Source organism: Nipponia nippon, unplaced genomic scaffold, assembly GCF_047370975.1.
Source record: "Nipponia nippon isolate SJK-2023a ecotype South Korea unplaced genomic scaffold, ASM4737097v1 scaffold_1, whole genome shotgun sequence".
In the NCBI taxonomy this organism is placed as follows: Eukaryota; Metazoa; Chordata; class Aves; order Pelecaniformes; family Threskiornithidae; genus Nipponia; species Nipponia nippon.
The window spans coordinates 78,962,685-79,083,029 of NW_028262290.1; the positions used below are offsets into that span (position 1 = coordinate 78,962,685).

A 120,345-nucleotide genomic window follows, 5' to 3' on the forward strand; every position below is an offset into this window, starting at 1 on the left:
AATAGTCAGCAGGGATTTACCAGGTGCAAATCATGCTTGACCAACCTGATTGCTTTCTATGATGAAATGACTAGCTGCATGAACCAGGGGAGAGCAGTGGATATGATACACCTTGGCTTTCATAAAGCTTTTGGCACAACCTCCCACAACACTGATTTGGAAGCTGAGAAACTATGGGCTGACTGGACTGTTAGATATGTTGAAAACTGGATGGACACTGGGCTCACAGTAATCAATGGTTCAAAGTCCAGTTGGCAGTCAATAACAAGAAGAGAATCACAGAGTTGCTTCTGGGTCTGACATCTTTCCTTATCTTCATCAGCAACCTGGGTCATGAGGAAGAATGCACTTACCAGAAAACGTGAGGACAGTACTAAATGGAGGGAAAGTTGATACACTGAGTGGTAGAGTTTTAATTCACAGCAGTCTTGAGAAACTTGTGAACTAGGCCAACAGGAATTTCCTGAAGCTCAATGAGGAGAATTGCAAAGCTCTGCACTTGGGGAAGAATAACCTCATGGACAAGTACAGCTGGAAACTGGCTTCCTGAGTCACAGCCCTGCCGAAAGGACCAGGGGTCACGGAGGGTGCCAATGTGAATATGAGCCACGGTACAGCCTCCCTGTGAAGGTGGCAAGCCAATGCTGGGCTACATTAAGAAAAGTGTAGCCATCAGGTCAAGGGAGTTACTGCATTGAAGAGGCCGTATCTGGAAAGCTGTGTTCAGTTTGGGGCTCTGCAGTTCATGAAGGATACTGAGAAGTTGAAGAGGGTCCAGTAGAAGGCTATAAAGATGGTCAGCACTTGACCCATTAGAAGAGACTGAGAGAGCTGGGCTTGTTTAGTCTGATGACTAGGTGATGCAATAACAGCCTATAGTTACTTGAAAGGTAGCTACAATGACAATGGAGACAACCTCTTATCAGATATGGCAGATGGCAAAACAAGGGGCAACAGGGAGTAGTTGCACTTAGGAAGAGTGATGGACATTGGAAAAAATTTCTTCACTAGAAAGATAGTTTAGCACTGGAATATACTATTCACACAGATGGAATCTCCGTTGTTAGAGGTTTTCAAGATTGGCTAGCCAAAACCACAGATGACTTGATCTAGAGTTGCTAACAGTCCTGCTTCAAGCAGAAGGATGAACTAGATGGCCTCCAGGAGTCACTTCCAAACAAAATTTTAATGATTCTGTGAAAACCTGTGAAATAAATCACACTGGACAGTGTAACTTGCTTTTTACAGTAATACTTAGAAGGGTTATGAAATACGCCCTTTGCTCATGAAGCGCCTTGGATAAATGTAACCACATTAGAGAAAGAACTAATCTGAAATGGCAGGATCTCCCTTTACATTACCTACATGAAGAAACAATGCTAACAGACAATACTTCACCTATTTAGGAACTGCATGCATTTACTGAATTACAAATCAATGCTGAAAGGCAATTTTTCATAGGCAGAATGTGGCCTAGACTTTCGTCAGAAAACAGCATGAAATGCCATTCCCTTTCTATACACTTAGATGTATTAAACATTTTTTGTTTTTATAAACATGGCACCTTCAACACAAGAGTGCCAAAAGTGTCTAGTATTTGCTCAGAGAAAAGAATCATGAACGTTATCCCTCAACTTTTTGGCAGCTCTCCCATGAAAGTAATTTTTACTTCTTTTAAATGAGACTGAAAATAGTCTGCCACCAAAAAAAAAGACTTAAAGAATTAATAAACTACAAATTAAAAAAATTAATTTAACTCTGTAAGAAACTAATGAGATGATACTGAATTTTGCTCGTGTTTTTTTGATACAAGCATGGCACAGTGTTGCATTCCCACTGCCAAGTAATAAACACGTACCACTGAATTTGGCTTCTCCTTTCTGACTATAAAGGAAACCCCTGGATATGATGCCTGCCCTGGCAAGCTGTCTTTTAAAAAGCCTGCCTCCTACCATGCACATTATTTAATATCTGCATATTCCAGTATTATGCCAAATGCGTTAGTGGTTTTGCCTATTATTGCTTAGTGATTTCAAATAACAGAAAAATGGAAATTTATTTGTAAACTGCATTAATTGGTGGGATCCACCTTATCTCCTTCAGAAAAACAGTTTCTTTTTTAATCATTGCACTGAAAATGAACCACTGATCTTTAACAAAGCCAATGAGCTACTTAGTACTGCTGCTGTGGCCATTCGGTCTTACTGAGTTCAATGGTATATCTAGCTACATATTGAGAACATACAGGGATAAAAAAGCCAATTTGTAGTGGAATTATAAAATACAAAAATGGCTCAGGGACAAATCTGGGGAAGTCACAGGGAACACTCAGAACTGGTAAAAAGATATTGAATTCACTGCATGTCTATATGAATGAATTAAAGAAGGGCAGGGCTAAGGCTCAAATACCAGCCTGCGCTCATCCATAACTTTTAACTGCTAACATGTATCCTCCATCAACAGTTGGCAATTAGTATTCTCCCAGACAGTGGGAGATTAAGTACAGTCTGCAGGATAAGACGGGTCAAGGACTGTGTGTTGTGGATGCATAAATACACTACGGTCCATTTTATTTTCTACCATGGGCACAACGCTCGAGTCTACAAGAAAGCTCCTAAGGACTAGCATCAGCACTGCACTCTCCCATACCCCAAAATCAGAATGGATATCAAAACCACAGACAGTATCAGGTAGCACCAATGCACCTAGTTTGTCCTTACTCCAGAACTAGTTCTCTACTGCTATTCTTCAGCATATATTCACTATGGCACTTAACTTCTCCTTTATGGGTATGTCTGGCATTCGGCACTGTAACAGCTCTTGACAAATCCAAAATACAGAGCCTGGATACTGGTGACAATGCAGCCACAGCAAGAAAGAGCCAAGCTGAGGCTGGTGGGTAGAGTTTTTAACCACTTTCCATTGTGGCTTTCCTGCTGCAGCTATAATGTTGACAGTACCCAAGCTGAGCAGCTTCTAGCTAGTTCAAACTTGTTCACCCCAACTCAGCTGCTGTAACACAGACATACCACAAAGTCCAGCACTCAGAAGCCATGTGGATCTTCAAAAGCTTCTCTCAGCTGCTGACCAGCCCTGGAGTCCAGGCTGGTTGGAGCTCATGGGTGAACGTGCACAGAACAGCCCACATCCCACTCTTGCCAAACAGAAGCTGGGGTCATGTGCAGGCCCCAGCAGGGTTGACAGAGATTCCCAGTAGCACCCCCTCGGGCCCAAACTGTACCCAAATGCTGGACACACTGAGGGGGTCAGCCCCACAAGTGAACAGGCAGGGGCAAAATCCCTGCCTCTACCACACCAGAGGGTTTTTCTCCAGTGATGCTGGGCAGAGGTGAACTAGTTTTAAACGTGTGCATGTGCAGTCATACAACCTCAGCAGGAAAGCATTGAATGTCTTCTCAAAGCAGAACATCCAGAGCAGGATGGTGTACCTTGAAAAGCATTGCAGTACCCCTACTTAAATCCAGTATGCCTGGGCAGGTCCGAGTAGCAATAGAGTAAAGGCAAATTTTGCCCAGGACATCATTGATACAAATGCTCCACTCACTGGTAATATTCCCATAACCATAACAGAAAAATACTTCATGCTGTATAGTCCCATCAAACCAGTGAAATTCAGTGATACATTACTTGGTTTAACTGCCTCAAAAAAATCTGACTCGGCTAGCATTTTAACTTTTGGTCCTAACACTCTAAAGAGCTTTCAGAGTGATGCTTGCTTCAATAAACCATCTCCTGCAGTTCTGATAGTAAAGGTTTTATTACTTTCATGTAAGTAGATAAAAACAAGTTAAGCTGCTGAGTTATGAGAGAACAGCAATAATGCCTGATTTTCTTCATTTTCCTTCTAATAAAATAAAAATATAGTAATTTCATGCAAAAATGGAAAAAAATGCCACACACCTAGGATTATAATTGGTATCATCATACTTCTGTGAAACAGGATCTTAACTAGCAGAGTCTATTCAAGAGTCCCACTTACAATATTAAAAAAAATAAATAAAAGCTCCATTTCACTCAGTGGGGATTGGTACTTGCTTCATAAAAAACCCTGTTATTTAAGCTGACATGAAATGATTTTGTTAAGGCTTAAACAGCTGCCCTATTAAAACATTAGTTTCTCAATTGGATCAAACTAATTTGACTTACAATAAGTGGGAGGAACAGTTTAATTAGCACTATTGAATATACTCTGCGCCGGACTAGATCTTCTTCTCAGCATCAGGCAAAACTCATTAAAAAAGAGAACTCAACCTTTTGCTCATAATTACCTTTGGAAGATCAGCACTTGAGACAATTTTCTAATTGCAGAAGAGGAACTGCACAAAGCTACCATCTGTTAATTTAGTTTTATTTTCTGCTTAGCCTTCCAAAACTAATTATTTAACACTGAGGTTAGGAAATTGGAGAGTGAGCCTCAAGAGGGATGGGGCAGAAGGTTTCCTAAAAAAATAGCATTTGAGCCTTGAGGTGGAAGGAAGATTCTAAAAAATAACTTTTGTGAAATTGCATAAGAAAAAAGGCCCCCCCCGAACAAATCCTGTAAAGGGCATGTACTTCAGTATTGTTTTTGTTTTCACACAAATGTCTTACAAGATTGGAGAGCTACATGGCAGATGAAGTTCACTGTTGATAAATGTAAAGTTATGCATATGGAAAAAGAGGTTTGACATACAGAGTGACAGGCTCTGAACTGACCATAACCATCCAGAAAATCCAACTCAGATTTGGTCTGTGACAGCCAGTAGCAGCCATGAAAGCAATCACTGAGATCACCTCTGATAAAAAGAACAACATACACAGATAGAAGCATAAAGACAGGGTGTCCCACTCTGCATATATTATCTAAAAGGCATGCTGTGACCTCGAAGTACACACGTAGCAATGTGCATATAAGATTTTAAATTCAATCTTAAAATAGACCTTGTGACTGAGGAAACTACTTTCACACACTGTAATTCATCATCATCAAAACGGCCGGCATAAGGTTCATACATCAATGTTCCCACTGGATACCCTTAATCCGGATGGTATCTAGAGGAAAGGGCACTAGCGTTACTACAGTAACTATGTCAACCAAATATTTTCCATTACAGGAAGCAATCCTTACACCAAGTTTAAGACTTTCTTTGGCTATGCTTAAAGCACAGCCAAAGATCAAACTAAGGAGTCTTAATAGAACAGAAAGGACCTCAGCAGCACCTCTCAGAGGATCCTCAGCATCTCTAAGTCTTCAGGTTGTCTAGTGAGTGATCTCAGTGTTTTCTTGCCTACAAGAATGATTCCCCTTGCTTAATCCAGCAAATCTCTGTCCTACCATCATCCCACTGTGTAGATCTTCATAAACACCACTTACTGTTACTACATCTCCATCATGGATGGGAGGCCGCTACTAAGAAATGTACAAGCACCTTCTAAAAGTCCACTTTCTCTCTGCTAACTTACTTTGGTACCTTCTTGACCCATAAATTTATTGAAAATCAATTCTTGTTTCACCGCATAACTTCAAGTATTGGTTTGTTGATAATGAAAAGAAATAAGTTAATACGTAACATTGTTCATTACCAGGCGCTGCAGAATCCTGCAAATCTTTCAAAGGTTATCCCTTTCTTTAATGAAAAACAAAGCAAGTCTACATGTCTAAATTAGGCTTCAGTACTGACAGCAGGGTTCAATACATTTAATAATGTAATGTAAGTAACGTAGTAATGTTACTGTTTACAATTACCAAATATGTTTCATCAACTACTTTCATGTAAGCATCAATAAGGAAGATGGGCAAGGGCATCACAGAAAATGCCTCTCTGATTTAAAGCTTCAGGAAGAATAACTGTGATGCCTGAGGAACCTGCAATAGGGAAAACATTGAATAGTAACAAGAAGTACAGAGACTGATGAAAGGGTCAGCATTGTGGCTGGATGATACCAATTCAAATTCTCAGATACAGTCTCACTAGAACCACGTACAGGAATCCTGTTGCTCAACAAAGCATTGTCCAAAACCCACACAAATTATATCATCTTGCATGTTACCTGTCCAAAATCAGCACAAGACAACAGTAATCTCTATCAATATACTACTAAAATTTTAGCAAAGAATTCTGTCTCCCTTAGACAATCAAATGGGATTTATATTTTTCATTTCACCTCATTAATTCAAGTTTTTCCTTGTCACGTCTTTCATACAAACCCCAAGCAATCCATCCATAAAATAAGAATAATTACAACGTCCCATGACAAGAGTCTCAGATTTGCCTGGTAAAAATAACTACTAGACAGGAAGCCTATGGCTTGATGGCATTTTCATTTAGTTTAGCGTATCTTTCCTTTAATTTCATGGCTGAATGGGCCGAAAGGGCTCCTCATTCAGACCAACATGACCGACACCAGAAGCAGACTTTTTCTCCTCAGAAATAGACTTGGAATCAGTTAAGCTAGGCCTAAGCTTTTGATATCCTTCTCCAAGAAGGGATTGATTTAAGAATTCACACCACAGAAAAGCACCGGAAGATTACCCTGTACTACAGAAGAAAGTAAGATTTGTTCTTAAAAGAAATACAGAGAAAATGCAATTTAAGAAAACCCTAACTATAAAAAAAAAGGTAATGTGTTATGACAAAAGCACGGGAATTATATCTAGAAAAATGCACTTTTTATAGCTGCAGTTCAATTATTATGAAGTGTCTTAAGGTGAGGCTTGAATATAAATGAAAAGAAACAAGATTAGAATCTAAATCATAAAAATTACTATATTTTATGGTGTTTCACCAGAATTACATCTAGCAAAATAGTGAATTACATAGTTTCACAAGCATAATTCATATGAAGATTTGCTCTATGGATTTAACCACAAAAAACCTTATGGTAGACCCTAAATAAAAGTCTCTGCTTTAAATTCAAGACTATCTGTAGCACCCAAGTGGTTAAAAATGAATTTGATTCAGAATTGTTAAAGGAAGAAATCTATGTAGAATTAATACCAGAAACACATTTCAAAAGTTCAAATTCTTCATCAATGAGCCTGTGCACTGCTGTCCCTCAGAGCAGCATGCACATGAACAATATTCCATATGAGCAGAAATGTTATTAAATGGGTATCACTATTAGGGGGGAAAAAAAAATTGTTTTTTCTGTAAATGTGGCTCCCCTTCCCCCCTACAAAAGAGTAAAGACATGAAGAAAAACATGTTTGCAATAAATCAAAGCCCCAGACACATCTAAAAATAATTATGATATGAATCTTCCAACACGTACAGGCCCAAAGGATTTCTTGGCTCTGAGGAAGCTCAGAAAAAATCTTTCAGTCTATTAACTTCTTGCAGGGTAAAGAACACTAAATGCCTGAGAGGCAGTTAAGACTCAATTTATTTGGGCACCACTTTCTGACAATCTTAAAGAACATCTCTACTCAAGACATAAAAGTATCTATTAAGTAATGAGTTTCCAAATCTTCTTATTCCTCCTTTTATTTTTTTGTTAAATCTCTTCACCTCTCCTAGGAGCTGTCCCCACCTACCTGATATAGAGGGCATTTATTCACTTCAGTGGGCTGTGGATCAGGCTCTTAATCACATGCCCACTTAATGTAAATATTCAACATAAAAATGGTGCAAAAATACTGAGCCTGATTTTCCTTTTCCTAATTCCTTCTTCTCTTTGTAATCACATCAGTACTGTAAATCAGACCAGCAGACAGAAGCTCTCCCTGCCTGCTGCTCCAGCAGGGTTGGGAAGTGGGGGAGCAGCTGCCTGGGGAGATGTAGGGGATCTGCGGATGCGGGGACATGCTTTAGTGATGAGTTGCTTTAGCTCGGTGAAGATGGACTTTCTGCGAGCAGATGCCTGCGTGTCCTCCGGTGGAACTGGTGCGAACACCTCCTTCTCCACCCTAGCAGCAGCACCCATGCAAAATGATTAAAGTGCTTGTGGACCAGATGCATCTACTTGAACAGGTGAAATACAATCTCACTCTGGGCTTGTGCTGTACAAACAGGACAGAACAACTGAAAAAGGCTTATTGTTCAGACAGTTTATTAGCAAGTCTAATTAGGCTCTACTCATAAGCAACTCTACTTATTAGCAACAGTTAGGCACTACTGACTTGCTACCAACTATCTGGACTCTCTCGAGCACGCGCTGGGGTCCAACACCATCACCTGAATCTGCAGTGCTGGGGCTGCAGGTGCAGGTGGGGCAGTGGGGGACTGTTGGGCTTTGGCATTGGGGTGGGCTTGGGAGAGGCAGAGCTGAGGCTGCTGCCAGCACAGGCCTTGCCAAACCATGGCTGTGTTTGTAGGGAGGCAGGCCAGCCCCAGGGGCTTCTGGCTGCACGGGTCCAAAGGTGGGACGTCCTGACCCATGTGGAAAAGTTGCAAAACATGGTGGAGAGGCATACACAGCACACTGGAGGCTAGCCAGAGTTTGGCTGCTGTGCGCTGGTAGAAAGAAGAGGGCAACAGGGATGAACCTCTCGCTGCCTGCTGGTCCAGCAAGCTCTGGAAGTGTGGGCGCAGCTGCCTGTGGAGATGAATGGGCACGGCTGAGGCTGGGAGGTGCTTCAGCCTGCCGCTTGGTGGGTGTGGTTGTCATGGCCGGAGACGCCTGCGTGTCCCCTGCAGGTTGACCATCTGGTCTTTGGGAGGGCTGCCTTTCATCCATCTCTGCGTCCTACTCCAATGCAGCTGGAGCTCTCCGCCTGAAGCCAACTCTTCTCTTGCACCTCTCCAGCAGGTGATGGATCTGTTAAAGATGGGGTTATAGTAGCAGAGCAACTAAAAAAAGCAAAGGAGAAGAGTTAGTTGCCACCATGTAGAGACTGGAAAACCCCAAGCTATGAGAAGTACAACTTTGAATTACAAAAAACAAACACGGATATTGAAAAGGACTTTCAGGGACATTAGAAAACTAAAGCTTAGGCTAACACATTACAAGACAGTTCTGTTAAGTCATCGACACCCCTGGGTTTTTGCCATCTGGGAGCAGAGCAGTCCAGGATTTTCAAAAGCCAAACACTTTTCATCCACTTGAGTGTGGAACAAGTACACAGGCAATACTATGATCCTTAGATGTATCTTCTCGGCATTCAGCAGGTAGCACAGGAAGATTTCAGATTTGGTACAGCAAGACATGTAGCAAATACATTCAAAGAAATCAAGTTATGCTGAGTCTGTCTTTCCATTGAACAGGTTCAATCTAAGCAGATACAACCAAAATGCATCATCTTCGTGTTTCTACTAGTCAGAAAGACTAATTCAAAACTTCCTGAAAACAACCTGAGAAGGACGTTAAAATCAGACCATTCACTACGAACCTCATCTCCTGTATTGCAAGGCCTTATCTTATGTGAACATCAGTTGGTTGATGTGTAGAGCAACTGCTGTACCTTGCTATGAGCAGAAGCTGCTGCTTCTTCTGCCAGTTCAGGAAGTGAGGCCAGTCTTTGGAAATCCCATTGCATTTTGATGAATCCATAGAGGTTGAGCTGTCGAATGAAACTCCTTATGTTCTCTGCTGCAAAAACACGCATAGGTCCTGCCCTGCCCAGCACTTCCTCTTTGAAGAGTCTTCATTGATGGCAATGCATTTTCCAGCCTCACTCTACCAAAATGACATCAACTGGTCACTTTCCACCATTTTCCAAAGCTTTTTTGGAAATGAGAGGGATGAGAATTCATTGGCCTCAGCTGCGCTCTCATTAGAAACAGAAGGGTCTCGTTTGGTCTTGTGCTCATCGCTGCAAGGTTGGACAACCTGCTCCTCCTTTATTGGTCATACAGCAGCATCTCAGGGTGCTCCTTCCTCCTGTCCTGGAGGGCCAGGAGAAATTGTGTCTGCCGACTCATGTATTGTCATGTAAATGCAAAGAGCAGCTGCAAGTATGTAGGAAGAAGGCTCTGCTAGGCATAGGAGAAGGTTGTCCAAAGCACAGGGAAAGTGTGGGATAAAAAGAGGAAGGGAATTTATCCAATGCTCAAGTAGTATAAATATATGGAAGAAAAGAGCAGGAAGAAAACCTTTTTGGAAAAATCAGAAGGACAGAAGGAAGGAAAACTATTAGGCAAAGATTTTACAGGATCAGCATCAGCTTACACCGTTTCACTGTGGTAATGCAATGCAGAAGCATCATCTCCAATACAGAGAATCCCTTTTCTGACATCTCCTGCTCTAAAGCAGCAAAGGTGTCACTTCCCAGCACAAGGCAGGAGTTAGGGCCAACCTGTTTTCCTCTAACTCCTTTCTCCTTTCCACCACGGACAGGGACATGAAGGCAGTGCTCACATGGAACCAGCTCCATTTCCAACCACTATATACTCCACACTGAAGAAACGACCACAAGCCATCCACTTCTTCAACCAATGCTGAAGGAAGCAACTGCATCCTGAGTCGTCTTAGTTGTGAGATAGCCTGCTCTTTGCTGTGATTCGAGGACAGCCCAGTTAGAAAGTCTAGGTTTCAAAGACTAATTTCTCCAAAGCATTTGTAGTCCAAGAAAATCTGCTAAATGTCTCTTTAAATGAGAAAATGCTGTACCAACACTGACTGTTTCATATTTTAAATAGTGTAATCACTGACACTAGAGCTATATTACCAAAATTTGGTAATTGAGACAGAGCGATGATATTTATACCAGCTAAGTAACAGCTATAAAATCTACAGCTAGTGCTTCTGGCATAGATTACACATACAGTACAAGTGGAAACAGTTTATTAAACAGCTGAACAAATGGGAGGGGGGTGTTGCTCAAGAGGAATTAGAATGTGCAACTGGAAAAATCAACAAAAGCAGTACTAAACTCCCAAGAGAGGGCAAAAGTTGAAATATTGACATCATAATAATAACGTCAGCAGTTAACCATTCTAGTGCCAAAAAAAAAAAAAAAAAAGCATTAAATTCTCACTTGAGGAGCCCAACACTCCTGTGCTTCTGTAATGAAAATCATGACTGTGGCTAAATAGAAGAAGTAACAAGGTCCTGTACTAAGATATACCTAAAACACTTAGAGAAATCAAGTGTATATTGAGGACCTGAAAGACACCTGGAAGAGCACAGGCATTTCATACAGGGTTTTTACAAAAATACTTTCAGATAACGTTTATACTGCACAGGACTAGACTTTTAAACGATATCTGACATATTGCCAAAATACTCATCTAAATGCTAGAAGGGCAAGTGTGAAACCAGACCGTTAGGAAGGTTCACAAATTATACAGCCCTTATCTCTCTGCACAAGAAGTGCCAGGTTAGAGTGTAAAGCCCGGAAAATGAGAAAAGAGCAAAGTTTTGGGGAATGTTTTCCAGAATGTTCAGGTCATCACAAGTCAAATATTCTCAAGTCAAACTATAATTTCATCAAAACCATGGTTTTGTAGGCCTGGGGGAAGGAGAAAATTTTGTAACAGTGGCAAAAAGTACGGGCTAAAGTCCATGGTTGTTGCCGTGAAAAGGAACAGAGCCCTTTAGAAGGTACTTAGACAAAAGAGCAATTTTAATACTTCAATGCAAAGTTTTATGTTAACAGAATTGAGAAAGCCTTGAAAAAAAATCTGCATCGCCAAAGTGCATTTGCTGTCTAAAAAACATAGCTAATATTAGTGAGTGAGAGCAGTCAGTATTGTCCATAACGGTGAAGAGTAAAAAGAGAAACTATTTGTATTTCACAATTCTCCTACCGCCATGTTAAAAGAAAAAATGAATCTTCCATAAAGAAGAGAGCTGAGCAAAGAATTTTAGTATATTCTAGTTTATTTGCTTCCAGGAGAGCATGGGGTTTAGCACAAAATTATTTAATATTTTTATATAGTATGCATACTGGGTACCTGGTGTGTACATTTTACATCTGTAAAATATTATCCACTGTAACATTTTCATTACAACCCTGCATTTGACCGAAATCTCTAAAGGTTGATCAAAAAACTGTGGGGAATGGAACTGCGCAGCCTTTCTTCCCCTTTCTCTGTCCAGCAGAGTCCCAGGGAAAGTTTATAATTCAGATCCACAAAAGCCTGACCTTTGTAGGAGACTGCATAAGTCACTCATTGCTTGCAAGTCTAGGGAAAAGCAGACTGATGTGGCAGCTATTTCTGTGGTGTTAGCAGTGCATCAGGATGCAAGAACTGGGCAAAAGGTATGCAGATACTCATGGCGAGTGGATGGGGCTGCTTGTATGAAACACCCCAAACTGTCATCAAATACTAAACACTGTGTAAAATGATTAGGAAGGATGGATTATGTAGTGGAGGTGGGGGCAGGCACACCTCTCCTGGAGGTCAGAATGGCTCTCTGGAGGTAGATACGACTGGGGTGAGTTTGTGAGCCATCCTGATGGAGGGCCAGAAGAGAAAGCCAGTCTGGTGCAAGGCTCAGGAAGAAGCTGCTTTAGCTCCATTTTCATTTGGTGAATCCCTTGTTATTGCAGGGGCCTAGGCTACACGTAGGCAGCATCATTTGTCTCTCCTGCTCCCTCTTTATGGCACACTGCAGGTATCATCTCTTGTGTTACAGGCATTCAGCTGCCTGCGAGGCTGGGGAAGTGTCTGGGCATGGAGTGGGGAGTGGAAGAGCCCTGGGGCAGATGCTCTGTGGGCACCAGTAGAGGAAAAGCTTTGCTGTAAGGCTTCCTGCAGTTTTAGGGAGAGAGGTGTTGGGGGCTCCCATGTCCTCTTCTCATCTTCTGTGTGTCAATATAGTTCAAAACAGAGAACTCAGCCTCACAAAGAAATACAAACTATCATCTTGGTTGCTGGAACATTTTGCTGATGTAAGAGTATTAGGGCAGACTAAATGAAACTAGGAAGAAAGAAATCTCCAAGTCCCATTGCCAGGCCCTTCAAACCATTCAGTCTTCTTCCTGTAGCAGTAATACTGAATTTATGTCACCCAGAACATCCAGGTAAAGTGGATGGTGAAAACTATGTTGAGAAAATACTGAGAGGGATCCTTTTCTCTCGGGTGTTTTTGCCTTCACTTATCTCTATGAAAAATCCTTTTGAAAGCTGAGCTGCGACCGGAGAATGGTGTTGAAGAGTAAGGTCAGTAAATCCAAACTTTTTTAAGGAAAGGGAGCAAACACAGAGGTAGCATCGAATTACTCATGGATAACAACTTCCCTGATGTCTATGAAAGTTTCCATGTACTGAAGCGGGGAACACAAGCAGAATTTGTAAAACACTGAGGCATCCCTCTGTTGGTACTTGGCCCATGGTAACGGTACCTCTAAAGAACAGCAATTCCAAGGGCTAAGACACAGTCAGAAGACTAAACAGAGAGGCACTGTAGAGATCAAGCAGACAGAACAGTGTCTACCTGACACCATTTTGGTACTGCAAATAATGTCATACTACTATCATCAGCTCCCTGCTAACGCCTTTATTTTACTGCCCAGCCTCCAAATCAGGCCTTTTTTCCATATATAAGTAATATAAATGCTTTCTGATACAACCATGCTACAAGTCCTTTCTAAACTCCAATTTGCACACCTGCCTGGTGCCTACCCCAAACTTCTCTGAGGTTTTTGACCCCAGACTTCAACCCATCAGTTCTGACTGAACCTCAGCCTCATTTCTTCTCCAAGTACTCTTCACTCTGCTCTCCCAGGTCATGACAGGCCTTAGTAGAAACCCCAATTCCCTGCCTACACTAAATGTAAAAGAAGAAAAGAGCAGAGAAATTGTGTTTGTTACTTGCCAGCTCCATGGACTCCCCAGATTGCTCAGTTCTTTCTGCTCTTTTCTCTTGTGCTCCAGATGAGAGCACAGCATGGGGGAGGAGGGATGAGTTCAGCATATCTCTCTGGTAGACTTAACTGGATGCTTCTTCCTCTGAAAGTGAAGAAGTAAGGTAGCAGAAGGCACTTAAAAAATATTAAACTAGACAGGCTCCAAAAATGGAGAGACAAGCTGAAGGTCCCAGTTCCAATCAACATTGCAAACACTTAAGAAAATTTAAAACACTGACAAGCTACCCACCTTATTCAGATATTCAGGAAGCAAGGGCCAAATTTAGGTCTTCTCAGGAGCAGCAATCAGGCTCCTGGCAAAAGGCAAAAACATAGCCAGAAGCAATACTTCATGAAGGACTTTCCACACAGGTCTGCCTTCATCCAGAGAGAAGTGCCATTCAGTGGCAGAAAAGGATGAGAAAAGAAACACCACCAACATTCAAGAAGACAGGGGAAAAAAAAAAAAACAAACAAACAAACAAACAAAAAAACACTTAACAGTGCAAAACCAAGATAGCTGGTGAGGAATGCTGTAGAAGCACTGTTCTGAAAACTAATTAAGACAGCTTCTTCACTGTGTGCTGAAAAGCAGCTATCCAGCATCTTCAACAACATGCATATAAATGTTGCTGCAGATAGGACTTTTCAAGAGTAAGGTACTGCTAGGTCAGGTGTGGCATTAAAAAAAAAAAAAGGGGGAAGGAGGGTGGGGGAAGGAAGGTGGAGTTCCATCATATCAAATATTTCTGTCTCATTGAGTTTGTGAAGACAATACGTAGATTAAACTTCAATATGGCATCTAAAAGCTGTGGGGAAGGAATGACTGAGGAAAGAGGAATCTGAAAAGAACAAAGAACAAAAGGGTTAAGTTTTTGTACAAAAACTGAGCTTGTGAATGCCTGTGTAGAAAACAAAGTCTTTCGTTAATGATAGCAACAATGAAGTCCAATAAATCAATGAACAGGGCAACTGATGTAGCATTTACAGAATTTAAACTAAAAAACAAAACACACAGGAAATTGCTTAACTTTCCCTGCAAAATGTTCACCATTTAATACCATGTTATGTACAAAATATGCCATTGAAACTTTTCCAAGCCATCTTTAATTCAATATCTATATCATGTAGCTTTGCATTTGTGGAGATCTTTAAGAACTTTATTTTGCAATTTCTAAAATACTAGTTTCTAGTGTTTTAATTAAACATCAGCCATGTAACAGAACTAATCTCACTCTTATAAAACATAGTGCACATCAACATGCTGTATACATCATTCATTTCAGTCAGTCAATCAGAAAGTTGGGCAGATGAAATGTGAAGTAAACATTCATTTGAAATAAAATTGGAATTGGTAGATTTACATTTTAGTCACAATGCTGCACGTCTGTACTGTGATCTTTTTGCTAAAAAATACTCTTATTCTGCCCATTTTCAAAAGTACGTGCTTCATTTCACTTTTAAATTTACTGGTGTTTACTCTTGTAATTCAAAAATAAAGAACATGGAATTAGACATGAGTGCTCAGAATAAACTCAAGATAATTTCTTGGTAGAAACTTGTAGAGGAATACAATCGGCAGCTTCTAACAATGGTAACTACCTCCATATTTGTGGTGGGTTGACCCTGGCTGGATGCCAGGTGCCCACCAAAGCCCCTCTATCACTCTCCCTCCTCGGCTGGACAGGGGAGAGAAAATACAATGAAAGGCTCATGCGTTGAGGTAAGGACAGGGAGAGATCACTCGTCACAGGCAAAACAGACTCCTAACTAGGGGAAATTAATTTAATTTATTGCCAATCAAATCAGACTAGGACAATGAGAAATAAAAACCAAATCTTAAAACACCTTCCCCCCACCCCTCCCTTCTTCCCAGGCTCAACTTCACTCCCAATTTTCTCCATCTCCTCTCCGCGCCAGCAGCGCAGGGGCACGGGGAATGGGGGTTGCGGTCAGTTCATCACACATTGTCTCTGCCGCCCCTTCCTCCTCAGGGGGAGGACTCCTCACACTCTTCCCCTGCTCCAGCATGGGGTCCCTCCCACAGGAGACAGTCCTCCATGAACTTCTGCAACATGGGTGCTTCCCACAGGCTGCAGTTCTTCATGAACTGCTCCAGCGTGGGTCCCTTCCATGGGGTGCAGTCCTTCAGGAACAGACTGCTCCAGCGTGGGTCCCCCACGGGGTCACAATCCCTGCCAGAAAACCTGCTCCAGCGTGGGCTCCTCTCCTCACGGGACCACAGGTCCGGCCAGGAGCCTGCTGCAGTGCGGGCCTCCCACAGGGTCACAGCCTCCTTTGGGCATCCACCTGCTCCAGTGTGGGGTCCTCCATGGGCTGCAGGTGGATATCTGCTCCACCATGGACGTCCATGGGCTGCAGGGGGACAGCCTGCTTCACCATGGTCTTCACCATGGGCTACAGGGGAATCTCTGCTCCAGTGCCTGGAGCACCTCCTCCCCCTCCTTCTTCACTGGCCTTGGTGTCTGCAGAGTTACTCCTCTCACATATTCTCACTCCTCTCTGGCTGCAGTTGCGCAGATTTTTTTCTTTTTTCCCCTTCTTAAACATGTTATCCCAGATGCGCTACCACTGTTGCTGATAGGCTCAGTCTTAGCCAGCGGTGGGTCCATCTTCGAGCCATCTGGCATTGGCTCTATCGGACATGAGGGAAGGTTCTAGCAGCTTCTCACAGAAGCCGCCCCTGTAGCCCGCCCCACTACCAAAACCTTGCCACGCAAACCCAATACAGTATTTTAGATCTAACTCATGGGCAGCAGCATATTAAGGATCTGAAATTTGAGTTATCACTGCAGTGTGTTAATCTAGGATGGAATTCTTAATCAGCTGTTGTAAAAATTAGTTCTCAACACCATTCTGAATAAAGTACGACATCTTTCCCCCTCCTCCCCCTCCCCCCAATACAGCTGCTACTGAAGCTTAAGTGATTATGGTATTCAATATGCCCTGCCATTGCTCTCTTAAAGACTTAATCACTGTGTGCACATACACAAATTGTTCTGAGACTAAAAACCCTGGAGCTAAATGCTTTACCATTCCCATACTCCTTGATAAATAAAATACAGACAACCTACAGCAGAAGTCTGATATTTGGGTGGCCAGTAAAATTCAGTCCTTTGCTGAAACCCCAATCGGAAAGATCACATTTTCTAACTGAATTGCCCTCTTGTCATTATACAAGTAGTCTAAGTACTTCTGGAAAAGTACGAGTTTGTTCAGGAAGGAATGAAACCACAATATATTAATGACAAGAATGAAAATAGCAAAAAGATTTCACATTATGCTATGACTGTTTCAGTTTTTTAATCTGTCCTGCTGACAGACAAGTGTGCAAATGGGGGGCGGAGGGGTGAGTGTTTAGGTTTGATTAAAAGACCAGTCAGGAAAAACTGAACTTCAAAAACATCTGGGAAATGGCATGAATTTTAAAAATAGATATATGACTATTTTAGTCACAAAATTCCATTTATCATGCTACCTGAAGAACAAACAATGTAGCATCTGTTGCAGAAGAATTCTTTTAAAAAGCTGTAATTCAGAGTGGTAAGAAATAATCTCTGCCCCAAATACAGAAGACTTGCAAGGAGCTATTTCAAGTAGGACAGAAAAGAATTACATTTGGTTAACACGAAAGAGATCTCATATGACAGCTAATGAAAGTGAAAGCAGAACTGTAACCATGGATGTTTACTTTGTCTCTATATTGAAATATAGAAAATGGATTAACTATTCCATTTAGCTTTTGAAACTGCAATTTCACTACTGCTGTGATCTCCTTCCAAAACCTAAGTGGAATGCAAAACTTAATAGTGCTCTTCTTATCAAGTTACGTTTCAGTTACACATGCCTGATGGTTCCATGATGCAAGTTAGACCCATTCACAGATGACGTAGAGGAATGGAATAAATTCTGCTTAAACTACAAATTGCAGGCAATTGTCTCCGCATGTTATGGATTCCCCTTTAAAAATAGTCCTTCTTACTATTAAAAAGTGAGAGAGACAGGTATCCAGCTAAACAAGAGTAGGTACAAGAAACCAAGAAAGGAAAAAAAGGAAAAAAAGGCAGAAGGAAGGAACCATTCTATGCAGATATGCAAGTAATGTTCCTGTCGAGAAGACAAGAGATCCGGGCTAGAACAACTGGGACTGGAGTTAAAAGTAACGATGTCCTGATATGGGATAAATCTTCTATTAGCTTTACAGACTTATGAGCAATGTTAAGAGCTGCAGAATAGTGGGAAGGTAAGAAGCCCCCCCCCAACAAAGCCAAGAGATCTTGCTGATGAAAGTGGTAGTTAAAAGATAATTGTAAAAGATGGTAGACCCTTACACGTTGAGTAACACTTTTCTGCTGAAATAAGATCGTATCACGCATTTGAGTCTTACACAGGAATGAAGAAATTTTCAGTGTGGCACCAAGGCTAGGTCTAGTGTTTCCAGCCAGCGAGCTCAAGAAATTTATGAAGTGAGTTCCTGCATATTGGGAAGACCTAGACTTGACAAGAAAATTAACACCAATATTTCTGTTGCTTTGAATTATTTATCAAGGAACAGCAAAAAACAGTGAACCATTTTTAACGATCCATTTTACGTGGGTAAATACTTGCTTACATATGGCGTAAGAATCTCCTTGTATGAAAAAGTAAACTAGCAGAGCCTGGAAAGGGATGAAACGTCAAGACTTTCCACACCTCATGAGGGAAAAGCTGCAACAGGAGTGGACCAGGTGGCAGCTCAGCAGAAGCAGCAGCTGCTCCAGGAAGGGCAGAGAAGCCATGCTGCCATCCAGCAGAGCACGTGTCAGAAGAGACTCGCGGCAGACTTCTCCACAGCCACCCCAGCTACCCAGGCCGCCAGGTGCTGCTTCCCTCAGACATCCAGAGCAGAAACCTGGTCCCATTAGCCTCTTCTCTGGAACAGATCCGGGCTGAAGACTCCAACAAGCACTGCTAATGTAAAATAGTTGAGGTTATTCTCTGGGAATAAAACCTAGCAGGAACAGCAGCCTAGCAACACCTTCACTGCACACCCTTAGAGCAGGGCACATCAGACATTGCAATCCCTTGGTTCAAACCTGATGCCCGGGCAGCAGTAAAATTCTTGGTTGCATCAGTACTGACAACAATTAAATCCAATGGGATCTGGTGTAAAAGGTGTAAAGCAAACTACTGCAAGCAGCCACGTTCCTTCATTTTTCCTCATAGGATAGCTGGGAATCTCAGCTGGCTGGAACTGCCCACAGAGCCTGCCAGATGAGCCAGTTTCAGGGGATGGGCTGCGCTTGTTACTGTTACTTCATTTGGATATGCAAGCTGCCAGGGAGGTCACGATTATGCTCTCAATGACTTCATAAAGGACAGTTCAGGCATTATCTTAAAGGCTGTTTGTATAGGTGCTACATGTGGAATTAAGTACAGTGAAAATGCAAAATGAAGCTGGATTTTTTTCCGGACAGATATATTGCAAACTCAAAGCATACTATGACACTCAGACAAAGCTGACTGACAGGATTTTTTTCCTAATGTGCACTTGAATAAATTCATGTACACATCAGAACAGACTGAAGGTGTTTTCTTCAGAGGAATACTTGATTAAATTACACTTTAACAGACACACAATACACCAATTACTGTGGAAATTCTTGCCAAAAAGTTTCAGCATTAATTTTGAAAGGGCTGGCAATAAGAAAAAACAATGAACTCATACCAATTTATAACGTTTGAATTACACTGCAGAATTCCTTGGCTATCAGAGCATTGCTGTGTGACTGCATAAAAAGTTAGACACCACAAAGACAGCGGCTACAATGCACTATTCTCTTTGCATCACCTCATTTGTTGCATTTCAGTGTTGAAAGTCAAAAAACTGAGAGCACTAATCAAGCAAATGACAGTGCTAATCTGTCTTTTCATCTGAGTTTTGAACAGAATATGCCTCCTTAATGATTTCAGGCTCTCAACTTGATTCTTACTCAAAAAGAATGTGAGACAGCATATTAATTGTGATCTGGAACTGTCCGTGTACACCAAATAAGTGTCTGTTTTATAATTTGCTCTTAATTCGCTTACAGAGAATGCAGAACGTATTATGCAGCAAAAACTCTAATTTTTTTAAGAGTTTACAGTCATTTACTAGCATTATATCAAATTGATAATTAAGCCTGGAAAAACAGCACAGCATTACTGGGCTGCAGTAAGGCTTTTACAACTAAGCTTCATCAGAGAGTTTAGAAACCAGCCAAAATACCATTTAGTAGACAGGCAACTAATCTTCTGTATGTGGTTCCCAACTGTGATCCATCAGACAGAACACTGGACTAAAACTCAGGACACCTGGGCTCACCTCATGACCTTTGACAACTCACTTCACGTTTATGGATAACAAAACCGAAAATGCCTAGCTGCTTTGAGAGCTAAGATTAGAAGAAGACAGGATAAACAGCAAGAAGGCTGCTATACTTTGCTAGCTGAAACACCCCTTTTTCTCTTCAACATAAAATATTGCCAAACGTTAAACAGCCTATTTCCATGCGGCATCTCTGCTTCACTCTCTTGCAACTTCTACTCTCCCCACTCTTGCATGCAACTCTAATGCAGTATCATTCAGTTTTTCTACACCTCCCCCTCATTCCAGATGAAGCCCGACTTCTTCCATGCACAAGATGGAAAGATTCCTCTCCTGGGAGTCACCCACTGAAGTAGTCTTCTGTCTGTGGGATGCCTGCACCCTTGGTTACAGGACTTGGAAAGGCCTGTACCAAATGAGTCCCAGGACCGCAGGAGACAGAAATGGTCATATGGTTAAGCCAGTGTGCTGGTTTTGACTGGGATAGGGTTCATTTTCTTCATAGTAGCTAGTATGGGGCTAGGTTTTGGATTTGTGCTGGAAACAGTGTTGATAACACAGGGATGTTTTTGTTATTGCTGAGCAGTGCTCACGCAGAGTCAAGGCCTTTTCTGCTTCTCACACTGCCCCACCAGCGAGGAGGCTGGGGGTGCACAAGAAGCTGGGAGGGGACACAGCTGGGACAGCTGACCCCAGCTGACCCAAGGGATATTCCACACCATATGACATCATGCTCAGCAGATAAAGCTGGGGGAAGAAGGAAGGGGTAGACGTTCGGAGTGATGGCGTTTGTCTTCCCAAGTAACCATTACGCGTGATGGGGCCCTGCTTTCCTGGGGATGGCTGAACACCTGCCTGCCCATGGGAAGCAGTGAATGAATTCCTTGCTTTGCTTTGCTTGCGCATGCAGTTTTTGCTTTACTTTACAACTGTCTTTATCTCAACCCCTGAGTTCTCACTTTTACCCTTCCATTTCTCTCCCCCATCCCACCAGGATGGACTGAGCAAGCGGCTGTGTGGTGCTTAGTTTCTGGCCAGGGTTAAACCACGACAGGCAGTTCAGTGCCTTCCTGGGAGATCTGACGGATTTGATCTTTACCTCTTCAGTCCTGGAGTGCTCGGTTTTAAGCAAATTAAACTTCTCACCACTGATCACTGAATATTCTGTCTGCTGAGATCCAGACTTACAGAAATGCTGATTGTACTTGCTGATGAAGGTACATCTGAAGACACTGGGAAGTCTATTTTCATAACAAAAAATTAAATCATTCCAAGTATTCTGGGCATTTAAAAGAGCATACAAAATTAGAGAACATGTGACAATTTTATCTTTAAACCTCTCTTCACCTCGTTTTCTTCTCTGTAAAATAAAGACAAATTATTTCCTCTCTTAGCATATTCTTTTCACAGCATCTCTGCCATACTTGTGAAACATACTACAGTAGGAAACTTAGTTTTGGAAATGGTCTTTTCAGGAGAAAATTTAAATCATTCATTAAATTAGGCAGCAGGTGAGATATGGACAGGTTGTTATACTTTTTTTTTTAAATTCTGGCCATTCAAATGTAACTATCAGTGCAGAAACTGCACTTCTGTTCTGTTTGCTGAACACTAACATTTGTACTTCAACACTATCATAATGCTGAACTAATTTTCATTTCTATATTTCCTAGTTTCTGGGTACTTACACTGCCTCCCTGCTGTCCCAAAGCTCAGCAAGCTTTATATCACAGGAAAAAAATACACAAAAGGGCATGGAAACAAGAACTATTTTTTGAATATTAAAAACTACTGAGTTTGGTTTCAAGTTCAGATTGAACTTACACAGTAATGCACATTTTATGTGCTCCTGCGCATCCCTTCTCAATTAAAACTTGTACGTTTGCCAATAAAGATTTAGAGATCAGCAGTTCATTTATATCACGTTTGCTTGAATTACTCATTTCTAAATCATATGCCCATTCCAGCTACTTACCACACAGCAGTGTTGGAAGGATTGATTAAAGACCATGGTTTCTGTTGCCAGTGACAACTATGGTAAAAGCGTTTCAAAGGAGGAAGGATTGGATCTAGTGCCACGAAAGCAGTGTGCTGAAATATAGCAAAGTTTTTATATCTTAAGATGGAAGTATTTTCCAACAAGACAGATGCACTTGCACTGACAAAACTGAGGCTATGAAAAGCTTGGCCTGCTGAACACAAATCCTGTGATCCATCCTGTGATCCATTCCATCACAGAAAGAGATGGCAGGGAGCAAGGAATTAATGTGTAAGGGAAACAAGATGGAGTGCTGCAGGGGCAGGCATTCCTGTGATCATACTGATAAAGTAGTCTGAATGTGCTTGCTTGCTGTGGAGGATGCAGTGCTCAGCTGCGAACAACTCGTCCTTCTTATTTGCAAGAGCTAGATTTCAAATCTTTTAGTCTTACTTATTCCACTTGAGGTTTTGGTATTTTTGGTTGGGGTTTTTTTTGGTTGGGTTTGGTTTTTTGGTTGGTTTGTTGTTTTGGGTTTTTTTTGTTGTTGTTGTTGCTAAAGTCAATCACGCCTTAAACAGTTGCACAGCACATCTTAAAGAATATAAGCCTTTCATCCACTTTGGCAAAAACTCAAACTACAATGACTGAAACACTTAAGCAAAGAGGAGAAATCAAAGAATTACATCTGACTCTCCAAGAGAGCCTCCAGGATAAAATGAAGCCCTAGAAGATTAGGAGCATTCACGCAACCTGTTCAGGGAAACCTCTCAAGGTATTTTGTAAATAAATGTCCTGAATGAAAAATGTTTTATTTTGTTCTTTTTTTTTTTCCCCACTGTAGAGGTACCAGGAGAGAATAAAATACACTCAGCCAAGAAAGTGTACATCTCAGGCATGTTTTTATACTATTATTCAAATAGACATTTTCTGACTTACACCCTCAGTTTCCTATACTTAGCAAAGCTGCTCATGGCTTCACTAAAGTTTCTGCCTGAATAAGTAAGCGCGTGGAAATAGCACACTAGGAAAGTTACGTGGCAATAATAGCTATGGAAGACAGCTGGAAGGCATCCAATTAAAAATTCCTGATTTTTAAATGAGGCTCATGACATTTTGGTAATCAGCTCACAATCACAGACCACTTAAAGGAGGCAGTACTGAAACTACAGTAAGAAAGGTGTGCTTATATGAAAGCTTTTCTCTGTCTTTAGTTGCTTGTTCATTTGGGATTTTTTCCCCCAAAGAACTATTTTAGATCCTGCAATTGGTTAGGAAAATGCATAATTTGATAGTTGCTCTCTTCTACCACCCTCTAGTACTGTATGGACACTACTGCATGCCTCTGGCTCAGTAACAAACTGTGGAAAAAAAAATGCTCATTTATCATGGTTTTTAGGGATTTATTTCTGGTGAAAGGATTTTTTGTTTGTTTGTTAAATAACATATGGCAATGTTAGATTATTTAGTCACTGGTTTAATTATACTTTTCCAGTCTTGCTCTTTTTTCATCTACCCATAAAGCATTACTTATCCACCTTCACGCTCAGGAGTTAAAACTACGTTTACTATACTGATGAAAGTTTTGGTGTAACATCAGTGTGAAAGTACTCAAATATTTATACGCCAGTAAGAGTCCTGGGGGCAAATACTGACTATGACTATACTGCAGATGCAATCGCCATGTCCTTAATTCCATGTCAAGCTGAGACCCAAGTACAACTATCTGGCCCTTCATTCCTCTCCCCTCCAAGTTACGAGGTGAAGGAAACCAAGCACCTGGATCCAAAGAAGCTGGAAAGGAAGACAAGCACCCCAAAGTCCCCCTGCTTTTCAGCCCAGACAGCCACTTTATAATGGTGTATTTAGACAAGTAACTTAGTTATTTAACAATGTGGAAAAAGTATCTTTTGGCAAGAGTGAACTGCATCTACAGCCAGCAGACTTTGCTGGTAAACCCAGTATAAATTAGATTTAAATGTCTCTTTCTATACCAGTCCCCTCTTACCTTTATCCTGAAGTCTCTAGCAGATTCTTATACTTTATTCAGATGCCCAACCACCTCTTAAAAGTTGGACTAAGCAGCCTGATAGAAAGGTGTAGAGGCTTGTCTTGGATCTCCTTTTTGCAAAGGAAGTCTCTGAGAATTCCTGCAGCCTCGGAGTTTAATCAGCTTTTAAACACTCTATGCAAAACCAGCAGGGAGGAAGGAGGAGGGAAAATTTTTCTGCCACACAGTTTGATTAATACATCTCAAACCAAACTTCCACCTCAGCAACAAACACAAATTAACCAAACTGTAACAGTTTTGAGCAAAGGAGAAATATGAAGTCATAGGAAAAGTAAAACTTGCAGTTACAAATTGTAGCTGGAATTCAGACCCCAAGGTGGAACTGAGACATCCAAAGAAAATTCCTATGGAGTGAATTGTTCCTTCTCTAAATACCCAATTCAGTAAGCAAATAAAAATGAAACATAACACTAAATCCTTTCCCCATTAGAAGTTTCTTCAAGATTTTGATGTTGGCTTTGGAGAGACAGAGGTTCCTCCTAACTCATTTTCCTTCTTGAAACTATATGGTATCTCTGTGTTTCCCAGTCAACAAGAACGTCTTTCTGGTAACATGAAAACCACTGGTAGCACACAACAGGCAAATGAACCACATTCATGTGGGTGTGGTTGGGTTAAGGTTTTTGAGCTCAGAAAATAATGAGACCTTAATCCTAGAGTAACAAAAAACCAATGGTTTTCCTATTTGAGGAGTGGAGGTTTCAGCCATGGATCAGTAAATCCATGCCATTTCTCTATAGAAAAATGAATCATCAGTCCTTTGAATCAGTCAAGCCTTTTAAAGACCATATGGACTGTTATTTCTCCTGGAATAGCACAAAAAAACCTCTTGTTATTTCTAGAAGTTCTTCAACTACAGATAAACAAACTCCTTCTAACTTACTGCCAACAGTATCTCTGGATATTCAAAAACATGTCCTTGCAGGTAAATATAAACATGCAAAAAGTGAGCATATAGAAATAATACTCTTTTAATTAATGTTTTTATGTCCTACATATTTTGAAAAAAATTCTTTTCATCAAAATAGATCTGGAGAATACTCCAGGAACGGTCAAAATGCACTGCCATCTTCTAATAAATACATATTCCCAGTCCTTTAAGGAAAACGTTAACATATCATAAAAATATGCTTATTGTTCTGTTTAAAAAAAACAACCAAACAAAAAAGCCAATCCCAAATTCCTTTGACATGTTATCCAAATAAAAGATCGCACTTTTGCAAAAAGGCAAAAAATCAGATTTCCCAGAATATAAGTGGCTAACATCTCAAAATAAAACTTTCCTCATTATTACCATTTGCGTTTTAGCATTTTTCAAATATGTCTTCTTATATCTCTATGTTTTTACAGACAAATCCAGATAATGGAAAGGAACTGTTAATGGCAGAATCATCAAGAGAAGCATCAGTAGGAGAAGTAAGATGCCTAACAGGACCTGGATCTCAGTGCCTTAGATGTCTAGCTCCCACTGAAATCAATGCCAGGCACTGAAATTTGTTTAAGAACACGTGACAAGGTTCTTAATATAGACCTAGACCAATATAAGCCTTATACTACACCATAGCATTTTTAAATGCCTGATTAAATGAACATTCTTTGCCAACTTTAGCACAGAAACATAAAGAATTAAAGTTTATCTTATATCCATTTTGTAGTCGTACCTCAAGAGAAAGAATTAATTACGCAGTTAAACTTTGATCTAGAACTGGTGCCACCTGCTTATATGAATGGAGAAGAGGAAATTTCAAAAGAAAAAGCAATAAAGGACATTTCTAGTGCATTTCCCATTATACAAGAAACCAATGATCAAACACAAATAAACTGCTTGGCTGCAACATATATGTCCAAGTCTGGCCCTACCTTTACAGTGAATTGGAGAACTGGGGAAGTCATTCCTATTTCCTGCCCATGAACCATGTCCTAAAGTTCTCCTTAGCTTTCTCAGATACACGCAGATTTTGTTTTACAGTGTACAGCCTCAGGAAAATTGGTTATATCTTCCTTAAAGCATGGGTTAGTATTCTACCTTCAGCATGGAGTTGTATTTATCTCCCCATAGCTGGAAGGTAAGGCTAATGCTGCAATAAAAGATGTCCAGCTACAAGCTGGGGTTTTTTTTGTTTGTTTGTCTCAACTAGAAAAAAAATTGAAGCAGCTCATAAAGTAAAGCTTATGGGGTTTTACATAGACCTTAATCTTCCCTTTCCACCATATTCTCCACCTTTCATATCAGCATGTAACAAGTGCCCTGGATTGCTCATCAGTGTAATGGTCTCTTCAGATAGCTCAAAAGTCTCTTGGGATAACTCAAAAGCAAAGGAAGCATTGTACTGAACAAACTAAAAATGTCCAGGATCTCCACTTCACAGGTATCATTGTGCCATGTTACAGCTGACATCTAACATATCAGGTTTTCTGCTCCCTTACTGCATAAAGCATGATTTCCTTCTAATATTTCTACTCAAGACAATAATTAGAGTGGCATATTATTTGAGCTGTGAGAATATTTATCTGTGTACCAGATTCTTTTAAAATTCAAGATAATTGAGTAGTGATCAACAATAATAACATACTGGTCTCTTACGAAGTAACGCGACAGCTTTCTGAAAGGAAATGGGCAGACACACAGAATCCCCATCAATGCCACTAGTAGTAGTCTGGGCATGTGTCTGTCCCGTTATAAGTGGCACTCTATAAAGGATGCTGAGCTAAAGGTTTCAACTTCATGACTGCACACATAACCTTGCAAATGTAGCACAGAACATAAAAGAAAACAGTAACTTCTTCAGCCTGCAAATACATTGGGGGGTGAGGGTAGTGCGAGATTTGAATAGCCGTGATCATCTTTGCACAGACTTTAATGTTAACTGTGTATTCTACCGCTAATTTTACAGCGCCAACAGTGCTATTCAGGGCTATTTAATCTATGGCTGATAATTCAGCTCAAACAACTAACATATCCATTTGTTACGTTAGCCAATAGCAGAACAGGCAAGTGGGTGCACTTAAAACTTTACAGAATGGGAAACTGAGTTCAGAGTCCCCTGAGGTCATAAAACACCCCTATGTTCATTCCCAAGGGAAAAGGAAAAGGGCACTGCCTCTGCCAAAAGCCTTAACTGAACTTGAGAAGGCAAGATCCCAAACAGGTCCCAGTGATCACACCTACTGTTCACCAGACGATTACAGAAGCCTACGGCTCTTCCCAACACTCACTCCTATAATGTGGCTATGGGCTGCAAACACGAATATCCATGACAAGTTGAAACCTGAACTTTTTAGACAAATAAGCAAAAAGCCCATAATATAAAGCTATATAACTACCACTAATATAGGTACTAGCCACATTACTTATGTTTAATAATTAACTTAAAGGTTTGAATTGTAATTTAGTTTTAATTGACACAAGCTTTAGGTTGGAAAAATGCTATGGAAATAAAGAAGTTAAAGCTTTGCTTATTTTACTGTATTTATTACAGAAAGCACTTTTACCATCTCAGGGCTGTTGGTGGATTTCAATGGCTGAGGCCACAGAGCTTTCTAAGGAGTCTAAGGTGAAATAGTGTAGGTTACAATCACGTTCATCACATTCTCCCCACAGGGACAGTATCAAAAGCTCAATATCTGCCCATGGGGCTTAACTGTGATTCGGAAGATGTTTGTGGGTTTTTTTTAGAAATTACATTTTCTTCAGTACTTTCAGACTGTCTTATACAAGAACTTTCTTCTTATGGAGTTAACTACTGTTATGAACTACAAGCCAATCAAATCTACTACTACAAGCTAAAATAATCAGAAGATGCCAGAAAACACATTCATCACAGCTGCTGGTTTGTATTCTGACACCTGCATGATGTTTTGATATTTATTCTTCTGATCCATCAGCTGGCACAACATGCCGCACGACACAAAGGCTATGTTCCACATCAACACTGTTGTGGCAAACGTAATTGATTGTATGCCTTTCACAAATCCATTTATTTGGCTTGACCCACTACGCATTAAGTTCAATCCAATATAGAGACATACAACAGAAAGACAGCTCAAAGAAGCATCATACTCAAGTAGGCAGAGCAATTATTCAGTATACAATCAGCTTGATGTATTTATATGACCTAGCTTAGAGCTGTCTCTTCAGAAATGGAAGAATTATGGGAAATCTGGAAGGTAGTGCAATATTCAAATAATCTATTTTTTTAAAATAATGCAAAAATATGCTAGAATAAGGCTTCTATGTGTTAATCTTATTGGAAAGCTATGCATGTTGCCTTTGTATTATGCCAGCAATATATTATTGCAGAACAGCTATTAGCCATTACCGAAAGACATTGTTTTCACAGTATACAATGTGGTGACACAATGATCCAATCTCTCTCTGCTCAAGTTATAAAACATTTAATCTTTTCAAACAAATCTGTTTTTAAATTACCCGAGCATAAAAACTTCAGGTGTACCTTGCCTAGCTCTTCCCATATATCCATATTCATGCAACTACTTAGAAAAGAGAGATGAACAAATTTTCGTGAAGCTGTAAAAGGAACAGGACACCAGTCTGAAACCACATATGATGACTCTCAGACCAAACATAACCTTTTGTGAAATTTAGAAGTTTAAGGTATGAAAGCACATTCTCTTCACCTAACGTTATAGTTTATACCAGCAGTGCCAACACGTTATGCTTCTCAGAATCCAGCTCATGGCGTCAGAGACAATGGCAGCTCCTGATTTGGCTTGCAAGAGTGCGCGTCACAGCCATGATTTTGAAATATACAGGAACTTATGAGCCAAATTCCTACTGCTTTCATGATCTTCCTTGAAGCAAAGATGACCAAGAAATATGAGCTCTTTAAACACCTGAGGGAAGCATTTAATGGTCTCCACAGACACAGAGCAGGTGTAAGAGAAAGAGGAAAACTGGAAAACATTCAAGAGATTTTTAGATTAAAATATAAGTGGTTTTGAATGACCAAGGCATTTTGGAACACCAAGATACAGAATCTAAGCAACGAACACACAAATAGGTAGGAACAGAAATTACAGGGACACAGATAAATACTGTAAAGAATCAGCAGGATTAAAAAGGGTTCTAGGAAAGGCAAAGCATGAAGAAAGGGACAAGCCTTTTTTCTTTCAATCTAAATGCTGGATACAAGAAAAATGAGAATATGGGAAATAGGGAAGCTAAATCAGGCAAATGGGTTTCCTCCCCAAGTACAAATTTACCTCTTCTCAGCAGCTCAGGAATACTGAGGTTTCTGCAATCCCTTTCCTGTCCCACAAACTCACAGTGATTAGAAAAAGTCCATCAAGAAAGCTGTAGGCTGGGCTGCAGCTGCTCTCAACACTGAGCAGCACGGCAAATGAAGCCTCAGGCAATGGAACTGCACTGACAGGAAACTAAGTGTCGTATTAATTACCATGAAATAGATAAGCTCAGAGAGTCAATGATACCAGCAAGATCCTGTCATTCTCCAGTCCTAAGCAGTTAACCGTGGTTCAAAGAGCTGAGTGCATCTGCTTTGTCTCATGCCAACTACCACTGGTAAATAAAGAACACACAACTAGAACATTTCAGGTTTAAAATTAAAACCTAACTTAACATTTCAACAGCACAGCTTTCAGCTGCAAAGCATTTCAAGAACTTTTCCCGTCCCCATGACAATCTTCAAAAGAAAAAAACATTAGCTGAGCTGGGCTAAAGCTCCTGTCAAAATCTGAGCCATTTTTCTTAACGTGAGACTATACACAAAAGAATAATGAAACTACCAAAAAAACATAAAGGCATTTGGCAATCTTTGGTGCTGGCTCACTCAAATTCATTGCTGGACATAGCACACACTTATCAGTGACTTCAAGACCTGGCAAACGGGCACTGCCGTCAGACTGTGCCTGGCCTGGTTTTAGCTGTCCCATTGTCCCAGGATGCACAGCAATGCCACAAGACACCTGTGACTGACTGGCAGAGCTAGGGGCTTCCGTAATCAAAGGCAAACTCTGTAAAGGAGGAAAACCAAGAATTGAAACAATGAAGAAACATGCAAGACAGGAAGGGTAGATGCTTTGCAATTTAATTCCTATTATCTGTAATTTCATAAAACATCAATGAAACGGTGGTTAGAAAAGCCATCTGAACAAAAAAAAACCACAAAGGAATTAAACAAAAACTGCAAATGCATGAACTATTTAAAGACGTCTGTCATCAGAATTTGCTGGTAACGGATCAAAGTTTATCTTCTGTATGTTTCATGGAATAATCTTAAATTGAGGCAATGGGTTTTGCTTTCACAAATGAATATTTTTCAGAAACCCATGTTTTTATTGAGCTTGAAGGTCTGTCTGGTAAGGCAGTTCTTTCCCCTTGACTACACAAATTAACCCTGAACCTGGTTTCAATGGGAATTTAAAATTTCTAAAATAAGTCAGATTTAAGCCTGAGTTTTGGTTTTCACAGTTTCAGCTGATATCAGCAGGAGCTGGGGTACTCTCCTCCCCTCAAAGCTGTTCAAATATAGCTCTCAATAGAAGGTGAGGAGTACTTCCATCTTTTCCAAGTCCTTGACAAAGCATGTAGCTCAAGGTGGCATGGGAGATTAAGCAAAGGACAACATTTAACATATACCAAAATGAACATGGGAAGAAGCTTGTCTAAATATAAACAACAGACCATTTAATGCTACACTAAGCCCAGGGTCCCAAAGTGCTCCTGTTGTCAAATCTGTGTGTCACGGGTTGCACGCTCCCTGCATACTCAATCTGTTGGCAACACAGCCACAGTGGTACTAAAGAGTGGGCAGCAGAAACTTGTGAGCAGATTTAAAAACGACCAAAGAAAGGGCTTTCCACAGAGGAGATTGACAGGACCCGCACCACAAACACACTGCAAACCAACTGTAGCCTAAAACATACCTGCTAACAAAAGTAATTTGTGTTGGATATGCTATGCAGATTTTTTACAGCAGTCAGAAGGAACCATGAAGGGTTTACAGCTACTGTAAAATCTCCTTTGATGCTTACAACCACTGAAGAGGACGCTTGACCTTTCATAACCCTTTGTGGTGTCCACAGTTTTCTGCAAGTACTTCTAGAGTTTACAACGTCCAAAGAACTGCCAACAGTTCTGACAGAGGTCAAAGTAAAAAATTTGTGAATGCATAAGAAATACATGGGATTTTTATAGAACTATTTCTAAGACAAATTTAAAAAAAAAAAAATTATGCAAGTGATTAAGTATTTGCCCTCCCCATAACTGAAACCTCAGCCTTTAAAAAATAATTGACTTAAGAACTTCAGTATACTTTTATCCATACATTCAAGATACATGAATAGTAATTATATTTATTTTAAATTAGTAACTCATTACTCTTCTCCCAGACTACAAATTGCAGACATAATGCTATCTCAGTAATCATCTGAATACTTTTAATGGCTTTTTTGAAGTGCATTCACCTGCCTGAAGTAACATGAAGTAATCTTTTATCTTCAACTTTTAAAATGAACTGAACACAAACTCAATATTCATACACATTATTGGCAGCTTACTGTGTTCAGGTAATGACCTCTACCCACTTTTCCAATAATCTCATGCAGTTATCTCTTTATTTACCTATATGCATTTTTCCATTCAAAGATTAAACATGCTTCAAGTTTTCTGATGATTGCATGAAAATATAGAACATTAATGGAGATACAACTGTCGTCTGACATCCAGTTTTCTGAAAGCAGATGATATCTCTCACTGGCTAAGCTCATGTCTCCAAAATATTACTAAAAGATTTAATTTCTGGTTATATCAAAGTTTATCTTCAAGAAAACAACAGCTTCTGTATAATTTGCATTCTTTAGAAGATCCTGTGATAAGCTTCCATCATCTCAGGGAAAAAACCTTAGGAGTTCTTATTTTTCCCTCATAATAATGTCATCCATATTTTCTACAGTTATTGTCCATTCATTTTTTTAGGACTGAACATACCTTTTGAAGAAGTACAAAATTTAACTTGACAAAAATTCAAAGAAATCTAATTGGAAGCTGATATTTAAAACTTCACCTCTTTTTAAGATGCATCCATCAGTTTTTCTGCAGTAAGGAAATCAACAACTCTTCCAATTGTTGTGCTTACAGGACAACTTAACTCTAGCCAGCAAAATCACCTTGCCAAAATTGCTCTTCAGTAATAAAAATACTTTGTTTCCCTGTACCAACATCAAAACAGAGACTTTTTGCTATGCAACAGATTTGAACACAGTTGGTAAATTACGATTTCGTTCGATGTCAACATGGTTTCACTCTTTCATGGGAAATCAACTACTAAAGATGTAGATAAGCAGGCAACTAGTTAGGGAATGCTTGATATCGATTTTTTGCACGCATGACCTCAAATCATTGTTGTTAAGGCAAAGGTTTCCTAAACAGCTCATTTTTTGAAAAGCTATTTACCGTAAGACTAAAACATGAGGTGATATACTGCATGAAAACTTCTGATTTTAGAAACACCTTCACTTACTGACTTCCCATTTAAAGAAAAACAATCCAAGAACAGTAACTGCTTGAAAACCCTCCAACTACAGACTTTTATCAACAACTACAGGAAAATCATGACTCTGTAAACAAACCATCATCTCTTTTTCATGATGTGCAAACACTTCAACGAGAAAGTCTCTGTCAGATGAGCAAAGGACACAAAAATAGATATGCTACGAATGGATTTATATAGGAATCCTTCACAACAAAAAGCAAGCACTACAGCACACAGGAACTGAGCTGCAAGATTTACTTTCAAATCATAACATTCTTGGTATTATTCCATTCTTGTTTTCTTATCATTTAGCTTGATGTGACTAGCAAATTTACTGCACTCTGGAATACTGTTTGCTTTACAAAATCACTTTATTGCTACAAGAATTGTAACTTGAAATCTTAGCATACTTTCTTTCAATTTTTACCTCAAATTCTTTCTTCTCTTTAGCATCTGGGTTTATTGATTTCCAAATAACACCCATTTTCACAAAGTAACATCATAGTTTTGAGTGTCATTCAATCACAGATTTTGAATTCCATTTGTGGAAAGGAATTGATGACTGACTGTTGAAAGTTTTCAAGTAAATTACATTAAATACAAAATACCTTATTCACCACCTTGGTGTGAATGTAAGATGCAAACTTGTGTAAATAACAAAACAGCCACCCTAGTTGCATCTACTGACCAAGTATGCTCGAGTAAAATACATCATACTCTTGTCTTAAAAAAAGACTGGTTGGAAATTTGTTAAAATTTCAAATAATTTTGAAGATAAATAAACAAAAGCTTTTCCATTAATTACCACAAATTATAATGTTTTCAGTTGCAAAACTGTAGTAGTTAAAGATTTGTCAGGTTTTTAGTTTTTGTCATCCCAAAGCACATAAAAAAAATAAAGTATTTCAAAAGCAAAAGAAAAAATTCCACGTATTTAAGATATAGTGGACTACAGTAAGTATATTAACATGGTATTGTACATGTTTTCACAGTGCTACAACAGAATGCTTTACTGAATTATGCATTGCAAGAGACTATAAAACAAAACGCATCATAAAGAAGCTGTTAATTATACTCCATATTTAGGTTTTTATATCAAGTAGTTTACACATAACATAAGATCAGGAAATCAAGAAAGCCTTTTCAGTTTACACATACCACAGAATTAGCAGTCAGAGCTAAGGACTTAGGGCATGATCCAAAGTGACACTTTACTGGATAGCAACACAGGTATCTGTCTCTTATTTGTCATTTAAGTCCAGAAAAAGATTTATGATGACAGGAAAGGAAGCCTTGGTGTTGCCTGAAGTGTTTACAGACAGAAAATGAACAGGTTTGTCCTCATCACCAATGGCATCATCGAAACCTGGGGGCTGGGCAAAGCAAGGAGAACCATGCCCGATGTTGGCAGCAACCCTTTCCTGCACCCCTCACTCTTCATTCAGGTGAACGAGATGACAGCGGAGCAGACAGCAGTTCCTCAGTGGGGAAATGCTGGGGCAAAGCCTCCACAGGACAGAAAAGTCTCCATGTCACCTCCACACCACAATAATGCATGGACAGCACAGATTTGCCGAAAATATGGGGAACACAGGGGACACGAGAGGTAAGAGAAGTTTAAAGGAGTTGCTGCTTGGTCTTTTCTTCTGGTGGTAGAGAAATTGCTTCATCATTGTTAGGATCTTAATGCCAAGGCTGTCCTTCAGTACTGGTTACTGAAATGTGGGGCTCCCAACTTGCAGCCCCTGCAGCAGCGGTTGCTTAATTATTCATACAGAATGAAAGAGTTCTGTGCCCTACCACTAAGGGGCACAGACTTCAAATTCCCTCAGGCAGAGAAAGGATTACAATCCAGGAACCCAGAGTATTTTTCCACTGAAAAACACAACACTTTTTTATATTTAATTTCAACAAGGAAAAATATTTCAATTCGGTTATATCCAGTATAAATTCAAATAGTGTCCTTGCCAAAAATTTGGAAAATTCACAACGTAATGAAAAAAACCTGACATTTACATAAATAAGACATTATCATTCCCATTATATCAGTGGTATTCTCCCAAATAATATATTACCTGGACAAAAATAGCCATATAATGCAGGAGTTCTCCTTCTCAGCTTTTGTAAAACTAGCAGCATCATCCACATATTTTAGAAATTAAAAAGAACCCAGTCAGAGCAGAATTATCTATATACAGCTTTGTATGGGATGTTGCATAGAGACCTGTGCAATATTTATCAAAGCTCATTTACTTACAGAAAATACAGTTCCAGGGTCAAAGCTATTTGTGAATTAGGTCACAATTCAGTGAATAGCTTTAACAAAGAAAAAAAACACAGAAGCCAGAATGTTTTCCTTCAACATTTTCCTTCAAAAAGTTAAAATCCAAGAACATTTTGTTTGCAGGCAAGCTAAGTATTCTGCACTATTCTCAGAATATCTACACTTCGTTCATTTTGCTATATAAAGCCATTTTTGGTCTGCCATTTTCATGGCCTTTATAATACTTGGTGATCAAAGATTTAGATCTCATTGCATCAGTATAATTTGTCCCTATTGCATACCTTTAGCAAAGGGCATATAAATATCTGTGCCCTAAATTCACCTTTTAAAAATATCCTTCACAAATAAGAGTAATTTCAGACACATGTTGTCGTAATAACAATAAATATCATTAAGAACATTTGCAGGAAGCAAAACACATTGTCTTTTTTTGTGGATCAGGTCCTAGCACATTGGTGTTAGCCTCCATGCAGTGACTATGAACAAAACGGGAATATACAGGAAGAGACAAAAAACATACAGGAAGAGGCAAAAGCTAAACGCTTAACATAGATCATAAACAATTCTGCCTTTCACAGACTTGCTACCATTCTCATAATTAAGGTAACAAATTAATTATTAGATAAATAATCAAGAAAAATAGTTGAAACCCATGTAAGACAAGCACCAGCTCAAATATCAGATTTACCAGAAATCGGTAGAAGGAGCAAACGCTGCAGAAACAAAGACTGTGAAGATGCCAGGAAGTCAGTCACTGTGTGGAAGAGCAGCATTACAGTAAGCTTTCTCCATTGCTTAATCTTCATTACATTCATAAAACACCAACATGAAGCCAGCAAGTTCTGAATATATAAAGCAATGGCAGAAAACATCAAGCCTATGCACTGAATAGGAAAAAGAGAAAACAGTTCATTGCAAAAACAGAAAAAACACAGCATCTCATAAAATATAAAATAAATAATAGTACAAGGGTTTGTTGTGGTAATTGGATTGGAATAATGGTTTCAGAGTCAAATATATTAACAGACAACTTTTATTTTGCAACATTAAACAGTCAAATTATGGTCAGGGTTTCAAGCACAAAAGCCTTAACCCATCTGGTTATCATGACAAAAACAGTAGGAAATGTACCCAAAAGTGTGAAAACATGGACACACACAAAAAAAACTAGCTAAACAAAACAGAGTTTTGGAATTTAAATCTTTTGCAGAACATGGTTTAGATAAGAAAAAAAACTTACATCCTTTTTTTTCCAGAAAGAATAGTAACACCCTGAACAGCTCAAACTAATGAAAAGCTTAAAATCTTACTCAAAGCAAACACAGCGCTGTGCCTTATCATTAGCTTTTGTTCCACCTGAGAAACCGATGGCTTGCAAAGACAATGCTGAAACACCAAGTCTCAATAAACAGAATAAACTTTCAAGTCCTCATTAACCAACCAGTGCTGACAGAGGTCAGTCTGGCAAGGAGATCATAGGAGAGATGAAAGCCCAGGGCCAGGAGGGAAGAAGGCAAGGCAGATAGAGGCTGATCACGACCAGGTATCAGGACTGAGAACCAGAGCCTACATTAGACAAACCAGGAGTCGGGTCATAAGGAGCAGACAACCAGAACGTGGGAGCCCCCATGGAGTGCATCCACAGTCCAGCACAGTGAGCATCAAGAAGCAGGAATCTCTTACTTACAGAATGAATAAAATAAAACTGCCTGTCAGGGCCACAGCCCCATTTCCAGCTAGTGATGCTTGGGCCTTCAGATGCAGGTCAGGATGGGAAACAGGTGATACTCCTGTGACTGCTGAGTCCTGCCCCTGCCAGCACTAGCTTCCTTCAACCATTTGGAGATATGATTAGAAGCCTACTGCATTATAAAAGATGATGCGTATTCTGTCTGCCCAGGGAAGCTCACTGACTGAATTACGACTTTTTGCTGAAAGTAGCCAAAGGGGACACTGAGGGCCTCTGTGCTTACTACAGCAGGCAAACAGTCGCACCCAACTTAGTTACGCCAACAAAGCCTTTTCACATACAGTTATAGGTAAAGAGTACAACAGGCTTCAGTCACACTTCAGTCTTCAAATTGTTACTGAAATACAAGTTATAGTGGATAAAATAATTTAACTATGAGCATTTATCTAGAGAATTCTGTGATAGGCGTGTTACACCTGCCTTGTATTCAATTACTTTCAATATCTCAGAGTCCCCTATTCGAGAAGACAGAATTGCATACTACAAGAAAATTATTATTTGGCTACCTTATCACTAACAATTTGCCTAGGAAGAGATTCAACTACATCTTGAAAGGCTTAGAAGCAACAAACTGAACATGCTCCACAAGGATTATAGTGTAAAACATATGTTTCATTACAAATATTGTGACATATAATACCGACCAGTAAAAGGCTAAGGATTGCTTTGCTGCTGTTTAATTGGATATCAATAAAAAGATAGTCTTCTAGATACAAGGTTTACTATTGATTTAAAAGTCTACAATACAATTTAAAAGTCACAATTATTGTTTCAATTTTCTTTCCAACAGGTTCAAATGTCACTGTTTCTAAGTGACCTCCACTAAGATTCATGTACAAAATGAGGGCTGCAACCCACTGAAAGAGGTTATTTATTTCCCATATTTTCATATTTTCCATACTGAATGAATACTAATAAAGGAGACTGTATAAGTTACATCAGCAACCAGGTGAGCAGAATAACCAAAATGAGGCTTCTAAAGGATCTAAATGCATGTAAAAAGTAGACATAGAATTAGTGGCCAGAGTAAAACTAATTCATGTTTTGGTTTTGTTACAGTTTCATTAAATTCTGTCAGAGTAATTTGAAGAATTCAGAGTAGCTCAGTAGGATTCAGCATAACTGCCTATGATCATATAAATCCCCACCTGCAGAAGGTGTCTGCAACCTCGGTGTTGAGATCAGCTTCATTTTCCATAGGCCAAAGGACAAGCAACTGTTCAATCAGCTAAAAGCCAGCAAATATAAAAGTGTAGTAGATCCAGACCAACTACACTTCAGAGGGATTTATCACTAGGAAAGGCTAATTAATATCTTTACTCCCTCTATCTACATTTGTTTTAGGAGACAGAAAGTTAGTTCTATTTTGTAAGCCTCAAGAACACGACCAACTATTAGCGTCTTGCCAATAGCAAGAAAAAAGCTCTGAGCTTCTCACTGTAACGTGCCATTGCTAGCCGCCTCTGCAGCACGCACTTCAGAGAACGCCGCACCTTCTCTTCACCTCTAGTAGTATTTCAGTCCTTGTAACTAGGTATTATGTTTGGATTTGGCCTGCTAGCATGCATTTACCCAGTTTGTTTCAGAAAATACCAGGAGACAGCAATTAAAAGAACCTGACCCTTCCACAAGAGGCAGGCGGCCATGTGAAAACTCCCCTGTGTGAGCACCCAGGTTCTCCTTGCTTGCTGGACATGCACTGAACTGGGCCTTTCAGCTGCTCTAGCTGTGGCTCTGCCAGTGCCCAGGTACAACTCGGACCTCTGGCAAAGGAAGAAATGCCGCCTTGTCAGTCTGTTTTGCAGATGGTCTCTGACCCTCGCATTCAGCAGAGCAAGACTGTTTAAGAAAGAGCAGCATTAACATGAAGACCATTCACTAAAACTTGTATATTCAATCTTTCTTTCTTTGCATATTTTTGATGGACATCTGGTGTAGCAATATTCAGGATAGCCATCATCTGATTTACAGTCTGTGATCTTCCCCCACACCTTCTTTAATTGAGGCAATCGGGAACTGCAGCCTGGAGGATATTTTAAAGATTCATTTTGGTCAAGCATTAAGATAGTTCTTCATAAACTCTGTTCTCTAGAAAATACTGTCTCCTTTACTGCTTTTTCAGTCTGGCACTTTGAATAATATTTGCCCTAAGAGGCTTTTCTATCCAGGAATAAGGCTGCTTTAAAATACACTTTAACCTATTTGGTGATGGCACTGACTTAAATCCTCCTATTGGTATCTTCTAAACTAAGAAATTGTATCTAATGTAGAAATAAAATCTGTACCAATTTAGCTAGAACTCCATAAATGGAGCACCTAGAAAGGAAAAAAAAAAAAGGGGGGGGGGGGCGGGGAGGGAGGCAGACAAATCTGATCTTTATCTGGAGAGCAACTAACAGAATTTGACCCAGAAATTGGAAGGCAAGTAAAAGCAGCAAAAACAATTTGAAAGACGCAAAATAAGGATTAGAGTCTTTGCAGGTCCCGCAAGTTACAGCTCCGCTACAATTATAACATATCAATCAATCATAAATAGATCATTCATGGAACATGCCAAGATTTTAAAACATTTGATTTTAAAATGAGATGGTATCAAGTTATTCTTAAAGAACAGGTGCATTAATGGCATAGTTTCTGAAATCTTAGTGCCTTCAGTATTATGAAATATTAGAGCTGAAATCTGTTTCTGAAATCTTTGGTGCCTATTGGTACCACGTACCAATAACATGCCTAGCCCACAACATTGAAGAAAGTATATTTTTATTGAGACTGATTAGCATATGGTATAAATTCAGAGTGCTCTGTGCAGTAAACAAATTTAAAAGATAAGGATTGTAATGTATTCCAGCAGATTAGCCATCTAAACATGTTGAAAATTGGCATTTGCAGTACAGATATTTGATCCTTCAAAATTAAAGTTCTGTTGTACAATTGCTCAAGAAAAAACAACAGACAGCTTTCTTTATGGCAAAACTACACTACACGCAGAGTTTTTACCAATTTCCTACATTCTTTTCACCCTTAATGAACAGGTCTCATTTTTCTTTTTAATACAAACTGCAGGACAAATGTTTTTTTTCAAATAGTTTTTATCAGCATAATCCATTAATACTAAAGCAGTCTATGGAACAGATGCTCCCTAGCACATATGGATATAATAGATGGTGTAACAACTCCATAATAAGGAAAACAATTTAAATTTCCTCTCTATCACTTTTCAATAAACATTTTGAAAGCAGGTAGCATATAGACTTCTTGCTCCTCAGAAGCAGATTTAATCTTTTTCAATTCAGTCGGCCTTTTTGCGTTGTTCATTCCCTTCTTGGCCCTAGCTGAAAAAGTGTATTGATTTTTACCTGATCTTATGGCTCTTGCTGTACCATCAAAGTGGCATGACAGAAGTCATGCAGGTCGAATATCCGAGCGTTACTACGGCTGGATAACGCTACCTAATTGGTAACTACTGTTCTCCATAGCACCTTTTCCTATTTTATGTAATTCTAGTGGTATGAATTACATGTATCAACATACTGAAGCACAGTAGTATTCTGCGTAAGGTGATGCAGAGGAAAGTCTGTCAGTTTTGGGGCCAGGGAAGGGTGATTGCTAATCTTTCCACTAGAGGCAAAAAACAAACAAACAAAAAAAACCAACCAACCCACACAAAAAAAAAAACCACCAAAACAACAAAAAAAAAACCATCCACCAAATAATTCATGTTGCTGTGTAGAAAACTGTCTCAAACAGCCTTTTCTATGTACCCATTCTGAATTGCTTTTTTATTTGGCAAGACTGGTCTGATTTTGCTGTTGATTTTTGTGATTCAGTCGTAAGAGACAGAAACCAATGTTGTTTATGCATTGTTCCTGGACTAACAAACTTTGACTATATTTACTGAACTGGTAGATAAGCGATTTGATTGCCATGGTGGAGGTAGTGTATTTGTTCATACATTGCTCAATATGCATTCTCCTGCATATGGTAGAGAAAGTATTTTGTCACGGGTTTGTTCATATTTAGAGATGATGTCACGTTGTTGCCTCTTATTTTAGAAAAATTAGTCAAAGCAACTAATCTAGTAATTCCACACGTGATTTCAGCAACCTGTTTTCCAAGCAGACAAATATAACATGCATCAGTGCTGGTTTTGAGCTGGTTAAGCTGATGACTATCAAATAGCTTCTGAACCAGAAGATCAAGACAGTAACTGTACTTAAAACTGATGGTTATGTCAGGGTAAAATGAGTTTGGGCTTCTCAGGACAGAAAGTTGTAACAGCAAGAGCTGTTGATGAGTCACACCAACAGAAAACTTTCATTCTATTTTACATGCCGTTTTGATGAAGGATAAAGTTATTAAGGCCTAAGGAAAATAGTTCTTATCTCAGTTCATCTCATTTGTACCCATGAACAAATATAGAAATAGAAATGAGAACATGTAGGCTTACTAACATAGGCCATGACAGATCAATCTGATGACTTCATAAAAATCAAGTTTCATTTATGTTTAGTGAAGTGTCCTCAGGGAATTAAGACACAGACCACACAAAACAGTTTAAAAAAAAATTATAAGGCAAGTAAAACAGTAAGATATGAAAGTCACAATACCTATGCTGGATTGCAACCAATTTATATTTAATACTCCCATTAAAAACAGATTTAAGTTGTTCAAAGATTTGAACATTTCTGCCATAAAAAATGGAAATCATCAAAGCAGAGAAGAACCAGACTCTCACACAAAAATAGACCAATCTGTAATACAGAATGCAGTCATAATACTTCAATAGAACTAATAAGTTTTACTACAAAGTAGCACATATAAACAGCAACAGAAGGATCCAAATGCAGTTAAAAGCAGTAACCATGAGACATCAAATGTAGTAATAGCTAACAAAAAGGTAAGACTGAACGAAACAAAACGAAGATCATGAACCCGACAGACACAACCACTGTAGGTGCGCTATGTCTTAGAGTCATAAGCAGTAAGAAGGCACTAAATGGCATCTGTAAGCATCTGACCTTTATATCTCCAGCTCAATCAGTTGCAAAAGTGCACAGGTACTGCCACCCTCAGGAGCAGCCATTGAAAAAATACATTCCTTCAGCTGTAGACACAGACATGCAATTGCAGTCTTAATCATTTTAATCACAGCATTGCAACCAATTATTTTTGTGGTCTTGAATAAATTAGCTCTTTGCTACAGTTTTTGCAGTTGTAAAGGGTGAAGTAATACCAACCAACCCTACAAAAGTGTTGCTCAATTTATTATTCAGTAGCAGTTTGAAAATGAATACTGCTGTATAAACATTGCATTTTACTGCAAGGCTGAATGCAAACTAATAACTAGCATTTCAACTGCCATCTTCTACATCTACTTTTTTTTTTTTAAACACATGCAAACAAATTCCCTTAAAGTTAATAGGAACAACACATGCTTACTGAAGGGAGAACAGACTTGTATCTTTCTCCAACCTAGAAATCTCCATTCAGTAACATTCAGCTTAGTCTATTGCCACAGTATTAGCATCAGACGATTATCCTTACATTTTCATTATATTAATATGTTGTGATATTTTTACTGACATATAAAAGAAATCATGCTACTCTAAGGAGCAAAACTTGATTTTTGACATTCCCCAAAAAGGCAAACAGACCGAGAGAGTCCTGCTACTCCAAGCCTCCATACCATACCCCGTATAAACCCCCTTGAACTAAGCTTAAGCCATAGGTAATTATACCAAGTCTTGGTGGAAAACCAAGACGTTCCTAGTAGTGGTCCTGACAAATAGCATCTGTATCAGCAACAGGAATTTGAGAGAAAGCCTTCCCATCTCTACTGGTACAGGATCTTTGTGCTGCTTAGAGACTTTACAAAGGGGAAGCCCCTCAGTTAAAGAGCCTTGCTCTTAAGTTTATGCTGGAGAGGAAGGACTCTGGTGTTAGTTCTTTCCCTCCAGTGAAGGAAAGTTTATGATTAAGCTGTACCAGAAACAAACAGCAGTGTAAAACTGAAGAACAATGTTCTATTACTATTAGGCAGAGGGAAAACTGGAGTGAATTTATTCTCTGCTTTGCAGGGTTCCTACATTGGCAGAGAGATCAAATTCAGCAGCACTAAAGCAGTCTTTATAAAAACCTGACAAAAATGTTGATGCTGTGTCCCATCATGCTAAGACAGCAAGCTTCAGGAAGTCTTCAGCATCCAGAGCCCACTTCTTTCAGTGCCTTCAGAGACTATGAAGATTTCTTAGGTAGACCCTTGACAGACAGCTGAAGCTAAAATTGAGTCTGCTTACACTGAAACATAAGCTGAGAAGGCCTCACTAGGCCCATGGCCTAGACAAAGTTGGAAAGTAACGCGGTCATTTGCACCAGCAGCTGAAAACCAAAGAACACATTCTGATGGATGAGGGTTGGGGGGACTGTTTGGGTTTTTTGGGGGTTTTGGTTGGTTTTGGGTTTGTTTTTTTTTTTGGTTTGTGGTTGGTTTTTTTTTTGGGGGGGGGGGGTAGTGATCAGGGAGGAGGAGGTTGATAACAATAATAAATGCAAAGTGAAGCTCAATGCTTTTGATTGGGTTATCTGCTGTGGAGCTTGAGCTCCAATATCCTTGGGTTCAGCACTGCTTGGAGCACCCTAACAAGAAAGCTGCATCATTCACAACCCTGGTACTTACAAGTTCAGACAGTGAATGACCTGCATATCCAACACCAGGAGGAAACACTGCCTCACCACGGTAATAAAGGCACTCAGGGCCAATAAAACATCCACTGTGTATTTTGGACAGAAATGGAGAGAGACTTGTATTGCCAACATAGATTCTTCAGGCATACAACAGAACATAAAGATAAATGAATCATAAACAACATCTAGTTCTGTGCCTGTGGAAATAAAAATTTTACCAGAGTCAGATTAAAACAATACCAGAGAAAGGATCACTTTTGATTAGTTACCCTGAAAGGAATTAAAGGTATGCTTCAACCTCTCGTTTGTCCTTTGTCCTTACACATATAAGTATGTCCTTACACATACAAGCATCACCCAAGCGGGCAAAAGTCCTCGCTCCAATCGTCTGATGTTCACAATCACCCAAAGTACAGACAAGCATGAAGAAAAGAGCTCTAGACAAAGCCTCATGAAAGATCCAGCATCCAGGTTTCCTGTTTCCTGGAAAGTGCTTAGACTACCTAATTTTCATGCAGTAGACAAATAATCCTGAGTGCTGTTTCATCAGCATTTTTATTAGAATAAACAAACAACTTAATTCAGGTTGCATGTCCAGGAGACTCACAAGAAGTGCTAACTTTCTCTAAGAAACTTAAATTGTTCGCTAAGTCAGTCTGGATCTGACCTACACCATACTTAACGTGCTCTGGTAAATAAGACCCAGCTGCTGAAGCTGGCAACTTTTTTCCTGTTAGAAGCTGTTTCCTAATCTTTCATTTCTAAGGGTGATAAATGTAGTTTCCATTTTAAATCTGTAATTTGTCCCTCTAAATGTATTTTTGAGGGGGCAGAAGAGGAAAGGGTAAAGAAATTATTTGAAAGTACTATAGAATAAACACTTCAAGATGCTCATTAGTTGTATTAGCTCAGCTAATCATATTCTCCCACCAACATACTCTTTATCAGAACAATAACAGTACTTAAGTTAGATGAAACCAGAAGGCAGCCTCTGATGATACTGTCAGATAATACATTTCTTTTAAAATACCACACTGCACTTCTGCTTTGCTATTAGCCTTTCATTCCCTGGCTTTGCTTGACACACCAGTCTGGCAACTGAAATTAAAAGTACCTCAATGGTAGGAGACTATCATCCCTGTCACTAAGTAACATTAGTATTTTCACATCATGACCATTACTTGTCCCGTATCTGCTCAAAATCTTTTTAGAATTGCTTCAGTGTGAGATCTGTGCTTGCAAATAAACTTAATTGGTATTGATCACACCCACAAAGCTTATTTATGAATTGAGCATAAAGGTAGTCAGAGTATAAATCTGGCTTCTATGTATGCTGAAAAAAAAAGGAAGAAGCAATAAAGTATACATGAACACAGATGATGAGGGTCCCTGTAGACAATTTAGAGACTGGTACATTTGGACATATATATTATTTTGATTTGTATACATTCTGAAAAGCTGGAAAAAAACAATGGGAAAGACAGAAAAAGAAGTATACTTTCAAGAAGAGCTACATAATCTTAGGGGAAAAAGAGACAGCATCAAACCTTTGGGGCTAGAGTGATAGTGACAGAGAAGGCCCCTTAGATTATGGCTATATCCCACAACACTCACATTTTTCTCTCCCAGAACTTACGCTGATCCTCAAGTTTTTTAATCATTCATTTTCTGTCCTCTCCTCACACTTCCATTTTCAATCAAGAATCAAGAGAGCTTATGCAAGAGCTAGGCACATTTCTGCTCATCTGAACCAGAGTTCTGGCATGGACAGCTGCAGACATTACAGCATTAAGCAGTTTCACAGGGTCCGCCGGCTTTTTAGACAGGCTTCAGTGGCAGCTGATCAGGTGTTTTGAAAAAGTAAATTTCATATTTAAGTAGTTCCTAAAAAAAGCAATTAGACTCTTAAACCAGATCTACCATAGATTAACTAAAACGCTAGAATTATTAGAACACAACGGGAATGCACAAAACCATGCGGCTGCCCTCACATAGCGAAATATGAAGTTACATGCTTATAAGAAGAGACACAGAGGCTCATACACCTGTATACTGCATAGGTTCAAGACTCAACAGTCCATGCAAGCAGAAGAAAAAAAAAACTCCTCACCTTGATAAACTCATTTCCATTTAGCTAATGTCTTATGTAAACCCATATTTTTAGTTCAGGGATTCTCAAATGATCATTTCAGACACATTAAAATTTTGCAATGGAAGGACACTACCACAGGTAGCAAATATAAACCTACTGATAGTAGATCTGCTTTTTAAATTACTTTTTGTGGACTCCTCAGAAGGTGCCCACAAACCTCAGGTTGAAAGCCATTAATTTACTGTTTCTGACCTTGCAAAGACCTCTGCTCACCTCAAAACTTCATGCCACAAGCTTTATATGGGTCTTCAAAAACCTACTTTATTTTTAAAAACCACAACATATACCGTAAGCTGAAAAATATCCCTGCACATTTACTGGTAAGCAGGTTTTACTTAATTTTTACCAAAGCTAGCAGTTCACTGGATTGTATTACACTGATTCTTCAAGGACTACACAGCAATTGGCAGGAAAAACATCAGTCTGACATTTCAACCAAAGCCTCTAATAGAAACCACAATATTATACTACGAAAAAGAAATCAGCAAAAGTCCCACCTGAACAAATAACCCAAATCCAAAGAACTACTGAACGGATAAAAGGCCTGTATTCATTTGCCAAGTGATGAAATATAATAAAATTGTGAAATTAAGTACTTAAAACTACTAAATAGTTAGAATTGTTGTAGACTGAGGCTATTGTTCAGTCTAAATCCCATATGGGTGGATGTGTTTTTCTTTAATTTACTGGAAACAAAAGTCATGCTATGTCAGCGTACAGACTGCTAAATAAATCAAGGAGGTTAGTTAAATACATGTTAAAATGTTAGAGAGAAAAAGGACATTCCTTAACATACTTAGTCTTCCTGCAAAGTTGCTAGGAAAAAAAAAAAACAACGCAACTAGTTTGCAGAAAAAAAAATTAAAGGAAATGAGAAGATCTGATTAATTTATGAAGTCAAACAGTCGAATTGTAAAAAGACAGTACGAAAAATAAAAGCAAATACTGAAATAAGAGGAAGAATTCAGCAAAAGAATGAAGAAAAAAAATGGTAATTATCCATGTATAAGTCTCCCTCAGTAAAGCATACAAGGATGAATAGAAAGACTATCACACAAAGAAAAACACTGAAAATACTAATTCTGCAGCCATCTCACTCAAGGGTGACTTTTAAGTTAAACATAGATGCCACGCTGTCTTATTAAGAACTCAAGAAGTCCTCTAGAAGAAACGTGTTACTTCTGAAAAACAAGCTGGGGTTACATTGTAAAACTAGAGAACTACAAAGTTGGCAAATACAAAAGAAAAATAAGTCACTCAAAGCAGAATTTACTGGCATTAAATCTGATGTTAGGCTGCCCTCTTCAATCATGAATTTGAAGGATTCATGTCCTTTCTTGAATAAATGCTTCAGGATTTGTGAACAATCATAAAAAGTGAAACTACAGAAGTATGAGGTGATCTACCAATAATTAGTGTTCATTCACGTGTAATGGTATCAGACACGAACCCATTTCTGAGTGACTGCTCATCACAGCCCATTCTTAGTATGGATGCTCCTATCCAATGAGAAATACGCACAGCTGATGTGTAAGTCTGTCACACTGCTTTTGAAATAGTTCAAACTGCCATACTCAGGCCATAAGATTCCCTTCCTCCTTTCCTCCCATAACTCAAAATATAAAAGCTAAACAAAACACTACCTTTGCTTACTTCCCCTGCAGACCTTAGAATGGTATTACAGCGGTAAAAATCTTTAAAGCACACAAGAGAAAAGCAAAGCTCAAGTCTTTCTTAAAAATTTATGCAGATTTCAGGAGATCTCTATCACCTCCTGAGCTGTGTCCTTCATTAAATGTGAAACATTTTCCCAAAGCCTGGGCATTGGAACTTTTTTCCCCACAGACCATACTCATTTAACTGGCTCCTGAAATGCAGTACGTTATTTTAAACTTGACTCTATCTCCTTGCCTGGCTATAACTCATGAGTCAGAAATAAACAGCAGCTCAGAGACAGAGGATTAACTTCCTTGGAGCAATATTAGATTAAGTGGCAGCATATAATCACACCAGAGGATAAGTCAAGAACTTCAATATACCCAGTAATACAGAAATGCCTAAAGCTCACAAAATATGTGCACATTTCACAAACAAACCCGGACAAGCTTAGCTGACATTGCTGTGTAGCTGTAGTGACTGTGCGGTATACGGAGCAACCTGCGTATCAGATGGCTCTCTTGCAGCCATACCCCTCTCCTTCGCCCTAAAAAGCTAATTTATACAAAATAGAAAACTACAAAATTAGTATTGTAGCACTCAGATGCTGCATTGGTAAAACTGATCTTGCATCACAAAGCCTGCGGGGACATAATGTGTCTCAATGCAAAAAAAAAAAAAAAAAAGAAAGAAGAAAAAGAAAAAATTTGAAAGTCTGACTCCTGGAGAACTCTGACCCGTATTATTTTCAAACAGATCAAATTCTACAATATTTCAGGAAAGCATTACTCATTCAGCAATGTAACAACTTTTTTCGCTAAGATCTGGCAGGGCAAGGAAGGAATAAAACAAGTAACTCCCAAAAGGCAAGTGATTCTACTAGAAGACGTAAACAAAGATAAAATATAGGGTTTTCTGTGTGTCTGAATTACTTTGGTATTGAACAGCATGTGTAGCTTGAACATTTCCTTCTTTTGGCTTCAGACCTACACTATAATTTGATTAAGCCAGTTCTCTAAGGCCTTCCTGGTTTTCATTTGTGCTCTGAAGTAGCGTATCAATGAAATCATAATACATTACCGTAGCAACTGGAAGTGTATCAACATAATAATCCATACAGTGATAACTGAAGTCACAGTTAAGTATTTAATCTTGTAAACTATCAAATGAACATAGCAAGTGATAGAAAAATTGAGGACAACATGACAAGAAAATGCTTTCCCAGTCCCCCTGTGTAAACTAGAGCAATTTGCTTTCCGTTTCACGCTTCAGCCATGGAATCAGGTAACACAGCACATTTCCTTACGTAATAACGAATTCTGAACCTTCAGACCACTGTCCATCTCAGTGTAGGCCCCCAAGAGTAAATGGCCAGAGCAAGAAACAGCCCTCTGCTTTACTTTAAAAGCATTCATAAATCTCTCCTTGCCTTGAGGACAGCACTTAGTGCTCCTAAGCTCAGGCCATCACATCATTAACTATCTCGCCCTCCTCAACAAATATTTCTGGAGCAAATAGGTGGTAACTAAGAAGTACACGCCCCAAAGCCTTTACCACAGGCAGAATTGAGAAATTGAGTTTTACCTTTTAACAGGCAAACGATAATGCAATAGACAAATATATAGCCAAACACAGCAGAAAAAAGTAAATATCCACTTCATGCCCTGCAAAGTAACTTTGGTGAAAGCAGGCAGTAGAAACTTGGGTCAAAGCACTGCACTGCAGATGAGTCACAATTCACTTGATCAACATCTTTTGCCTCCTTTTCTCCTTCATAATCATTCAAGGAAGGACTCTTCTTAATTAGCTAACTTCCCCTTTGTATGGTCTTTTTACAATAGAAATAATTGCAGCTTTCCTTTGTCTGAGGTTCCAGTTTTATGGCCTTGGGATATTAAAGTAAATTCAGCCATTTTAGATAAGCCACTGTAGCCCTGTCCTGTCACTGTGTAATAATCATAACACTTAAATCATGATAGAAAAAGTTTAGTGTAGTTTTACAAGATGCATTATGTTGCACTGCAGTGAAAGGCTGTAAAAGACTGCTTACCAGAAATCAGTGTTCTTCAATACATACAGTCTCCATGTTTACAGCTGTGCCTTGCCACATGAGACTGAAATCACCTCTCCTTTGCAGACTCCAGAGCGGATACATTTGCCCCTTTCTTCTCCCGCTTTGTATACATTATCAGTACAAAACCATTCTACTGCTCCATTGCAAATCCTCAGTGCAAATTTGTATTTTAAACTCTCCTTCCTCCTCCCCTCACACCAAAAATAAAAAGCCTGGGTACAGGTGTAACTACACATCCCAAATAACATCTAACTTCTCCAAGTCAGATACTATAGTCCAGCAAACGTGCCTTCCCAATGCCTAATAAAATGTCACAGGCTTTGTATTTACCTGAAATTGCAGGGTCTCAGCACTTCTCTTGGCCTGAGCTAATTTTAGTTGTGGTAACGACTGCCTAGAAGCCAGGTGACAATTCCCTAACCTGTTTTAGCTTCGTTCTGTGGGTATCATATATGCAAAGGTCTGACAAACTTGTGTAGTCACTGCTAAACAAACAGTCTATATGTTAACTGGGGTCAGGGGAGGCTAACTATGAACTTTGACTAATTGTTAATGGGTGAAAACAGTAAAACTTTACCTGGGAACCAAAAGAAAGACCAAATAAGACGACTGTTATAAAATAGAAAAGTGCTGTAACCATGTTAGAAAAGGAAAATGTCACAGCAGTGACAGTATCCCACTGCAAACCAGTATCAGCAAAAAGACAAGGAGAACTTGCTTCACTTCCAGGGAAAAGCCATGCAGCAATGCCATGAGTTTCTGAGATCTCATCAGATGGCATAGAAAAGTAGAGGGGAAAAGAAGCCTGACTGAAAACATCCCCTCCCATCTCACTATAAATTAAATGAGGTCTAATCAGATTTAACCAAGCTAGCCAGACCAACTAGCTCTGGAATCAGAGACAGTCTTCACCACACATTCAAGTAAGCAGCTCTCACCCATACCTTATCCAAGGTTTGAGCACACAGAAGTGGTGACACTTCACTGCGAAGTAGATATCTTTTGAAATCCTTCCTAAATCAGAGAGGTTAAGAAAAATCATGGTCATTTGCAAAGGCTTACACCAATAAGTCTTCAGTAAGAGCACATTTCTGCAGTTTTGCCTTCACATAACAAGTTAAATAAAAATACATTAATATAATCAAGGGCTACACTTGTGTTAATGAATAAGCAACTTGCTATATTTGCTTGTCATTCAACCTTAAAAAGTACACATTCAAGGCTGAGGTGTAAAACATTGGTATCATCATCGTACTCAATATGCATCAGTTTGATGTATGCATCATTATGCCTACTTGGCATACATAATGAAGACATTTAGGAACCATGGCTCGTTTGAGAAGCCACTTGCACATCCCTTCCAACACCAATAACAAATGCTATGTAGGCTCAGAAAGAATGCACGTATTAAGTTCGCCCATTTGAGCATTTTAACTTAGACATATATTTCCCTTAACAGTAGTGAACTGTGTTTTATCCCATTTTCCATATTGAAGTTTTCCGCTTCTATAAAGCTTTCTCATAATTTTTACTAACTACATTAAGCCATTTAACTACACCTTTCACTAACCTTTGTGTGCTTTCAGATAACCAGTGTACTTCAGTTATTTTAGCGAATATGTATCTCCATATACCACAGCTCTATTCACATTAATCTTAACAGGTGAAGTCAAAGCCAAAAATTTCAGTACAAAACCAAATCAGATGTTTAAGATTCTGTCTCTGGTGTAATTTCCAAGCTTTTTGTTTCACATCCTCTAGAATGTTTCAAATCATATGCCCACACAGTGTCTATTCCCTCTCCAGTAGTATAATCTGGGATCCAGCAAGGGAAAGGAAAACGACAAGCAATGATTCTGGCATTACATTCAAGTTCTTCTTGCAGCTTCTTCTCCAACTGTGGCATCTGTTGAGCAACAATAAAAAGCTTTCAGAAGCAGTAAAAACCAGAAGTATTCTCTTTAGAATCTAATTCAATGGTTCAAGAGAAGTCCAAGGTTTGAGGAATTTTTGGAAAAAAATTTAGGAAAACATTCATGATATACATTTTGGCTTTGATGCATGGACAAAGAATCTAAAACTAGAAAATGGTTATTGTGCCCTGACTGGTGAGATCAAGAAAATCTTAACTCTAAGTTCTAAAAATTCAGTCAAAAACTGCAGATAATCCCTTAGACAAAAAAAAAAAAAAGCACAAATTAAGAAAAGATTTTGCATGTTCCAATTCATGATTCTCCTCAGTGGGATTCTTCTCTGTAGAGAATGAAAGTTCAGCCCCCTGAATTTATGCTATTTATGACACCCCAAGTCGCATGAACTATTATGTGATACTCAAAGGCCAATGCCTCTCATCATTTCCAGTCTAACCCCAAGACAGAACCTGGGACACTCAAAACATCATACAGCCAACAACCCAAAGCAAACATTCTGCTGTCACTGTATGGTGAAGTACTGGTATGTTAAATACTACTGAAACTGAGCTTTGTTGGCTTCAGCCTGTTAACAGATGCATGTAAGTCCCTACAGCACTACTGTATGAAACAGCATATAGAATCATAGAATAGTTTGTGTTGGAAGGGACTTTTAAAGGTCATCCAGTCCAACCCCCCTGCAATGAGCAAGGACATCTTCAAGAAGATCAGGTTGCTCAGAGCCCTGTCCAGCCTGACCTTGAACACTTCCAGGGATGGGGCATCCACAGCTTCTCTGGGCAACCTGTTCCAGTGCCTCACCACCCTCATAGTAAAAAAATAATTCTTTGTATCTAATCTAAATCTACACTCTCTCAGTTTAAAGCCATTATTCCTTGTCTTACCACTACATGTCCTCATAAAAAGTCCCTCTCCAGCTTTCTTGTAGGCCCCCTTCAGGTACTAGAAGGCTGCTATAAGGTCTCCCTGTAGCCTTCTCTTCTCCAGGCTGAACAACCCCAACTCTCCCAGCCTTTCTTCACAGGGGAAGTGTTTCATCCCTCTGATTGTTTTTGTGGCCCTCCTCTGGACCCGCTCCAACAGGTCCATGTCTTTCCTGTGCTGAGGACCCCAGAGCTGGACGCAGTACTCCAGGTGGGGTCTCACCAGAGCAGAGGGGCAGAATCACCTCCCTCGACCTGCTGGCCACACTTCTTTTGATGCAGCCCAGGATACGGTTGGCTTTCTGGGCTGCGAGAGCACATTGCCAGGTCACGTCCAGCTTTTCATCCACCAGCACCCCGAAGTCCTTCTCGGCAGGGCTGCTCTCAATCCCTTCATCCCCCAGCCTGTATTGATACTGGGGGTTTCCCCGACCCAGCTGCAGGACCCTACACTTGGCCTTGATGAACCTCATGTGGTTCACACGGGCCCACTTCTCAAGCTTGGCCAGGTCCCTCTGGATGGCATCCCGTCCCTCAGGCGTGTCAACTGCACCACTCAGCTTGGTGTTGTCTGCAAATTTGCTGAGGGTGCACTCGATCCCACTGCCTATGGCATTGATGAAGATATTTAACAGTCCTGGTCCTCATACGGACCCCTGAGGGACACCACTCATGACTGATCTCCATCTGGACATCAAGCCATTTACCACTACTCTCTGGATGCAACCATCTAGCCAATTCCTCATCCATCAAATAGTCCATCCATCAAATCCATATCTCTCCAATTTAGAGAGAAGGATGTTGGGGGGGACTGTGTCGAGTACCACTATGCAACTCTCCTTGGCTGAGACCTACAGCCTAGCTTTCCTCCATTTGCAAAAACTGAGCAGATATGAAAGTCAAGGGAAATATCATTACTCTTCCAGAACACAGCAACACCCTGCCTAGTCAGTCACACTATCTCCAATAAGTACTTTGCAAATTCTGCTATGGATTAAGTGAGAAATGAATTAACACATCTAGACTTCAAAGAAATTTCTTTGCCATCCCAGACAGTGATTATGTTCTGGAAAAAAAAACGAAACTTGATAGATTTAGCCATTTTTGTCCTTTGGAAAAGTTTGATGTTATGCTTAAGCAGATCAGTGCACATCCATTTGGAATTCCTTTTATTCTTATATACTGTATTTATCTCAGGGAGTAATTGTAACAGCAAGCTCCACACATTACTTCTACTACATGTAAAAGTCTATTTACTTTGATACCATGACATAACATTTAGATGTTAAAAGGACAGTAATTATTTACAAATACAGCTCAATTTAAGTCATGAGGGAGAGAAAATATATTAAAAAATTCACAAGAAAAAAAAAAAACGCACAACAGAACATTATTAGAAAACAAGGCTGACTGAAGAAAATGTATTTCCAAAGGCTGCAGATAGCTTCCACTATCAAATACATGCAGGGTGTGCCTTTGATGTAACATCCTATTATAGCTACATTTAAGCTTACAATGGAATATTTTAGGAAAATTATAGTCATAGATCTAATATATCAAAGAGTTACCTCTGAATATTTTTAAGCATTCTATGCTCTGATTTCATCTGTACAGCAAATGCTTTTAAACATTTTTCCTACCACACGTTAAACTAGAAAAACAAGCCCACTTTGTTATCTCAAACTGAGCTGAGACACCAGAAAAGGAAGAACTAAGTTGTTACAGAAATTACAAATATAGACATAGCCTAATTTTAATGAGTAATTATGAAAGTTAGTGATAACTCATGTCTATATTAGCTCAAAGTAAAAAAGTTCATTAATAGTTCAGCCAAAAAGAATTGTATCTTTGAACCAAACAGTCAAACTGCTAAATCTCTCAGTAACATTAGGTGTTATATTGTATTTTATATCAAGCCAGGGTTAGGGTTTTTTGGTATGGCTACATAGATATACAGTTTAGTAAACCTTTTGTACAGTATATAATCAGTTAAAATACACAGAAGCTGTGAACATGAACACCTGGTAAGAATTCTGTCATTCTACCCTGAACAAGTAAAAGTCTCTCTGCAACGACTTATAGATAAACACACCTTCCCCCAGACACTTGCAAGAACAGCAAGGTCTTAGTCTTCCCTGAAGATCAATAAATCCAAGTTCTGTAAGCTATTCTTGGATATGAAATAAAAGCACTGTGTGACAGCATCAAATCAGACCAGTATTATTAAAAAAGCTAGAGAGATCTATTGCCCTCAGTAAAAAAAGAGAAAATGCATTAAAGTTTGTAGAAGATCAATTTAGTCATTCTGGAGGCTAAGCATTCACAACTTCCGAAGTAAATTTAAAGGGGATCACAAGCAAACAAATACTCAGGAAACAGTAGTTCATATGTTTGGATCTGTTACATTTATGACAGTATTTTTATTGGAAGAATTTAGCCTAGTATTTACTGAATTTACTGAAGTTATTCTGAGCGCTATAGCTACTCTTTCTATCATAGCTGTTACTAATTTATCCCACTTTATACTACTACATTTAAAGTTAAGCCAGCACTTCTGCTAGGTTTACTCACATTTTCCCAGGGCATTTGTTTATTTCTAGTTTACCGAAATCTTTCTTCACCTGCACTTTTCCCCTCAGTGCAACTGAGGAATTTCTGACTGCAAATTCAAATATTTATACTGCCCCCTCCCGGAACTCAAGCTAGAGAGCACATAACATCCAAACCTGGCAACATCTGCAGCACAAGCAACATAGTTCTCACTAAGATGCCACCCACAGAAGGGGGGGGGGGGGAATGCATTTTCACTTCAGTTTCCAACATGAGTTAGAATTTGAATCTGAAGTAGGTATTTAATTCCAATGCTGTCAAAGAAAAAGCAGAGAACAGGGAAGCTTTATTATGCTCCTTGTTGCATCTTCCTGTTACTACTACAGAAATATTATCAGGGTATGTTGTATGGTATAGCATCACATAAAGCTCTTCACTCATTTCATCCCACATCTGCCTTAGCAGAGGAAGAAGCAATACAGAAGCATTTATAGGATATTTCTGTTTCACTCCTCCATATGCATTTAACTTATATAGAAGATGCTAATAATAAATCAAAATGTCAAGGATATTTAAATATTCAAGATTTTTTTCTCTTTTCTAGTAAAAAGAGAAAAAGAAAACTAGATCAAGCCGAAAGCCAAAGTGCATGTAAAGTCTGACCGAATTTATCAAATATATTGCTAAAGCAGCCACTATGCAACTCAATTTCTACACCCGTTTTGAAGAATGCATTTGCCCTGGGGACATGATGAGCATAGGCTACAAAGCCTTCCTAAAAGGCAAAGAATTTGCAGACTTGTACTCTAGCAATTACTCTTGAAGTATCTGTCTCCCTTCCTAAACCTTCACAGTCTAACATGGGCAAGGGATTATTTCAATATACCAGCTGCTGGCCTATCCAGTTTTTGGAGAAGAACATAAGCAAAGTTCAACACTCTAACAAGGTTCCCAAAAATCATCTGTAGACAATTTCCTACTCCATCCTCTCTCTGCAAACTCCTCGTTTTTTCAATATGAAAAACTGAAATTTTCAAGAACCAATCTATCACCTTCCCCCTCAAGCAACATGAGCACAGCAGTTTTCATTTTGGTTCTGAACTAATGGACAGAAAATACTTCTCAAAAAGCCATGTATATTTTCAGAGCTCCAGTCTGCATACGGTTACAAGTTTTACCAGGTTTTATCATGGACATTAATAAGCAACAATGAAATATCAAAATATTAGTACTAACTACCTTTGACATTCTGCAGGTTGATTCATTTTGCAGATAAACGTACTAACACTGAATGCCTTTCTATTAAAATAATTAAACAATGCAAAAATAGTAAACTTACCATTTGAGGTACCCCAAAAACAACAACATTCGTATAACGGGAAAAAGAAACCTAAAATAAAATTTGAGAACAAGTCTTAATGAAAACGGCATTTATATTTGGCATTATATATCACCGTTCTCTTCCCCTAATCCCTCTAGCTGCACTCCTTTCAACAGGAATTTAGACCAAAAATAAGAAAGGAGACCCTGTATCAACTTTTCATCACACAAACTTCCACATAAAGATAACTTCATATGCTGAACAGCAAATAACATCTACTGCCTGGCCAAGAATATGGCACCAATTCTAGTAGCACAGAAATTATTAATTTAGAAAACCCCTACATGATTTTACTCATGGCTAAGTTTTTCCACAACTCCTGTATATGTCAAATGACGTATGTTTTAAGTTTTCCCCCGCTTCTGTTTAATGTTAGCTAGCTACAAAAACTTGCCAGGCATTCCAATGCCTGCGTTCTTGCAGTCAGCACCATGAAGTTTTCCTATGTTCCTCTCTGAAAAAAGATAAAAACAATACATTCACACTTTTCCCCAAAATTCCTGGTATCCGCTTTACCCATTATAAAGTGCCATTCTTAAAAAAAAAAAACCAACAACAAAAACCACACACAAAAAAAAACCCAAACAAACAAGAAAACCCCACAACTGTGACAGGAATACTAGGGGAGAGGCCCACATAAATAGGACCCAAAAAAGCACTCCTCGTTAAAGAAGCAATTGTGATTCAAATGATTGAAAATTACGAAAAAATCTCAGTCACATGTATTTAAGTTACCTTAAAGCAACACTCAAAACCAGGTAACACATTGCATAGCTAGAAAAGAACACGTCTAATGAAACGTCAGATGAGATTGTGATCACGCACATTAGGTGAATTAGAGTCTTGTTACTGACTCCACAGAATCAGCTCTCAGTGAAGCCTGACATTACAGCACCCCACATCATTCGTCAGGCACAAGCATGGCATAGTACGCTCAAGGAGCCTGTATGAAAAAGGACAGCACTTCACAAAAGCACAAAACCAGCAGAGCAGTGTATTGTGCTGAGTCTAGTTTCTATAGGCTCAAGTACTTTTCTCAAAGCCCAACACAGCTCTTTGTGGCCAGTCAGCATTCCAGTTCTTTCAAGAAAGTATTTCCAAATCATGGAAATCTCTCAAACATCCCAGATTCATTCTTACGTACTTTACCACGTACCTTCCATAAGTCCGAAATATAAAATTTGGTGTTCTGATGTACCCCATCTCTCCAGGCACGGTACCTGGAGTACCAGACTAGCCAGGGATTTAATTCATAACCAACAGCTTTGAATCCCCTTTTTGCAGCTGCTATCACCTACAAGGAAGAAAATAAACCTTCACTTAGAAACAGAGAAAGTATATTCATCTAAACAGGAGCACATAGTTTTATTTACAATATAAATCAAAGGAATGCACTTTTGTAAGTCACTCAGGTTTTAATCCCCAACAGATTAGTCACATAGTGAACAAAAGCTCAAACTACATTTTCCTGTTATGACTAGTCCCATTGAAATTAACAGATATATTCAGACAAAGTGAAACACAAACATTCACAGGGTGTCCTGGTTTCATCTGGGATAGAGTTAATTTTCTTCCTAGTAGCTGGCATAGTGCTGTGTTTTGGATTTAGGATGAGAATAACACACTGATGTTTTAGTTGTTGCTAAGCAGTGCTTACACCCATCAAGGACTTTTCAGCTTCCCCTGCTCTGCCAGGTGCACAAGAAGCTGGGAGGGAGCACAGCCAGGACACCTGACCCAGGCTGGCCAAAGGGCTATGCCATACCGTATGGCGTCACGCTCAGTATATAAACTGGGGGGAGCTGGCCAGGGCCAGCAATCGCTGCTCAGGGGACAGGCTGGGCATCAGTTGGCAGGTGATGAGCATTTGCATCACTTGTTTTTCCTGGGTTTTGTTTCTCTCTCTCTTGTTGTTGTTTTCCTTTTCATTACAATTTATTATTATTATTTTATTTCAATCATTAAACTGTCTTTATCTCAACCCACAGGTTTTACTTTTTTTTTTTTTCCAATTCTCTCCCCTGTCCCACTGGGGGGAGGGGGAGCAGTGAGCTGGGGTTAAATCACAACAGGGCAAAGCTGTAAGCTTGTAGTACCTCTATGACTTACATTAAAGTTTAATTTAACATAGTCATGACGCTACCTTGGAATTAAACAGTACCAAAATTGACCACGGAGAGAACAGTGAAATACACAAGCAGAAATGCTCAAAATTAGAGCGCTTATTTGAAAAGCAGCGATGGGTAGGCATTTGAGAGACCCCGGAATCAGAGTCACAATGACCTACCGACAGAAAGAGCATGAAAGCAATCTGTTGACCTATATTTAAAAAAAAATGTAGGTCAAAAATTTAAATGTAGCTTAAAAAGTTGAAAAAACCCCACACAAGTCTCACAGTATAGCTTTCATCCAATGCTAAGCTTCATATATCATTTTAAAAGGCAAACGGTAATTCAAATAATAAGATTTTTCAAAGACATTCCTCTAAATTAGACCCTAAGATTTAGAATTGTTAAACTGTATTGCAAGTGTCTTCAAACAAGATCACAGCCTACTGATTTTTTAGAAAAAGAAAAAAAAAATTAAGGAAAATTAAGACACCAGTTTCTAGAATTAAGGTTTAAGCCATAATTTAAAAGGTTACTGCCAAGTTTTAATCAGGAAAAGCCTAATGAGCTATGAATTACAGAACAGGCAAGGTGAAATCAGGAAGAAGTACACATTTCTTAACAGAATTTCTCAAACAGCATTACCTGGACAGTGTGTTTCACACTACTAAAATAATGCATCTTCCATCATGCACACAGCATTTGCAAATATACTAAAAGAATCTGACATGTTTACCATGCTTGGAAATAAAAATATGGTCACATTTATCCACTGATTACACCTGAGTGTAAAGTGCTAAATATTTATAAGCATCTGAACACAAGCTCAACTTTTTTCAGGACAGATACATTAAGGCAACACTACGCATACAATTTTAGGCACCTGGCTCTCCAAGCAGTCTTCAGCCTCCATTTAGGCACCTACATATATATATACAATCAGAATCAAACACGCAGTACCTAATCAAATTAGATGCCTCAGATGAGGGTCAACAGCCAGAATGCTGACCAGAGAGGGCATCAGAAACTGCAGTTCTCTTGTACCTATGTGTTTTTCTGTTTCCTACTCTGGCACAATTCCTTCTAAGGTACCTTCGCAGATTTGGATTTCCAAACCAAATTTTTTAGCGTGGACAAATGGTTGACTCATTCCCATGAAATATGGACAAAGGTAGCATTCAAGAACTGACTTGTTACCATCAAAGACCAACTCAGTGTGCCATTCTCTTGCTAAAACTGACATGAAGCAGACAGTTATGAAATGGTACACAAAACATCACAACTACAAAAAACCCCACACCGTTCTCCACTGTACCCTCACCACCATATTTCACAAATTGGGGTTCACACAGTGTCCTGGAAACACAGTATCACTTTGGCTTTGGTGATTCTCACCATTTCTCTTGGTAATTATTCCAGTTTCACTTCATCGATTTTGAAGCGGGGCAGCCAGCACTGCACAAAGTTGTAAAGACTACAGTTCTAACAATACCAGGAGTCTTATTTTTGTAATCCGTCACTCATTCCTCATTTGCTTTTGTTCTTCTATCACCTTTACACAATAAGCATAGAGCTGCAGCTCCAAAGGCATAGTGCTGTTTAATCTCACAGCCTCATGTGCTGCAGTGCTAAACCTATGTGGAATCACAGCTCTTTGGTAATCACTATACCAATACTTCGATCACATCTTCTCATGTGAATGCAGTGCAATTCCCTCCAGCCAACAGGGTGAGGTTATCATTTTGTACACTACCTTGTCAAGCTGCAGGTAAGACTGAAGCAAAAAATATTGATTATTCACCTAAACTGAATGTAAACCTTTCTCAGCTTTGAGCCTTTTCGTAAGACTCAAACAAAAACACCGGATGCCAAAGACAACACGTTCATAAATATAAGAAAACAACAGCGCTAGAGCATTTGGCCCGTTTTTGAGAGGCGATGTCCATGACTTACAATACGGCCATCCCCGCTACCAATGTCAACTAGGGAGCCGCTTCTGTTTTCTAACATTTTCAGCACATTCTGGATCTGGGTGGCAGTTGCAGGAACGAAGGGAAGGCACACCTTCCTCAGAGCCGGGGTGACGAAGGGGGTGGCCGCAGCATAGAGTGCCACCAAGGTCCCACCGACACCAGCAGTGACCAACAGCCCCCACCTCCTCCTCCTGGGGCCGCCCTCGCCATCCTCTCGCGGGCCAGCTGCGCGGCTCTCGTTCGCTAGTGCCTTGGACATCGCACCTAGAGACAGAGGTTAAAGAGTATTTTCTCTAATAGCTTTATTACATGCTGCATAACACAAAGCTGTATACTATATCAAAGGGAGAGGACATCACGAAAGAAACACTTATATACCTTTAGCTGATTCCTAGACCCTAGGGACTGTTACTATCACTGCTTTCGAGAAGCTGAAGCGCTAGGTTAACTTTTCAGGGCAGGCAAGCAATTGCCATTAAAGCCCCTAGCTCTTCCGGCCGGGCCGGGCCGCAGCGCACCCCGAAGAGCTCAAGGGCGGCGCAGGCAGAGACCTCCCCGCCGCCCACCGCCCGGAGAGCCCGCGCTCCGGGAAACGGCCCTGAGCAGTTCCCGTCCTTCCCTTCAGGAGGAACTTTTCTCCGGAGCACAACACCCCCAGCTGCAAGGCCGCCGGTCGCTCGGCCAGCCGGCCAGCCGCCCCACAAGCCGCCCCACGAGCCACCTCCCTCTGCACCAACAGGCAGCCGCTCCCCGTCGGCAGCATTTATAGGGGAGGGCAATACCACTTCGCTATGTGGGGGGGGGGAAGATGGGGGACGGGAACCTTTCTGAAGGCGCTTCGGGGAGGAGCAGCGCGCACCCTTCCGCCGTCTGTCTGTCTCTGCTCGTTCACGTCACCCGGTGCAGGCCGCTGCTACCGTGCTTGGCGCCCGTGTTCTACCTAATATAGTATCCTTCCCCCGCCTCCCCCCCCTCCCCAGCTCGGGGACGGCGCGGTGAGGGACGCGCAACTCCCACCATGCCGGATGCTTCCAGAAAGGTCCGCTGGAGGCGCCAGATAGATCCCGCCCGCGAAATGTGTCGCGCGTCTGCCGGCTGCGCAGGCGCGGAGCCGTGCGCGGGCGAGCGTGCTGCGTCACGGCGCGGCGGGCGCGGCGGGCGCGCCTGCATCCGGCTCGTGCTTGCCCGGCGTGCGGGAGCAGCGGCAGCCATGTCGGCTATGGGGACGCTGGCGTTTGACGAGTATGGGCGCCCCTTCCTCATCCTCAAAGACCAGGAGCGCAAGACGCGCCTCATGGGGCTGGAGGCGCTCAAGGTGAGCGGGCGGCCGCCGGGCCCGCCGGCCGTTTTGCGGGCCCTCGCTGGGCGGGCCGCGCCGCGCCATGCTGCCGTTAGGGGCGGGCGCCGTTAGGCCTCGGCGGGAGGATGGAGCCCGTTGGGAGGAGGTAGCGGCCCTGCGCTGTCTCCTGCCCCGTGTCAGGTGCAGGGCGCCTGAAGCCTGGTCTGGGCCCGCGGCTGTGGGAGGTGTGGAGGGAGAGAGAAGCCATCGCCCCCGGGGCTGGCAGTCCGCCACCCGCGGCATGGGTCTGTGGGGTCTCCCTGGGGTGAGTGCGTGTGGCTTCCGAGTCGTCTCTCCCGTAGGGGCGGCGCGCCGCTCCCGGTGGCTGCTGGTCGCCGCGGGCAGGGAGGTGCCCTGTAGCCCCCTCCCTTGGGCCCCCGCTCCCCCTCCCCCGGCTGAAGCTCGGTCGTTGTTCCCGAGACAGGCCGAGGCCGAGCGGGCAGGCGGCCTTGTGTGAATGCGTGTGATTTAAACACTGATGGAAGAGTGGAGCAAAATTACACGGGCTGCTTCTTTTAGCGTTGCTTGCTTCTGTTGCTTTCCTGCTTTAAACCTCGGGGCTGTCATTTTAGCTGCTCTGCTTTTACATGCTTTAGCAGTGCAAGTACAAGCAAGCTGTGCAAGAAATGGCACGGTAATGTTTCTGGCATAAAAGCAGTACGCATATATTGATTTTTTTCTTCAGTCGTAATTGGCTGTTGTCAGTTAAATTACAGTATTCGCGTTAGCTTTTTTTCATTTGTTTTTCTTAGCTTACTGTTATGATTCTGGGATGCATGATAATGATTTAACTTATTTCTTCTTTGTTTTATAGTCTCACATAATGGCAGCAAAGGCTGTAGCAAGTACTCTGAGAACATCCCTTGGGCCCAATGGTAATAATGAAATAATTTTAATGGTTCTTTCTCAGTAATTGTTTTTTGGGATTTTCTAGATTTTCCTTCATGCTGTGAACGTATTTTTTTTAGGCTTGGATAAAATGATGGTGGACAAAGATGGTGAGGTGACTGTGACAAATGATGGTGCTACCATCCTGAATATGATGGATGTTGATCACCAGATAGCCAAACTTATGGTGGAGCTGTCTAAATCTCAAGATGATGAGATTGGGGATGGAACGACTGGAGTCGTTGGTAAGAAAAGATTTTAAGTTTAACTTATGTTTTCCACCTTTAAAATCAAGCTTCTTCAGCTATTTTAAGAAATTTTGTGTGAAGTAACAGTAGCTTTTCTGTAACATGTTTTTAGAGTATTTACTGCTTCGGTATTCTTGTCTTTTTAATCAGGAAGACGCTTCTGTGTCTTTTCTACGTGTGGTTACATTTTAAGTTAGTGATGAGAGTTGTCTTTGTACTTTTAAAATTTTTCTGCATAATTTTCTTCCATAATCTTCTACCTGTCCTGCCTTGGTGCCCATGCTTCTTTTTGGTCTAACATAATGCACTTTTCTTCCTAAGCGTAGCAAGTAGGGGATTGTTTAGGGTTATTTCGTCATTTAAGAAACCTCGAACTGTTAAAATATTACAGAAAAAAATCAGAAGGCGTACGTTTTAATCTTTTGATAATGTATTAAAAATGGTGCGTCAATCTGTGGAAGAGTAAACAACATTTTAAAATTTTGTTTTATAGTTCTGGCTGGAGCATTATTGGAACAGGCTGAGCAATTACTAGATCGTGGTATTCACCCTATCAGAATAGCAGACGGTTATGAGCAGGCAGCCCGCATTGCTATTGAGCATCTAGACAAAATCAGTGACAGCTTTCCAGTTGATCCACAGAACACTGAACCTCTGATCCAGACAGCAAAGACAACGCTAGGCTCTAAAGTGTAAGTCACAAAAACTTCAGAAGAATATTTACGTTTCCCTTAAAAACACTTTGAGTTGAAAGGAGAAATCCTGGTGCTTTGATGGATTATTAAATTGTTTGTGTTATTGGAGTGGCTGCTGAAGGCTCTTTTATGTTTGATTTTGGCTAATTTCTCAATGGACTCGTGTCTCAGGATAAGAAATTGTCAGTATTTTTTCTCTAAAGAGTCAATTCTATGAGGTTAAACAGCTGCAAAATCAATTTCATTCTAATCTGTTAGCTCTAGATTTCTGTATCATAGCAAATTCCCAGAGTAATGTAAACCTTTTAAAAATAATTATGTGTTACATTTCAAAGCTTTGTCTTGGTTTTGGGTTTGGTTTTTTTTTTCCTAAAACCAAATTTTGTAGGATAGTTCCATAAGTGCATTTTTCATTATAGGTTCTATGTGTAGTTTATAAATTCAGACATTGTAAGGGCTTCCTTTGCAGACCTGTCTTAACAGTCATTTCTGTGACTTGAATGTTTCTTAGTAGTTAATTCTCCTCACTTGTTTCAAATATGTATCTTGAGACTATGTCCACAGAGACTACTTAGGCAAATCATATTGTGTGTTCTATCTTTTGCCATATTTAACAACTTTCATTTCTGTGAACAAACAAGCAGGACCCCCTCTTTTAGTGGAGCGTACAAAAGTTGTTAGCTATAGCGATACCTTTTTTCTGTTCAAGATTGATAGAATCACTTTTTTCTTCCAAATTGTGGAAATGTAATGCAACTTTGTTGTGTTTTTTTAAACCTAGAGTTAACCGTTGTCACAGACAAATGGCAGAAATTGCTGTCAATGCTATACTGACAGTAGCAGATATGGAACGTAAAGATGTTGATTTTGAGCTGATCAAAGTACAAGGTAAAGTGGGAGGTAGACTGGAAGATACACAGTTGGTTAAAGGAGTGATTGTGGATAAAGATTTCAGTCATCCACAGATGCCTAAAGTAAGTCATGTCCCTGTGTGTGTGTCTCATCTGTAAAGGCTTAAATAAGATGGTCTAGCCCACTTCAAATGCTGTCCTAGCATTTTTTAACTGTCTAAACAGTGTTGTGGTTTGTCTTGGTTTTTCACCCATATATCAACAGAGAAAGGGGAGGAGAGCATTAAATTCTTCATGTTGGAAGAGATCAAGTTAGAATTTACAACAGTCTTGAGAAATGGGGCGGCGGGCATTACTGTACAACTGAGTGAGGGCAGGTGCAGAGTTCTATGTTGAAGCAGAAATAATCATCCATAGTGTGTAATATGCTTAAGATACTTAATGCATCTCAGTATCAAGAAATGCTTCTTAAGCTTTATGGGTTGCCATGTTGTCCTGTTTGGAACACCCCAGAAGCTGTTCTCTTATTATGTTTGGTGAGGTCTCCAAGTCTTTGTGCAGCGTACTTCAAGAAAGATGGAGGCAATTTAAAATTTCTACTGTTCTGAAATCTTTTTCTAGTAGGTGACACTGTTTATCCTATAAAAAGGATGACTGCTGGAAAATACTAGTCGTGTAGTGCATAAAAGGTGGCTATAAAGATGAGTATGTAGTCTCCATGGTCACAGTGGATAGGGCAAGTAATGGTTTCATTAAAGGTTTTTTTTTTCTGTTTTTTTAAACATTAAACTATAAAAAGGCAAGACTGTTAAGGGCTTAAACAGTGTCTTGAAGCTGTGGAATTTGTTCTAAGTGGGTTATAGAGACTTCTGATGGAATTACTTGGGTATAGTTAGTTTCACTTTAGAATAAGTCAAATGATCTTCAAGTTTCCTCCTGTCCCTGTGTTTTGAAGATATGTCTGTATGTTTTGCAAATGTAAGAAAGAGGTGTTACTGAAGCAAAAACTCAATTGTTTTTGTTGTTTTGTTTTGGTTGTTTGTTTTTTCTAAATTGTACAGGAGCTTAAAGATGTTAAAATTGCAATCCTTACTTGTCCGTTCGAACCACCTAAGCCTAAAACCAAGCATAAGCTTGATGTTACATCTGTGGAAGATTACAAGGCACTGCAGAAATATGAAAAGGAGAAGTTTGAAGAGATGGTGAAACAGGTAGTCTTTAAGATTATTTCTCCGTTTTCTATGGTTTTTTGTAGCCTTTACACAAAATAGCATAGTGTATTGATTTGTTTCTGGAAATGTGCTAATAATCCAGATAGGAGGCAACATACAAGCAATTATAAGGCTATGAATAAAAGTTTATGTAAGAAAGAGATACCACCCTGGTTTAAATTTACTTTGATCTCTATGTATGCCAGATGGTTCTTTTTCAGACTTGTGTTTTGAGAAAATTAGGATAACTAAAACCACGAAGAGATTATTTTTCATTCCTGTGTTACTTCCGATCAGAAGATTGATGTTGTATGTTGCTTTTAGATAAAAGACACTGGTGCAAACCTTGCTATTTGCCAGTGGGGTTTTGATGATGAGGCAAATCACTTACTGCTCCAGAATGAGCTGCCTGCTGTTCGTTGGGTTGGTGGACCTGAAATAGAAGTAAGTAAAATCTTCTAAAACTGGGCTTTGTACCAGTTCTCAAACATTTGTTAAGTAATACGCGGTACCAATTAAAAGTTCAGACTTTCTGGGTAGAACCGTGTAATCATGCGTATGGGTAGGTATTGGAGAAAAATCATTGGGGATCTGTGGGAAGAACTTAATATGAGTGGGATTATGGCTTATAATTGGACTGTATGCATATTACTTGTTAAAAGTTTTATGTGGCTAGGAATGTTTCTGCTTTAGTCTTGCTGTCTGAAATACTTTGAAGTGATGGGGAGATAACTTTTTGGAGTAGGCGTTTGACAGATTCTCTCCCACTAGTTTTATGTTATGAAAACTATAAAAAACAAAAAAGTCTTCTCAAAATAATTGATGGTTGTTTAACTTCAGTTAATTGCCATTGCAACTGGAGGACGCATTGTTCCTCGCTTCTGTGAACTCACGGCAGAGAAGCTGGGTTTTGCGGGTATCGTCCGAGAGATCTCCTTTGGAACAACAAAGGACAGAATGCTTGTCATTGAACAATGTCAGAATTCCAGAGCTGTGACCATTTTCATTAGAGGAGGAAATAAAATGGTAAGATGCTTGGTTTGTTACAAATGTTTGATACATAAGTTGCAGAATGTGCAGCTTCTTTCAAAAGCATATTAATTCTTGGTTTTGTCTAAATTTTCCTTGCAGTGTGGACAAATAGAAGGGAGGGGAAGGGTTGTAGGCAGTCATGACTATGTGTTAGAAGTCAATTGTTAGATTCACATCCTATGTTTTTGAATGAAAACTTCGTTTTCTCACTGTTAGACCGTATAGTTCCTAAATATAGAAATAATTTCACCTGTGGATGCTCTAATTTGTATTTTCTCACGGTAGGGTCACTTTTATGAGTAAAGACAAAATAGCATTTTTGAAAGATTTGGTTTTATTATAGAGCTAGGTATGTCACTTCTGATTTAGTCCAGTTTAAAAAAAATAAACGAAATCAAAACTTCCCCCCACACAGAATGCGACTGTTTTAAATGCTTATGTACTTAACCTGGTTCTTGGTTGTACTGTTAGTGTTAAATTATATTTAGTATAGGTCACATCCTGCTTTGAGTGAAAAACCTTAGGCAGAAAAGAACATAACCCTTAGTTTGAAGAGTTCTTTAAGAAAGCAAAAACACTGCTTTAAAGGTTAGCATAACTTGTTAAATCCCTGTACATCTGTTGAAGTTGGGAGTTGACACAAATTGCAGTCTGAAAATAATGTTGGCGTTTAAATTTAAGGGTTTTGTGTCTTGGAAATATGCAAGATTGAAAAACTTACATGATAAGTTTTTGTCATTTCAATTTATAGATTTAACAAATAACATTGAAAAGGTGTGCATTTTTTTTATTCCTTCTCTCCCACTGGATGTCTAACATTTTAGATTTTGAAATAGTATAACATAGCAGTGGTAGAGCTGCATTAGAGCCATGAAAAGATCCTACAGTTTATTTTCAGTTTCCATTTCTATATTAGGAAATATATCTTCATAGCCTTCAGTTGTGTATATTGTAAAATATATGCTATTTTATAATTCCAGATTATTGAAGAAGCAAAGCGGTCTCTTCATGATGCATTGTGTGTAATTCGGAATCTTGTTCGTGATAATCGTATTGTATACGGTGGTGGTGCAGCTGAAATTTCTTGTGCCTTGGCAGTCAGTGAAGCAGCAGATAAGGTAAGAAAGGAACAGTTACAACTTTCTTTAATTTATGAAGGGAAAATAAGGATCAAGTCCACCCTAAGAGATTCCAAAAAAAACTTGAAAGAGCTTCCAGAAAGTCCATATTACGGAACTTCCTGATATTTGCTGATAACCAGTGTTAGAAGTTTTCCTTCCCCTCTCTGTAAAAAGTGGTTACCGGTACCTTTTTCCTTTTACGGTAAGAGCAGTTTAAAATTGTTTTAATTTGCAAGTAGGTATCATCCAAAGGTATTCATTCAGTTATTGAGATGCAAATCCCTTAGAAAATCTGTGTATCGTATATATTTTATAGCTAGTGCGAAAATCTGCTTTTGCTAACATCGGAGTTAATAGCTGTGTGAATTTCAATTTCTTTTTCCCTAGTGCCCATCTCTGGAGCAGTACGCTATGAGAGCTTTTGCAGACGCCCTGGAGGTAATTCCCATGGCACTTGCGGAGAACAGTGGTATGAATCCAATACAGACGATGACCGAAGTGCGGGCTCGGCAAGTGAAAGAAAATAATCCTGCCCTTGGCATTGATTGTTTGCAGAAAGGAACAAATGGTAAGAACTGCAGTGTGGAGAAGGAGGAGCATAGCGGGGTTTTCTGTCTCAGAAGATGAAAACGCTTACTATTTTGCCTCTCAGCCTGCCTTTTTTTTTTTTTTTTTTTTTTAAACCGTGCATCACTTCAGTTATGAACTCTTGCCCCCTTGTCATAATAAATGGGAATGCAGGTGGGGAGATTACATGCATGTCTACCAGGCAGAAAATGTATAATTGCTTGAAAACCTTTATTTGGTGGCAAGATTAGTTGAAGATGTTGGCTGACCTTGTGGTACAGGAATAAAAGCTACTCGCTATGAGGCAAGAGCAGGCTGTGTTTTAAGTACTGCAGTTTTAGCAGTCCAGCTTACACTGCAGCCCTACAAACAGTTGTTTTGAGAAACAGCTTGTGAAGAAGTAAACAGAAGGTTAGAAATGTCTTTAGGTAGTGGTGTTCACACCAGCACATATGCATGTAGAGACCTGTAACAAGCATGTGAAGACTAGGAAACCAATGTGTGAAAACGTATTTTCATCTGGACATAGACTTTTCACACTCTTATTCTGTTGCTTTTTTCAGAAAAGAAGGTGGTAAATCTTGGAACACAATGTAAGACATAGTGTTTATGTAAATTCATAACCTTTCCTTGATGAGGTGTTTCTGCTTTACGGCATTTGAACTTCCACTTCTTCAGTGGTTGCTCAGCCCTTAGGACGCTTCCAGTATTTGCATATGAAAACTGTACACTTCAAAAAATAATGCAGAGAGGTGAAAAGCTACAATTGGGGAAGACTTAGTTGGGAAAAGAGTTTGGATCTTAATGTTCCAAGGTGTTTGGTAAGAACCCAGGCATAAAACTCTAGTTTGTACAAATTGTTTGTCAGCTGCGGTGGCCAAGAGTAATAATTTTAAACCGTTTTTTAAAATGACATGGAAATCACTATTTCAGGTTAAATGTTATATCTAGATTTGAGGAGGGTATCTAATTCTTCTGCTTCTTTTTGGCAGATATGAAGCAGCAGCATGTTATAGAAACCTTGATTGGCAAGAAACAGCAGATTTCTCTGGCGACGCAGGTTGTTAGAATGATTCTGAAGATTGATGATATCCGTAGGCCTGGAGAATCTGAAGAGTGAAGGTTGAAAAGCAAGAAACATTAAGGGGGCCACAGCAGTAGCGAAGACGGTAGTACTCTGATGCTTCATCTTCAGCTATTTATTTTGGACACTTTTTGTTTCAGATACTGTAACGGCTAATTGCTGGAAATAAAACACAATTTAGCACTGGTGGTTTCAAGACTTGTTTCAGAAGTATTGTTGCATCTTTTCTTAGACAGGTGTGAATATTCATAGAAAACGTATAGGAAAAAAAAACCACTGATTACGCAGTAATAGAATTCCATGGGTCCTTTTCCATTGCTGCTGCAGCTGACTCTGTTAGCTGCTTGGGAGCAAAGCCCACGGATAGTCATTTTAAGAGGTCTGTCACTCTTCAGGGCAGCAAGCAGAAAATTCCTGTAGCCTCCAGTAATTCTCATGTGTTAAATGTATCAAGTATGAAGTTTCAATCTGAAATAGAAAGGACCTGTGTTTCAGGCTTCCATTTTTTCGTTTGTGGAACCCTTTAAGGGTGTTCCTGATTTATGTGCAAGGAGGAGTTTCTTCAGGAGTATACACATTCAGCCAAGACTTTTGTCTATACTACCGCAATTGAGTGCACGCACTTTGTAAGTCCCAAGTATGATTTTAGAATGGTAGAGTAAAATTTACTAGTAACATGCCTTACTTGTGAAATTATTAGCAAGAGACAAGTGGTAGATCAGAACTAAGGTGCAATTTTTTTTTTTTGCAGATTTCAAAAGGTAGGGAAGTATTGAAAATATCAACTCAGCATTACTTGAGTTCCGTTACACGTGCATAGTTTTAAAGTTTCAGAGCATAGTAGTACAGAGGAAACTTTCTTTTTCACTGACCACTGTTAGCCAGCAGGTCTTGTTCTAATCATCATTTGCTGTGCTTATACATCACTTGAGTCAAACAAAATCCTTCAGTGAGTGGTGGTGGAGGAAGAAGGACTTCTGTGGTGGGAGAGTTCCAGGACTGGTTAGGGTAAGGTATATTTCCAGAACTGTTTGAGGAAGAATCCTGCAAAGCTTTATTTTCATTATTAGAAAATGAGTACTGGGTCTTTCATTGTAACTCTTCTGCCTTTTCCCAAATTGGCTTTGTTTACATGCAGTTCAGTGGACAGCAACAGTTAATCAGTTTTAATGCTGCTGAAGTCTGGCATTCTGAATTGATTCACGGTTGTAATTGTGAATCTAAAATCCCATAAATACATGGGCGCATGTAGAGCCATCTCTTACTTTGTTCGGTAACACAAAAAGAAAACGAGTGTAGTTAGAACTTAACAGGGAGTCATTTAATTGTGCTAACGTACCACTTCCATCTGATAGTGACGTTGTACATGTGCTAGAAAGGAAGCAAGCAAACAGTTACTCACATTTTATTAGTTTTTCCCTTCAACTCCTGTCCACTGCTGTCGCGGTTTAACCTCAGCCGGCAACTAAGTACCACACAGCCGCTCACTCGCTCCCACCACCTCGGTGGGATGGGGGAGAGGATTGGAACGGTAAAAGTGAGAAAACTCGTGGGTTGAGATAAAGACAGTTTAATAGGGAAAGCAAAAACTCCACACGTAAGTAAAGCAAAGCAAGGAATTCATTCACAGCTTCCCCTGGGCAGGCAGGCGTTCAGCCATCCCCAGGAAAGCAGGGCTCCATCACGCGTAACGGTGACTTGGGAAGACAAACGCCATCGCTCCGCACTTTTCCACCCTCCTCCTCTCCCGCAGCGTTACCTGCCGAGCAGGGTGTCGGTGGCAGGGCTGTCGCTGTGCTTAGTTGAGGCCATCTGCCTGGTTGTGCCCTCCCCCCCCTCCCCAGGACCTCTTGCGCACCCCAGGCCGACTTGTTGGGTGCGGGGACGCAGTGAGAAGCAGAGGCGGCCTTCGTGCTGTGCAAGCACTGTTCAACAATAGCTACAGCATAGTTTGTTTTCAGCATTGTTTTGGTCACAGACCTAAAGCACGGCACCACGCCGGCTCCTCTGAAGAAAATGAACTCTGTGCCAGCCAGAGCCAGCACATCTGTCCTGCCCACGTTGGTGAATCCCATTACCAAATTCTTTCAAAGCTTCACCTATCAGCTCTTCCTCAGTAACATTTTCTTTCGGCGTGGCTTAGAAATCGTGACTCCTTTAAAACGTGAGATGCCAAGAAGAAAGGGGCAGTACCGCACACCGCTTCCATTGCTCTGCCTCTGGATGTCCTGACCGGGGAGGTGGCGGTGGCAGAGGAGGGAGGGCTCCGTGCAGGCAACGCCAGAGCTGGAGGGAAGGAGAGCTGTGACTGTGCTCTGCAGACGGCGCCTGGGGTTGGTTCACAGCAACTTGGAGCTTACAGTCAGTGACGTCGGACAGATCTTCAGCATGACGTGCTGGTAGTTTCTAAGGATGTGTGAGCTGAGACCTGGTCAGAACTAGGTGGTGGTGTGTTGGATTTGGGGTTTTTTTTCTTCCAAGGGCGGGTTTTGGCTGTAAACTGCTGCCTAATTCAGAAGCCTCTAGAAACACGGGACAATTTACTTTAAAAATTGTGAAATCATGTGGTTTTGCTGATCTGACTTACGGAAATAAAGGTTTTGTGCTTTGTATGTAAATATTTTTTAATATTCAACCAGATCTTAGTATGGAAAGTCTGAAGGTTGATGGTGGAACTTTGATAAAATTGCAAGAAAAGGAAGTCTTTTTTTTAGAGGCTTGTACTTCTGCTCTTCAACATAACAAATGTACAGCGTTAGCATTGTCAATAATTGTTGCATAGAGGCAACTGGAGGATAAATGACTGTCATCACAGCATGCAACACGCAACTGAAAGCATTAAACCAAATTAATGAAACCAGTGCAGCTCAAACTGGTACACTTTGACAGCAGGAGTAATTGAATTTGTGCTTTGACAGAGCAGTGGGAATACCAGTATTGTGATTTTGTGCTGTGGTCTGCCTTTGGTCAAAGAAAACAGAGCAAATGTATCTGAATAACGATAAGGTTGTGGGAGACAAACACTGCTATTCAAATTAATCATGGTGTGTTTGTAACCATCAGGAAATAAAAGCCTTGCCTAGCCGTGTATTTGGGGCTGAGGGCCACAGGCCCCCTTCAAGTGCGACTCCGTTACTCTAGGGAAAATGGGAGGTTCACCACTGGAGGGCAACACATGCGTGTCACTGCCCTTGCAGGCTCCATCCAGATTTTTTAAAAGCCAGCAGAAGCAGCCCGGCAGGTCTGTCCCAGCATCGCTGACGTGGCACACGTATGTCATCAGCAAGACCTGAATCCTTCCAAATTCCCCTCAAGGGCTCAGTTACTTGAGCTAGTTTCATGACTGGCTCCACGTGCCCTCTTAAATCCAAGTTTTCACGTCTTCCTAGGATGCTCACTCTGGCCCTGCCTCTTTGTCCCGCTGCTTCTAGTTCCCCCGTTACCAGCCAGCTTTTCCCAGCCTCGTTTCTTGGTCAATCCTGCTGTGTTCCCGGGCCTGGGCTCCTTTCTTTCTCCAGTCTCTCGCATCTCCCCGCTGACACAACGCCCGTCTTTGCAAGGCTGCCAGGAGCACAGCACGCAGATTCCTCTCCCTCTCCGTCCCTCCCGGTCACACCTGGCCCGCGGCAGCTGCGGGGTGCCGTGCACCCAGGGCTGGGCTTCTGACTTGGGGTGCGCCGCAGTGATTCAGAGAAATCAGGTCTGAGTGGATTTTTTTCAGGAATAGGATTAAGCAGAGCCGTGAAACAACATTCTTGTTTCTCTACAAACTGACACTATTTCATACAAACGTATTTTGCCTTAGCTTAGGAAAAAAACCTGCTGTTTGATCATTTCTGACTGTGTTCTGCATGGGGAAAGATGCCTCATAACATGAACAGTTTCTCTCTGAATGATCCGATCTGACAAGCTTACAGGCAACCACAGATAGGGTTGTAAATGCAGCAAGTCAGGGAGTCTTGCTAACATGCGGGTCTGCTAGCTCCCTCTGTAATACCAAGACACCTGGATATTAGGATGCCTAGATCCAGACGTACCTAAACTAAGCTGACTGGCTCCAGAACCTGCCCGGGCTGTATGTCTTTGTGCTGAGGCTGTATGTCTTTGTGCTGAGGCTGTACAGAAAGGAGGGCACCGTGGGAGCTGCTCTCCTCTGTGGCAGAATGGCACGACCATCCCTTGCACTGTCAAAAATCCCTGTTCTGCTGGCCATGGGGATGGTTGTTACACCCCCCAGACTCTTACCGTCAGCCAAGTAGGGATGATTCCGTTGTGAGGTTTGGGTCTGTAGCCTTGTTTGTCCTCCCTGCAGAGAAGTACCTCTCCATTTCACATCTTGGAGGGTTTCCCAGGAACTCTGCCAGGGAACATTTCTCACCATGTTAAAGAGCCAATTAAATGGACTGACAGTGTTTGCTTTGTAAACAACTCATCTCTGTGATACAAGAGAGACAGTTTGCTAAACTCCAGTGACTAAGGGGTAAAGTTTTAGCACGTTCTCTGTAAGACGCGGACCCTGCAATACCTGCCTGGTGTACGTGCACTAGAATCCGCATCCTCGCGAGATTCCTTCCTGAGCTGTTTGGGACCGGTAATTGTGTTATGGTGAGGCTGCTGCCCCACAGTGCTGAATGGCAGCAGCACGGGCACTGAGAGAAACAGGTCTCTGCCAGCTCTCTGGTGTCTGGGGGCTCACCGAACGTGGGACACTGCTGTCAGGGTCCTGAGTGCGCTCCCCTTGCTCCCCCCCAGGGATTTGGCTACCTGTGCTCAAGGCCAGCTCTGGCATGGCACACCTGTGTCACCTTGAATCAGACTGCTGGGGAAAATGCTGGAAGTGAGAAAGAGCTGGGAGAAGCCCTCCCACTTTTGCTCCAGAGCTGCATTTAAGCTCAGGCCCATGCCCTTGCTCCCTGCCTGAGCCATGTTTCAGCTATGCCTGTGCCTTATTGATACTGATGCTGGTTTGACTTCCCTCCTGGCTTGTCCTTAGCCTTGCCTTGTCAAGTTGGACTTGCCTGGTGATCTTGACTCTTCACTGACCCTGGTCACCATGGGTGGACCTGCTCTGCTTTTCTTGCTTGGGAACAGTGATGTCAAGGAGCTCTGGAGGAGAACAGTGGCCAGAAGCTGTCTGGAAGGAGCACCTCAGAAGGCCATTGAAGGAGTCCTTACTCTTTGGGACAGGCAGTGGGAAGACAGCTCTCCTGCAGTGTACAGAAGGGCTGTGCAAGCAATGGTGGAGTGAGCAAAGGAAAGCTGGGGACCCTCAAGGAAATCAGCACAATCTGATCACTTGCTTACAGTGGATGGTGGGCACTTGGGACTTTAGTCAGGGAAAGAAGAATAAAATACTACAACTAGGAAAAGAGAGGTCAGTTTGAGTAATGTTATCAAGGATTGCTGAAGGCATCAGCTCTGTGGGATAGGGTACTACCACAAGCCCTCTCTCCCTCTCAGAAACGTCAAGCAGCTGAGTAACACAGGATTATAAATGCCCGGCATGGATTCTAACTCTTTTTCTGTTTGCAGTAGGGCCCATAATAGAATACAGTGTTTTCTGCCAACAGGAAAAGATCACAACTGCATCAGCTTCATCTTCAAAGTATCCCAATGCAGAGGCTAAAGAGAGAGCATCAACGGAGAACTTCAAAATGCTAGGAGTGAACTAAGACGCTGGACTTGGTTACTCATCTGTACTGCGGTCATATCTCAGGGATTCCCATTCTACTTGGCTGGAGCTTCACTTCTCTGCCTCCATCAAAATCAAGGGAGATTTCTTTCTTCCTTCTCTGCACCAATTGGCTGTACTGCCAAGGACTATATATTCCCTTCCCTGAACTCAAATGTGTAGTTTGATTCTCAAATCCACGGGGGAAATAAACTATCAAGGACCACTAAATTTAAAGTTTCCATCTATCTGCAGGCTTCTCTTAAGTCAAAATCTGCTGAAAGCTGGGAAGTGTCTTTGAGGAATTATCACCGTATATTTGCCCTGTTCTTATCTTCATTTTTTTAAGAGACAGGATATTGGATTATATTAGACCTTTGGTCTGATGTGGTACAGGCATGCTTATTATCTAAGTACAACTATGGTGAGGCAAACTTTTCAAACTGTGTTATAGATAAAACTAGCTGATTTAAAGAACAAGGAATAACTGGCTAACACTGGTGAACTGGCAGGTTGTTTCTGATTCTCATAAAGCAATTGTCAAAATGTTCTGGGTTTGGCCAGGGTAGAGTTAATTTTCTTCATAGTAGCTAGTATGGGGCTATGTTTCGGATTTGTGCTGGAAACAGTGTTGATAACACAGGGATGTTTTCCTTACTGCTGAGCAGTGCTCACGCAGAGTCAAGGCCTTTGCTGCTTCTCACCCCACCCCACCAGCGAGGAGGCTGAGGGTGCACAAGAAGCTGGGAGGGGACACAGCCGGGACAGCTGACCCGAACTGACCCAAGGGCTATTCCACACCATATGACGTCATGCTCAGCAGATAAAGCTGGGAGAAGAAAAAGGAAAGGGGGGGACGTTCGGAGTGATGGCGTTTGTCTTCCCAAGTCACCGTTACACATGATGGAGCCCTGCTTTCCTGGAGATGGCTGAACACCTGCCTGCCCATGGGAAGCAGTGAATGAATTCCTTGCTTTGCTTTGCTTGTGCGTGCAGTTTTTGCTTTACTTAAACTGTCTTTATCTCAACCTCCAAGTTCTCACTTTTACCCTTCCATTTCTCTCCCCCATCCCACCAGGGCAGACTGAGCGAGCACACTGTGTGGTGCTTAGTTTCTGGCCAGGGTTAAACCACGACAGTCCTTTTTGGTGCCCAAACAGGGACTCGAAGGGTTCAAGATAACCACAGATTTGATTGGAATGTGCTAGATTGAATTTATAGCTGTTATTGCTGTTTAGCTATTAATCGGCAGGCTTCTGTGCTTGCCATGGCGCTTGCTTGCCTTACTGTACATTAGAGTCTTGTGCTTGTTAGTGGCTGCTTTTTGCTTTTGCTGCTTGCTGTGCTGCTGTACTGCTTATCATCTTACTCTGCTGTGCCTGGGAACATTTTAATAACAGCAATGGCCATGCGCCTGGGCTGGCAGATGGCCAGGGCATCGCTGCTGTTTCTCTGCTGCTGTACTGGACGGGCTGGAACTCCAGTGTGAACTCAAGTCGAAGGGACTGTGACCTGTGGATGAGTCCACACGGGAGCAGGACACCCCGAAGCATCTGTGGCCATGCATAAGCCCATCCCAGAGCAGGTACCTCTCGAAGCGTCTGTGGCTGTGGTTATGTCTGTGCCACAGCAGGTATACCTCTGAAGGGATTGCGGCCCAAGGATAAGTCCATGCTGGAGAAGGTACACCTTGAAGCATCTATGGCTGTGGATAAGTCCATGCTGCAGCAGGTACACTTTGAAGCATCAGTGGCTGTGCATGAGGTCATGCTGGAGCACCTCAAAGTGTGTGGCCATGGATAAGCCCATGACAGAGCAAGTACACCCCTGGAGGGACTGCAGCCATGGGTAAGGCCATGTTGGAGCAGGTTTATTTCTGAAGGGACTGTGGCTGTGGATAAGGTGATGCTGGAACAGGTGCACCTCAAAGCAACTGTGGCTGTGGATAAGTCTATGCCACAGCAGTTATACCCATGGAGAGACTGTGGCGCACAGATAAGGCTTCACTTGGAGCAGGTACACCCCTAAGGGATTGCAATCTGTGAATAAGTCCAAGCCAGGGCAGGGGCAAGGGGAGGAGTTCATTGCAACGTTAAACCCTATAACCTGGCCCAAAGGGGCCAGGGGTGGAGATTGTAATGGATAGACCTTTAAATTGTTGTAACCTGTGATTCAAGTTGCATGTTATAGGAATTACTACAGCAGGAACCACCTGAACCAATGGAGGACAAGTCTTCCAAGAAGCAGTGCAAGTGCAGCAGTGACCCGACCTGAGGTGGCTTTGGTGCCCAGTAACTCCACGCAACACACCACCTCTCCTGTCCTGAGTGACCACCATCATAGATGGAGCCCAAAGTCATGGACTAAATGAACTCAGTGGACATTTATGGATGTTTTATAGACATTTCACAGGGGTGGTCCATAGACTAAGAGAATGATATCTGTGTATTGTATCGAAGGATAGGAAGCGGGGCGGTGGTTAATGAGACCGTATTGGATAGACCTGAGCATGATGTAAATGGTATGGAACACGGGGTGAAGAATGTGCTGGGTTTGGCTGGGGTAGAGTTAATTTTCTTCTTGTGTATAGGGGTGACTGATACCAGTGCAGGTTGGTTCTCTGGTTCAGCTGCAGTGCCTGTCGACGGGGTTGGAGTAGCCGCAGTGCCTGTCGCCGGGGTATGTAGCTGCCTAAGACTTTTAAAGAGGCCTTTAAATGTACCTCTTTTCCTGGAACATAGTCAAAAGTTACAGGAAAAGTACATTCTTCCCATACCCTAATTTTTGGCAGAAAACAAATAAAATTGTTTTATATTTGGGTCAATATTGTACCACTTCAATAAGCAAAAAAGCTTTAACGCATTAAAATTTAGAGATGCTACTGAAGCAGCATTGTTTTCCCTCTTTAAATCTTTTTATTAGTTGGATATTAAATTAACAGTCTTGAAAATATTTTCTTGAATTCACATTTAATTTGATTTTTTTAAAGAAAAATAGATATAACCCAAATATTTAAGTCTCGTTTGAATTTAAAGATTTTGTGATTTCTAATATATAGTGCCTTTTTACACCATGCGAAGAAAACCGTCTGTTTCTCTACAACTCATAAATAACCAAGCTGATTCCTCAAAAAAGTCGTTTATTTTTTCACTCCAGATCAGCAGGGACTGGTTTCCCTGCTGGCACAAACAGAGCCCATGTACACCGGGGACTATCTAGTGTCACCTCAGCTGCTCTGATCTCAGGGCATCAGGGCCTCAGACTGTCTCGGTTTCAAGAAGCTGGTTTGATTTATATGCCTTATGGCACCTAGTTCTCAGAGTACCATAAGAAAACCACCCAACATTAAAATTGCTGAGTTCCCGCTCTCTGACCGGGCTGTCTCATGGTGAACTTCTCTGCCAGCTGCTCATATTCATCACTCACCGACCGTTCCCATCACCCAGCTCGCAAGTGAAAAGCCCTTTGCAATCTCCTGACCTTTCTCCCACGCGTACACCACTGACTCCTCTGCTGCCTGCTGCCAGCTATGTGTCCCCATAACCCACTGGAAGGAACTGATGGTCCTCACACTCAGCTGGGTTTTCCAGTGAACATAACAATTCTCCACAGACCCTTGAACCATCTCTTGATGTGCTCGCCCCAGTTGGTTGTCGATTCTCCCTGCTCTCTGCTGCTGCTTGAATTCGAGTCCCGGTCTGAGCTGACATTAGCTGGTTTCCTGTTTTTCACATCCAGCTACTGTGCTGGCTGGCATTTTGCAAGTGCCTTGACTAGACGGTTAGATATGAGGTCTTCTCATTAACACGTCTCTTGTAATTGGAAGAAGGCCAAAGGCTGGGAAAGGCAAGTTTCCAGCACTGCCTTTGATTTAACGGCAGCGTTAATAGTTAAGGTTAAGTGAGTGCGAGTGCTAGTGACTGGGAATGATCTCAGAGGGACAGAAGGTGATGTGTGGTGAGCACTGGGGAAGCAGGAGTGACTGAAATGACTGAGAACCCACTTAGGAAAGAGCCTTTGCTGAGTAACTTTGGCACAAGGTTGCAATGGCACATCCTCTTAATACTTGTCGCACTACCTTGCTTTTCAGCTATGTTGACTCACTCCCTAAGAAAAGCTACTGCTGCAAGTCCCATGGGAGCTCCATTTCTGACTCCTCAGGATCTGGGTTGGGCTCTCTCTCTTGCTCCTTCGTGCTGGGACCATGCGAGTGCCCAGGAGATGGACAGATCAGTACAAACTTGTCTTCTCTTCCTTGACAAAGAAAGTTTGCAGCAATTTCTTCCCTTTCGCTAATACAAAAAGCATGTATCCTCCAGCTCCTGTTTGTTTAGGAAGAGCAGAGAACATAAGCAGAGATGTGCCTTTTTCAAAACTGAGCACTGAGTATTATTGCTTTTGAGTAGAAGTGCAGAAGCTAACAGGGCCAACAAAGTTCAGTGGATGTTTAGCAGTGATTTCATTTCTTGGCTGAAACTAAGCATGGGAGAAGATGAAACTCAGTTATGGAGGGAGCAGTTTAGAGCTGGTGGAAAACAGGTCATGTTACTAAGTCGCAGGCAAATCTGGATTCCTGAGGCAGGGGTTAGTGGGTATGGGTGCTTGAATCCTTGGCGCGCTCCCAGCACTGGGAGCTTCAGCTACTGCAACACAGCAGTGCGAGCATCCGAGGGACTGAGATGTAGTAATGAGAATCCCTGTAGTGAAACAGTCCCTTTAAGGTATTGCAAAAACCAGATCCCATTTTGCTTCAAGAAATTGCTCTGCAGATGCAGCAGAATGGGGACAGGACCTTTGCACGCCAGCGGTAGTGCAGTGCGGGATTATAATCCTTACCTCCAGGCCTGAGCTGTAGGCTCTGCTCCAGGGCATTTAAGGAGGATGGGCTAGCTCCTATGAGGGTTTAAGTAGTGCCGCAGATGAGACAGCAGAGGTCTTGTCGAGCACACAGAGAAGGTAATTCAGCAGCTTTGATGTCCTGATTGTCCAAATCACAGACCTGGTCCTGTTAGCTTCTGGTGTAAGTGCCAGGATTTCTGTGGAAGACAGGACCTGAGTGACTGGTAGCAGTGCACGCCCAGGTGTGAAGGAAATGGTTTGCACCTATCCCAGTTTGCATGCTGCCAAAGTTTACCAGCCCCTAATCCAGGTGTGTTGAATTCATCTTGTGTACAGTTTACTCACTGACAGAAAATGTGTACATTTACCCTCTCTGCATGCTAACACAACTGAATCTCATGATGAATCTGCAGGCCTGAAAAAGTGGGTTTGAGAAGGCTATAAAGCCCTTTCTCAGGAACTATTCATAGCTATTCCCTAATCATTAGCCTACTCAACAGCACTATAAGGAAAGAAAATGTGGGGATGTGAAGACAGTCAATTGATTCCTCAGCTCTGAGGCTGAGAAATCTGTCTCAAGACACGTATTGGCTGATTTTCTGTTCTTAAATGCTTCTTTTCAGCCCCAGGACACAGGCAAGAAATTACCTTCTTTATTGACTGCCCAGACGTGACTGGTGTGTTAGTGCTTGCCTGACAAGCTATACCAAAGGCTGAGTTTTAGTCTTTTAATCTAAGCAATATGTGTGTACACAAGCTCTTCCTTTGTCTGCAGGCTGACAGGTAATAGCCCTTGACTCCCAATTGCAACAAAAGGATCTGGTAATGAAATGGTGAGCAGATTTATCACTGAAGTAAATACATGTTCTAATCACAAAGACAATGAAGCTAAGGCTAATGAGGGAGATTTGCAAAGCAACAGCTTTGTGAATGAGCATGGAAATCTCTGCCAGCATCCCATGGAACCCTGGAATAAAGGGAAGAGCTAGAAAAAGGAGATGAACACTATCCATCCTAAAGTGAGCCTGCTTTGCAAATGGTCTGGTTTTGCTCTTGCTAAGGAAAGGTTCCTCACCTCTAGCAAAGGGTTTCCCATTTCTCTTTCTTTTTATTTACCATTATCTGATTAGGATTACCTAGGGGAAAATAGTGATTTCCCCATGCCATTGTCCTCAGACCTTAAGAACAAGCTGAAAGTTTAGAAGCAAGGATGTGAAATCCAACCTAATCCAACCTGAGCACTGGTCCTGACCTGCTACTCTCCCCTGCATAGTTCTAACATGTGGATGCTACCCAGCCATCCTCCACTAGCAAGCCAAAAACAGTTCCAAGAGTCACTGAAGAACAACAAAACCTGTATCAGAGCTTGGCAAAATGAGTAGCCGTGCCAAAAACCGGGAACGCAGGAAACAGGACCTGGGTCTGTACAAGCATTATTGCCTCTGCTTTCCATTAGGAATTTAGGAATTAGGAATTTAGAGCCTATATGGATTCTGGTGAGGTATGTGTTTAACATTGGTGATGATACAAGATCCAAACTGCATGACTATAGACTGGTCTATTTTAATCAAGACAAGAGAAATGAATCCTTAAGTGACCCGGAAAGGAACTACCAGAGCTGTTCAGAGGATATTGTTTTGACTAAACAGAGAGGTATTGGGTTTGGCGCCTTTCTTTCATTGGGAATGCAACTCACGCAACAGAAATGCCCCAAATATTTTCTGCTGTGGAAATACTGTGTGGGGTTGTGCAGATAGATATCTTTGTCAGACTTCATGAATTATCAGCCAACCAGCCTAGCAAAAATGATTGCAGCTACAGCAAAATGCTAATGTCTTTGAATGAGACCAACTTAAACTTCCATGTCATTCTTTCTATAGTGATTTGGTCTGTGGCAAGAGATATGTAATTTAAGTTGCAAGTATGAAACTCAGGTTTGTCCTAGAGTTATAACTGTTGTGTAACTGAGTGGCAGGGCTCTGTCTGTATCCACATCAAGCATAATTAAACCATTAACTCCCCTGGTAGTCCAGGAACTCCCTGGCTATTCAGCTGCATAGATGAGGCAATGGACGGATCTGAGACAGTGGACCGACTTGAGACCAAGCAATCGACTGAACTCCTAGCCACCTTCACAATTAAATGTTTGACTAATTGCTGCAGGAGTCTCCAGATGGGAATTTTGGACTGCCCTGGAGATCCTGCCAGACAGCTCCTGCTGTGCCCAGACCAACTGATAATGTTTCAGCGTCTAGATTAATATCCTGGGTGGAGAATATGACCATCCCAGAGACTTCCAGGGTGGTTCTGATACAGTGTTGATCAAGGTGTACATAAGTCCTGCTTAGGGACTAAAGGAATTGTCTTCCAGAGCTGTGAGACTCATTGCAGCCATCTCTTGGAAGAGACTAATGCCAGGTTTCTTATGGCTGAGCTCTGAGGAGGGCTACAGTCTGCTGCTGGACTGAGGTGGTAAAACACAGAAAGCCCTATTGAAATTCTTCATATGTTGGTTGAAATCACATACTAGTGAGAGCAAACAAGAAATATTGGTTCTGACCTCTGGAGGCAGTGGGGTGTTGGCACACACAACAGGAAAGCGATAGCAACCACAATGCAGGCAGAGCAAAGAGTGCAGTGAATTGTAAACTGAAGACAAGGTGGAAGGAATTCAAGGCTTTTGTTTCAAAGAACATAGTCCCAAGCTGAAGTCCAAGGGGTGGGAGCTAATGGTAAGAAGGGAACGGGTGGAAAGGAAAATGAGAACTCAGGGTCAGGACTTCCAATTCTTTGCTTAACTCTGGGAGAGCAGTGATATGTCTGCTGGTTAAGGAGACCTGAAGTCAGGATTACTGAATATGGTTCCCAACTCCTGCCTGCTGGGTGACCTGAGTTTGTGTCCAAATTTCTCATCAGTGAGGTTTCCACCCATTGAACCAAACTGATTCTTGGTGGTGGGTAGCCAGATACCTTCCCCTCTTGAGGTCCCGTCATTCCTTTGGCCAGTCCCACCTGGCAGCCCTCACATACCACGTGCCATAAACTCCTCTCTCTCCCACAGTGATGGAAGAAAAGGAAAGGACAGGGGCATCCTGTTACAGCCAGGTGTCTGCCAGCCCTATCCAATACCTGACATGCCCTTGTACAGCCAGGGACCAGTGGGAGGGTGGCAGGCTGCTCAGGGGCAGGGCAGAATCGCTGCCTATCATGGCTCCCGCTTAATCCCCAGATTTCCATTATGGAGCAATACAGAAGAGACCAACCAGTTCAGCAGTTCCTGGGGTAGCCCAGCAACAGTAAACTCAAACAGAGATTGGCAACGGCTACCTTCAAAGACATGCAGAGAGTCACCAGGTCCCCTCTGCCCTAACCTCCTCCAGCTCTGGGAATAGAAGCCACCCAGCCTGCCTGCTGAAGTCCACTCCTACCCTGCTACCAGCACAGCAGCTGCTCTTTGTGCAAGTGTTTTCTTATGTTTCTAGCTGAGTGATACAGTCCTGGTGGCATAAAGGTGCTGCAGTCTTCTCTGAAGTACTATGAGCAGTATGGGTATGAGGGAGGGGAACCTGAGGACATAAGTGCATGCCTCTTCTTGCTACAGCTCCCCAGATCGGTGGTGCAAGGAAATTAACTGATTCATATGAGTCATGAGTGAAAGAGTAGCACCTCTCCCAGCCAGGTGAAAAGAGCCATTGAGTTGTACACTGAGCACCCTGTATTGCTTCTTGACAACATAAAGTCTTCCAGGGTTTTGTATCAAGGGATACATCTTTGCAGCTGGATGACCCTCATGAAGGTGAAATAGTGGATGGGCAAGTGATACCGAAACAGGGCTGAAGGAGTGAGAAATATGGAGTAAAGAGCAAGAAAGGGAGAGAAAAGAAACAGTACCACACAAGGAAGACCCCTGAAAGCTCCTCAGGAGCTAAAGGAGGAAAGAAGTCCCTGGTAAGTGCCTTTCTTCAGCGTGAGGGATGTTAGTCCATAACAGCGTGAGCACTGTAATGCTACTAAAGCCTCATATGTATGGAGCAGCTCTCACAACCCAGCTAGGGTAATCTATACTCTTGAGCATAGCACAACTACGACTGCCATGCCTCCATGATACACGTGTGGCTGTATGCAGTAACACTGTGAGTCCTGGGCTAGGACAGTCTTGTGTCTGTCTGTGGTCAGATCCATCAAATACATCTGGTGTATAGTGGAATTCCTGCACTCGATCTGTATTGACCAGTCCAAAGGTATGGAGGTGCTCATCCTGCTCAGTTTCAGGGGTCTGGGCATCCACACATCCACACCCATGGGCCTCGGGGAACTGACCTGTAGGTGACAACAGGGCTTAGCATATGATAAAGGTACAAGCAATTAAATGTGTTTTGGTTCCTACCAAGAGCAGCCAGAAGTTATCCAGTAGCCTTGGAGAGGGGTGCAAGGTAAAGCAGAGAGAGGCTCTGCAGAAGGAATTGTCAGGAGTTAAGCCTGCCCAGGATACCCCTGGGGAAGACAATTATGAGTTAGCTCTGCATTTGGCAATCTCTGCAAGATTTACTGTCCTGAAGAGGAAGACGAAATAATTTCTCAAGGCAGAGTGTCAGCTGCAACAACTGTCAATGGCAGAACAAGGGGATGTGAAAGCTGTTCTTTTTTTCCCTACCTGGCTTTGGAGAGAGCAGGTTCAGTGGATGTCAGCCAACATTCACACATTGCTGTCCTTGCTCTGCTTCCATCTCCTACTCAGCCAGTGGAAGGGAAGATAACCGGCTGAGGCAGGCGCAGAACGATGCTGGGGACAAGGACAGGGGACTCAGAGCTGCCTGCTCAAGCGGCTGTTTGCAGACAGTCTCTAATCACAGTAACAGAACTGCTTTGCCTGAAGCCAGGTCTATATAGCTAGATGTCAGATAGAAACTAAAAAACCAGATTGTTTGATAAAAGATAAATTTTCTCCTGAGTACCTCACTTACTTAAATAAATCTGTTCGGTCACAGATCGTCTTTCTCACTACCCCCTAAGAAATCTGTCAGCAAAACTCAAGTGGAAGCTGCACTCAGTCAGAGTTAGCACACAGAAGGTGGCTACCAGGGCCGAGAGTGGGAGCAGGAGCCTTGTGTGATTCCACACTGAGACACGGGAGCCAGCCAGAGACACGAGTCCTTGGTGGGGGGCAGCTTGTAAACAGCAAAGAAGGGTTAGAAGTGCAATTAGTCCATGTGACAACTGTGACCACCTTCTGTCACCACCCTGGGCCAGGCCAAATCCCCATTCCTCCCTCTCCTGCACAAAGCTGGGCCAAGGCACAGGGCTTATAAACATGCCCAGCTGCCTGTCAGCCCAGGGAAAAAAAACAAACACACCCACAGCAACAGGCAGGCCTGTATATGGGCAAGCCCAGACTATTGGCTGGCATAGCTGGCTGTCAGACCTTGAATGGGTTGTAAGTAGGGAAGTCTAGGATACTGGAGAATCGTTATGGGATTTAGTAGTGGTCAGTCCTCTTCTTGTGGTCAGCACTGACACGGATAGCCCAACACAGCACAAGGAGAATTAAAATTATTCTATGGGTAGCAAGGTACTGTGCAACCCAAGCTACAGGATGTGGAAAACACCAAGGCAGTTCCTTTGATCTCTCTGTCTAAGGCATTTCCCTCTGGTTCATGTATCTCCACTCAGGGACAGAGGAAAAAAAGGCTAATGGCTGAAACTTCATGAGCCATTGCATGTTTCCCAGTCAGGCACCAGGTGTCTTCTCATCCAGCCACTTTCAATCCTGCAGCTCTTTGTCCTTTGGCATGACAACGGGGCTTTATGACTTCTCGTGGCTTCTCAGCTACAGGCAGCTCTAGAAGACATCAGCTGGGTTGCAGTTGCTGCCAACATGCCCCTGTGTGAGTAAGAATTAAAGGTAACAAATTCCCACCATCTTTATCCCCCAGCTATTGTCTTTTTCCATCCCTGTGCTCAGGACAGTTGTTCGGAAGAGGATCATATTTTGTGTTTTTTATCAAAGCTCTGGCTTGCTTTGTCTTTGAAGTGAAAGTCAAAACTCAAGAACAAGCAGCGTGGGAGGAGGCAGGCACAGGCACTATGCAGTCTTGCATCCACCCTATCATATTCCCTGGCCTGAGATGCTTTCCCCCACTCATTGTTGGGATCTCGTGCTCAGTCCCTCTGCAGTCGCAAGAACTGACATCTGTGTGCAGAGTTGGAAAGGTCACACAGGATGGTCAGCATGCAGTCTGGTTCAGGAGACAAGGCTATGAGGGAACTCTGGGGAATATGGAGAATTACTCCTTTGCTACCCTTCCTAAGAAACTTCAGTCACAGTAATGATACTTAACAGGGTTTAAGTGGGAAGGTATGGAAGTCTTTGCATGTCCAAAGAAGGGTGATGAAGCTGGTGAAGGGTCTGGCACACCTGTCTTATGAGGAGCAGCTGAGGGAACTGAGGTGGTTTAGTCTGGAGAAGAGGAGGCTGAGGGGAGACCTTATCACTCTCTACAACTACCTGAAAGGAGGTTGTAGCGAGGTGGGGGTCGGTCTCTTCTCCCAAGTAACAAGCGATAGGATGAGAGGAAATGGGCTCAGGTTGCACCAGGGAGGTTTAGGTTGGATATTAGGAAAAACTTCTTCACTGAAAGGGTAGTCAGGCACTGGAAGAGGCTGCCCGGGGAAGTGGTTGAGTCCCCATCCCTGGAGGTACTTAAAAGATGGGTAGATGTGGTGCTTAGGGACATGGTTTAGTGGTGGACTTGGCAGTGTTAGGTTGACAGCTGGACTTGATGATCTTAAAGGTCTTTTCCAACCTGGTTCTACCCTCCCCTCCCCTGAATCCAGCCAGCATCACAACACGGTCTATATGTTGGGAACATTGCTGGCCTGTGGTTAGCCCAAATAACTTGGCTGAGTGCTCTCTTCAACAATCAACATTTTTTAATTCTGAGATGACTCATCTGTGGCACTGTTTGACCATTATCACGATCTGGGGTGATCACTTTCGTATCTGCCTGCATTTTCACCTCTGTCTCTAGCAAACAGCTTCCATTTCCACTTCTTGCTACCAACACTTCCTAACTGGAAGGAGTGTTATGGCCAAGGGATCTGTCCAGTTAACGGATCCAGGCTCAACCCATCACCTTGCCCCTGCAATACCAAAGTAGTGGCCCATGCCTTCCCTAAACTCTTCAGGCTCTGGTCTGCATCACAGTCCCCAGGCTGCTGCTGAGTGTGACTATTCAGGAGCCATGTGGAGTGTGCGGTGCAGAAGAGGGAGCAGAATCCATAGTGAGGTACCCAAGGGGATCCAGAAACACAGACCACGTGTCCTACCAAAAGCCACGGGATCCATGCTTCCAGCCTGTGCATGAAGTGTGCTGCAGGCACCAGGGCACTAGGGCCTGGATTCACACTTCTTGGACCGCAGTCACTGCAACCAGAACTCACATAGTGCAGTGAGCTCTGTAATTACCCAATTTATCTCTTCATTCCGTCCCAGAGAGAAGTGAAGTACCATGTCTTTCCCTCCCCTTTGGAGCCACCTGATGCCTTTTCGGGGATGACACCAGATCCACCCCATACCTTGTGCCTACATGAGCTGAAATGTTGCCCTTTACGGCGCTGGGCGCCTGGCCAGCCCTCCTGCAGCCAGCGGCCGCGCGTGCGAAGGGCCAGCATGTTTGCACGCAGCTCCGTTCCATTCAGCCTCTCCCAGCAGCTGCTGCGGGGGTGATGGGGACAAGCAGATCTCTTTTCAGACCCCCTGGGGAAAGGCTTCAACAGGTCTGTTTATTCATTGATTTAAGAAATCCAGCTGCAATTATGATTAAGCCACTGAGAAAAGGAGCCCAGGCTGGGGACTTGACTCAGGCCAGGGCTTTTGCCACTGTGCTCACTGCTGTGCTTGCTTCATTGTAACCCTGTCTGCACTACCATCACATGCACAATGCAGTCACAGTGTTGATTTCATCACTTAGCCACATATCACACAACTTTCTGGGAGCAGAAAACCCTTCTGCCGAAGTCTCAAGGCTCTGTAATAAAGGAGACAGAGAAACAATCCTGGTCATTGCCACTGCTCACTGCCAACAGCCTCTGTCACATCATCTTTTTCAGGTAGCACCAAATCCCTGATCCTCATCAGCATGATTGGTTCCTGCAAAAAAACAGCCTTGTTCCTAATGGAATTAGACAGTTTTATCTGTTTCCCCAAAGACGTCAGTGTTCCGCCAGTTCAGATTAGCTTTAATTTGGAATAAACCCTAAAATCTTGTTAATCCTTTCTTGTCAAGCCAGTTTTGCATCTCGTGCCCAGCTCTGCTGAGACCACAGCCCACCATGCTGAGCAGTTCCAAAGCAGAGACACTGGGAGCCCCACACATCTCCAGCTGCAACACAGAGTGTCCTCAAAATGAAAAATGTCACAGAATCACAGCATGGTTGATGCTGGACAGGACCTCTGGAGATTGCCTAGTCCAACCTCCTGCTCAAAACAGAGACAGCTAGAGCAGGTTGACCAGGGCCTTGTCCAATCAGCTTTTGAATATCTCCAAAGATGGAGACACCACAACTGATGTTCCAACGTTTGGTCACCATCACCATAAAGCCATTTTTCTTATGTTTAAACGGAATTTCCTGCATTTCAATTTGTGGGCATTGCTTCTTGTCCAGTCACCCAGTACCACTCTGAAGACTGTGGCTGTGTCTTTTTTATACCCTCCCATTGGTTATTTATACACATTGATAAGAACAGAATAGAATAGAATAGAACAGAACAGAACAGAACAGAACAGAACAGAACAGAACATTTCAGTTGTAAGGGTCCTACAACGATCATCTGGTCCAACTGCCTGACCAATTTGGGGCTGACCAAGCTAAAGCACATTGTTAAGGGCATTGCCCAAATGCCTCTTAAACACTGACAGGCTTGGGGCATTGACCTCCTCTCTAGGAAGCCTGTTCAGTGTTTGACCACCCTCTCGGTAAAGAAATGCTTCCCAATGTCCAGTCTAAACCTTCCCTGGTGCAGCTTTGAACTATTCCCACGCATCCTGTCACTGGATACCAGGGAGAAGAGATCAGCACCTCCCTTTCCACTTCCCCTCCTGAGGAAGCTGTAGAGAGCAATGTCGTCGCCCTTCAGCCTCCTTTTCTCCAGACTAGACAAGCCCAAAGTATTTAGCTGCTTCTCATAGGACATTCCTTCCAGCCCTGTCACCAGCTTTGTTGCTCTCCTCTGGATGCATTCAAGAACTTTAACAGCCTTCCTAAATTGTACGGCCCAGAACTGCACACAGTATTCAAGGTGAGGCCACACCAACGCTGAATACAGCAGGATAATCACCTCTTCTGACCAGCTGGTTATGCTGTGTTTGATGCACCCCAGGATACGGTTTGCCCTCTTGGATGCCAGGGCACACTGCTGGCTCATATCGAGCCTGTTGTCGACCAGCAACCCCAGATCCCTTTCCGCAGGGCTGCTCTCCGGCCACCCTTCTCCCAGTTTATACTTGTGCCCAGAAGTATAAAGAATTATAAGATCCACCCTGACCCCTCTCTTCTGCAGGCTGAACTCAGCTCTCTCAACCTTTCCTCGTATGATGGTTTCTTTCAGTAGGCAAGAACCCTCAGTACTGCAATGTTGTGGCTTCCTTGAATGTGTTTGGCTCCAGTCTCTCATGGTTGCTCTTGGACCTCTCTCAAATTAAAATAGGTCATTAGTAGTAGGTATTTTCTTCCCAGTATTCTATACCATAACAAAATCACCACTCATTCTTCCTGGTTTAGATAGTTAAGCTCATGACTTTCTTTAAGAAGACTTTCTTACAGCCTTAAACCATAGACCCACCATGGTTCTTTTTTGAGTTCTCTCCAGCTCTCCAGCTTGCCTGTAAATGTGGCGCCATCCCCAGGATTGGCCTGTGAGGCATCAAACACTGATCACCCACTCCTACTTCCCATGCTCCTATTTAGGCCAGCAAGAATCTTGTTAGCTGCCTTTGCTGGAGATTTTACCACCTTGAGTGTCTGCCCCTCTGTAGCCGCGCAAGAAGTCCATTAGCCTTTTTTGACAGAATGACACAATGAGAACTCACGCAATCTTGTGTCTCCTCTATGACTTGCAAAGTTTTTTCAGGGGTCCTTCTGTAAGAATGGCTTTTATTCCTACATCTTCCTACCTGAATACATTTCTCCTTCCTGTAAGAAAGTGTATTTTGTTTGAATACACCCAACTTACCAAGGTATCCAGATCTATTTGAGTGGCCTGTTCCTCATGCTATTTATCACCCTATTCATGTTTGTGTCATCTGCAGGGTTTTACCAGCAGTGGTTTTGTATTTACGTTCAAATCATGGATGGAAATGTTGACCCATTTTCATTGAACTATTGATCCCTGCAGAAACCAACAAAAATAACCAAAGAGCATTCCCAAACTACAATTATTTCTTCTGTCCATGAAAGTTCTCAATTCACGAAATGTATGCTTTATTGACTTTGCATAGTGCATCTTCTTAATACAGCATACTGTAATTTTCTTTACATCAAGGGGTCATGCCTCACAAAAATTTTGTACCATAACACTATGAATTTACTTTAGCAAACACAACTTTATTATCAAATAGACCGCTGAGTGCCACATTCCAAAAAGCCACGTTCTTGTTCTATAATTCTCTATTAGCAAGCATCTGTATCAGATTTTTCATTCTTTTTCACTGGATAGTTGTCAGCTACCTGGCCTATAGATCCATTGGTCTTAGGTCTTCTCCACTTTAAATACAGGAACTGTGTTCATACCTGCTATTCCTATAGTAATCGAACAGTAATTAAAGCCAGATCTCAGCTGGCCAGAGTTGAGCAGCATTTATTACATTTTTGGGTAACAAAAGATGCCAAGAGATGGAAGTGGACAGAAGAAAACTGTATCTTGAACAGGGTGAGCATGATGTTTGTAAATACGGTAGGTTGGGGAGTTGGAAGGAAGACACAAGGGATAAGCAATGTAGGGAGCAGGAAAAGTACAAAAGAGTAGTATGAGAGTATGAGGTGTTTACCAGGTGATGGGTAGAAGAAAAGGAATGTTAGTGGGGAAGGTAAGTAATGGTAAAATGCCAGTGGGTGAGAAGAAGCTGGAAAAAGAGAGCTGGAGGCTGGGGAGCTACAGAAGAGTGTGTGTGGGAAAGGATCTGAGGTGAAAGAAAAGCTGGGATGCTAGAAAGTATGGTGCTGGAACAGTGCATTTTTAGAAGTTACGAAGCCACTGAGAATGGAAAGTGAGCTGGGGATGTTTCCAGCAATAGGGTCAGGCTAAGAGTTGGAAGGGATTACCAACAGCATAATCCTGGGGACTGGAAAGAGGTAGCAAAGTAAGAAGAGCTTCTAACTCCTAATTCTCTCCTTGCTACCTCTTTCCAGGATTAAAATGTACACCTAGAAGGACATTGGAAGACTTGGGGGGGGGGGAGGTGTTGCTGGGGAAGGGTTAAAATTAAAGTGGTGATAGGAAATGGGAGAAGGAAGGTCTTCTAGAGGGGTAAGCAGGCATCTAAAAGAGTGTGAAGGACATTCTCTTAGGACCTGAAGGCAGTACAAGGGAGGAGGTGTGCTTGGGATGGTGTTGGATAGTCTTGGAAATGGTTCCTTGGGACTTAAGGATTCAGGAGAATAGAAGCAGGGAAGAAGTGGTAGTGGAGGTTTGTATAGAGAGGGGCTGGCTCTGTGAGGATGGAGCAGTCAGTCTGGAGGAGGATGAGGAGTGAGAGCAAGGCAATGCTGTAGGACTGCTGGGAGGTATCACTAGAGGAATTTTGCTGGGATTATTCATACTGATAAATTTATGCAACCTTTCCCGGTGAGGCCCAGGTCAACCACCCTCACAGTGCTACTGTCTTCTCCGCTGAATGATACATGGGGACATTCGTGGCAGTGAGCTCACTTTTCCACTTGCGCCTAAGCCACTTGAGGAGGGAGAGGGGTGAATTGTGCTTCAGCAGGGCTGTCGGTGTTTGCAGAAGGCCATTTTCCTGAGTGATGGGAACTAGAGGGGGACACTTGTGCAAACTGACACTGAGACTCCTGCTGCTAACAACCCTCTGCACAGAAGAGCCCATCTGTCACCTGGTCCTAAACACAAGGAAACAGGAGGAAATGCATGGCAGTGGGCAGGTTACAACATGCAGTTCCCTGTGGCTTTCTCCAACACCACAGCTCCATGGCTCCCAACACCTTCTCGACACCATCATCAGTACCCAACTACCATCCAGAGCCACATGCTGGGGGTCCCCAGCACCTCCACCCCACTGGCTTGAAGCCACCCTTCAAGGGTCCTGGTGGAGGTCCAGGCAGCATCCGGGGTGGCCCCTGCCTTGCACAGGTTGTCCTGAGATGGCTGCAGGGTCTGTCATGCCCCTGCTCTCCCACAGCAAGCAGGCCCCCACAGGCATTTTATTATGACGGAAAAAGAGCCACATACAGAAACACAAAAGTACATATTTTGTTCTATTTTGAGACAAGACAGGTGCTGCAGCCCCTAGAGAATGCCCTGGAGTCTGTATGGCCAGGAAGCGAGTGGGTGCTTCACACGCAGACAGTCGTTTCCAAGAGAAAGGAGATGTTTTCAAGCCCCAAGGAAGCACAAGGAGGTGACATTGGGCAGCACTGAGACATAGGGTGAGGACCATCAGCTGGGGAAGGAGCCTGGCTCCGTGGTGGCAGGGACAGTGCTGCAGAGAAGTTGCATTCTGGGTCACCATGGCCTCTCACACCCAGACCACCGTAGTGTCCCAGACCCCGAAGTCCCTTGCAGGGTGAGACCTGCCCTCCCTCCCTCCACGGGGAGCGGGTTCTAGGGCTTCACTGCAGCCTCCTCGCTGTGCCTGTCCTCCAGCCGCCAAGGGCAATCAACGTAGCGCAGAGCCCCGCTGACAGGGCCACGCTTGGCGGGATCTAGGGCCAGCAGGCTCCGCAACATCAGGGCAGCCTCAGCTGTCAGGCGTTTCCAGTGGCGGGGCAGGTCCTCCTCCAGGCCTGTCTCCTGCCACTGCATGAAGTCCTCAAAGAAAGGGTCGTTTGGCAGGCTCTGCTCCCAGGGGAAATAGCCAGTCAGCAGGCAGAAAAGCAGCACGCCGAAGGCCCAGGCATCCAAGCTGGTGTCGATGGGCACCCCCTGGGCATCAGTGGTGTTGCTCAGCTCAGGGGCGGTGTAGGGGATTACCCCAGCCACCAGCTTGAGCTTGGTACCCTTGGGCCGCGTAAGCCCGAAGTCAGTCAGCTTGATGCGCCGACACTCAGGATCAAAAAGCAGCACATTCTCAGGCTTGACGTCACGGTACACGAGCCCTCGGCTGTGGATGAACTCCAGCGCGCTCACGAGCTGCTTGGCACACTGCTTAGCGGCTGGCTCAGGGATCCCGTCCTGTGCAGGGAGAGAGACAGGCGGTATGGCACACACAGGGCACCTTGGCAGCCCTGCCAGCTGGGCTCTCACCTGCGTGCTCTGCACTGGGAAAGACCTTTGCATTTCTGGTCTTTCAAGCCTGAAGCTGCTTCAGCGCTGTAGACCCCAGAGAGACCCACAGCCCATTGCCTTTCTCTCCCTCCCTCCGACCCAGCCAGCCTGCACAGCGGCCAAACGCTGCAGTCCCAGTCCCCATGGCCTTGTAGCAGCACTCACCCGGGGTTTGATGATAGAGATGAGGTCTTTGTGCAGCGCTGGTTCGTAGAGGAAGCCGTAGTACTGGCTAGACTCGATGGCAATTCCAAACATGCCGATGATGGCAGGGTGGGTGGCGAGGGAGAGCGCCACGCAATACTCATACAGGAAGGTGTGTAGCTTGGTACTGGCTTTGGGTAGCAGCTTGAGAGCCATAGGAGTCCCTGGGAATGGGGAGAGTGGGTTAGGCTCCCCTGAAAGTCACTCACACCAAGGCCAGACAGAGGGGCCACTGAGCAGCAGCCATGGGTCTGGATGCTCACAGCCACAGGGAGGTCTCTGGCCCAAAGCTTTGTGGGGATATACCCCATGGACACCAGATCTGGGAGCAGACACTGCCACCGGTGTTGAGTTTTGAGCCAGCCAGCGCACGCACAAGAGCATTGGGCAGCACAAGGGAAATTCAGGCTATGTGGGCCCATCAGTCTGAGCTGGGACTACTACAGAAGAGTAGTGTCAGGGCCCTGTGGGCACTCATAGGCCTTAATGGCCTTGGCCAACCCCACCTAGGACCTCCACTCACACCCTCCATCCATGGGCCTTAGGGCACCATTTAAGCTCAGGCTTGGGGCTTCACTCCCTGCCTGAGCTGTGTGGTGGGAGTGCTCGTTCTCAGCTATATCACATCCATGTCAGTGCCTAATCATGAACCCTATTGATCCTGACTTGTGGATTGACTTCCCAGCTTGACCTTGGGCCTGCATCATCACTATAACCTTGCCTGATGTTCTGGCCTGCCCCCCAGCATCACCTGCTCCCTGGCTGGGTGCAATGGGATGATCCCTGGCTGGGGAGGTCCCTGTTCTGCCAGTCTCCCTGGGATCTCCCCACCGTGCATGGTGCCTGGCCCCAAGGAGCCACCAGCCCACCCAGTGCCCTGGCGAGTGGAGAGGAGGCAAGGCACAGTAGCCCATGGGGTGCAGTCAGTTCCTTACCTCTCTGCCTGTGGGTCACTAGCATCACGTGGCCATACTTGCCCCTGCCCAGCTCCCGAATAACCTCATAGTGCTCGGCCACCTCGGTGCGCACCAGGCTCTGAGCTGTGATCTCCAGTAGCTCATCTAGCATGGCTGGTGCTGCTGTCCTTGCTGCTGCTGCAGCTGCAGCTGAGCTCTCGGCCATTGCTGAGTGCTGCAGAAAAACCACAGCCCGAGTCAGGAACATCACAACATGCACAGAGAAAACCAGATCAAACACGCCACACAAACCATGCCATGGCAGAGGATATTTCTGCCCCTTGGAGCCTGAGCACTCTCGCAGCTGTGCTAGAGTTGAGCTTGCGCTTTTATGCAGTACACGTCTGGGCAAAGCCCTTCATCATATAAAAGGTCCCTGTGTTGAAGGGAACCTCCTTCAGCCCTCTAATCCTTTCTGGCCTCCACACAGATGCTTGACTCTCTCTAATTGTAGTCCCTGGTGCCTCTCATTTCAAAGACCTGGATCACCTTTCTGTGTCAGCTGTACTAAAGCTTGGCCTTCCAGGCCTCCTCTTATTCTAGTCTCCAAGGTGTTAGGCAACAAGCAAAACATTAACAGAGTCCCAGATTATCAAGCGTGACCCAGTCCTCTTGATCTCCTTAGCCTACTGCAGTAAGACTGTGTCTCTCTACTTAGAAACCCACCCCTACCACTTAATGAAGAAAGTCCTTGAGGTAGGAGCAGAGGCAGACTTGCGCCTTAGGCAGAGGCACAGCTAGCCCGCGACAAAAAAGGGGTTACTAGTCAGAGGCACTGTGCTCCGAGCAAGCCAAGGGGAGCTCAGTACCTCACACGCCTGCTGACATTTCTGACCCAAAGTCACTCATCTGTGCAGCCAAGAAACTCAGGCAGGAAGGAAGCTTGGACATCAATGGCATTTTGAGCTACAGCCAGCTGCCTCAGACCCATTTCAGAGAAATGCTTTTTCAGTCCCCCCAGCCAGCTACAAGGTGGCATTTTAAGGCACCTGTGGCAGCACTCTCCCCCGACTACCTCCCTATGCTCTGAACACAGGCACCCCAGACCTGGGAGCCCCTCCTGGCTTTGGAGCAAGGTCACAGAACCAGAGTCACAGGATGGTCGAGGTCAGAAGGTACCTCTGGAGATCACCTAGTGCAACCTCCTGCTCAGAGGAAGGTTAACTAGAGGAAGTTGCTCAGGACTGTGTCCAGTTCAGTTCTGAATATCTCCAAGGATGGAGACTCCACAACTGCTCTGGGCAACTTGTTCCAGTTTTTGATCACCTTTATGGTAAAAAAGTTTTTTCTTGTGCTTAAATAGAAATTCTGCGTTTCAGGCCAACTGCCTCTTGTCCTGTCACTCAATATCACTAAGACGACTCTGGCTGTGTCTTTTTTACAGGTATTTATATACATCGATAAGACGATCACCTCGAGCCTTCTCCTCTTAAGGCTAAACAAGTCCCAGCTCTCTTAGCCTCTCCTTGAATGAGAGATGCTCCAATATCTTAATCATCTTCACAGGCTGGATTCATTCCAGTATGTCCACATCTCTCTTCTGCTGAGGAGCCCAGAACTGGACCCACTACTGCAGATTTGGCCTCACTAGTGCTGAGTAGAGAAGAAGTATCACCTCCTGTGACCTGCTGGTAACACTTTGCCTAGGATGCAACCCAAGAGCCTGAGGGTTGCAGCATTCTTGGATGTGTCTTAAACAGTGTGCAGCGAGACAGAGCTCTGGTGTAAAACAAGTGGCTCACCTCTGCACCTACAAACTCGGGATCTCCTCCCATGAAACATTCTGACTCACATGATGCCTTTTGGGGGAGGGAATAGGACCTCACATTACTAAAAAGGAAGATGGCATCCTGGGAACGAGTTGGAGCAGAAAGAATGAAGCCTTTTTGCCTTGGTTTTTACATTGCTCTGTCTGTGACCAGAGCTTATTACAGTTCCTTTAACTTCCAGCTCCCAATGCTGCTAGATCTCGTCATTCTTAAGAATCCAGTAATTTAGCAACAATTATTTAAACCTAGGAACACTACAAAAAGGCTGGATTTGTACAGGAGACTGGGACTACCTGTGGGAGAGTTCACCTTCTTTTCCCTTCCCTTCTCTCCTATACTGCATTGCTAAATCTTATCCAATTCAGAAGTACCAAGTAATTGGCCCTACTCTTCTGCAAAGGCTTTGGCTTGGTGTGAGAGCCAACAGCAGTCAAAGTTAGTACAGTCCATAGGGAGTTCAACAATGAACAAGTGTGTGCATGGGAGGGGATTAATGGAAGGCTGGGGAGAAACTCACAGGGAAAGACAGTCTGGAAAGTATTTTAGAGATTTTGCTTTGATGTCCTCCTGATTGCTGCCTAGCCGGCGCAGCTTGCGAAATTCCACACAGCAAAGGGCATCGCAGAACCTGCAAATGGACCCACTCTGCCACTGACATTTCCAAACCGGTGTTGCCACATTTAGGTGTTAAAACGAATAGCTGAAAAAAGTTTTTAAAGAGTCCTAGCTAGGAATATAGAGAAAAAACTTGAAGTCTAATAGACCTTTGAAAGACATAGACCTCCCCTTGATATTAGATAGGCTAAAGCCACACTAAATAGGAGTGGAACAACAGGAGAGATGTCTGCCTGTCTAATGTGCCGAACACATTAGATCTATATTTGTGAAAAAAATATCAAAAGATCTATTCTGTAAGACAGTGTTCCTCCTATATCAAATTCATGATCATATACAAGTTCTTGTCAGCAAATCGTTCACGGTCTTCTCAGATAACTTAATTGCTCAGACTTGAGTTGGGCAAAACTTCTTCCCTTGTAGGCTGGCCACCAGTTAGTGCTATCTAACCCAAAGGTTAGAATCTTCTTGCTGCATCCACTTAATGTATTATTCAATAATGATATAATTTTCACATATCTATTCATTAATCTGTTTTTATTTGTATTGAATTATTTATTATATGATTCATCTATTCTATTTTTATATGATTCATTACTTCTATTTGCTGTGTGAAAACCTGCTTTTGTGAATGGGAGGATATGCTTCTCTGTATATTCTTGGTTCTCACTCCAGCTTTGGGACTCAAAACATTTGAGTCTATAAGATTTTGCAATAAAAAAAATTCCAAAAGTCTGTTGTGTCCTTCCACTCCACATTTCAAGTGAACTGCAAGATAGGTGGCAAGGATCCTTACTTCCATGCATGGCCCCACTGGCATGGGAGGGCAGATTGTCTGGGTACGGAGTAGAGCATCAAAGTGAAACAGCCAAATTGGAAAAATAGATCAGCCAGAGGATATGGGTAGAGTGTCTTGAGGGACAGTGACAATCCTGTGGGTCTGATCAGGGCTCCGTATGAAGGAAGCCCCAGCTGCAGTCACTCCAGAACTGTTCGCAGGCTTTGGCCCTTGCTGCCTTTGAAGAAACTGATTACAGGACAGTCTATACTTCAGGAAATAACCAAAGTTGTCAGGTCTTTCTCTGAGATACCACTGCTAAGTGAAGGCCCAATTTGGTCATCACTGAGTACAGTGTGCTTGCGTGCTCTGCACCTACCTCTGTTACCTTCTAGAGTGCCATTTGCCCTTTGCAGAGTGACAAGCACTGGGGAGGAGGCCACCAGGGCCCTGGCCAGGATGCACTCATCATTTGGCTGTGCTGTATTGAAGGCAGCAGGCAGGGTCCTTTTCAAAACTGTTCTTTCCTTCACTATCCTTCCTGTGCTTCATCCCTGCTAGACATCCTATTTCCAGGCTGTCGACATGTGAGAAACCCTAATTCCCCAAAAGAGTCTGTAATTACAGTAGCAAGAAATTGACATCCTTTCCACCATCGGGAGATGCTTCCCAACTTCCTGAGGAGCTGAGGAGGACCTAGCCTATGGAGATACAGTGTCTTAGTCTAGGTAATGTTATTCTGGTTCTTCAACCAAAATGATTAATATATTTGGTCCAGAAAAGCAATTCATACATGTCAAGGGTCAAAGACAGTGTAATCTCTGTATAACAGAGACGGTGCTATGATGACAGAATCACAGAGGAGCTTAGGCTGGAAGAGACCTCTTGAGATCATCTAATCCAATTCCCCTGCTCAAGCAGCAGCAGCTGAAGCAGGTTATCTAGGAAGGTGTCCAGTCAGGTTTTTAATATCTCCACAGATGAAGACTCCACAACCTCTCTGGGCAATCTATCACGTTGTTTTTCCCACTTCCTCAGTGTAAAAAAAAAAAAAAAAAAAGGTGTTTTATAGTGTTTAGATGGAATTCCTTGTGTTTTAATATGTGCACATTGCCTCTTGTCCTGTCAATGAGCACTACTGAGAAAGGTCTGGCTCCCTTGTCTTCATTCCCTCCCATCAGGTATTTATATACACCAATAAAATCCCCTCTGAGCCTTCTCTTTTCCAAGCTGAAGAGTTTCAGCTGTCTCAGCCTCTCCTCATATCAAAGATGTTCCATTAAAAATGGCCTTAAGCATACGGCATGTAGGGTCCATTTTCTTGTCTGACCTTCTACAGAGCTTTAACCCGAACCAAATAACCAATAACATTTGGGACACCTCTTATAAAAAGTCATGCAGGTTTGATCCAAAGAGAAACTTTGGTCAACTATAAAATCCAGTGTTAACATTCTTGCTGTTATTTATTTATATGATATCCTAATCCAAATTTACCTAACCTGCTGCTGAAGTTTCTCAGCTAGAGAAAAGAGTTTTTTAGTGCCTGTTGTATTTCTCCTGACTCTCGCAGGGTTTATATGCACTGTGGTCAGAGGTATGACCACAGTCTATGAGAACATATTTTAAACTACTTAGATTGAGTAAAACTAGCAAGGTACAGCCTGAAACTCAGGCTATGTGTTTAACCAACACTTTACTGAGGCTTCACAAATGGTCTGGCCCACTGTGCTTCTGTAGTGCCCACGTCAGTTAGTTTAACAACAGATAGGATGCTTCCAGAAATTGTAGTCACATTCTGAATTTTGAATAAACATCTCCATGCTCTCTGATAAGACACCTCTCAGTCATCTTTGGTTAAATGCCTTCAAACAACCTTCTGTCCAATTCTCAAACGAAGGCCTTCTGTCCAGCTCTCAGATCTGTTTTATGGCTCTTTTCTGAAGCCTCAGAACTTTTTCTGCCCCCCATGTTAAAACACCGACTGCTCCTGGGGGAATACCTCCTGTGACACATTTGGCTAGAATTACCCTCTGCCTCATGCTGTGGCCTCAAGATTTTCCTTTTGCAGGAACACAACACTGAGAAGCTGTACTACCTTATACATTTGTTATGACTCCAGAGTTCTTCCAGATTACTGGGGGTTTCTTTGGGAAAAAATCCCCTTCCTCTTCACATCCCTTTCTGGGTGTGGCTTGCCTTGTTTCTACCTGAATATTTTTGCACCACCTTTAATAAAGCACATTTTGCTCAAATAGACTTAGTGTATCAAGTAATTCAGATCACTTCATGTCTCTGTTGTCATCAAACCACTGCGTTTGTTTCTGTCTAGGGGCTGTGTAAAGACCCTACGTGTGGGGTCAACCTCTAAATCATTGGCGGGAGTTCGGAGCAGTTCGCAGCCCGGTATTGCTTCGTACAGCACCTGCTAGAAACATCCCATTCACTGATTGTTCCCTGAAAGCTACCTATATAAATTCATCCTGGCATTGGTCAAAATCAACAAGCCACACATTTTTAATGGATTTAAAAATAAGCCCAGTGTAGTGGAAATTATTTTCTTTTATTGGTGTCCTCACCCTACACAATTAATTTTGTTAAATCCTGACTCTAATACTTTTACCTTTGTCAGTGATCTAGAAGAAAGCCCTGAAATCATCCAGAAAACATTTGCAAATGACACAAAATGGGTTTGGGTAGATAATGCATTGCTTGATGAAACTAGTACATGCACATACACACATACAAAAGTGTTTCAAATGACCAAAGAAGTCAGGAGTTTAGTCTGGCATTGAGCGACAGGAAAAAAAAAAAAAAAAAGAACTCATATTAATCAGACAAATCTAAAAGTTCTTCATGCTGCTTTGTAGATAACATGGGCACTGTGTAAACCCAGAAATGTAGATCTGGTATAGCCTCACTTCCTTTGTGGGCTTTAATATGTAGGATGAGATAGAAGTGCACTAGAAATAATCTACTGTGATATCAATACACATCTTGATACAGATACAAGTCTAAGAGAATAATGGTACAAGGGTTACTGATGTTGCAGATTCCACTTTTGAATTCACTGTGCTGAAGAGAATGCCCAAAAAGCATCAGATGTAGGAAACATCAGCAGTCAGAGGCAAACTAGCATTTTCCAGATGCTAAATTAAGAAAATAAGCTTCACTGTAAACAAAAAAATAGATATAGCCGTTCAGCTTTACATAGTCTAAGGTAGATTATAACAAAAGAAGAGATCTGTTCCGAGACGATGTGCCTCTTACAGTGAACTCTAGTTTCTGCAGAGGTTCCTACAGACAGATGCCCTGAGACAGTCTGAAATTTAATCTCTGAAAATCAGCTGAGTTAGGAAAGCTGTATTTCTAAGAGCTGGCCACCTGCTAAAGACTTCTGTACTAGAATTGAGAATATCATGCACCAGTGGATTTTGTATTTTTATTAGAAATGCATTCCTTCCATTTGCTCTGCTTTGCATTCTTCTTTATCTACTTTTTTATGACGTTTTTTGGAATGTTAAAAATATACTGATGTGAAAGCCTGGTTTCTCTAGGGTAAATTTCCCAAACTATTCTGGAGGCCAGCTGATGGGTCAACAGAATTAGCTATTGGATGTTTTTCATCTTTTTAATGGTATCAGTGAGACCACAGTTCAGCAAGCTAGCGCTGGTGTCCACAGTTTGACGGAAAAAGGACCAGAGAAGAGCCATGAGAATGACAACAGGGGTGACAATTACAGGGGAAACTTTCAGGGAAGCAGTCTTTTTAGCTTATCAAACAGATAGCAAAGAAGTGACCCTATCATCTGTGTATACCTTTGCAGGTACTAGAATTTCACCAAAGAGAGCTCTCCCACTTAAGTAAAAGCATTATAATAAAACCAATAGCTGAAGTTGAAATGAGGCAATTTTAGACCTCAGTTGCGGTGGAGATTTTGTGAAGAAGGATATTTGCCCCTAAAAATCTCATCATACAGTATGGAAGAGTATCCTTCTATCTCTGGAACTTTTAACTCAAGAATGGCACTTTTTTTTCCCCTAATAGGTCCACTCTAGTGCAAACCACGTTTAATACAGGCAAAGGATCAGAACATATTATCACAGTGGTTGTTTCTGGCCTTATTGCTGATAGATTTATGAGCTTCTTTCTAAAACTGGTCAGCGGGCTAGTACTTAATCTCACTGCGGAGAACCGCATGACTGTCCCCTTAGCAGAACTGCGTATTGCTCTTCTTGGGCAGAAACACTTAGCAGCCACCCCAGAGAGAGCCCCATAAGCCTGTCCCCAGCAAGCAGTATACCACAATCTCCACGCAGCAGCCTCCTCGGACAGAAATCGGCAGCAATCTCGCAGGGATCAAGCCACATCACACCCTCCTCCCAACCAACCAGCCAGTACCAGGGCACCATCCCACTGGACCCAAAGCAACCTTTCGGGGCAGAGCCACCTAACGAGCTCACCATCAAAGAGATGTGGGAAATGGGTGCACTCCGAGTTGTGCCAGCACACTACGCCCAAGTCTCCAAAACCGGTTTGTGAGGGGTGGATGCCCTTTTACATGCCTGTCCAGTCTCCTTCATCCTGCCACAGCTGTAACTTCTCTTCCCACACTCCCTCCCCGTCCGTACCAAGCCTCTCACCTTCTCCAGCAGCGCAGCACTGACGGCCAGCCGTGGACTGCCTCGCTTCCCCCGCTGCAGCCGCTGGGCTGGGTTCAGCCTGCGCGGAGCAGCCGGAGGGGGCTGCCAGGCATTACGGGGCTAAGCGTGACGCTCCGCCCCTTCCCCATGTCTCTGGTCCTGGGGGCACACTGCTTCCCCGCTGAAGGTGACCTCTGGGAGGGCATAAAAGAGGGGGAATAGAGGGAGGAAGGGGGCTATCCATCTGTCCTGTTTATGGAGGGGGAGGCGTTGCAGGGATCGGGGTGTGGTTGTTGTATCTGCTCTAGCCATACCATCATAAGCCCCAGGGACCCTTCGGCAGACCCACCCTTTTCAGCCCTTCCCTCCAGCTTGGGCTCTCATTACAGCTGAAGGAGCAAAGCAGCTCCCTGGGCTGGTGCATGGCCTTTGATCTGGGGCTGTGCCAAGTAAGAGTACGGCTGTGATGGCAGGGCTCAGAACGACCGTGGGCTGCCAGCGCTTGCTGTTGGCCACCAAAGAGGCCGAATATATGTCAGTCACAATTGTCTGTGTCAGCGAGCATCGGAGACCAGGCACAAACCATAACTGGTTCAAGGGCCCTTCATGGGGCCTGGTGGGTCAGGCTCCTCGCACACACCAGTACTACAGAGCATTACGGAGAAGGTGAAGTTATTAATTGTAACTACAATGACTTGCAGGCATTTCACATGTTCTCAGTACCTCCACCCAGACCGTATTCCTGCACCAGAGTCCTCTTTCTTCCACTTGAGCACGGAGAGGAAAGCAACCCCTGGGGACACTGACACCATGCAAGTTCTAGACCTTGGCTCTGAAGCACAGGGATTTGCTTGCAAGGAGATGGATCAATTTGTATATCGGAAGCAGTGATGTGCGCAGCTGTGACACTCTTGTGTCACTGGCCTCCCTGTTCCCTAGAGCTGGAGATGCAGGGGACCTGCAAGGCTTAAGCACCTGATAAGCCTCTGCGCTCCCTCCGGGAGCACAGTATAGTGAGGAAGACTGAGAGAGGACAGAGGTGAAAGACACTCTAACAGAGGAGACCAGAGCAGCCCTCATAACCATGAGTACACCAGGTCTCCAGCACAGGACTGAACCTTCTTGCCTGCTCTCCAAAAGGAGGGGAATTACTCCAAGGGCTTGTCACTCAGTGCTCTGCCCACCTAGGGGCAGTAAGGTGAGATGCACTGGACTGCCATCACAGGCCTGTGAAGAGATGGTGCAAATCAGAGGGCAAGAGGAGTAGCACAGTCAGGCTCCCAGCTGTCCCTGTTCTTCCACATAAGAGGTGGGGAGTGAGGTTGTGATGCTGATGACCTAAAGGTCTCATACCATTCAAGGCTGGCCCTTCACACTCATTCTTGAAGGATTCTCCAGTGACTGGGAAAGGCCTTCAGCGTGCAAAGTCCCTACAGGCAGGAACATTACAGCTGGGGCGGTACGAGTGTACAGGAGAAACCTATCCAATAGCCAATAATTCAGCACTGGGATAAATGGTGCAGTGTAACCACTGCTCACCAGAAACATGGCCCCTGTATTATCTGGTCTTCTGGGGGACAGAATGGGTGAGATTCTTGCCTCTACTGGAGACACAAGTCACAAGTCGAACTGAGAAGTGTCTCTGGGGACTTGCTTGAAGTCACAGGTTCAAGATGATGCTGGGAAAGGAGGCCAGGTGCCCTGACTGCCCAGTCCCTCTCCTCCATTCCAATCACTAACTCAAGCCTGCTTCCAGACCTAGGAGCAAAACACAGTAGTCTTCCTGATTTTCCAGATAATTGTTTAAGAGACAGATTTCTTATGTTCTCCATTCCTCCTGAGAGTGGGACCTGCTGAGCAGTTTGGGTCAGAGAAGAGAAGTCTTTCACAGCCTTGCCTGCAGTGCACCACCAAGTAGCAATTTGCCTGAGGGTTTGCCCCCTACCTGCACTTCATCTGACACTACATCTGCAGGGCTTGTCATGCATTCCCACAGCACAGGAAAAATGTCACATACTGCATATCACATGTGTGTGAGACTCCCTGCTCGCTGTTCCCTGAGGACTGGGGACAGAGCAGCTGTTGGAGGTCCTAGGGCCTGCTGTCCTACTAATGAAGTCAGCATTTGTGCATTTCAGGACCTCTGTAATTTAACACCTACACCTATCTCACCCATGCTGCACACGTTTTGTCCTGCTGGCCACCAAGATATTGGTCAAAGTTAACACTGGCAGAGCTAGAAATATGATGTAACGAAGACCGCCTTTGTCTTTCGGAAAGTTGGTCCCACGCTGTGGACTTGAGGATACACTGTCTCCAGCCATGCAGAACAATTTGCCTTCAGTGCCATAAGCAGACCCACAACAAATCGTGCAAAAAGCAGTAAGTCAAGGTCGGTTGTGGATCTCTACACATCCTTCAGGCAAACTCTGTAGGCAGCCATTGGAGCTGAACAGAAGAGGAAAAGTGGAAGAGGGGAGGAACTTCAAGCAGGTATTAATGGTGCTTCTGGTCAGATTGCCTAATATTGTCCACTGCAAAGACTCCTTTCAGATGTGTATTTATGCTTTGTGACACACACAGATATTGGGGATGGCCTATGATATCTAACAACAAATACTTTATGAAAATGAATCCTTTTCTTCCTCTGAATTATTGTTGGGTTTAGCATGATAAATATACTGTCCCTTGCATGTGTGGCTCAGAATCGGCAGCACACAGAAAAATAATGGAACGTGAACATGCCCAAGAGCCAGATGTGGCAGCCAGTGTCACAAAGTCATAGCAGTGACAACTGCATGAGGAACAGCTGGACTAAAGCGGCTGCAGTGAAGGGACCTCATCAAGAAGGACTCTCCCACACCTCTTTAGTCCTTCCTTCTCTTCCCTTATCCCTCTTCCTTGGCATACACACAACAGCCCGTTTCACTTCTATCAGAACAGCAGCAGTTCTTCAAGTACACACTGTACACAACTCTAAAGGATCAGGGTTGAATTCCTGTCAGGGAGTGCTCAAATCAGACAATGCCAGAGGTGTGGTTGCAACTGGAACACTGCCCCTTCAAAGAGAAATCCACCAGGCTCCAGCAAGTACCTGCAGAGCCACTGAGGGAACTGGCTGCTCCAACGCACCACTGGCAGGACACTCAGTTTCTCAAGTGCTGGCCTTAGTGTAAACCCTTTCTCTGCAATACCCCTGGCGATGCTGGTGATTTCCAGAGAAGGTGAGTTGGGTGGAGAGGTCTGTACTCCTGTTTCAGAGTTACCCAATCCCACATGGCTCTTTAGTTTCCATTCCGTACTATCAGCAGGGACATATGTGAGAAAAAGCTGCTGAAACAGGAACATCAAGCTCCTTTACCAGGACCTAAAATGGCACTGCTCTTTTAATGTTGTCGTCTATAGCAATACTCAGGTTGCCTATATATATTCAAACTGACCATAAGCAGCTTTTCAGAGCAGTCATGATCCCTTCATTTCCAGCACTCAATTTTGCTCAGCCCTTTTCAGAACCATCTTTGTGCCTGATGCTGGGGTGGGAATAGCTCTTTGACTTTCCCCATGGCTTTCCTACTTCTTCTTCTATTAATAATTGTGTGAGCTGCCAACACTTTCCTCCGCTCCAGCCTCAGCAGGCAGGCAAGCAAGCCAGTCTGCAGGGTGCTACAGGGTGAGGGCTGCCTCCTGGATGGGGAGCTGGGGCCCTGAGCTCTCCTCGGCACAGGCAGGGTGCTCAGAGGAGTCCACCAGCTGCGCAGACCACTTGTGCTCTGAGGTCATTCAGCGCTACCCCATCGCTGAGGAATCTGCTGGCCGCCTTCCTGACAGCGCCGTACAATGTCCCACCCCTCCTGCCAGCTAACACAACACACTCATGCTGAGCCCAGGCCTGGCTCCCCAGAGGTGCTTCTCAACCATGCTCCCCAGTTTCGGCAGAGCCCTTCACACCTGAGACCTCTGATCACCCACTGACCACCATGTCTGCTTCAAAACACCCTGCTCAGTCCCCTTTCAGACTCCTCCCTTCACATTGCTGTTGGGTGCGTTGGGTGCAAGAGGCAGGGCTAATACATTACACTGATCCCAATGCCTTGAGGAATTACTGGGACAGTCCCCTTCCACCCCAGCACAGGGACAGGGACTCACGGTACCTGTATTTTCAGCCTTTTCTGTTGTGATCTCTCCCAGCCTGTCCTCCAGGGCTTAAAACAATATACAATACCCAGTATCCAGGATGCACATCAGCCTTCTCCCTGAAGCTCAATGACTTATTTGTTGCCACAGGTATAGCTAGGCACTGTCCGGGTGGCAGCTCATCTTGCAGCACCTACCCTAGCCTGGTGAGATGGTGCCATCACAGCAGGCTGAGTTGGCTGGAGCTCTGGATGGCTTGGAGACAGATCCTGGGGAGGGAAGGGTTGCGGTGGGGCTTTGCAAGAGAAAAGGCTGGACTTACAGAGGAAGAGTGGGACTTGGGTGGTGGGGCAGGGACAACATGTTTTGCTGGGAAAGCTTCCTTCTGTCAAGGCAGCAAGAGGGGCCAGCTGCTCTTAAGCAACAGGGAGCCAGGAGACAAAGGAGATAACAAGGCTGGCAGGGCAGGGGCTCACCAGCCAGGGCTTGTCCCACAGTGTCCCACAATGTGGGAGCACAACATGGGAGCAGGACAGGCCCAGGGATGGGAGTCTGGTTCGGCTGAGAGTCCAGAGCATCAGGCGAGTTCATGGTAACAAAGCAGTCCAAGGCCCAGCTGAGAAGTAAGTTGATCTGCAGGTCAAGGTCAGTCCTAGTGATGGTAGCCAGTGCCAGACAGAGTCCGGTGATTGCCAGGCAGATCTGAGGTCAAGCCAAGAGGTCCATGTGTCAGGGTCCAGACAAACAGTGTCTATGGACAGAAACAGCCATGAAAGAAGTGGAGACATACCACGATACAGCTCAGGAAGGGACTAAAAGCCCAGGGCCAAGCTGAAATGGGGCTCCTGTTCCCATTGGCAAAGGTTGCAGATGGAGGCCCAGGTGAGGCTGGTCAGGGCCATCAAGTGCCTTTGGGACAAGGCAAAATGATGGCTCCTGCCTACCTCTCAATTTTTCAGCAACTTCATGTCTGTCTCTAGCAATGGGCTGGAAGGCAAAGGATGCTCCCACTCCCTGAGGAAGGCTGATCCCTCCTGTGCTACCTCACCTCATTTCTACAGCTTCATCTGCACAGGATAGCAGGCCAGCACCCTGCAAAGCATCTTCCACCAGCCACCCCCCAGGGACTGCTGCTGCTGGGACATTGTCCCCAGTGTCAGTGTCTCACTGTGCTCGGGCTATTCCCGGGGCTATCCACAAAATTGGGAGGGAGCGAGATGCCCCACATGGGGTGTCAGAAGCGAGCACCTGCTTTCTGACAGGTCTGGGTGGCCAGGGGGCTGGGAGCACTCGTGGGTGCACATTTGGGGCACACAAGTCAGCTGGGCTCTGGCACTGGCCAGGGGCATTGCAGCATCACGGTGCCAGGAGGCCCCTCTCGAGGCCCGCTCACGCTTCCCGGCACCCACCCCGGGGCTGCTTCAGGCAAGGTCATTCCTCGAAAAAAGTTTTGTCTGATTTTCTCTGAAAGACATCCAGTGACATGGGCTCCCAGCTGCCTACACCACTGCTTTCTTCTCTAATGAAAAGATGACAGAGGAGAGAAGCTGCAATAGCTATAATAAATAGGTATAATAAAACCTTGAGGGGAATAAATGAGATGAAAATAAATTACTGCTCACTGTTTCTTCAAAAGACAAGACACAAGAACTAGAGGCAGATCCAAAACAAACACAAGGCTTCCTCATGCAGCATGCCTTCAGCCATGGACGCTTTGCCTCAGGAGAGCGTGGGTAATAAATGTTTATGTGGTTTCATAAAATACCTGGATAGAGACACTGCAGAGGAAAAGCACAATTAAATACAAAGATTCAACATCTGTCTCAGACTGCTGGAGGCTAGGAGAATATTTGGGGGATTTACTACATATTTCCTTGCTCTTATATCTTCCACAAGAAATTTGCCAGTGGACGGTCTCACAGCTAGGATATAGCATTAAACAGTGTTTTATTCTGATCTGGTTTAGCTGTTCTCATTCATTCCACTAATGAAATGCGGTGGTGGCACGAGCATGCTGCAGCACACCTTGGGCAAAGCTAGCAAGGCAATAAGCTCCACGGCCCTGCCCTGCAACCACTTCTCCCAAAACAGCCCCAGAGCTGCTATTTAAATATTCGGTGAGTGATTGTCTGTCCTGGGCTGGCTTGTCACCTTTGCAGCCTCTCCCTGCTAGGGTGACAGCTTTCAGATGGGCTGAGGAGGTAAGATGGGAGGGAGTTTACCTTGTGGATGGAACACACACCTCACAGGACAGAGGGTTTCCAGAGAAGGAGTGGATGCCAGCCCCAAGCACTAGCATGCTGGGTTATTTGTCCTTTCTTTTCAAGGGCCACCTGCGAGTGCATTGTCCGTGGAATGGTCCAGAGGAGTGGGCAGCCAGCCAGCCTTTTAGAAAACAATTCTTTGGTAACTGAGGGAAGCTCTCAGCTTCATGTTGCAGAATCTGGTGAAAGACAGATCTGCATTCACCTTATCCACCACCTTCAAGATTTTTTAAACTTCACTTATAACTTCTCTCATCCTTCCTGTCTCCAAACTGAAGAGCTGCAGCCTTTTCCGTAGTCCCTCATAAAGCAACTATTCCATCCCTTTGATTGCTGTAGTTGCCCTTCCCTTTGCCTTCTCAAACTCCACCATGCCTTTTTTTGACACCGGAACAGCCCCCACTGCTCAAGATCAGGATGCATGGAGGAGGTTTTATATAGTGCTAAAATGGCACCCTCCATCTAACTCTAAATACTCTTTCCAATAGTGCCCAACATTTATTTTGGCTGCTGCATGAGCCCGTTGTATAGGGTAAGAAATGACAATCCCAGGATCTTCTTCCTGATCTGCAACTGCAGATCTGAGCTTTGTGTTCAACATCATGTAGGAATGTGCTAGATTATTTTCCCAAAAGGTATTACCTTACATGTGTCTATGTTGAAGCTCATCTGACACTTTTCTGCCCAACCATTTAGTTCTGTGGGATCCTTCTGAACTTCCTTGCCATCAGATCAGTATTTGACCACCCAAAGAAGGTCAGTAACATCCTCAAACTTGGAGATTTCACAGTTCAGTCACTTCTCCAGGTCATTCATGAAGATGTTGAACAAAACGAGTCCCAGGAGCAATCCCTGGGCTATCCTCACTGCTTATTCTTCTCCATGCTGAGAAGTGTCCCGTGCGCCCTGCCCTTTGCCTCTTGTCCTTTACTCAGCTTTCATTCCATAAAAGAACCTTTCCTCCAACCCTGTAGCAACTTAGTCCCTTTAGTAACTTCTGGTGAAGAACCTGTCAATGGCTTTTTGGAAGTATTATGTCTCCTGGGTGCCCTCTATCCATGTGCCTATTGAGACCCTCACAGAACCCAGCGCGGCAATGACACAGGATTTCCCTTTACAGAAGCCACACTGACTCTTTCTCAACAGACTGCTGCTCACATACTCATCAGTCTTACTCTTCATTATGCACACCACTCTCTTACCACGGATGGATGTCAGACTCACCAGCCATTTTTTACAGTGGGGGGTTTACGCTGGCAATCCACCAGTGCTCGGGCACAGAGACATTAACGACAGCTTATACAGCCTGGCCAGAAGTTCACAGTTCCACGTCTGAATTCCTTCAGGACTTTCAGGCAAATGTCGTGCAGTCCTAGTGACTTATTAACATTTAAACGATCTGTCTGGTCTTACTTCAAACTAAGCTGTCTCCTCTGACCCATCTACTGCAAATATGGCATCAGGAGTGGAAATCTCCGCACCAAACAAGGCACTCCTCCACTGGAAGGTGGAAGAAGCAACTGTGTCCCAAGGCTTCTCTCCCAGACAGACATAAAAGAAAGGAGCTTTAAAGCTTCCTAAACTCCCTGGGAGAAACATCTGTGGTCTGATGTCTTGGCAAATCCATCTCTCAAGAGCTGAATTCTCTATCCTCTTTCCCAGAAGCATGGCTGCCGGTGTGGCTGCTGCTGCATCTGCAAGGTGGTACTATTGAGGGGCAGAGGCAAGAAATCAAGACTGGTCTGGAAATATATAATATGTGGAAACTGGACCCCAGTGACGCTAGGGGGTGATATTAAACTAAGGAAAAGTGCATTAATTGTATAGATTAATTTAGCTGCTTTGAAGTTCAGTTCCACAGAAGTGATCTGTTAAATCTAGGCCCTTCTCAACTGGGGACCTCCCAGGGTCTGAGCTTCAGCTTTCCTTGTCACTGTGGTCCAATGATCCATCACTGGTATGAGATGACCCTAAGTAAATACCTAGGTATATAGATAGCTGAGGACCTGGGACAAAAGTGAATAGGGAAGAGACATGCAAATATACAGACAGAATCAAAACAGGCAGAAAAACGTCCTTACCCTGGTGAGACATTATTGGATGGACATGTGGGGTGGGAGATAGGGATTTCAACATCAACAACCCTGCTACCACAATTCTTCTGTCTCCACAGAAAAAGGAGGCAGGGCAGTCCTTTGCTGTCTTCTAGCAGCCCCTGATCCCTGATCCCTTCATGCTCTCCTGCCCTGTAGGAGTTGTAGGACCTGTCTACTGCTGTGGTCCCTGGAGATTTTTCAGTTTGTGTAGCCCATCCAGGGAACTGCCCTCTGAGGGATGATCTGCAGGCATGACACAAGCTATAGGATGCCCAGCTGTGCATCATCCCTAGAGGAGCTCAGATGCAGTTTAAGTCTTCCAGAGAGGAGATTTCATCAGCATCTGTGACCACGTGAAAACTGAGGCTTCACTTGTGGGAGGTTCAGAATCCTCCCCCTTCAGGGAGTCAGAGCGAGCTGCTGGTGCTGAGATGTTAGCAGGGATTGTTCCAGAGGTGAAACTGACCCTCCAGACGAGCCCTGGTCTACCTCCCCTTTATATCCTGTCATAACTGGTGGCTCCACCAGTTCTCAGCAACCCCACGTACATGGTAAAATACTACCACACTTTGTGGAGAGGCTTTTCTCTTCTAATCCTCAGTTTCTAATCACAGAACCAGGCAGAAAGGATATGTCCAGGATAAACATCTCCATCCTATTGTGTCCTGAAACATTCAGGTTGTCATCTTGTTCATGTTATCGTGCAGTGGAAGGTTCTTCTGCAATATTTTTTCCTTACCAGAAAGCTCAGATATTAAGATTATCTTTGAAAAGATGTCTATAGTTGTGGTTCCTGGAGTTGGACAGCCCAAGCCTAAGCATCAAAGCTGCCAGCAAGTCACCGTGCACACTAGAGGTGAAGAGAGCAAACAGTGCTCAGCACTTCTCAAATTCCTGCTCTTGTTGTTCCTAGCTGGACCCCAAAACTACGCTCATGTGAGGTCTAAACACCACAGATGTCATGTGAAGCAGTAACACATTATTATTTCTGACATATGGCAGTGCAAACAGAAAGCTGTGAAAGGGTGTACTGAACAGATTTGGAAAACTCCTGAGTAGGCTTGGCCAGTAGGAGTGGACATACCAAGATGCTAAACCAAAATGTATTATTCAACCCAGGCAAAACAGGGAACAGAAAAAGAGGTTTTGGCCTTGAGTCTTGTTCTTTTGTACCTCCATTAATCCGTAGTAACTCCACCAACTACAACAGAATTGCTTCACTTTGCAGCCCATTTTGTCTCAAATTGCATTTATATTCCAAAGGAGATAAGTTCAGAATTATTCCAAGAAAATTATGTGTAGTATGAACAGAAACTAGACCTAGAATAATAAAAACACCACAACCAACCGAACAAAAAACCCACAACCAACACAAAATAGTAAGAACTTAAATCCACAGTTCATTTTTTGAAGGATTTTATTTCCTGGACACTTCTAAAGACATTTTTTAAAAAAAATTGGGGGTGAGGGGGTGTCCACAGACTTTCTAAAAACACAAATGCCAGTAATTTCTGGAGGAACCCAGAGTACCCAAAGTGACTGTGTACCATTGCCCAACCATGTAGCCTCCTGAGGTAAGTGACATTGCTGCTCTTTACCATTGTGCAAGTTTAGTTCAGTACCAGCCCACTTCTGCCGAAAAACCTCGCAGCGCAGCTGAGCTAGCAGAGATCATGGGCTTGCACTACAGGAAGCTGGCCTTCCCGTGTGGGCACATCTATATAAGTTCACTTAATACGTTGCTATCAACATCAGTCTTTTCTCCATAGTCACTGACCCAGACTTGTGAACATGGCCAGCTGTCAGTGATAGAACCAGGACATTCAGCAGATATTTTCCTCCATTAGGAAAGACACAGATTAAAGCCTCTTCCATATTTACTGCCATATAAACTCTTTAAAAACTATCCACCTCTTGGGGTCCCTGCACTATACTCTGCTATTCCTGCAGAGGAAGAAATGGCTAGGCTATTTGTGATGATCTGGCGGGAGCATGACTTGGGTGCCTCTCTGTAATGTTGTCCAGTGGCTCTCAGCCACAGCTTGGCAAGCTGAAAGCTCTCCAGCTAATGCATTATTTTCTTTCAGTGATCTCATGTTTAAAGCATAATTTCCTTAGTCTTAGGCTCTCCCACAAGGTCAGTAAATTCCACATTCAAAGAAGATTTTAATTCCTTGGTGAGTGACAAGCTGGAATGGCGATTTGAGTCCTAATCCCTCTCTTGAGTGATGAATGGAGCATCTCGTCATCAGTCCATCAGACATATTCTATCAAAGATATCATGGGAATAGCAAACACCAGCAATTTGAGCCAGCTGGAAAACGACAAGCCTTGGGATGGTCCCCTCTCCTGCAGGGGTTTTGGTGAGCCCTCCCTGCCTCCCTCCTACTGGTATAGCATGATACAGTGCAGAATTTCTTTTCCTCTCTCTTCCAGCTCTTTTTCTTCCTTCAGACCCACCATTCCCCAATTTGCCTGGGGGAAAGAAGGAATTAATATTTAAAACTTGTCTACTTTATTCATTCCTGGTTTAATTCCTTCTCCTTTTAATTTCTTTCCAGCTCCTTGTCTTTCTGCTGAAACAACCTGACATGTTCCTCTTCAACCCCCTTTGCATGTTCCACTTGGCATCCGTCCAGCAGAATAAGTACATTTGGGGAAGCAGTGAAGTTAGGCCTCAGCAAGGAAAAGGGGGTGAGGAAGATCCCAGAAAAATCGCAGATGCCCACATTTCCCCAAGTTGCTTTTGTCTTACTGAGGATTAACTTCCATCATCCTACCAACTTTGCTGCCTGTTTCCTGCCATTATCCTGGGTTCAGCAGTTCCTGGGAATTTAACTTTGCACTTTGGCATAAGGTCTACAAATCACCCAGCAACAGCCATGAAGCAACACTAGGCCACCTATCTCTTACAGGGCCATTGCTCTCAGCGTGATGGAGAAAGGCTTAGTGACAGCGAGGAGTGTTTATTATCTCCTCAAATCTCTAGGGCACCTGGAAATAAAAATGTCCCCTGCCTTGCCTCTCCAGTGAAGAGCGAAGACCCACTGCCTCTCCCTTGAAGCAGATCTCCCTTTAGGTCTCTCCACAGAGGGGCTCTACCTCCACTTAGTACTGCTGGCTTTTTGCTCCTCTCCAACCGAGGTACCTCTGCTAACGTTATCTAGTGTTCAGCCAGAGCTGATTCTTGGCCCGTTAAGTCAGGGAGGTGGAGGGAGGCATGGGATACCCGTGACTTTCAGGAAGCACCGTCACTGCCAGTGTCTTTTCCCACCCGGACACTCCACTGCTGCCTGTCCTGCCTTACCATCTGCCTCCTACACCTTTCACTGGCCTATTTGTTTTCTCACCCTTCTTTCCTCACGGACAGACAAGACTTATTCAACAGATCCTTGTCAAGCAAAAAAAATCTGCACGGGTAAGATGTACATGGACTAGTGAAGGTGGTCTTCAAGGGTCAGCCTCAGGTCTCTTTTCCTCTTGTTCACAATGTCTCTTTTCCTTCTCTCTGAAGTCCCTGAACCCTCTACTTTTCCCACAACTCTCTGCAACCAGCACCACTCTCTGCTCTCTTCAGTGCCCGTCTCCCACACCTTTCCCTTTCACAGCCATCTGTGTGCTCCCGCTTCATCCCACCTGGTAACTCTTCACTCTTTGCCTGTTTCAGTTTCATCAGAGACTCCTTCTGCCTTCTTCTTCCCTGCCCTACTGGAAAGACCCTAAAGCTGTGCCATCTCTTCCTATCCTGTGGTCTCTGCTGCTCTGCCTGTAGTCACCTGCCATAGGTAGCTGCTTGCAGACATCTAGTCTGCAAAAAGAGAGAGAAGTGCAAGAGTGAGGTGGTGTACAGGCAGGTAATTAGGGCTGGGCCTCAGCACTGTTTTGCAGAGGCAAAAAAGACAGGATTATGTGCACTCTAGCCATGTTACCAGCCACTGTAGTACAAGCCCAGTCCCACTTGGAAGCCCTTTGGCTGAGAATAATGATTTCGATCTGACATAACTTGCTAAGATTGTTTAAGCAAAGAGCCCTGCTGACAAGGCTATGCAGCTTTAGCCTGGCTCAGGCTGTGAGTGGAACAAGCTCAAGGCGGCTTGCAACAGCCTTGACAAAGCCAAACACAACAGCGTTGCTCTCTGCCTTGGTGTTACACAGCAAAGCGACATCAGCGGAGTGTGGGCTGGAAACGAGCAGCAAGAAATAACATTGCTGCAGTGCATTGCTACTTTCATTTTTCTGGCTTCGAGTGATTTTAATGATGTGATCTTATAGTTGCATTAGCAAAGAGGGTTCCCTCCTTTTATTTATTTAATTTTTCTTCCACTATTTATTATATTCCACTATAAAGGGAGAACACTTCTCTGGTTATCACATCTGAAAGTAGAGCTGTGATATACATCCTGTACGTACCAGGAACCCACCTGAGCAAGAGGTGAGCTCTACTTTACCTTGCTCTGTGGAGCCAGAAGTTGATTTCCCCTGTAGTGGATAACAGACACGAGTGAGCCTGCCCCTTTAATTTTGACCCAGCTTATCTGGGTCTTTCAGAAAGAAAAAATCTGAGCGAAGTTGGAGTTGAACCAGCTAGGTGAGCGAAACAGGGAAAACCTTGGACAACAGCAAGCACTCATTCTATTCAAACCATCTGACGGGATCACCTTGCCTTTCACTCCTACCCTACCCTACCCTGAGCTGCTAGCTGCTGCACACAGCTACTTGCTGCGGCAGTCCCACTGACAGGGAGAGTTACGGCAGCTCACTACTCTCTGAAGCAACATCACAGAGCGCTACAAAGTACAGTGTTTGCAAATATATACAACAACTTGCAAACTACCTCTTTCCCCTGCATCTCTTTCCCGTTGCGAACACCAGTGCCTAAAAATTACCTTCCGCTTTTTGCTCAAAGGAGTCAGAGGAAATAATAATTTTTTTTCTCACCTTGTTGTTTTACTGAAGGACATGGGGTTTTTACTTGTGGTTAGCCACCCATCTGAGGTATCTTGGCAACTTTCTTAATTTTCTAAGGATTCTGGAAAAAAAGAAAGAACCTTAAAGAAATCTTCAACAATCTGTAAGCTCAGCACCTGGAAGAAAACCTAAAGAACAGTTTAATAGTGCAATTGGAATAATTTCCAATCCCCTTAACAAATAACATTATCATAGCTTTGCTGAAGTTCATGGCAGACTACCAGCCCAGATGCAAAATTTCCTCACCAACTCTTAATATAGCAGTGGCGGGAAGGGAAGGAAACGTATTGCCACAGGTGCCACCATCTGCTCCACAGGCTGAAAGGGGAACTTTGTTTTGGAGCTTTATTAGCCCATTCCACTCCCCACTTGCTGAAACTAAGCATTCTGTTATTTGCTGGATTTTGATATACTTCAGTGTCAAAGACACGAAACGGGCAAATAAGTAAAATGTGCTGAGGAAGGTTTCTGAAGGCATAAAGAGGATGCGGGCACCAAACTCCCATCACTCTTCCCATGGGAGCTCTCTACAAAGTACGCTTTGTGGGTCTATTTTTCTTAAATGAAATGAAGCTAGATTGTTTTGTGTCCCTGTGACAAACCTGCTTCTCTGAAAAATGGTCCCCTCACTACACCTTTCTAGAGGCTAAGCTACCACTCACTGTCTGCAGTGAAACACATCATTGAAATGTTATTAGCTAAAGGAACAAAGCCCAGTTTGATTAAAACCTGTGCTAGGTAGGCAACTACAGTCCTAAGTAACAAGATTAGTATGCCTGTGGATGTGGCCAAAATGAGTTACAACACGGCCTGCAGGTGGGCTGGAGCTGAATCTATGGGTGTAGTCACCTCTACCATGTTTTCCATCAGTTCCTCAATTTCCATCAAGTTCAACTTCTGGTCAGTCCTCTAGCCCTGAAGCCTCACTAATCCAGCACAGCAATCATTCAGCTCCCTCCCTAGGGCCTCCTCTGCAGAAGGCAAAGTCAAAAAACCCCTCCAAGACCTAGCAGCAGAGCTCCTCGGAGCCAGATGTTGCAGCTGACTAATGTCAGTGCAGCTGAGGAAGAAGAACTGCTCCTCACACTAGTACAGCTGGCACAGTGCAGAGGGACATATTTTTAAAGCAAGTGCACAGTCTTTTATAATCTAGCATAAAGCATAGATGCCATCCTGCCTGCAGTCCAGAAGATATTAGACATTTTTTATACTAACTGCACATTATTTTATAGGAATATTAGCACTGCTATGTACGTGTGCGTGTGCGTGTGTGTGATGGGGGAGCGCATTTCTTTATCCTTGCTGACTATGGCCTGCACGCTGAACGCTCATTCTTGTTTGGAGTCTAGGAGTCAAAAAAGCTGTGAAAAATTATTAAGATTAAATACTGACTACCCATTTTAGACACCACATTAAAAAACCCTGGTAAATTTTAACTTGAGGGAGAGGAATGCACAAAATGGAGCAGAGTCAGAGAGTCATCAAATTGATTAGAATTTGTTGCCATAAAGATTAAATTGAAAACCCATAGAAGAGCTCCCACTCAATGTGCAAAAAAAAAGTAAGTAAATGAAGAAGAATTGAAAGTTAAATCTGTGTAATATTAAACCGATTAAAGATATCAGATGCTTCCAAAATTGTGCCAGAGAGCAGAAATCAGGACCTGGAATCCAACTTCCAAGAAGGCAAATGATCCAGTGGTTTATATTAAAGCTATGTTTTAGTATTTTCTTTGATATAAAGAACCTCAATCTAATTGTGAAGAGGAGATTATCAGCAGAGGACAGGATACATGCTCTTGTTCTTCAGGACTCTGATGTCCACCATATTCTGTTGTCCTATCTATCTCCAGTCTCTGAGGTTTTCCTCCTGGAGATCCCTTTCACTTTAGTCCATAGAACTTTCTTCACTCAGGCATCAAGGATTCCTCGCCTGCAGGCCACGAGCCTCCTTCAGTGTAACACTTTCTCAGTGACCAAAATCCCACTCAGTCTACAAAAGATGACATTAGGACTCCTCTAGGTTCTCCCTTGCATTTCGTCCACATACCATGGGATTGCCCCCAGTAGCGTCTCAGTTCCCCATATCCTCAGGGTTACCCTCAGCCCATTCCCTCTGCCCTCCTGCTCCCCTGCATCTCGGTTGCCCCTGACATATCCTTGGTCCACTTCCCTCCTGTGTCCTCTGACAGCCCCTACACAAGCATTTCAGGCTTTCTGTGTGCTGACCAGCCAGCAGCCTACATAACAGAAAGAACCGATGAATCCACACCACACTATTTTGCTCAGTGCAGTGAGTCTGTCTCCTCTGTGCCATCCAGATTTTGTAGAAATGTAGAAGAACTAAACAGCACTGAGGACTTCGCTGTTTTGTCAAATTTGTTTGGAATTGATCAAAGGGCTCTAAAGTTACTAGGAAGGCACTGACAAGCCAGCACAACGCCCAGGGGAACAAAAGCATGAGGTCCCCTGATCAGGCCTTACACGTGTCTACATCTACCCTGCAGAAAAACCTGCAGCTAATTTACCTTATATCAAGGCTGCTAAATTCCACAGAACCAAACATTACAAACCTGAGTTTGTAATGTTTAACCTGTGTGCCTGTATGTCAGTGCTCTCTAGACACAAAGGATATTCCCAAATGCGAGTTTTGAGAATGTGTGTGTGTATTTTTAGTAAAGTAAATGTTAACACTGGCAAAATTCTGAATTTTCAATCTTAGATGCCATATTTCTACAAAAACAAATACATAAGGAAATGCAATACCTGTCCTACAGCAAGCCACTGTGAATTCTCCAAGGACAATGAATTTTGACAAAATACTCCTCAGTTTCACAGTCTTCCCCTGTCTCAGGAGAAATTTGGCAAAGCTGAGCCCAATTCCCTGAGACATCTGTTCATTCACATAAAAAACCAAGCTGGAATGGTTTCCCAGCCAAGCTATTACCTTCCGAGAAACCAAGGCTCTTTTATTTAAAATCCATGTGAGACAATAGTTGTAGGGAGTTCAATTTCATCATCTCTGTCTGTTCTCACAGCAACCCTGATAAACTGGGCATGAATCCATAGCTGGGAACTGAATTCACACTTTACAGACTATCTGTCGGAAGCACATAACCATGCTGCTTTCTTCGGGAAGGTTTGTGTGTTGTTATCCTCCCGTTACCCCAGAGCTGCACAGGCAGATGCATCAGACGTGCCTACACCAGCGAATGGATGTGCCTGCAATTCTCCCACGTGAAACTGTTTCTCCTCTATATGCTGAGTCCAGAGCCATGTCAGGACTGGCAGGAAGCACAGAAGTCACTGTCCAGCCCTTACCTCTGTCTGTAGGTCACCGGGAAGGCACACAGATCCAGCCCAAGGGCAGGATCAGGGAGGCCGTCACGAAACTTCTCACCTCCCATGTGGAGGGACTGTTTTTACCAGCATGGCTCACGGCAACAGCACCCTGTAGACCTGAAGAGGCTTTCCCTGTGCTGGCTAGACCTCCTAAGAACAGGCTTATCTCTCCTGAAATCAAACAGCAAGCGGATGGGAACGCGATGTGCAGTGCCCAAACCAGAGAACAGCACTAATCGCTGACCAAGGGCATAAGCCAAGGAGCAAGGGAAGCATTTGCACTTTTACCTCAGAGGTCTGCATGAAATCTTTCTGAAAGACAGGAGAGTTTCTTTAATATCAACTCAGTGTGGTGCAGGGAGAACTATTTTCTTACGGGAGATACACAGTGCATTGCAGGAGGAAGGGGAAGGAGTGACATGAAGAAGGGGTTCAAGATGGAGGGATGGCTGAAGAACTGCTGAGGATGTGGGGCCTGAGGTGGGACCCAGCTGGTGGGAGACTCTGAAGCAGAGGCTCTATGGAGTTCAAAGACACGCGTGCGGCCGCAGCTCCATCACAGAGCATTTAGGGCTGGCCTGGAGGGAGCCACCGGCTGCGGGGAGCCAGAGGGAAGGTGACTGCATGAGGGAGCAGCCAGGCGCGGCTGGCAGAGGTAACTGCGAAAAGAAAAATATTGTGGGGCAATGGAAACAACTGAGGGGCTGCACCTTGAAGGATAATATTATGTGAAATCTGAAGGGGCTCCCTGGGCTCACAAGTATTTCACTGAGGAGAAATTGAGCTGTGTTCAGTACAGTATTTTAGCCGCGTTTATTTCCTCAGCATCACAGATGTAGGCAAGACCTCACCACATGATTACCATGAATTACACTGAGAGGGACTAAAGGAGCAGAAATACAGTGATGTTGCCCTAGTCACTAGGGATGGGCTGTGCCTTACCAATCTTGATACCTAACTAAATCATAGTAGAGAGAAAACTGATGATACTGTAAGGATTTGTGAGGGTGAGGAGGTAATCTTGTCATCCAGGTTGGTTTAGATTCAACTCTGAATTGGGGGGGGGGGGGGGGGGGGGGGGTGTAAGGCAACTGCCCGAGGCCATGAGAGACGACAGAGGATTTACATCGAGCTGATTGCGAAATGATGGCAATGCACTTTCCTGAAAAAAAGGAAGGAGCAGCATCAGAAACTCGGGTGGTGCTGGGGCTTCTGATGAAGACAATGTGAGGGAGAAAGGAGTGGAGGACACCAGTGCTTGGTGAAAGAGACGTTATTAAATGTCAGACGATCCTGATGTGGAGAAGGGGCAGACAGCATAGCAAGAGGCCATTGCAGCTGCATCCAGATGCCTGCAAGTGTTTCAGAATCAAAAAGGAGGCTTACAATGGGGGGAAACGCAGGCATG

At 43.0% G+C, this 120,345-nt stretch overlaps 3 protein-coding genes across 20 annotated transcripts; 1 reads left to right on the forward strand and 2 right to left on the reverse strand.

The window, feature by feature from the left end:
• Nucleotides 1-8,665: 8,665 nt before the first annotated feature.
• Nucleotides 8,666-61,207, reverse strand: ATPSCKMT (ATP synthase c subunit lysine N-methyltransferase). Of its 14 annotated transcripts, none has more exons than XR_015705425.1 (11): nucleotides 60,506-60,883; nucleotides 60,108-60,391; nucleotides 57,203-57,340; nucleotides 56,005-56,055; nucleotides 51,046-51,167; nucleotides 50,206-50,275; nucleotides 22,075-22,190; nucleotides 18,446-18,703; nucleotides 13,702-13,835; nucleotides 9,401-9,824; nucleotides 8,666-8,789 (listed from the first exon to the last, which is right to left on the reverse strand). XR_015705425.1 is itself a non-coding variant. In XM_087760599.1 (11 exons), the coding sequence occupies exons 2-10, from the start codon at nucleotides 60,384-60,386 to the stop codon at nucleotides 14,016-14,018; spliced, it is 1,104 nt and encodes a 367-aa protein (XP_087616725.1). In that variant the 5' UTR covers nucleotides 60,387-60,391; nucleotides 60,506-60,885; the 3' UTR covers nucleotides 13,702-13,835; nucleotides 13,983-14,015. The 14 variants fall into 14 exon arrangements, 5 of the variants coding, with proteins under 5 accessions (XP_087616725.1, XP_087616759.1, XP_087616768.1 ...); XM_087760599.1 differs by lacking the exons at nucleotides 8,666-8,789; nucleotides 9,401-9,824 and adding exons at nucleotides 13,983-14,046; nucleotides 56,782-56,820 and having other exon boundaries at nucleotides 60,506-60,885; XR_015705426.1 differs by lacking the exons at nucleotides 50,206-50,275; nucleotides 51,046-51,167 and having other exon boundaries at nucleotides 60,506-60,881.
• A 40-nt stretch (nucleotides 61,208-61,247) lies between these two features.
• On the forward strand, nucleotides 61,248-69,359 carry CCT5 (chaperonin containing TCP1 subunit 5). 5 transcript variants are annotated; one of them, XR_015705422.1, is made up of 13 exons: nucleotides 61,481-61,731; nucleotides 62,281-62,341; nucleotides 62,435-62,599; nucleotides 63,096-63,294; nucleotides 64,079-64,271; nucleotides 65,210-65,359; nucleotides 65,684-65,803; nucleotides 66,200-66,385; nucleotides 67,372-67,509; nucleotides 67,900-68,080; nucleotides 68,643-68,672; nucleotides 68,758-68,900; nucleotides 69,072-69,207. XR_015705422.1 is itself a non-coding variant. In XM_087760571.1 (12 exons), exons 1-12 carry the CDS (start codon nucleotides 61,338-61,340, stop codon nucleotides 69,197-69,199), a joined length of 1,656 nt encoding a protein of 551 aa, XP_087616697.1. In that variant the 5' UTR covers nucleotides 61,248-61,337; the 3' UTR covers nucleotides 69,200-69,359. The 5 variants fall into 5 exon arrangements, 4 of the variants coding, with proteins under 4 accessions (XP_087616697.1, XP_087616705.1, XP_087616672.1 ...); XM_087760571.1 differs by lacking the exons at nucleotides 61,481-61,731; nucleotides 68,758-68,900 and adding an exon at nucleotides 61,248-61,442 and having other exon boundaries at nucleotides 69,072-69,359; XM_087760546.1 differs by lacking the exon at nucleotides 68,758-68,900 and having other exon boundaries at nucleotides 69,072-69,359.
• Nucleotides 69,360-92,319: 22,960 nt separating this feature from the next.
• Nucleotides 92,320-102,171, reverse strand: LOC104018865 (serine/threonine-protein kinase SBK2). The gene is made up of 4 exons (XM_009472053.2): nucleotides 102,135-102,171; nucleotides 94,311-94,506; nucleotides 93,337-93,539; nucleotides 92,320-93,078 (listed from the first exon to the last, which is right to left on the reverse strand). Exons 2-4 carry the CDS (start codon nucleotides 94,495-94,497, stop codon nucleotides 92,509-92,511), a joined length of 960 nt encoding a protein of 319 aa, XP_009470328.2. The 5' UTR covers nucleotides 94,498-94,506; nucleotides 102,135-102,171; the 3' UTR covers nucleotides 92,320-92,508.
• Nucleotides 102,172-120,345: the final 18,174 nt, after the last annotated feature.

What these genes read in the sequence shown, in the direction of transcription:
- ATPSCKMT (XM_087760599.1), bottom strand. Translation starts at nt 60,386, where the DNA reads ATGTCCAAGGCACTAGCGAACGAGAGCCGCGCAGCTGGCCCGCGAGAG. An exon ending in ATATTTCGGACTTATGGAAG is followed by an intron (nt 56,821 to 57,202) that starts GTACGTGGTAAA and finishes GTTCTTTTCTAG; the next exon opens with CTATGCAATGTGTTACCTGG. An exon ending in GTGCTCAAACCTTGGATAAG is followed by an intron (nt 22,191 to 50,205) that starts GTATGGGTGAGA and finishes GCTATATTTCAG; the next exon opens with CACACTGCTTTCGTGGCACT.
- CCT5 (XM_087760546.1), top strand. Translation starts at nt 61,510, where the DNA reads ATGCTGCCGTTAGGGGCGGGCGCCGTTAGGCCTCGGCGGGAGGATGGA. An exon ending in TTTGCAGAAAGGAACAAATG is followed by an intron (nt 68,081 to 68,642) that starts GTAAGAACTGCA and finishes TGCTTTTTTCAG; the next exon opens with AAAAGAAGGTGGTAAATCTT. An exon ending in GGTAAATCTTGGAACACAAT is followed by an intron (nt 68,673 to 69,071) that starts GTAAGACATAGT and finishes TCTTTTTGGCAG; the next exon opens with ATATGAAGCAGCAGCATGTT.
- LOC104018865 (XM_009472053.2), bottom strand. Translation starts at nt 94,497, where the DNA reads ATGGCCGAGAGCTCAGCTGCAGCTGCAGCAGCAGCAAGGACAGCAGCA. An exon ending in AGTGACCCACAGGCAGAGAG is followed by an intron (nt 93,540 to 94,310) that starts GTAAGGAACTGA and finishes CCCCATTCCCAG; the next exon opens with GGACTCCTATGGCTCTCAAG. An exon ending in TCTCTATCATCAAACCCCGG is followed by an intron (nt 93,079 to 93,336) that starts GTGAGTGCTGCT and finishes CTCCCTGCACAG; the next exon opens with GACGGGATCCCTGAGCCAGC.